Source organism: Barbus barbus, assembly GCF_936440315.1.
Source record: "Barbus barbus genome assembly, chromosome: 31".
Lineage (NCBI taxonomy): Eukaryota > Metazoa > Chordata > Actinopteri > Cypriniformes > Cyprinidae > Barbus > Barbus barbus.
The window spans coordinates 19202916-19324706 of NC_136759.1; the positions used below are offsets into that span (position 1 = coordinate 19202916).

At 36.4% G+C, this 121791-nt stretch overlaps 3 protein-coding genes across 3 annotated transcripts; 2 read left to right on the forward strand and 1 right to left on the reverse strand.

Moving 5' to 3' along the window:
• Nucleotides 1-26378: 26378 nt before the first annotated feature.
• On the forward strand, nucleotides 26379-43608 carry LOC306851508 (numb-like protein; the record flags this gene model as incomplete). The annotated part of the gene is made up of 8 exons (XM_079387790.1): nucleotides 26379-26519; nucleotides 28721-28795; nucleotides 31165-31239; nucleotides 35665-35805; nucleotides 39753-39957; nucleotides 40042-40308; nucleotides 41679-41855; nucleotides 42803-43608. The coding sequence occupies exons 1-8, from the start codon at nucleotides 26394-26396 to the stop codon at nucleotides 43606-43608; spliced, it is 1872 nt and encodes a 623-aa protein (XP_079243916.1). The 5' UTR covers nucleotides 26379-26393.
• A 7555-nt stretch (nucleotides 43609-51163) lies between these two features.
• LOC306851482 (zinc finger FYVE domain-containing protein 1-like) lies at nucleotides 51164-60250 on the reverse strand. Its single transcript, XM_079387756.1, has 11 exons — nucleotides 60025-60250; nucleotides 57948-58452; nucleotides 56625-56842; nucleotides 55303-55409; nucleotides 54813-54921; nucleotides 53362-53459; nucleotides 53162-53279; nucleotides 52910-53080; nucleotides 52581-52770; nucleotides 51722-51820; nucleotides 51164-51623 (listed from the first exon to the last, which is right to left on the reverse strand). The coding sequence occupies exons 1-11, from the start codon at nucleotides 60139-60141 to the stop codon at nucleotides 51391-51393; spliced, it is 1965 nt and encodes a 654-aa protein (XP_079243882.1). The 5' UTR covers nucleotides 60142-60250; the 3' UTR covers nucleotides 51164-51390.
• Nucleotides 60251-61448: 1198 nt separating this feature from the next.
• LOC306851822 (zinc finger protein neuro-d4-like) lies at nucleotides 61449-114867 on the forward strand (the record flags this gene model as incomplete). Its single annotated transcript, XM_079388272.1, has 12 exons — nucleotides 61449-61558; nucleotides 81984-82013; nucleotides 87601-87761; nucleotides 87864-87971; nucleotides 89105-89232; nucleotides 94404-94493; nucleotides 95993-96071; nucleotides 96621-96752; nucleotides 113381-113500; nucleotides 113586-113698; nucleotides 113833-113914; nucleotides 114797-114867. 12 exons carry the CDS (start codon nucleotides 61449-61451, stop codon nucleotides 114865-114867), a joined length of 1224 nt encoding a protein of 407 aa, XP_079244398.1.
• Nucleotides 114868-121791: the final 6924 nt, after the last annotated feature.

Consider the following 121791-nt stretch of genomic DNA (forward strand, 5'->3'; position numbering starts at 1 on the left):
TAGTATTCCAGCTTAGGCTGGTTTAAGCTGTTTTTGTTTTTCAGCAAGGTATTTAAAATGTAAAAAAATTGCTTTGCATACTGTACAGTGAAACACACACATCACCTGTGCGTTTGGAAAAGGCAGATGAGAGACAGAATACTGATCCAGTTCTTCAGTGAGGATAATGGTGAATCTAGCCAAGAGAATGATTTTAAATTTGATCTACTTTTAAGTTGGAAAGAATATGTGAAGTACTGTATCTGTGTGTTAAAGATGTTGACTGTCATCAGAGCTGTATAGTATGGTTTTTGTTTATGAAATTTAAACAAAGCTCTTTATTTGATCTATGTATATATTTTTAGCATTCATTAGCCTGTATGCTAGCAGTCTGCTGTTCTGTGTAGGCTCCAGGGTAAGGGCAAATGACCAATTTTATTGTTATTATGTAGTCTTAACTTAAATGTTTTTATATATATATTTTTCATATGGTTGTGGAATCCAATTGAATCTGTTGAGGTTGTGTAATGCTAAGTGAAGCACTGTGTACGTTTCATATACATTTAAGACCTATTATTTTACTTTTTGAGTAAAATGTTTTTTTTTTTATGTGTTCAGTATACTACAAAATCACATGAAATGCCCATCCATAGTATTTATGTCTTGGTTGCCCTCACAAGTGATCTTAAAAATCATCCCCAACAATAAATAAGCATACCATTTTGTCAGTTGGAGCTGTAGTGTAATGCTTTGCTTTTGTGTTTGCTTATTTGTTTGCCATTGTTGTAGTTTATGTTTGTGACTAATACGTTGTAGTTAGATCATCAACGGAATTGGAATTGATGGAACTGAAGTCTCCAGTAAGATTGTTGTGCATTTTAAACTTCCTTTTTATTACCAGCCTGCAAATTAAGTGTCTTGAGTACCATTTCAGTTAACATTTTCAAAGAGACACAGGCAGACCTCAAATTCAAGGTCTAAAATATAAATACTCTTAATAGGGTCTTTTTGGTTTGTTCATATCATAAGTGTACCTTAAGCTCAAGTACTCGTTAGCAATCCACAGTGCAGACTGCACTTGCAAATATATCCATTGTGAAATGGTGCCCGCGGGCTGTCATTGCAGAAGTCTGGAAACATGATGTAGTGTAATAAGAGCTCTACTGGAACTGTTTTTGAATAATATAGTGAATATGGTTCACTGCAGTTTTACAGGACCTCTACAATGTCTTCCTGCTCTGTCTATGGCCACTTTAGCTTCCATTATGGTGTTCTTATAGACCATAAGAAGGCCTCTGCAGACTCTAGATGGTTAAGTGAGATGTGTCTATCAATAGAGCCAAGCCTTTCCTGAAAATGCACAGCCTTTGCAAGCAGTGAGTATAGCCATGAGGTTACGAGCAGACTGCTGGTACACAGATACTGGGATCAATAGTTTCACTTTGTAAATGTTTTAACAGCTTTTAATGCTAAAATAAAAAAACAAAAAACATTTCTAGGTAATGCAGTGAGTGATATGCATTATGGATTTAAAGCAGATGGTCTTAGAGGGGGGCAATGCTTAGCATAAGAGTCTTTTACACATCATAGACCACCATAAATCCAATGTGTTTTCTCTCATAATAGTGTTTTGTGAACTTTTTGGTGTTTTTTTTTTTGTTTTTTGTTTTTTGGTATTCCGGTTTGTTAAGAGTTGAGTTGACTAGATGTCCACCAATAATTGTTTTCTTAATGGCCGATGGTAATAATGATATATGTCTATTATACTGGTTATGTGGCAATAACAGAGATTTTTTAATATCTTTTGCATTTAATTCTTTTGTCATTTAACGCTGACTATAGTTCAACCAAGAATGAAAATTTTGTCATTAATTACTCAGCCTCATGTCATTCCAAACCCATAAGACATTCGTTCATCTGTGCCCTAATTTATATATATTAGGGGTGTAACGGTACACGTACTGAACCGAAACGGTTCACAGGGCAAATTCCAAATGGAAGTGATCATCCCTATCCCCTTGGAGTGGGGACTTTGGAGTGAACAGGGCACGTGTGTGCCATTATGTAGTTGTTTGGAATGCACTTGGTAAAGGGAGAGATGTAATTTCCTCATTATCTGCAGCTGGGATGTTCCCGTGACAACGCAGCATGGTTTGCATTATATTTTATATATATATATATATATGTGTATATGACATTGCATTGAAAAAAATTCCATACAAAATAAATAAAGGTGCTCTATATAAGAACAAGTCTTGAAATACTAGGGAAAATGAACACCTTTGTTATTTAGCAAATCAAACACCTTTATACTCAATATATCAAAATGATATATTGGTTTGTCACTATCTACCACTACTTTAGAGTCTGAATGCTTTAGGGTTCAGAGCTATTTAGTGTAAAGCACTGGATGTGAGTCATGTAGGGTCCTAAGATTTGGACATTGTGTGGACACCCTCCCCAAAACTCCTCCCCTATACAGCTGGCTGTGTTTGGTCAGGGAGCAGAGCGGGACGGGGGGAGGGGGTTCAGTGGAAGCACAGCTGGTCTGACCTCCCTGCAACCAGCTGCCGTAACAAAGGACCCCTGTCAGGCTTCTAGAAAGGTGGCCCGTCTACCCATCTTTTTTTTCCCTGTCCCATTTCTCTTCTGCCACTCCCCCTCCCCCAATCCAACTCCATTGTATCCCTGTAGATCTGTCCCAGCTGTTAGGATCTTTTTATGTTCCTTTCTTTTGGCGTGACCTCCCTTCTACTGAATTAACCTCCGCTTCCATATGCATTCACAGCTCATATGCACAGGCGCTTTTGCAAAACTGTTTGCAACACAATTTTTAAGGCTGGCAGAACGAGGTCTGACAGAATGCTGATGCTGAAGCTTTTTGGCCAGATACCTTGAGGGTGGGCCTTGTGTCGGCTTGATGCCACCCAGTACCCATCCCGTTCCCTATTGTTCCAGTTTGCGCGTGCCGTGCAATTCACAGCGACTGTGGTGGTGGCAGGGAGGCCGGCCCGTGTCCCTTTGTCGTCAGCCATTGTTCCTGACACACGCCCGTGTTTGACAGACGCACGTGCTGACAAAGGCCGCACAGCATACCTCTGCTAATTATTTGCTGGGGCCCACTGAAAGATGAGACGCGGTGGCCATCTGTGATCCGTGCTTTTAATCCCTGTATGCCCACCCGTCCAGCCTCTTCAGACCCTTGTCTTTGTTGGGCCACACCTTTTATATCTCATCCAGTTGTCTCAGTCTGTCTCTTCTGGGTAAAGTTTTTAAAAACCTAGACATAGAAGAATGCAGTCTGAATGTGTTGGATCTCATATATGAAGAGCTTATATATGTCAGTAACACTTTATTTTAAGGTGTAGTTACTAGGGGTGGGAAATCGATCATGATTTTTTATCAAATTTTTTTGTGCCCAGCCCACTGGACATCAAATGCACCATTATTTTGATACAAACACACCACTTTATAGTATAGGTAGTCCTGGCTCAAGAAATCAGTGTTTCCTATTAACTATTAACTTCATAATGAATCAAAAATATTTTACACTTCCCACTAGTGCCCGAATCCAAACACTGTGTTCGGAAAGGAAATGACATGTACTACGAAACCCATAAAGGCCTTTCCACACTGAGTGCGATCCGAATGTTGCTTTAAAACCGAGCGCGAAAATGTTCGCCTTCTGCTAATTCACACCTAGGTGGCGCTGACCAACAATGCATTTTTTCTTCATGTATGTATCTCGTGTGGTTTACATCATCCACTGCTCAAAAAAACAGCATTCAATTAAGATAGCTTGTGTTTCTTCATCAGAAACACAAAATATCCATAATGCTTACAAGAATACATCTGAAATAATTAGAGGTACAATTTGCATCAAGCTACATTGAAAATGTATGTAACTACTAACTTTTTTGCTCAAAACCCACTTTAAATCATCATCGAGTGCTTGTAATAACTTCCGAATGTGATCTAAAATGGATTTTGATTTTATAATAGGCAGACATGCACTTTGTATGTTTTATAATGGACTAATCGATACATGCTTGTCATGTCATACACATCTTTTGTTAATTAAAAATATCATGAGCTGCATAAAAACACACAGAAAATATTTAAAGTATATTTGCTTTCATATGTAATGTGTAGAAAAATGTTTCTCTTTTTTTTATGTATGGAAGGGCAAGAGATATGATTGCATGATTGACAGGTCTGAACGAGCTCTGACTCATAAACACTCGTGCTCGTGGAAGAAAATGGACGGTGCTCTTCAGATCACATAATTCAGTGGAGAATTAATAGAAATGTTATTCTGTATAAAAAACATGTGAGAATAGTCTGTTCTTAAATACCAACAATAACCAGAACTCAGCCTTCACTCTCTTCTGTCTTACGGGAAAAGTCCTCTACTTCTGTGTTTTTACGCTCGTGCTCAATACAATCTTCTGAGTTTTGTAGCGCCACCGCGTCAACCTTTTGGGTAACAACAGTTGCTCTGGCCACGTGATGTAATGCTCAAATCTTATTGGACGGCCCATGTTTTCGCTTTGCGAAACTGAAAAGATTAGTCAGACTGGACAAAAAAAAACCATTCACATTTTCGGTGCGCGAATGTTCGCGGTCTATGTGGAAGCATCCATAGGAAGCTGTTGTTTTATGCCAGCGCGACATCGCGTCCGAAATTTGTTTCACTTTTTCGTGCTCAGTGTGGAAAGGCCTTAAAGGGAATAAATATGAGATGGGAGGAAAAAATATATTTAAATGCTTTCTCTCACAATTTTATCATTAGCTAATTTCACTGTATATAAATTGTGGGCATCAGGGAGCTGTTATTAATATGTGGGGCACTGAAATCGCTTTTGAATGCCCGATCACGTTTTACTTTTACTTTTGAGGTCACGATCAAAAGTACTGTGTGTATACTATGGAACGGCAGTACTTAGCACACATTTTACAAGATTAGATGTTTGTCAGTGGTACTCAGGATCTGCAAATCATTTGCATCCGTCCTATCAGTCCTTACTCTGTTTATGTGGTAAGTGAAATTTGATGTACTGTAATGTAACAGGCAACTGCTAGCAAGCGGCTAACCATATGTCTCTTTAGTGGCTCCATAGAACGTTTTTTTGTTCATTTTCCACGCCTTTCCGAATAATTCCTATAATAACAAAAGATCAATAATTAATATAATATTTTTCCAAATCACCTTAAAGGAATAGTTCATCCAAAATGCCCTCTTGTTGTTCCAAACCTGTATGAATTTCTTTCTTCTGCTGATCACAGAAGATATTTTGAAGAATGTGGGTAACCAAACATTTGACTGTAGCCATTAACTTCCATAGTATTTTTTTCCAAGATATGGAAGTCAATGGCTACTCCATTCATGCTTTTTATCAAGTGTGGAAGTTTACAGGAAGCACCTTGAATGACTTTTTGTTAAGTCAGAGGCCCCCTTTTCTCTCACAAGGTTTTGTTTCCTAACAACCAGACAAAACACTCACGGTAAGGTGCGCTTCCATGGCTTAAATGACTTTCAGTGACTAGTTGAGAGGTGGAGCTAACAGTCATTCTAGCATGGAACGCTAACTTAATTCTGTCTGCTGTGCTATTCTTGCCTTTTAGTTTGAATCAATACATTGTAACTGCCTAGTGAAGGTCATCCAGTGCTCTGGGTAAAGTGTGCACACTATAGCTAAGCTACTACTAGAGCACAATCAATCTAGTCCACAAATAACAGCCGCCCGTTGCCTCTTATTCTGGAGTATTAAAGGCCACTTAAGGTTTTCAATGCTATTTCTGGAATATTTTCGATTTAGGTAGGTTATTTTGAGATGTTTTCATAGCATGGCCTGATAGTATAATGGTTTTATTTTCTCCTCAATGCAGACAACAGCAGTACATGCTGAATCCAAAGTGACTGGCTTGGATTTTGCATGTTTTTCCTCCCCTTGGTTGTGTATCACAACAGGGTCAAATAAGTGCACATATGCCATTGCTGTCACTCAAAAATGGAACTGCAGCATGCAGACGTATTCATGACATATTTCAAATAGTCTCTGAAAACAAAAGGAAAAAGTGACATGGCTGTCATCAAAAGTAGGTAGGGAAGCAAAATTCTAGCCAATACTGATATATGCCAATACTTAAATTTTTTTATGTTTCAGATAATGGCCAATAACCAATCAATTCTATACTCTTTTTTAAAATCTAAATAATAAAACTAAAAGGTATCATTTTAAATGCTACAAGTACATTTTGGCATCATAACCTTATAACGCACAGTAAGAAATTTAGAAATTTTAATAAAGATTAGGTTTAACAGTGTTATTGGGCTTTTAAAGATTAAGTTTGAATAAAAATATATTTAAAATAAAAAATTAAGCAATAAATGGCCAAAAATCCTACACTACTTTTATCAAAATAACTTCAAAAATATTAAAACTAAAATGAAAGATTTTAAATGCTAAAAGTACATTTAGCCAGGCCTCACAATATTATAATGTTGTGTATTAATAATGCAAATTCATTTTGAGATTTGAAGAAGATCGTATTTAAAAGTGCCATTGTGTTTTTAATGGTTAATTTTGAGTAAAAATGTAAATTAAAAATTAAATGAAAAGGTAACTGATAAATGGACCTAGATTAAAAAGTATATATTATTTAATTTAAATTAAAAATAATAAAACTAAAGTAATTAACTTGCTAAAAGTAAACTGAGATATCACAACATTTAAGAGTATTACAGTATAAATAATATAAATTAATTTTGAGATTTGAAAAACATTACAGCATTATTCAATAATTAGTGCTTATAAATATCAATCTTAATATAAAAATAGAGGAAATTATCATACACAATTAAATATTAAGTATTAGCCAATACCAATAAATTAAAAATATCTGTAAAATCGACTGATGACCAATATGGTTACCATCGTGTATTCCTAAATAACATGATCTTCTCTACAACCACTGTTGTTGAAGCTCTTATAGGAACCAGGGTCTTCTGTGATGACAGGTTCATCGGGTTCTTTTCAGTTCCGCTCGTGCAGTGACATTCTCTAAGTTTGCCCCATGACCCCAGGCAGCTGTCCCACACCATTAGCATAACAAAGTTGTCCACTTCTGCTCCCTGTGTTGGATGCCACTAGCTGTCAAGGAGGAGCCATGTGGCATGTCCCAGCCCTGCTGTGGGCCATCTGTGGGCCTGTCCTCCTTTCCACTCACTATTCCTGACTCACTCTTACCAGTGTGGCGGAAACCTCCATAACATGCTTGAGTCATTGCACTGTTCGTCTGCAGTCTGATAATTGTGGCTATTAATCTATAACACTTTCTGTGTATATTCAATAAATGTACTCCGGATATGGTTGGTGGTCCTGTCATGCTGACATTTATCAGTCACTAGCCTTTTTCTTGCTTTCCCACTGTGGTCTATTTATTTTCGGTCTTGAGCGTACTGTCGACCCAGCGGCATTTCATTACAATTTTCAAGAAAATTTAGCCTTTGTTGGGGAGAACTGAATAAAAACAAAGTGTAAGTATGTTGAACTGTTGACATTTAATTTTCAACTATTGATAGAGTGATACATTAGACAGACTGATTAATTGGATGGCATTTAGCTATTTTGAGATTATTGGCTGATAAATATGCCTGTTTGGAAATTTAACAGAAGTGCTAGATTTCTCTTCCATTCCTGTCAGTTCCAAAATGTATACAGCTTTGTAAAAAATAACTTGTACTTACTAACTAACAAACTAGATAGATAGATCTTGCTTAGTATTTTTTGTCTTGTTTTTTCATTTAAAATGTCCAAACATTCATAAATCAAGTCTTGTTTTCTGAATCTTTAAAACAAGAATACAACATAGGGTTAAGGAAAATAAACTTAATTTAAAAGGTAAAACAAATAGATATTGCTACGTTTTAAACAGAAAGTGCTTTTTTAACATAAATCATATGAATGTTTAGATATTTGTACTGAAGGTCAAGACAAAAATTCTGAGTAAGAAAGTCGTTCTTTGCAGTGTCAACATTAAGAAATGAAATCACATGTATAGAAATAATGATTTGCTCCCTCTGAAATTACATTTCTTTTTCGATTACTTCACTTGGCCACAAAGGCTTTTGAATAATGTTCATTTAAAAAGCTATTTAAACATTGTTTTAGCAAGCTTGCTTTGGCCACTTTTTATGACCCAATCACTCTCTGATGAATAAAGTTGTGCCATACTTTTTTGAATATCTCATTCACTTGGACATATGTCATAGTATGGAAGCAAATTGGCTTGCAAATGGTAATTTATATTGATTTTAAACTACTCCACTCTTATTTAGTAATCAGAATAATGAAAAATGCAGATTTTCTACAGTTTAGCTTTCTAATAATTTCCACTATTTTCAGGGATTTTTCACTCTTTTTTTGTGTAGGCTTCATTTGCTATAATCTATATCGGACATTGGACATCCTGCTCTCAACAAAACCCAGATTTTTCAAAAACACTCCCAGTTTCCCATTTGGCGACGAGATTCTTTGTATAAATATTAGCATTAGGTACATTAAACTTTCTCCTCACACTTATGAGTAGTTAAACACTGAATTTTCCCCACCATGTGCCAGGAAGTAGTGTCAAGACAACAATTATTCAAAACGCATTTGCAATAGTGCTTAATTTCCGTGCTTCTTTTCTCCCATAGCCTCTTCCTTCCATCAGGCATTGGAACTCACCCCATACACCCCTTTTAGGAGTGGTTGCCATGGGATCTGGTTGCCAGGCAGCCAAAGGAGGTGGTGATTGGGGGGTGTTGACATGATGAGTGAGGTATGACGAACAGTAAGGATTTTTAGCGTGACGGACCTCTGGGTATGATTACACTCTGGGTTTCTCATCTGATCCAACAGGGACCGTAATCACGCCCGGAGCAAAAATAAAAACGAGGGAGGAAAACAGGCAGAGAGAAAGAAGGAGAAACTGCATTAGGGATAATGAGTTGTTTGAAACCAAGATTTAGTAATTGAATGCAGTGGAGTGAGAGAAGGAAGTGACATCGCTACTGGTCTCAGTGTCTCTTCGGGCCTTGCTGGAGGCTCTCGCCTGCCTGATGTCAGTGCTTCTGTGTCAGATGGGCTGATTTTTATGCCTTCAGGCTTTGAGAACAAGCAGACAGGGCCAGTGAATTCGCATGAGCCTGGGGCTCCTCTCGATGGTGATGGGACTGAATGCAGGGCAGCTGAGGGAAGTCGTGGCCCGGCCCTCTGTTGGGATTATTGGAAGCACTGATGTTTAAATGCACCCATTCACACAAAAAATGAAATTTCAGGCATCGTTTGTTTACTCGCCCTGATGTTGTTCCAAAACCTTTAAAGGAACACTTAAGTATAGGGACCAATTCTCACAGTTAACTAGTGCTTATTAGCATTGCTATTATTAACATAATGGCTGTTTATTAGTACTTATAAATGGCATATTCTGCATGAACATATTCTACATACCCAGTCCTACCCAGTATCTAAACTTAACAACTACCTTACAAACTACTAATAAGCAGCAAATTAGGAGTTTTTTTAGGCAAAATTAGTGGTTAATGGTTTGTTAGTGGTGAGAATCGGACCTTAAAATAAAGTGTGACCCCCTTAAATTTTTGACTACTCTTTGAAACACAATTGGAGATTAAATTTAGAGATTTTAGACGAGTCATTGAAAGCCAATTCTACTAAATGTAAAAGAAATCCTTATGAATTGAGTAGTTTGATTTTCTGAAGAGACATGATCATTTTATTTGATGAACCAGTTTAATTTAGGCTTTTATTAATATAGAAATACTGATCAGCTCACTTATGTTGTGCCCATCAAAAGTGATGAACAGAAGCTGAAACATATTTGCAAGAACCAGTGTCACATTTGGCCTTTCGTGAGAGCCAATGAAACAATCAAAAAAATACAGTTAAGATTCCATTTTCAATATTTTATATGCTCCATGTATGAGCATTGACCAGTATTTTTATATGTGAAAAAATGTTTAAAATGTAAAATCTATTTACCATACGTATTAAGTGATGCACTTTTACATGTTGTTTGGACATAAATGTGTGTTGGCAGTGTGTACACAACCACCCTATAATGATAAAAATCCATCCAGTGTTTTTAAATCTACTAAGATCGTTACCCCTTTCTCAAATCAAGCCGTTCTCAGCTTCATGTCTGTGTGATAGGGCTCTGAAATTAATCGAAATACAGTTTAGATTTAGATTTCGGCTTCCAACGATTATGAAATCCAATAATCGAGATAAAACGATTATTGTGCCCCATTCCTCCCCTTTCCAGCGGTGCGGTTTCCCTCCTCCATAAAAGCCCAAATTTAATGTGCAAATCAGTAAAGTGATTTTCGCAAAATAGGACATGCTTAATTTATTAATGTTTATTAGATTTGTGCGTGTTTTAAAAGCATGAAAGAACTTGCGCTGCATGCGCTCCGACACGGAGCATAACACAGCTAAAAGTTTACTTTGTAAAGTCAACTTTTAGCTTAAACTGCATGCCTAAACGGTCAAATACAGGCAAAAATGTGTCAAAATGGTGATTATTCATGTAAACATTGAACATAAACAGTTGAGAATGAAAACACGTGTGTAACAGTACCGTATATTGGATCCGTGCAGCTCTTAAAGCGACAGCGGGTAATTCCTTCTGCCATATCAAACAACAAAAGACAAAGAGAAAATCACTCACTGTTATTGACTGAAGGACTTTTGTAACTTTAATAAGAAACAAAGCAAGTTTAATTCTTACAGTGAAGACTATGCTGTTTTTACATTTGATTATTCAGTTTTTGTAGTATGCTATTAGCTGAATACTTTAGACTTGCATAAAAAGTTTGTTTCATTTGTATCTTTTTTCTACCTTTGTTTTTTTTTTTTATTATTGTATTACTGACAGTTTAGTCATTTTTGAGAACTTTTTTTCACTAATATAACGTTTTGTTCATATGAACAACTAATAATCATGTTAAATAATCACGATTACAATATTGACCAAAAAAAAAAAAAAAAAATATGATTATGACTTGTGCCATAATCGAGCGAGCTGTGTGATGTCACACAGACCAAGGGTGCTTCCATGATAGTTGATTGACACGACCTTCTTACCTTAGACCCGTCCTGAGTGAGCTGTCATCAGCCCACCATTGTTTCACCACAGGAGCAGATGTAGACAAGAATAGCTCTTAAGCGATTGAAGTACTTTGTTGTTGGATGTAATAATGAACATAGCAGTCGTCATTTACTCCCGACATCTGAGCCGCTGAAGACACAGTGGATTACTTTTGTTTTTGAAGGGAATGCGCCCCTGATCTACCTGAATGCGAATCATTCGTGATCCAGCTTCATCTACAGAAGAAGGTTTTTTTAATGAATATTTGCAAATCGCCTTTCCTAATAACGTGCTAGTTAGCAAGTTCCATGGCTAAATGCGGCTAAAGTTTACATTCTCTCAGACAGCAGTTCGGAAGAGAGGGGCGGGGTGAGCAGAGCTCATTAGCATTTAAAACAACATGCTACAAAACAGCTTGCTCTGAAAAGAGCTGTTTTTGGCAAGGTAAAAAGGGTGTTTTTTACACAACCATTGAGAAATTATAACCAAAGTATGTTATAGACTTTTCATTAAGACCCTAAAGCAGGGGTGTCAAGTTCAGTTCCTGGAGGGCTGCAGCCCTACAGAGTTTTGTTCCAACACACATACTATGCAGTTTTCAATTAAGCCTGAAGGACTTGATTAGTTGGATCAGCTGTGTTTAATTAGGGTTGCATCTAAACTCTGCAGGGCTGTAGCCCTCCAGGAATTGAGTTTGACACCCCTCCCCTAAAGAGCTAATATCAACTTGTGGAAAATGGGCATCTGGTGACCCTTTTAAGAAGACCTGGATTAAATTGCTTGATTTGTTTTACAATGTCTTTTGAACATTTTGAAGTGCCAAAGTTTTGGATGAATGAAGGGTTTTCAGAGATGATCGAAAGTGTTATGAGTTTGTAACTACATGAGGGTGAGTAAATGATGACAGAATTTTCATTTTTGGGTGAATAAACCTTTTAAGTTCAGTATAGTCGAGTAAGACTTTATAGTTGGTCACATTTTATTATTTGCACTTAATGTAGCATTTTTCATTCAGCCAAGTTATGATGTTTTTTTGAAAGTTTATGGAGGCAGACTTCTTTGGAATAGCATGCAGTGATGAATTGTGCACAGTATGACCTTTAATGTGTATTAAGACTTAAGGTTTTAAAAATCAATGTATTATTATGAGAAATAAAATGCAATACATTGATTAATAATTGTGTTGGCACATTCATACTAACAAAATTCTCTAATGAAATTACAAATTGCAATTAATTTACCCTAACTGAATGATTGGCTAATGTGGATCTATTGTGTAGTGGTACCTAAGAAGCTGTACTGACAGATGAGTTTGTGTCACGTATCCTCCGACAGCTCAGTAAAGAAACACAGGCCTTTGTCATATTGCCGCTCGGTGCAGGTAGAGGGCAATGTGCCACTGAATCATTGTGCCTCTGTCACTCTCTAGTATGCGGCTCATACAGTCGAACTACATAAATCTCACCCCACTTTCACTGACCCTCTAGAGAGGACACATTGACTGACTCTTATTTAACAGACTGGCAACTAAAAATGTGTTTGTCTAAGTGGGAGGCCTGTTTATATGTAGCATATCATTTCATATTCGAGAGGATTGGACATATGTGTCAGTTCATTTAAATTGTGGAGTTTCCTAACCCCAAAATGTTCCATTGGAAGTAGATATAAAGTAGTAAAGTGTGACAGAATTATGGAATGATTTGTAATCAAGAATTGTTTAGGCCCTACATATTTTTATAGACAATTTTTTTTTTATTTGGAGCTCAAGACCCCTCTGTTTATTGCCTCTGGGTAAAACAACTATACAAAATGCTGGACATGATCAGTCTGGTTAAATGTCCATGTGAATACATTGATCCAGCCCTGCTGGTGGACTCTCATTTGGGTCATGAGAATTTAGGACAAGTTCAATCAACAGAGCGTGATCAATTCAGCACCAGAGGGTAACTCCACCAGTCAGCTTGGTCAAGAGACTCCCCTGTTCCAGTCTAGAAAAGTAGCATAATTTGAAAGATAAGTCAAGATATAATACAGTCAGCACAAGACAGCTGAAGTTGAAGGAACAGGAGTTATGCTGCATTTAAGTCATCCTTTAAAATTCCTATAGATATAAAGCTGTGCGTTCACAACTTCTTTTCTTCAGAATTTCTTTTCTCTTTAACTTTATAGCACTAGTTTAGTCAAATGAAGGGCAAATGCTTTCACCCCAAATACTGGAATACTTTTTCCTATCCCAGTTTAAAGACAACTTTAAGTAATGTTGTTTATAAAGTATAAACAGTATTGTGCTTTCAAATGTTGCTTGAGCAACATGGCAAAATTGGTTCAGCCAATGGTGTGAGTTTGAGGTGAAACTTGCTGTAATGTGAGCATTTTGGGAAACCTGTTTGAAAACAATTTCGGTTTGTTCCACTAATGTCAGAAAAAACACACCTCAGCTTTACTGTAGTCATGATCCTCAAACTCAAGGCTCAGAAAAATCCACTAGTAATTATGATATTGTGGTGACATTCAATCGTATGTAAACAGAACAATAATTAGGTATATATATATATATATTTATTTTTAATTTCTTCCATATGGGGGTTTGCAAGGGAACTGAATGGAGATTTTGAGTTAAAGAAAAGCTAATAATTCATTAAACAATAAAAATGTGAAATGATTTTTAAAACTCTAACCTTATATACTTTATCAAAACGTAATATTTTTCTTTGTTTACCTGCATATCATGTGATAATTAACTGAGAACTGTGAACATGCTAATGTGTGTTTAGACTATTTTAATATTACCTTTAAATCTCTTCAAGTAATATTTTAGGTCAAAAGCTGATGACAAAAAAGGGAATCCCTTTTAAGCAAAGAATATAAATATGCAATAAATACGCTAAATAATAAATAGATTATTTCAAAATCCATTATAGATGATAAAGACAAGTATTTTTTTCCTTAGATAAATATAACAGATAAGACAAAAAACAGCAGTAAAAAATAATCAAAAATGCATAGAAAAGGCAGTATGTCTTTAAATTTTGGAAGGCGTTTTGTTACGCAAGTAGAATCTTGAGCAGTCTCCAGCACACTGAGGTCATTCTTCATAACTATAGCATTAATAGGCTTATAGGAAGTGTGCTGTGACTATGTGCACATGCTGTGCTCTGTTAGCAGAGACTAATATGTCAGAATAACAAAACTGTATCTCATTTACATTATCTATTTCGTAAGTATATATGATGAGCTGAGCTGGAAGAACATAGCAAGTACAAACACAACAACACAGACAACTGGCACTGCAGATGGGCGACTGAAAGTGTGTCATCACCATCTCTGGTCTAATCACCTCCGCCCGCGCTCCTCCTCTGTTTCTCTCCTCCCCTCCCTGTCTCTCTATCTTTCGCTCTCCATCCTCCCCTCACTGTCTATGTTGTGCAAAGACAAAAAGTTGATTTGTTTCTCAGAGGCTGCAGCTCAGCACATCCAGCCAAATTCGCATGTCTCCGTGCGTCAGCGCATGTTTCTGTGGGGGCGAGGACACATATGGTGATGAGACCGAGCACATGTGTTATTGTCGCCTCCTCCAAGTTAATCTCTGAAGAGGAGGTGTGGTTGCCTCCTCCTTCTTTTGGATCCCAAAACTGAATATTCAACAGCGTTTTGCCTCAAGCTTTTCATCGGACGTCAGTTTTGACTGTGAAACATCCTCGGGTGGTTCGATTTTGATACTTTACTTGGCTTTGGTCTTCTGACATCTCTCTAAAATGAGTTTCAGCAGTGATATGGATGAGACAGAAGATGGGAGGTGAGTTTTTTCTATTTAAAAATGAAGAATGAGGCTCAGTGGAAGAGGGTTATGGATGTTTTGCTTCGTGCCCTGAAATTTTTTTTTTTTTTTTTTTTAAATACATGGGCCCTAAAACCAGTGCATCTCTCAGATTAGTAACCAAGCTTATTCTGAAGGCTTGTGTTTGGCTAATACTCTTACAGGAAGTAGCTGCATGAGCCTCCATATGGCTCAGATTAATAGATAAATTGATATACCATCTGAACAGATTAGCTGATACTTGTCTGTCTCTCTATTATTAGATTTATTTGTTGTCACTTTCCGTGGTTATCAAATGCAATGTAGGCTGGTTATGATGATCAGAAAACAATTAATGTCTAATTGTGTCCGATGTTCCTTTCCTGGAAGGGCATCATTACCGAGAACGCAGTGGACTGAGAGGACTCTCGTGTCTCTACCTATCAGTTTCTCTTACTGGTGGACTTAAAGGGCCACAGTTACACACATGACATACAGAAGGAGAAATAGGTCACTTAAAATTGTGTATGAAGAAGCATTTTCACTAAAAAACACAACTTTTTACCCCCTATAAGCCCATAAAACTAAATAAATTAACCTAGCAATACTGTAATACAATAAGACTTGTTTTCAGAGAATACAGCTTATGTTTCCTAGATGTTTGTGTTTTTTTTTTTACAGTTTCTCTACCACAACATTCATGTCAAAATGATCTCGCTTCTAAAAACTTTCCAGTAAAAATATCGGAGCATCCTTAAAACAGGATGTAATTACAAAAATAAATACAGAAGTAATAGTAAATAAGATTTGTTTATAGAAAATATAACATTCTAATGATATTTAAGAAATTTGATAATTGGGTAAGACAAATAAATACAATTTGAGATATATTCTCTTAAAACAAATCTTGTTGTATTATGATTTTGCTTTCTAGGGCAAAAACACTAATAGTGTATTTTTGTTTGACTTTGTTTTTCTAGGATCAACAGAAGATGATGATCCAGGAACATGTTCTACATAATGCAGTGCATTCAAGATTTTGCCAAGTAGGGCATGTTCCCGGATCAACATCTTTTGTTAGTCCTGGAACAATGTTGATGTCAGCAAACATAGTTGTCACCAGATTCCTAACCTTAATTTATTAATTGACCCTTAAATTGTAAGGAAATATTAGGTTGATAAGCATGTTGTTCAGCTCACATCCCTCGCCCTAATCCTAACCCTACAATCTGATTGGTTGATGGGGATGTTGTTTCAGGTCCAACAACGATGTTGGTCCAGGAAAACATACCAGTTGCCAAATTGCAGTAAACGACTTCCATGAGTGTTTTTGTTGAGGGATTAAAAAACTCTCGATGAACCTTACTAATTGATGAGTCAACCATTGTGACTCATCACTAGTCCAAGTTGGTATGTGCACAGCTGGATTAAGCTATTTAGAGCTGATAACTGATGCTATATGCCAGTCTTTGTTTAATCAAAATATATTTTATGAACATAAATGTTATTTAATATGGAAAATCAAGATGTTAAATTTGATCTCAAGGTTGAGTTATTCTTCAAGGGCATCAGACATTGTTGTCTGGACAGGTCAGCCTTTTATATCAGTATAGTCTCAGCTCTTAGAACCTCTTGTATGCCAATCTACTAGATGTTTGTTGGATAATCTATGAGAAACTGTGTACTTTGTTGCCATTTTGTTGAAAAAGGAGCCTCGGAGCTATTTTCAATGACCTGCCCTTCACCCAAAATAAACAAAATCAATAATTCAAGACTCATGAGCTAGAAGACCTTCACCATTCGTTCCTTGCGGCACTGTCCTGTCTGCGCATTCAATAAAACCTTGTGTATGCCATTTTGTTGATTTCCAGTAACATGCGAACACTGGCTCTGTTTTAGTGTTCTGGCTTGTCAACTTCTGACTTTGGGACTTTCTGGCTGACAGATCGTTGAATCCTTAGAAAATGTTCCTTTTGCAGTTTATGCAAATCACACAGTGGCATTAAATAAAAATTCACACTACGCATTTTCAAAATGCATGGCATTGATCTTATTGTGAATGATTCATCCATGCATATCTTGCATTTTATTGCATAACTTAATTTTCCAGTTAAACAACAAACTTCTCTTTGGTCACGTATGGTATGCCAGATGACTTCAGTTATTTAAGCCCAAAAAGTTTTGATGTGAATAGTGGAGTATGCGTATAGATGAAACTAAAGTGTGCATGTATCGAGTTCAATTACACTAGTTAGTTCATCTTTGTTTAGTGTCTGTGCTATTTCTTACCAAAAGTTAGAAATCTCTTAACCACAAGTACTTGTCAAAGTGCCTGTTTACTGTAGTTGCATCTCAAGTGGTTTGTCAATGGATGTTTATTGTCGTTCCATCTCCTCAGTTTTTCTTTTTGAGAACCCAGGCCACCTTGTGCAACAACCAATTAGTGCAAAAGAAAATAAAAATGCACAGAGCAATGCACAGAGTATCTACTATGTCGATGATAATGTTAACACTATACACACTGTAAGCATAACATATTTAACACACAAAAACTAAAGTATACTTTGGTCTTTATTCCACATAAACTCTTGTCACTGTAAGCTAGCATTCATCTGCAATGACAACATATTAAAATCCAGTCAAAAACCAATGACTCCACACCCTACACGTTTTTTTCGATAATCATTACACTCAGATGTACAAATGTCATAATACGGAAGAAATTATCTATTGCTACTTCAATTTCTGACTCTAAGCAAGGCTGCTTAGCAAAGGAGAGGTTGTTGTCTTTTTTTTAGCTATTCCTAAAATATGCATCACAGCAAGAAAAATATCCTTTAGAAAAATCCTTGCTGTATAATTATGCCTCTTAAATTGAGCTTGTGGCAGATTGAGAGAAAATTTGTTTTGGAAAAAGCCGCAGAAGCCCTTGTTGGTTAGGCTGAGTGTCAATCGAGCACACAAGACTCATCCTGCTGATGGCAGTCTCTGATTCAGCTGTCTCACTGCATTAAAGCCCTCGGCTGTCTAACTCTTTAAAGCAACATGCGCACAGACACACATTTTATAGGAGGATTGTTTTACTAGGACGTTGGTTTAGTTTGCCTACTAAAAAAAACGTTCTGCGGCTTATGTCAGTGAATTCTGATCGAAAACTCCTGCTTGATTGAATCGACAGCATGTACTGCAAACCAGAATGACCCACATATTCACACTGGCTGTGAGTGTGAAATGGTCACTGTGTCACTGTCTTGTATCGGTATTGATGTTATTAGCAAAGGCCAGTTTCTCTTAGGATAAACATTTGGTCTGACCCCTTTTCCTGTGTCATCTGCAAACACGATTACTCGCGTCTGTATTTGACGTATGTGGGTGTGTGCGGGTGTCGTGTTTATGTGTGTGAGTGTAACCTCAATCTGAACAGGTGTGATATGGTGCAGCTTCTTTAGACGCGCTGTGGCAGATGGCCAGAGAAACAAGTCGCCTTTGCTCCCTGGGTCAGATGATGTTTGCAAACGGGGTCTATAAGGTACTGAAACTGGGTCATGGGCGGGTGGATTTGTATCTGTCCTCCACAAATGTGTGTACACCCAGACTGGGCTCTTATTTGATTCATTATTTGGTGAAATAGGACACAATAACTTTAAAGGCAGCATTTATTTGACTAAAAATATTAATATTGTGAAATATTGTCGCAATTTAAAATAACTGTTTTCTATTTGAATATTTTTTTTTAATGTAATTTATTCCTGTGATGCAAAGCTGAACTTTCAGCAGCCATTGAAATCATTAGTAAATATTTATTTGGTGCTTAAATAAGTTGTTGTTTAATATTTTTGTGGAAACTGATTTTTTTCTAATATATATATTTTAAATGAATGAATGAATGATTTTTTTTGTGAGGTTCTTTGAATATAAAATTGATTTGAAATAAGTCTTTACTGCACCTTTGATCAATTTCATGTGTCCTTGCATAGTATAAGTATTAGTTTTAAAAATATAAAACTTTATTTCAATGGTAGTAATTTAGAGATGCATGATATATTGGCAACATATCGGTTACATACATATATACATATACATACTGTGTGTGTGTGTGTGTGTGTGTGTGTATGTATATTTGTGTGTGTTTGGTATTATTAGATATTTTATTGTTTTTCTTATACAAATTTTGTATTTAGATTACCTCTGCTATCTTGTAACTTTGAAAACACTAGTGATTTAATTATTTAATTAATAAAAATTCTCAGCGTATTATTGTTACTTTATTTAGACAAATTATAGACTTTATAGTATTGGTTATTCGTCAGTTATCGGCATAATAATGAAAATTATTATGATTTTGTATTGGTTCTAATATTTATATCAGGCGAACCTTAATTGCTTGTCTCATGATAATATAACTTTGTGATTTTACCGTAGGGCATTGAAGGAGTATTTTACCAAACATTTCTGTCATTATTTACACTCCTTCATGTCAGTTCAAACCTGTATGACATTTTTTCTTCAGCTGAAAACAAAATACAATATTTAGAGGAATATCTCCGCTCCTGTTTTCCATGCTATGAAAGCATATTGTTATTAGGGGCTTTCAAGCTGCAAAAAACCCCAAAAACAATGTCCCATATAAATGTCCTTTATGAAGCTTGATTGCCTTTGATCACATTCATTTTCTTATTTTATCTGAGCCGCATCAATGTTCTTCAGAATTTCTTTTATGTTCCACAAAAAAATAAATAAATAAATCACAGGATTGAAACGACAAGAAGGTGAGTAAATAATGAGGATGAAATAAATTATGAGAGAATTTTCAATTTTAGCTGAACTATATCTTTAAACCCCGCTGAAACAAATCATGAGCGTCTATTTTCCCGCCTGTCCTCTCAGTGCCAGTTACTGGGCCTGAGCACAGCCTACCGTAAGAGACTGGAGTGTCACGCTACAATTACTCCCTTTTTCGAAAGCATCCAAAAAGCCTCCATTACACTGTCCACCCACGGTGTCTCTGAAATGAGCACAGGCAGCTGCCGCAGTTCGATTCCTTGCACTGAGAGGATTGATTTTAGCAATAATGAGACAAAGGCTATATCTGCTCCTCCGCCTCTGTACTGTATTTCGAATCATACTGCAGGCTTTACCTCATCAGTTTCTCTACAGTCAGACTGAGATGGCGCAGGGGAGCTTAAGATGGTCTTTTGTAGATTTTGTGCCTTTTGCTCTAGGGGCCATTTTTGATTTGTTATTTACTTGTGACGTTATAGGCCTCATGCTCAGTGAAGCGTCCTAAGTGAGTTTTAGCCCCTTCACTGCTCTGTTTCTTTCTCTTTCTTTCCTTTTCTCTCTTTAAACCCATTACCTTAAAGGAATAGTTCACCCAGAAATGAGAATTCATTCACTGAGAAATTTCACGATTTTATGCACAAAATTAGCTAATTTCAAATTTGATGCCTGCTACAGATCTCAAAATAGTTGACACGGGGGCATGTTTACCATGGTGTAGCATCTCCTCTTCTTTTCAAAACAGTTTGAAGACATCTGGGCATCAAGGTTATGAGTTTCTGGAGTTTTGGTGTCGGAATTAGGTCCCATTCTTGCCTTATATAGGTTTCCAGCTGCTGAAGAGTTTGTGGTCATCTTTTACGTATTTTTAATTTAATGATGCACCAAATGTTCTCTATAGGTGAAAGATCTGGACTGCGGGCAGGCCAATTCAGTACCCGGACTCTTCTACTACAAAGCCATGTTGTTGTAATAGCTGCAGTATGTCCTGATGAAATGCATGTCATCTGGAGATGATCATATGTTGCTTTATATACCTTTCAGCATTTATAGTGCCTTCCAAAACATGCAAGCTGCCCATACCGTGCGCACTTATGCACCCCCTCCTCTTTAGCCCGGAGGTCACGGCGTCCGTGATTTCCAACAACAATGTCAAATTTGGGCTCTTCTGACCATAGAACACTTTTCCACTTTGAAACAGACCATTTTAAATGAGCCTTGGCCCACAGGACACGACCGCACTTCTGGACCATGTTCACATATGGCTTCCTTTTTGCATGATAGAGCTTTAGTTGGCATCTGCAGATGGCACAGCGGATTGTGTTTACCGACAGTGGTTTCTGGAAGTATTCCTGGGCCCATTTAGTAATGTCAATGACAGAATCATGCCATTGAGTGATGCAGTGTCGTTTGAGGACCTGAAGACCACAGGCATCCAACAAAGGTCTTTGGCCTTGTCCCTTACGCTCAGAGATTACTCCAGTTTCTCTGAAACTTTTGATGATGTCATGCACTGTAGATGATGAGATTTGCAAAGCCTTTGCAATTTGACGTTGAGGAACGTTGTTTTTAAAGTATTGCACAATCTATTTATGCACTCTTTAAAGGTCCCATGGCATGAAAATTTCACTTTATGAGGTTTTTTAACTTTAATATGAGTTCCCCTAGCCTGACTATGGTCCCCCAGTGGCTAGAAATGGCGATAGGTGTAAACCGAGCCCTGGGTATCCTGCTTCGCCTTTGAGAAAATGAAAGCTCAGATGGCCCAATCTGGAATCTTCCCTTTATGTCGTCATACGGGGAAAGGTTACCTACCCTTTCTCTGCTTTGCCTGCCCATGAGAAAATGAGCTACGACCATGCGAGGCGAGCGCAATATTTTTTTTTTCCTCGAGAGACATAATGGCTTGCAAATGAGCGAAGCACTGTTTTGCGTCTGAGTAATAAACTGCGCATATTAACAGACAAATTTTGTTCATATTTAAAAGTCCAAACAGTCACTAAGCAACAAGTGCTTGTAAACGCTATTTTGTAAATGATTTACTGATGAGTCTGCTGCTTTAAGGCAAACTGAAAACGTTGCTTCTCTGCCGCTCGCTGCTCAGAACAGACGCCGGGAGAGTCAGACCTCACACTCGTGGGGCAGTACTGGAGACATCTTCCAACTGAATGACAAGGTTTTTTTTTTTTTTTTTAAGTCGCTAGGTTTGTTAGTATGTACCCGTTATGGGAAAAAAGCTGCCTAAAGGGTCTGAAAGTTACTAAATATTGTGCTAAAGTCGCGCTCGTGTGTGTGTGAGACGCGGGAGCTGATGGCAGCGGTCGGTGGATATTGTTGCTGCCCGCCCAGGTAAAGTCTATGTGTGGGAAACACTGACCGTATCCAGACACAATATTTTAAACTAACCATTTGGAGATGTCCTGCTGTAGCCACTGAGTTGCAACTTCTTCATCTGGTGCTTCTCCATCTGGATCAGATTCTGGGTCAAACTGAAAAGCTTGAACGACTGCGTGTTTACGAGCCATTGCAATACATCCACTGTCAACATTAGCACATGGTACCGTGGCCATAAGCTGCAGGACACACACCTACCCTCCACCTTGCGGACTCCACACCTCTCTCCTCCTCATTAGCATTTAAAGCTACAGACACAGAAAGGGCTCGTCCTAAGGAAAGCTCATTTTGGGACTGGCTCGTAGTGGCTGAAATTCTGCACCAAGGCTGAATTTCGGGAACGAGACTTCAGATACAGTACTAGGGACCACTTAGGCCTATATAAAAGCATCCAAAAAATAGCATGTCATGGGACCTTTAACAGATTGGAGCGCTTCTGCCCATCTTTACTTCTGAGAGACTCTGCCTCTCTAAGACATCCCTTTTATAGCTAATCATGAGCTAATCATGTTACAGACCTGATGTCAATTAACTTAAATAGTTGCTAGATGTTCTTCCAGCTGAATCTTTTCAAAATGTCTTGCTTTTTCAGCCCATTGTTTCCCCCGTGTCAACTTTTTTGAGACCTGTAGCAGGCATCAAATTTGAAATGAGCACATTTAGTGTACAAAAGTGTAAATTTTGTCAGTTTAAACATTTATGTTATTTATGTTCTATTGTGAATGAAATATTGGCTCATGTGATTTGAATGTCTTTTAGTTTTAATTTTATTTAAATTTAAAAAACGTCCCAACATTTCCGGTTGTATCATTTTTATGTCTTGTTTGCTAGATATTTGTCTGAATCTGATGGGGTATATGTTTGGGTCATCACACAGGCACATAAAGAGAAGTGATCTGCCAGATGTTTTGTGTATGAAGTCTTGAATGTGTTGTTTTGATTTAGTCTTGGTTCACTCTACCCATGTTGCTCCAGCTGGTTTTCATTTGGTGATGAAATCATTTCCATAGAATGGCTTGGGTGGCTCTTATGGCTGTTGTGTGACTTTCACATGCATGTTTTGGAAATTTCCCTGGCAAGTCTCATAAGAACCTCTCAAGAACAAATAGTTTTCTTTGCCTTGTGTTGATATTAGTAGGTGATACCAAAATCTAGCAAAATTTCACAATTTATTTTGAAATTTTCCTTGCTGTGCTTTTATAGATATATTTAGATATAAACATTAATAATTTAATTAAATTGAATTATTTGACACATTCAGATTACAGATTCATGATATCAGTATAATTTTGGTTTTTGGATGTGATAATTGTTTTGTTTATTATATTAATTTTTGTTGGATATTTAATTGTGTGCATTCTGTATTTTCACATTTAGATAAACTTTGGCTTCATCTAAAAAATGCTGGGTTAAATACAACCCAGCGCTGGGTAAAATATGGACAAACTCACCCAATCACTGGGTTTGTCCATATTTTACCCAGCCTTTTTTCAGTGTAATGCTTACTTAAATTTAATATTTATAAACATCAATAACACTGTTAAATTTCTACATTTCACAAAATTAATATCTATTTATTTCATACTCTACAATATAATATTGTGATGCCTATATTAATTTTAGTTTTTATTGTTTTATTTAGACAAAATGTGTAGAATATTATTATCGGTCAGTTATAGATTATGATGTTATTGGTTAACTTCAGGTAACTGAAATAATTCAGAAATAAAATTCATATAAATACTAGATGAAAATTTAATTAAAAATAACTTAAACTAGAAAGGAACTGCTATAAATAAATTTGTGATCAAGTAGTAAAATTACTAAAACATAAATAAAACATAAATTAAAGCTATATGGAAATATTGAAACATAATATTAAAAATTACAAAAACACATTACAAAATAATTACAAAATTTAATAGATAACGGAAAGTATAAAAATAAAAGCTAATTCAAAATATTCATAAATACAGTATTAGAATGGTATACAATCCTAAAATAACTCTGACCGTTATTTTAATATTGGTACATCACTAATTATGTGACAAATGATGAAAATTAAAATGTTAATTGTCAACTTTAAAAGGTCTAGCATTTTTTTCTAATGCAATCGCCCCCTATGAAACATGTCTGGTGAACCTCAAACCACCCTAACACAGGGTTTAAGACCAATTATTCAACTAGTTCTCCAGGCAACTCACTGATTTTCTAAAATTTTCTAAAAACATTTTGACATTCCCAGCATTGACAGATAGTGCTGCAGCAGTCAGGATATTTGTGACTGGCACCACAGTGTGAGCGACACACATTAGAACTGTGTGACCTCAATAAGATTCAATAAGGGAGTTTAGTCTTGCCTCCCTCCCCTTCTACATCTCAAGCTCCCTCTTTCTTCTCCTTATAAAGTCTCTTCTCTTTCTTTCTCTCTCTCTCTCTCTCTGGCTTTTGGCCTGTTCTCTGTCTCCGAACGTCTTCTCCTCCCTCTTTGCTCTTCTGTAGCTTTGGCAGCCTTTCAGCCATTAGATCAACCCTGAAAGTAGAGCAGAATCTTGGAAGCCCCTCCCTTTCCTCTTCCCGCAAACGAACTGACTTCTTGTTCTTGGTCATCTTGATCAAGAATCCCCAAACATTCAGACCCTCTGACATTACCGTAACGTCCCGTTGCCTCATTAAAAATGCCATATGGTTTACTCAGCTGCTCATACCCAGGCAGGTGCCATTCTGCTGAGGGATTCCTGCGTATCCCGTCTGACCCCTACACGATATGTCAAGCTCAGCAACAGGCGCATGCCAGAGCTGAGTAAAGCCTCCAGAGAGACCTAGACGCCATGTCTATAAAAAAAAAGCACTCATATATAGCAACATGTGGTCTTTTGAGTATGTTGGTGTGTTTTTTGCGTGTATACATTTGGGCTAGAGGCCAGACGTTTATAGTGGTACTTCCGGTGCTCCATGTCTGCCACCTGCTACCCATAAAGCTTCAGGGCTTTGGGAAACGTGCGCTTTTGGCCACTGACGTGAAGCTATAAAAGTAAAAGCGGTCGTGTGGCATGTGGTTCATATTGAAGAACAGAGTACAACAGTTTGTGTGAAGTTTACAACTTTGCAACGAGAAGATATGCCAAACCGTGTCAAAAGATGGTAATGATGCTGCTGCTAAACTCTCTTAAAACTTGACTTTTTTTAATAGTGATATGAAAAATAGTGATATTTTAAAAGTGAGAACTTCTGTCAAATCTGTATAATGTTTTTTAATGTATATTAAAATATATGTATATTGTTGATATTATTAGGGTGTCTTTAAAACAAACAAAAAAATATTGTTTTTTAGTTTATTGAAATAAACTTAAAAATAAAATACAAATATTATATGAAAAACTTTATTAGTAAACTTTTCTTTATTGTAAGTTAAAGTGAAAGCTGAAAATATGCGATAGTTCAAAATAATAATAAATATCAACTGTAATAAATAATACTAAAATAACACTGACTTAAATATTGCACACAAGTTATATAGACTTTTTTTCAGTCTCAGTCCCCAGTTACCTTTTTGTAAGAGCAGCTAGGACATTTTTCAAAATATCTTATTTTGTGTTTCACTGAAGAATTAATGTCTTATGGGTTTGGAATGACATAAGGGCAAGTAAGCTATAACAGAATTAAAATTTTTAGTGAACCATCTTCTTCAATTTTTCATTTTTAATGTCTTAGCGTATGTACTACTGTGTATTTTTCTCAGTGAAATTTTTATGATGTGAATGTTTAACTTGGACTAACCAGCTTTGGATATTTGCATTCTTCAGAGCAGCCTGGCTTTGTGGTGTTGTGCATCAGAACTTGAAATTACCAATGCAAATTAAGGGTAGAATGAATGACCTAATTATGTTGCATAAATAGGCCTCTTGGGAGCGAAGCAATTGTTTTTTTTAGACAGAAGTGAATACATTCTCTGTAATTTCTGTTTAATCCAATATACCATGGTTATTTGCATACTCAAAATATGAAATGAATAATTTGGATTCAATTACTAAGTGTTGGTGGCAATTTTTGAAATCCAAATCAGACAGATTACATCCTGCCTGTCCAGCGTGACTGGAAATACTGCCTTCTGTATGATGTGTCAACATTCACTTGACACCCAGCTAGTGTGCGTCCTAATAAATCTGACTTTTGGACGTTACTTTGATCCTGAGGTGAAATAAGGGCTCTTTTATTCATCATATGTATATACTCCTGCTAATGTATCCTCTTATTTGTTCTCAGCAACAGAGAGTTTGAGAGCGTGGAGATGAATAAGCTGCGTCAGAGCCTGCGCAGGAAGAAGCCCACCTACGTGCCAGAGGCCAGCCGGCCACACCAATGGCAGGCAGACGAAGAAGCTGTACGAAAGGGCAAATGCAACTTTCCTGTCCGGGTAAGCTGAGAAGTTAAATGGCAGGGCTTCCAAATTCATCCAGAGGGTTGTTAACAGACATCTTGCTTTAATCATTTAGAATAAGATGATGAACATGATCTAAAAGTGCGGTCACACAAGGCTTTCAGCATGCAAAATTACTTTAGACGTTGCAGCTAATATTGGCAAAAGGATATGACATTTTGATTAAAGACTACAAAGACAAACATTTTCTTTCTTTGGAACATGAGCACAGATGAATCATTCGCAATAAGGGTAGGAAAGCGTATAAAGCAAATGGTGTCTGTTTCATTTTGATTTAAGCTAATGTGAAATACACTACATGTCTATAGAGTGTAGTTTATGATGTTCCATAAGACATGCTGTTCTAAGAAATAACACTCATATAATTGAGTTTTTACATGAAACACATACACTAAGAGGCTGTTGTTTAAAAGCAGTACTAGTGTGAGAGGGAGAATGATAATGGGTATAATGGGAATATCCATATATAGACTGATTTTTTTTTTTTAAGGTTTGAAAGTCTGTAACACCAGTGTCTGGCTAAAGGCCAAAAGCTATAGAGCTTTGAGCAAACACAGACTTGAACTTAAAGGGTAACTTATCAAACCCCCACACAATAAAAACATCAGTTTGATGGCTGGAATAGGACACTAAGGATTGCTGTATATACTAATGTTCAAAAGTTCAGGGTCGGTAAGATTTGTTTAATGTGTTTTAAATTCTCTTGTGCTCAACAGGCTGCATTTATTTGATCAAAAATACAGTAAAAACAGTAATATTGTCAAATTTAAAAGGACTGTTTTCCATTTGAATAGATTTTAGAATTTATTCCTTTGATGAATTTTTCAGTATCATTACTCCAGTCTTCAATGTCACGTGATCTTTTAGAAATCATTCTGAAATGCTTATTTGCTGCTCAGGAAAGATGTATTATCATTATCTGTGTTGAAACCAGTTGTTCTACTAATATTTTTGTGGAAACCTTAATACGTTTTTCGGTTCTAAACAGCATTTATTTGAACTAGAAATATTTTCTAATCAATTCAGTGCATCCTTGCTGAACAAAAGTATGAATTTCTTTAAAAAATAAAACATATTTATTACCGACTCCAAACTTTTGAATGAATAATTTAATGACTTAATACAGGGTTGTCAATGTAACACACTCATTAAGATATAACAGAATTAATCATTTCCCAGAATGTGGCTAGTATTAATATTAAAGTCAAATTAGTCAATTTACTTTTTATAATTCTCTCAAAATGGCTTTTCTCACAAAATATTGATATATGAAGAGTTCAGATGCAAACGCCTCTTAAGTGCCATCTGAAAATTTCTTCTAAAATGAGCATTTTTCTCAGGTTGCTTTGTTTATGTTCAGTTATTTCACATTTGTGGCAATGAAAAGAAATGAAAAGGACCTATTCATTGCCATTAAAGTGAAATGACTGAACCTACACACAGAAGTCTGATAAAAATGCTCATTTTAGAAGAAAATTTCAAACAGCATTTAGAGGCTTTTGCATCTGAACGCTTCATATGCGATTAATGTAATTAATTAATCAGCATATCATGTAATTAATTCAATTGAAATGGTTTCACAGTATGGTTTTGAAATGAAAAGAGGCTCTTTCAAGACTAAAGATGGTCTGTGTCATTAATTAAAGTGGAGGATGTATTGCAGTGGATCTTGCATAATTAAATTCAGCCTAATTTTACTCTCCAGCCCGAGGCACCAGGAGTCTCTTTGCGAGTGAGATGTAATCCTGTAATGGCCTCTGTCCTCATGGCCACCATAATCACATAACCCTGGCTTGATGACTATTAATTGTGTCCATGTGAGGACATTTTGATTGGGTTTGGCTGGATAAAATGTCCCACAAAATACATCCTCTGCTGTGTTTTCAACGGGTTCCTCGTTGAAATCTACACTAACCCTGTTTGGACTAGTTTTCCCTGAAGAGGTTGAGTAAATTTGTGTTCCTGTCTGTTTTTCTCACATAACCTCACATAAACATAAATTACAGAGCAGTGATTTATTTTTTATTTTTTTTCACAATGCGTCGCAAATGTCGTACAGGGAAATAATGGTGTGGTAGATGCAGTGGATGAAATATAGAAAATGTGGATTTCATCAGTTTTGACCTCTCTTTATGTTTGCCTCCCTTTTCTGTCTTTTTTTTTTTTTCTTTATGCAGTACCTCGGTCTGGTGGAGGTAGAGGAGTCCAGAGGGATGCATGTGTGTGAAGAAGCAGTGAAAAAACTGAAAATGGTGAGTAGTGCTTTCCATCCCCACGCAATAAAACATATGCTTGCTGTGAAAAGCAAATTGGCAGCCAAGTAAACTCTTTTGTGCATATGTACAGTGAACCAGTACAGACAATATATTGCCATCTTAACTGAGTTAATTATATTATTATCATTATTATTATTATTATGCATCTGTCGTATGCACTAAAAATGGCATCTAGATCAGCTGCTCAATAAGTAAATATTTATGCAAATTAAATTTAGAAAATTAATATTGTGAATATACATTGTTTTTGCAAATATGAGCTTTGCAAATATTTAATTGGCTAAAAATTGCTGCTTGAGCATTGCTTTATAAAATATTTGAAGTTGCTATATGTATATATATACATGTGTGTGACCCTGGATCACAAAACCAGTCATAAGGGTCAATTCGATGCATCATAAGCTGAATAAATAAGCTTTCCATTGATGTATAGTTTGTTAGGATCGGACAATATTTGACCGAGATACAACTATTTGAAAATATTGAATCATTGAGAAAATTGCCTTTAAAGTTGTCCAAATGAAGTTCTTAGCAATGCATGTTACCAATCAAAAATTAAGTTTTGATATATTTACAGTAGGAAATTTACAAAATATCTTCATGGAGCATGATCTTTACTTAATATCCTAATGATTTTTGGCATAAAAAATCTATAATTCTGACCCATACAGTGTATTTTTGGCTATATATATATTAATAGAAGACTGGAAGATTCATATCACTCAAAAACTGTGGGAAATTTCTGCATAGTGTATACTGTACATTTGTATATAGTCTTTGTGTAGGTCAAACTGAATCATGCATAACCAGAAAAAACAATCATGTAACTAGGGCTTCATTTTGACCCTTGACACATACTGATTCTCATCCATTTGTAAAACCCCTCATGTCCTGTTTCCTCATTGCGGAAGACTATAAGCTCTTTGAGGACCTGTGAGGACTTAGGATTTAATGTACTGAGAGTCTACAAAGTCTCATTAATTTTAAAAATCAATCTTTATGGAGCGTAGCTGCTCTGTTGATGGCTATTGTCTTCAGTATTGCTGCTCTGTCAATAGTCATATCCTGAGCTTGCAAATCTCATTACTGAATTGTCAGAGCAGAACTATAATATGTAATGTTTTTTATCATGTAAAAACTTTTCACCCACTAGTGCTGTCTGTGTGACACTGTCTCTGTGTGTGTGTGTGGCCCTTGTGTTTGGGGCCCCTCCATCTGTTCATATATGCTCTGCTCTTTCATCCCCATGTTGGCAGTTCCCGCTGTGTCTGTCTACACAGTCACTTTATTTATTTTCTCTTCTTCTCCAAACCCCCAAAGCCTTTATCTCATTCTGCTTTGAGCTTGTGCTTGTTCCTTATTCTTAACCTCGGTGTTCTGCTGTCTTAGCAAATTTGGACAGTGACTTTTGGGATGCTTGTAACGTCAGCTGAAATCCCTCAGTTTTTCTTGATTTAGTTGGATCCTTCAGTTTAACTTATTCCTGCAGTTTTTTTCAAGATTAAATGCATTTCATGGTGTACTAACCTTCACTCTCTCAGACAGACTTGCACTCACAACAGATTTACTGAAAGATTTAAACCTAGAGAGCTGCCTTGCAGTCCACTGAGCCTGTCCTAAATGTGCACTCTGTGTAACTGCAGTCCACATGCAATGCTGCTTTGCTTCTTGAGTTTGGTTTTGGAAATAATAATACTAATATTATTATATTATTACTAATTGAGTGGTGGTGATTGTGCAGTGGATAAGACACATGCCTTTGGTGTGAGAGACCCGGGTTCGAATCCACTGTGAGACACCAATGTGTCCCTGAGCAAGACACTTAACCCCTAGTTGCTCCAGAGGCGTGCGACCTCTGTCATATATAGCAATTGTAAGTCGCTTTGGATAAAAGCGTCAGCTAAATGAATAAATGTAAATGTAATAATAATAGTGCCCTACTGTTTTGAGGCCCAAAAGTCAGTATTTGTTTTTTTTTTTAAATTATTATTATTTTTGAAAAAAATGTAAGGACTATAAAATATTTAAGCAAGAGCAAATGTTGTAATAATAATAAATGATATAACCCAAATTATAATACCAAATTTGACTAGTTGTCTGGCCTTAATGGGTCTTGTCCCTGAAACTCACTGCATTGCATCGCAGGTCAGCATGTTGTTGGGCAGCTCTCTGATACGCTTTGAGTACAAATTAAGCCGACAACAGCTAAACCTGACATAAAAATGCCAAAAATAGCAACAATTCTTGTGCTAGCATGCTTGATGCAGAGCAAATCAAAACCTCTGCAGTGGTGCTAATATTCCGTTGTGTCAAAAGGCTGATTTTGTTTCAATATTTCTTCTCAGAGTGGGAAAAAAACTGTCAAGGCTGTGCTTTGGGTGTCTGCTGATGGCCTGAGAGTAGTGGACGACAAAACCAAGGTAAGTGTGTATAGGCATTTTAGAATAGGGAACACTTATTCACTATTAACTACGACTTTTCCCTCAATAATCTCCTAATTTGCTGCTTATTAATAGTTAGTAAGGTAGTTATTAAGTTTAGGTATTGGGTAGGATTAGGGATGTAGAAGAAGGTCATGCAGAATAAGGCATTAATATGTGCTTAATTAGTACTAATAAATGGCTAATATTCTTGTAATATGCATGCTAATAAAATAACCCTTTATTTTAGGGTTAAGATACCCTAAAATAAAGTGTTACCGGCATTTTGTTGTGTGTCCATTGAAAGCCATTAATCAAGGATAAAAAAAGTCTTTGAAGCCCCCAAAAGCTCCCAAGCCATCAATTAGCTGAGTCCGTCAGCAAAGCGAGTAAATCTGTAGGAAACACAAAATATGCAGTAAGAGGAAGCTGGCAGGCCTCCAAAAGACCTGTCACATGACCATCCGGCTTCATGCGACATCACACAGACCGTCTCAGACACAAGATGACTTTTAAGGCCAAGGGTTCCTGTGTCTCTCACGGTTGGGTTTTTCTTTTCAAAGTTCAAGGATTAATGTAACATCCTTCCCTCACACAAAACCCGGAAAGTTAACCAGAAAAGGTCAAAGGCCTCACGTAATGAGTTCAGTTATCCCCGTTCCTCCTTTTCAGCACACACAGTAAAAGGCCACAAAGCTTTCTTTTTTTGTTTCTCGTAAGGGCCTCAGACTCAGTCATTCACTCACTATGCCCTTCTGGTAATCCTCCCGTATGCATATGAGTCAGCAGTACCACCTACTCCTTCCTGCCACTGTCACACACCACCTGTGTGTCCTGCACCTCCTCCTCTCCTCGCTCTGGTTAAAATTCACTTGTCAGTTTATTAATAACAATAAAAGGCAGGGTTCAACACTAAGGATTTTTTCTACTGGCCCAGTCGGCTTGTGGTTCAAATTTTTACTTGCCCTGTCAAACTGTTCAATAGCCCCACCACAAAAATTAATAAATAAATACAAAAATAGGTATTGTTTTCGTTGTTGTTGACCATGTATGATAAGGTTATTATGACACCAAAATTCTAGATAACAGTGCATTTTCACAATTCTGCATTCAAAATTCGATACCACAGTAAAAACTACTAGCCTAACTATTGTAACGGTATTATATTAAAATGCTTTAAGAAGTTGGTACATTTTGTAAAATGCAATAAAATCAAGAATCTGTGAATTGTTAATTCTCTAACTTTTATTTAATTGACAAAAGTACAAAGAAAAGATGTATTTAGTAAATATGAACAAATTTTGTTTTTGACGGCTGCAACATTCCAAAAAAGTAGGGACAGAGGCAAAATAAAAAAATGGGGGGAAGTCGTGGCCTAATGGTTAGAGAGTCGGACTCGTAATCGAAAGGTTGCGAGTTCGAGCCCCCGGCCGGCAGGAATTGTAGGTGGGGGGAGGGAATGTCCAGCGCTCTCTCCACCCTCAATACCACGACTGAGGTGCCCTTGAGCAAGGCACCGAACCCCCAACTGCTCCCCGGGCGCCGCAGCATGGCTGCCCACTGCTCCGGGTGTGTGTTCACGGTGTGTGTGTGTGTGTGTGCATTTGTTCACTACTCACTGCTGTGTGTGTGCACTTGGATGGGTTAAACGCAGAGCACCAATCTTGATTTCGAGTATGGGTAACCATACTTGACAATACGTCACGACTTTACTTTAAAATAAAAGTGAAAAGGTTATAGAATATCCACGTAACCATACTTGACAATACGTCACGACTTTACTTTAAAATAAAAGTGAAAAGGTTATAGAATATCCACGTTAAACTGTTTTGAAACCGTTCACAGTAAGCAGGTGAAGTGGTAATAGGCCAGGGTATCATGTTTGGGAATAAAAGGAGCATCTCAGTCTTTGCAAGCAAAGCTGGATCATGGCTCATCACTTTGTGCCAAATTTCATGAGAAAAGTGTCAGACAAATTGCAAAGAATTAAGGTCTTTCATCAAGTACCATACATAATATTGTGAAAAGATTCAGGGAATCCAGAGAAATCACAGTACATGTAGGGCAAGGCAGGAAACCTCAGTTGAATGTTCTTGACCTTTGAGCCCTCAGATGGCATTGCATAAGAAACCGTCATGCTACGGTGTTAAATAGAGCCACATGGGCTCAGGAGTACTTCAGAAAACCACTGTCATTTACCACAGTCTGCTGCTGCATCAAGAAATGCAGCTTGAATATATGTTACTCTAGGAGAAAGCTATACATTAATTCTATGCAGCGATGCTGCCGGCTTCTCTGGGCCAAAGCACATCTCAGATAGTCAAAAAGACAGTGAAAATGTGTGTTGTACTCAAATGAGTTCACATTTCAACTTGATTTCGAGTTCTCAGTCCCAAAGACCAAAGGGACCATCGAGACTTTCATTAGCGACAGAAGCAAAAGCAAATGTCTGTCATGGTATGGGGGTTCAACAGAGCAAATTGCATGGGTGACTGGCATGTGTGCGAAGGTACCATTGACATGGAGGCATATATTGGGATTGTACAGAGACATATACTGCCATCAAGATGATGTAGCCATCAAAATCAAAATTGGTTCATATTTACAAAATACATTACGTGGAAACATTGGAAATCTTTTCTTTGTACTTTTGTCAATTTAAATAAAAGTTAAAGAGAATGATCAAATCACCGATTCTTGATTTTATTGCATTTTACAAAATGTCCCAACTTCTCTGGAATTGGGGTTGCATATTATAACATTTTAAAGGCAAATTAACAGTCTGTAATAAAATAAGAACAAATAAATAAAAATAGAATAAAGGCACAAATTAAATAAACCGTTTATCAGGTACATAAATTAAATAATCAAATGTAAAATAACACTGCATAGTCTTCACTGGGAATAGTTCACCCAAAAATGAAAATTTGCTGAAAATGTAATTAGGTCATTCAAGATGTAGATGAGGTTGTTTGTTCATCGAATCAAATCTGGAGAAATGTAGCATAACATTACTTGCTTACTAATGGATTCTCCGTAGTGAATGGGTGCCGTCAGAATGAGAATCCAAACAGCTGATAAAAGCATCACAATAATCCACATGACTCCAGTCCATCAGTTAACATCTTGTGAAGAAAAAAGCTGCATGTTTGTAAAGAACAAATCCATTGTTAAGAAATTTTAACTTTAAAATGTCACTTCTGTCAGAAATTTGACTCCATAATCCATAATAACTCTTCCTCCAGTGAAAAAGTTAGTCCTCTGTTGTCCTCTCATACCAACATATTTATTTACAAATGTTTTAGACTATTTTCACTTGTAAATGTTGCAAGCAATACGAAGAAAGCAATATTATTGATAACAGACTTGTATTTTAGCTGAAAGCAATGATTTTCTTTTTATTAATGTTAATGACACAGACAGCAGCAGGTATGTTAGGATGGATCCATTATACTGATACACATCCGATTTCCCTCTCAAATGTTTATGTTCATTTAAGACATAACCAACTGTGTTTATGAGGATACTTGCCAAGATGATTATTATGACATAATACTTTGTGTTTTTGTGTGTTCAAGCACAATAAGATGTGGAAGAGAACTTATTTTCGGTGTACATATTTTCTTATATTTAGCAAGTACCAAATTTTCACATCTTCTTGCACCTGAATGGTTTCAATGTTTAAATTGCCAAAACACTTGCAAATGATAAGCTTTCTTGAATTTCTTGAATTCCTTCATCTGTCTTGAGCATCTCTCACACTTGTCCTGGGCCATCGGCCAGTACTTATTGTCGAGCCCTGAAAGTGCTATTGATTACAAGACCAGACTGTCTTATTCCTGACAACTGAGATGAGTCAGAAGTCATGGACCCATAAAGTTCTTCCCATCCAATGTAAACCCCCATGTTTCCCCCAGAACACAACCATCCACGACGAAGCCCTGTGGTCAGTAATTGGCTAACAATGAATGGGCCCCTCACCTCGACCCAGTCTTCCTCTGCTTCATCCCTCACCTACCACTTCTACAGTGTTCAGCTCATGCATTATGTATGTACTGTGGCCCCCTAACAAGGAAACACTAGCCACTGTTACAGTGGGAGGTCCAGGCTACACAAAAAGCTATAGTCATGTTAGAAGAATCAAAAGGACAAAACGGTACAGTGTGGTTGGGTCATGGACAAATAAGAATCTAGTTTAAAACATGGCTTTCTAGTTCCTGGGATGTAATTTAAATTTGTATTCAAGTTGGTTTCATGTTTTTTAAACACTGTAATGCCATTTGTATTAAATCTAGTGATTTAAGGAGCGCTATCATTGAGCACTTTGAAAATACTTTACTTTCTTGTTATTTGTGTTCAAACTTTTTATGTCATTTAAGATGCCACAAACAACGACCGGTCCGCCCCTTTTAACTTTCTCTGTAGGACCTCATTGTTGACCAGACCATTGAGAAGGTGTCCTTCTGTGCACCTGACCGTAATTACGACAAAGCATTCTCCTACATCTGCCGTGATGGAACGACTCGCCGCTGGATATGCCACTGCTTCATGGCCTTGAAGGACTCGGTGAGGAGAACCCAGCGGGGATTAATTCTTCAGCCTCTATTCCCCCGCAAAGTGGGATTAAGAAAAGGATTATGGCAGTGTTATCTCAACCGGAATAACCGCTTAGAGACTGATCTGTACTTGGGGCACAGAGGAAAACACATTAAGGACTAGAATGAAATGGAATTTTGATAAGGATCCGAATACTAGTCTAGACAAAAACATTTTGTGACCATATGATGTTTTTGTCTGTCCCATAATAGTATATGCAAACACAGACTAACCTAGTTATGCTACTCTGTAAAAAAATTATTTTCACAGAATTTTTCTCTTTCATTCTTCAGGCAACATGTCTAAACATCGTTAAAACACAACACATTTACTTACAAAGTAAAATTGTAGCTCTTGTTTTCATATCTCAAAGTTTATTTTTCTTAGTTTATTGGTTAATAGTTTTTCTTGTTTTAAGCGTAAATCTACATGCATGGGGGGAATATCTATCTATCTATCTATCTATCTATCTATCTATCTATCTATCTATCTATCTATCTATCTATCTATCTATCTATCTTTTCATGGTTAACAAGACAAAAAACTAATAAAATGTTATCTTTAATTATTATGATATCTACATACATATGGGAAAATATAAGCTTAAGTAAGATATATTGTCAGAAATTTAATCTTTAAATATACAGTATATATATATATATATATATACATACATACAGTATATGAAGAGTTCCAATGCAAAAGCTTCTAAAAGCCATCTTGGTCAAAATGAGATAACGATACTGATTGAATGCTCTCCACACATAGAATATGTTCATCAAGTACTTTCACTTCAAATGCGCTTAATACCAGCCTCAAGCCATTCAGAAGTACCAGTACTTACATAGAAACATATACATAGTAGCCAGAAAGAAATGCTGATTTTAAAGATAAACGTCAGATGTACTTAGAGGCTTTTGCATCCGAACCATTCATACATATATACAGTGGTGTGAAAAAGTGTTGGCCCCCTTCCTGATTTTTTATTTTTTTGCATGTTTGTCACAGTTTAATGTTTCAGATCATCAAACTAATTTAAATATTAATCAAAGATAACACAAGTAAACACAACTTGCAGTTTTTGAATGAAGTTTTTTATTATGAAGGGAAAACAAAATCCAAACCCACATGGCCCTGTGTGAAAAAGTGTTTGCCCCCTAAACCTAATAACTGGTTGGGCCACCCTTAGCAGCAACAACTGCAATCAAGCGTTTGCAATAACTTGCAATGAGTCTGTTACAGCGCTGTTACAGCCCACTCATCTTGGCAGAATTGTTGTAATTCAGCCACACTGGAGGGTTTTCGAGCATGAACTGCCTTTTTAAGGTCATTGCCACAGCATCCCAATAGGATTCAGGTCAGGACTTTGACTAGGCCACTCCAAAGTCTTCATTTTGTTTTTCTTCAGCTATTCAGAGGTGGATTTGCTGGTGTGTTTTGGATCATTGTCCTGCTGCAGAACCCAAGTTCGCTTCAGCTTGAGATCACGAACTGATGGCCGGACATTGTTCTTCAGGATTTTTTGGTAGATAGCTGAATTCATGGTTCCATTTATCACAGCAAGTATTCCAGGTCCTGAAGCAGCTAAACAGCCCCAGACCATCACACTACCACCACCATATTTTACTGTTGGTATGATGCTCTTTTTCTGAAATGCTGTGTTACTTTTACGCCAGATGTAATGGGACACACACCTTCTAAAAACTTTTGTCTCGTCAGTTCACAGAGTATTTTCCCAGAAGTCTTGGGGATCATCAAGATGTTTTCTGGCAAACCTGAGACGAGCCTTTATGTTCTTTTTGCTCAGCAGCGGGTTTTGGCTTGGAACTCTGCCATACAGGCCATTTTTGCCCAGTCTCTGAACACTGGAGTCATGAACACTGACAAACACTTTTTCACACAGGGCCATGTGGGTTTGGATTTTGTTTTCCCTTCATAAAAAAACCCTTCATTTAAAAACTGCATGATGTGTTTACTTGTGTTATCGTTGATTTAATATTTACATTTGTTTGATGATCTGAAACATTAAAGTGTGACAAACATGCAAAAAAATCAGGAAGGGGGCCAACACTTTTTCACATATGGAACAGTAAAGACAAAATTGCTCTGTTGGCTGTGGAGTCAAGACGATTGTGATTTAAATATTATTAAAATATGAAATATGAGATATTAAAATATTAAAAGATGAATATGAGACAAAACTACAGAATGTCACATTTTATTATTAGCCATCACCAGACTCTTGGTCTCATCCTTTGAAATGCTTTTCCCAGCCTTTAATGCAGCCAACTCCAATTGTTGCTTGTTTTGGGGAGTTTCTGCCTTTACTCTCCTCTTCAGCTGGTGAAATTCATGTTCAATCAGATTTAAATCTGGAGATTGACTTGGGCAATCTAAGACTTTCCATTTCTTTGCCCTTATAAATTCCTTGACTGAACTGGCAGGGTGTTTTGGGTCATTGTCCTGATGCAATATGAAGCACTTCCCAATGAATCTGGTGGCATTTTCTTGAATATTGGTAGGCAAGATGGTTTTGTACCCTTCCAAATTCATTCTGCTAATGTCATCATACATTAAGTCATCAGTAAAGTTGAGAGGGCCTGTTCCAGAGACAGCCATGCATGCCCATGCCATGACACCACCTCCACCATGCTTTACAGATGAGGCTGTATGCTTGGGATCATTGCAGTTCCCTTTTTTTCTCCACATTTTTGCTTTCCCATCACTTAGATAAAGGTTCATCTTTGTCTCATCGGTCCATACACACAGTTCCAAAACTCTTCTGGCTCACCTTTGTGCTTTTTTGCAAACTCTAATCTTGCCTTTCTATTTTTGGTGCTGGTCAGAGGTTTGCATCTTGCTGTGTAGCATCTGTAATTCTGTGTCAAAGTCTCCTGAGGACAGTAGATTGTCAGAGCATCACCCCAGCTTTCTGGAAGTTGTTGGTGATTTTACAGACATGTCTTTTAGGATACATTTTCACAGCTTTTATGATTTGTCTGTCATCAGCTACTGTTGTTTTCTCAGCCGATCAGGTAGTTGTTGGTTGCTGGTGTCGCTGGTGGTTTCCAAACTCTTGATTTCTCCATGCCCTTTGTTTTTGCTACAGCTCTAATTGATTTCCTCTTTTCTTTTAGCATCCAAATTGCTTGCTTTTCTCTCAAAGTCAGCTTCCTCATCTTCATCCTGGTTTGTGTGTGTCATCATCGAATGCAAGATTCAGAATACAGAAGTAATGGATATAACTGATACGACACATTCCCTGTTTTTAATATCTGAAGAATTAATGCAACGGGACACAGCTGATCACTTAGAAAGACCTGTGAGGCAACTGTTCCAATACTTATGCTCACATCAGAGGGATGAAACTCTAAAAGTGCTGAACTTCTTAGCTGGTAAAACATCTGTGTTGAATCACCCAATAATAAAATGGGACATTCTGTAGTTTTGTCTCATATTCGTCTTTTAATCATATTTGTAAATGTCTTGACTCCACAGCCAACAGAGCAATTTTGTCTTTATTGTTCCAGTACCTTTGGAGGGCACTTTATGTATTATATATGCGATATGTTACTGGAACAAGACAAAGAAGCGAATTAAAAAAAAAATTACAGTGTTGCCATGATGCTAATATATCATCATCCAAAACATTATTATTATAAAAATTCTACATACATATGGGAAAAATAAGCTTAATTTAAGATGTATTATCAGAGGAGGTCTTTAATATCTTTCATTTTATATATATATTATTTTTTTAAATGTTTTATTATTATAAGTTATGTATAATGTAAATATATTTATTTTTATTTATTTTTTACTGGAACAAAAAAAAAATTACAAAAAAGCTAATTAAAAAAATCTTTGGAGTGTACAGTGTTGTCATGATGCTAATGGAACATCCTCCACAACATTAGGGTGAACGTTTGAGTCATGCGGTCGGATGCGCCTTTGCCGCTTGCCTTGAGCGGAAGCAACGCAGAGAGAAGGAGTGCGGGGTCACAGCTTCCTTCGATGCAAGCCGCACATCATTTGTGAGGGAAGGCTCCTTCCGCGTCTCCTCAGCTGGACAGCAGAGTGACCGAGAGGACATCATGAAACAACTGCAGGACAAAAAGAAAGGTCAGTCTCATTACAATCACTCTCAAACCCCATAGGACCTATCTGTGAAAAATAATTCTTATTAGTGAGCGTGCCTCTCTGCAGAAGTGTGTGGAATTTCTGCAATGCTACCTGGAAATGCATCTCCTCCAGAAGGAGCGGCATCACCGGGGGAGCGAGCGGAGCCAGGCGGGCCTCACGCCATCCCACGCCGCCACGCTCCTATCGAGCAGCTGGTGCGGCAGGGCTCTTTCCGTGGCTTTCCACAACTTAGCCAGAAGAACTCACCTTTCAAACGGCAGCTCTCCCTACGCTTGAACGATCTCCCATCAACCCTGCAGCGCAAGACGGACTTCCAGACCAAGAACCCAGGTTAGAGATTTTTGTGTACTCAAGCAGCGTAAGTGTAATGGAACCATAATGTTGACCCAGTACCCATGTTTACCCATGTGATAGTACTGACTGCAATTTATGTGTACTGTGCGTCATCAACCAGAGGACTTTGACATTTCAAATGTATCTCATGTTGAGCCTGCAAACAAATAAGTAGTACAAAAGCCCTCTATTTCCACTGAAACCTTATGATTGTACCCATAAAATCGCTTGAGCGTGTATTCCAGACCATAAAGTGCTACATTTACCTGTAGATATGTGATGTATAGGTACTTTCCATTGATCCTTTCTAGTGTAGTGCTCTATTAATAACATGTTTTGCATTTGCAAAATTGAACTGCTGCCTGATCTCTAGCTTAATCCCTTAGATTAGATTCTAAAAGGGGAATTATGAGTCGTATGTTTTTTTATGGGTCATGTTTTATGTTTGACTGGGTTTATTCATGAATAATGTAAATGAATATGTAGGAAGTTTGAGGACATCACGTTTTATGTAGTACAATTGTTTTTCTTGTTTCGAATACTGTAATACAAACCAGAACGATTTTTTTTTTTTTTTTTTTTAGAGAAACAGCTACAGTATATTAAAATCTGATAATTACTGTCATGTTATGGCTGCTAACCATTATTATAACCATATTAAAATTATGTTCTGTATTGTGTAAAAAAGTATGGTAATGGCAATCTAAATTTAAAAATAGGGGAAATTACCATGCACAATTAAAAATCAAATATCATCCCATACATATTATGAATCCATATGATAAATTAAAAAATTCTGTAATATTGTTTGGTAATTGATATGATACCATTAAAAAGTTTGGGGACAGTAAGATGGCTCTTATGCTCACCAATTGCTGCTAACAATTTATCAAAAATACAGTAAAACTATAATATTGTAAAATATTATTATAATTTTACTGAATTTTCACCATCATTACTCCAGTCTTCAGTGTAACATGATCCTTCAGAAATCATTCTAATATGTGATTTGCTGCACAAGAACTTTTTATTTTATTTTATTATTATCAATGTTGAAAACAGTTGTGTTGCTTAATATATTTCTGGAAACTGATACATTTTTTTCTGGGGGTTTTGATGAATAAACAGTTCAGAATAAACAGTTGCACTTATTTTTTTGTAACATTATAAATTAAAATTTTTAATTTAACGCATACTTTCAAACAAACTGGAAAAAAACAACAAACCCAAACTATTTAATGGATGATGCATCTCTACCTTACATCATAGATCCAGGTTTTATCAAGCAAAATCCCATAAACTGTATACATGGCCCACTGAAATAAGCCAAACCGGTGTGATTGACCTCTTCTATTGGTGTGTGTCAGTTCCAGAGATGGATCTATCAGTGGCAGGAGAGGTGGACAGCATAAATGCTCTGTGCTGCCAAATCAACAGCTCTTTCACCAAACCATCTGAGGAGCTGTGTGCCAAAGCCAATAGCAACTGCTTACCAGTTTGCAGTGCTCCACCTGCCATTCCCCCTCCACCTGCTCCACTGCAAGGTAACACAGACAGCACAATCCCATATACAGTGTGGAATAATTAAGATTTTGAAATGTTTTTGAAAGAAGTCTCTAATGCTCACCAAGGCTGCATTTATCTGATTAATTATGTGACCTGTGCTGGCAAAATGAGCAAATGTTGAAAAGAAATGTAAATGTACAAAATTTTAATTTGTACTCTATTAAAATACCTTCAAAATGATGTATGAGTTGGAATCGGACGAAAAATCGGACGAGTCAGCAATTTAGAGAAAAACTGAAAACTAAAGTTTTCTGAAGGTTCCAAAGCAAAATCACCTAGCAACATTACATCTCTTCCCCCACTTCTTTTCTTAATAATCATTACTAGATTAATAATCACAATACAGCAATTTTTTATTTTATTGTTATAAATAAGAACCGATGCAAAAAAAAAACAAATAGAAAGAAGCAAGTATATAGTTGAGGGGTGGTGTTGTTTATTTTTTGGGTGAACTATCCCTTTAAGATATATAGTGTAATGCACGGATTTAATATAACGTTACTCAGCCTATGTATTTCCCCAACAGTTCCCTAAACGTTCACTTAAGCAATAACAGATTATATTTGCGTGAATACTTAAATATATTTAGCCTATTGTAAATCGGGATAGAGTGCCATCGGTGTCTGTAGTCTTTATGTGTGCGCTTTGGATGAGAGGCAGCATGAGAAGCGAGTGGAGAAAAGCTATTCCTCTCAGAAAACGTACAAATAAAGATACTTTGAGATGTTTAATTACTATTTGGAGCACTGGGATCACTAGATGAGGATTTAATGTACTCACTTTTGTGAAAAGCTCAAAATAGACATTTTTCACTTTTTTCGCCTGTAGCTCAAAATTAGCTTGTGCGCATTTTGCCAGCATGGTTACATATTAAGAAACGTGTCTTGAGGCATGTTTTAACATTCTTACTCCTTTCACTTCCCAGCTACAAGCTCATGGGTTCAGACAGAGCCGGCTGTCCAGTCTCCTCCACCCGTTCCTCAGGGAGGCCACAAACGAACCCCGTCCGAAGCAGAACGCTGGTTGGAGGAAGTGGCTAAAGCGGTGAAAACCCAGCAGCAGACTCCACCGATCCTACCACCACCACCCACTCAGCAATCTCTGCCGGTGCCCACCATGCCCATCGCACCCGGTTCCCTCCCCTCGTCCATGCAGCCGTTCCCGATGGCCTTTGACGTCACCCCCGCACCCGTAGGCATGTTCGCCCAACAGCCCCTTCAACCGGCTTTTGTACCTATGCAGCCATACATGCCCAGTCTGGCCAACAGTATGACCTATCCCAATGCCAGTGTGCCCGTGGTGGGCATCACACCGTCACAGATGGTGGCTAATGTATTCTGCACTGCAGCCGGGACAGGGGGTGGTGGAGTGGCGATGGGGATCGGGATGGGGCCAAAGACGGGTATGCTTGGCGGTGGCCAACAATCAGCTTTCCCCACCTTGTCCGGAGGCTTCCCAACCACCACGTTCCCATCTCCTCCAACCGTCAACGGACATCCGCATAATTCCTTTCCATCAACGACCACGACTACGAGTGTCACACAAAACGGTGGTACTGTAAAAAGCGGCACTAGCTGGCCGATGGAGAGTCTGAATCTGAATCCCACATGTAGTTCCCAGGAAGCAGAGCATTTTGAGGCAAAGTGGGCTGCTCTGGAGTCCAAATCGCAAGCGAAGGCGCAAAACCCTTTTTCGAATGACTTACAAAAGACTTTTGAGATTGAACTATAATTGTAAGGAGACTCTGAACTATTTCATACCCCATTCCCCTTCCTCTTTTTTGTCTCCTAAAGGGTTATCTTAGGCTCAAGGGCATTGGTTGATGTAAGAGAACATTCGGTTGCATTTTGCGTCATTTCGAGAATCATGTTTTGGAGAACAGAAAGACCGTCACAACATGTTCAGCACTTACAAGACAGCTTGAAAGAGAAACCTGCACATTACTTTCACCGGTAATGACCCTTGCTTGGAAAATGAATGATTTTGCTTGAAGGAAATATTGAAATTAGGGGATGGTCGAAGTTTATTTATTGTTCTTATTTGCTTATAATGATTATTTTTAATCAGATTTGAATTATTCTCAGTTTTCCCTTATTTATTTCTATTGAACAGGGTGAAGGATTACTGGTGGAATAAATTGGCTACTTGAAAATTGATTCACCAAATGATAGATTAAATAATTTGGGTTATGTTATCTTGTAGAACTGAGTTTACGTTGTGGTGTAAATAGCATGCGTTCAGTTTACTTTATTTATTGCCAGTTTCTGTGGCCGTTAGGTTCATTAATTCCAAATGAATCAGAACCATTGAAGGATCTGCTCTGAACCAAGTGGATACCAAAAGTTCCACCAACAAGCACATTCCAACCCTGATTATACGATCGAGATCCATCATGCAATGGAAAACTAGACCGAAATGCCACTGTAGTGACCTTGACTTCTAGTAATTAACCTTTTAGAGATTTGGAACAACATTTCTGAGGTTTATAGTTTTATTTTTATAATCAGTTTAGCCAGACCTGTTGAAATATATGAATTTGGTCAACCTTTACATTATTTTCAATGGTTTCATGGGGCTTCTCAGTTGTTATGAATGTATTTCAGAAACTCTATGACCATTCTAGGGGTGGTAAAATGACAAAATGTGTTAAATGGATGGTTGTGAAGATCAAGTGTGTAAGGAAATATTGAAAAAAAGATAGAGGTTATAGTGTTCGTTTTGCAAGCAATGGAACGACTACACAGACTCTTAAAGGGACAGAGTCATTTGGTCCCGTTCATGCATGCTTAAAATATCCCATATTACAGTATGTTAAAACATTGAATATGCATATTAGTCTTGGCTTTTGTTTCTTATCACCACTGTTTCACTCGCTCTGGTCTAAGAAAGGGAATAAATGTCTTTAATTGCAGGCGAATAATGGCACACACTCTACACAATAAGATCTCATGCAGTTATTGTAAAAACAGATTTGGATCCTGCTCATTCAAGAGGTTCATATTTTCTCCAGTGTGCAGCATTTAGGCACATTTATTGTTCAGTAATGCTCAATGGTCGTATTTTTATTTACTTGGGAAATTATCCAAGTGTGCGATTAAGATGTTGATTGAGCTTTTCTGGAGCCTGCAAGAGTCAAAGCTAGATGATCAAAGTCAGACTGCACACTGTGCTCGGTGAGGTGAACAAAAACACTCTTCCTGTGGAGATTTAATAGCAGTGGACATTCAAGGCAGGCACAATGTTTTTAACTCCTGTTTCAAAAGGCCATTTTGACCGTCATGTGTTATAACTTGACCTCCCGGTTTTCTTATCAATTGTTTATTATAGGGTCAAGCGGGTCTATTGTGGCACAATGAATCTAAAAATACTCCTTTTTCCAAAGACGATGCATTTGTAATTTGGCCAAGCGATATGTTGTATGGCATCAAACAGATGAATTTATTATACTCAATTGCCCTGGCGCTTTTTGTCCAAACTCTCCCCTTGAAAAAAATCTAGGTTTTTCAAAACCAGGGAATTAAATTACCTCATAAAGTTGATTGTAAACTTTAGTGTAGTGATAACAAACCAGTGGAGTTTATTTTTAATCTTTATTTACAGAATTTTGTATTTAAACCTACATATTTCTATTGTAATTACATTGTATAAAAGATAAATAAATAATATAATATAAACAATGGTACCTTTGTTGGTGGCTTCATTCATGTACATCATACATATATACAAAGAGGAGATCAAGATTTTCCCCCCCATTACTCTTTTTTATTATTATTATTAATTCCCTTTATTTTCTGTGGTGAACCTCATTATATAGTAGACAGCATCTGAAATGGATCAAAAAGTTCATCAAAGGTGTCCTAAGACAAGAACGCATTTTGGTTTGAAGTTTTAGGACAACTTTGATGAAAGCTTTTGATCCACTTCAAATGTTGACTAGTGTATTATGTAAGAGGATAAAAAAAAATACAGGAGAAAAAAAAGAAAGAAAATGTTTGTTTGTTTCAGACATAATGTAACACTGGGCTGTTTCATAAAACAAGTTTACCAAACAAGCCAGGCTTATTTCAGTTAGTCTGACTTATTTTCAAACAAATCAAATGACAACAAGTCAGACTAACTGAAATAAACCTGGCTTATTTGGTCAATTTGTTTTATGAAGCAGGCCCCTGAATGTGTTTAAGATTCACCTAAAAAACACATGCTGAATGTAATTTCATCTAATTATTGTATTAAATTTAAACAATGAATATTTAATCATATTTAAAAAATACATAATTCAATAAATACATAATTTGATAAGGATCGCCATGGGGATTTTTTTTTTTAAATGTAATATTTATGTATGTATTTATTTATTTACTGGTAAAATATAACCTGAATGTGTAATTTCATCTGATGCAATTATTGAATTTAATTTAAACAATATTAACACACACACACAAATACAAATAATATATATATATATATATATATATATATATATATATATATATATATAAAATATTCTTGTGAGGTATTGTATTCTCATTACTGTATTTTAAAAACAGGCCAAAATGTTCTTTGTTCTTGTCATTTTTATTTATTGTGTTTAAATAAGATTTAATGATGTCTTCGATACGGCCCTGGGGCTATTAAAAAAAGTGACTGCTCTTATGTGCTGCTCCATTATACTGTACTCCTCTTGTTCACAACACTCCAATAGAGTCTCTTGAAAAGATTTATGAATGGACTTTTTGAAAATGAAATCGTCACAGACCATCAACCACACAGACGGGCAGAACTGCCTATTAGTGCCTCTTTGTGTCTCAGCAGAAGCTGAAGATCAGAATTGTTAAATGGACCCAAGCAAGGCGCCATGTCTTCCCCGGGGAAGCGTGAGAAAATGGGAGAATGGTTTGAGCGGCGGTAGCTCTTCTCTTATTGTCCTGCACCCTCAGAGTGACTGTGTGGATGAGAGAGAAAACGGGACAGTGCAAGATGAGTTTCCATGGATACGAAAGCAAAAGAGCCATTAATAAACATCCAAAAAGAGCCACAGTAAGCAGAAAAACACTGGCCCCAGATATAAATGAACCTTACAAAGGCTTCCAGTATGAGAGAAGACACTGGTGAGTATATAAGATTCCATACGGATACATCCACCGCAGTTTTTATTCATTTTTTGGCAATCTCTAAGCGGCCTATTTGCAGTCCATATGTGCATTCAAATAAAACGATGTCCCAAATTAACTGAGAGTGTCTATCTGTCAGTGCTGCTCCAGCTGAAATAATAATGTGTGAAATGGGGATTAAGGAATTATAATAATGCTTTCTGCTGAACACGTGGTGTTGGTTTTGTCGGCTGGAGCTCACGGTCCCGGCACGTGCATCTGCTGCAGGAGATAAACACAAATTTCACGAGAGCAGACTAATCTGTCCATGCAAATGATGTTATGTATTTTAAGAGACTGATAAACAAGTTTACAGTGAAATATGTAATGATTCAGACTTACATAGAGCAGTGGACCCAAATGGCTAATGACTACATAGAGACAACAATAAGTAGGCCTAGAGATCTTTTTGAATTTAGTGGCGACCGGGGCTAGTTGTCACAGGGGGAAGGTGCCTTTTTCTCAGTAATCAGCAAATGATTGAATGATTTCTGAATGATTATGTGACCCTGAAGACTGGAGTAATGATGCTTAATATTCAACTTTGCCGTCAAAGAAATAATATATATATTAGAAAACAGTTATTTTAAAATGCAACTATTTCACAATATTAATGCTTTTACTGCTTTTTTAAAAATTAAATAAATGCAAATGCAAATAAATTCTCTCAAAATCATTAAAAAACCTAACAGACCCCAAACTTTTGAATAGTAGTGTGTCAGATGGGCCACATGTAGACATTTGATTTCTTTAGCCTATCTATGAAACCGGTGAAGACCAAATCTACACTAACAATATAAATCTTGCATTTTGCTCAATTTTGTTTCCTGTCATGAAGGTATGAGGTGTGCAATGTGTTAGCAGTGCATTTCATCATTTCTTGTGCAACAACACACATCTTAAGATAAAAGACTTTCATAAAATAATGAAATGCTTAAGTATTTATGTCAGATCGTGGTCTGGTGCACTAATCTTTTCTGTACAAGAACAATATAAATTATAAAATAGTTTTGGATTAAACAGTGGAGTCAGGTAACATAGGGCTATTTTCATCCTTTTATCCTTAAATGAACCGGAGCTAGAGACTGTTTTTGGCAGTGTGTTGAGGTCTACCGTCATGTTCAGTCCTTTTTTATTTAGCAGACTTTTCGTACCTCTTCTTTAAGGATTTTATGAAAGTCCCTTGTTTTTTTTTGTATATAAACTATAGATCAGTGATACAAATATGATAATATGCAAGATCCTACAATGAGTGAAATCCTAAATGAATAGGTGTCTCAGTGGGTCTCTTGCTGAGTGGGATGTTGCCTCCATCTGCTGGTTACAGTGTGGTAGTGCACCTGAATGCAAATGCATTTAAATCATGACAATTTACTATTGTAGTATTTATTATTTTTCTTCTTTATTTTAATTTGAATTTTGATATCTGCTTTGTTATTATTAATAATTCTGTTTTAGCAGTTTTAGTACTTAAATGCATTTGAATTAGCTACCAAGGCAACATTCCTTACATTTTTTAACATTTAAGATATGTTTAATTTTTATTTGATCTAATATTTAAACTTTTTTTCAGTTCCTGAAAATGATTTGTAATATTTATTAGTTTTAGTTAACAATAACAACAGCAGTTATAGGACAAAGCCTTGCATTGCTCTTCTTCTTTAATGTTCTTGTGATGACTTGTTTTTGGAAGTTTTACTGACCATGTGGAATAAATAAGTTTTACTCATTGCAGGAACAAATATTTATATAAAATTAACTGAAATGATAAACTATCAAATGTACATTAAGTGTCATCTATTTTTTATTAGTATCATACGTTTCTTATTATCAATGTTGAAAACAGTTTGTGCTGCTTATCGTTACACACGCACACGCACACACGCACGCACGCGCACGCACACACACGCGCGTATTTATACATTTTTATTCAGTAAGGATTATAATATTTCTATTTTAAGTTTATTCATCAAAGTATCCTTAAAAAAAAAAATATTTCATTCAAGTATTTTTGTATTAAATAAATGCAGTTTTGGTGATCATAAGTGACTCAAAAATGATTTTTTGACCAGTAGTGTATGCTATACTGGCATTTTAGCAGCCCTGCTCTCTAGATACCAGTATCAGCAACTTAAAAACCCCTATAAGGACTGACATAAGAGAATTGGGCCAGTTATTGGGTAAAATCACAGTCCCAACAGTTACCTGACCCCATTAGAAGCAGTTTTGCAGTGTGTGTGATGTTCTTAATGACACTCACACAAGTGCTGACATTACAATCAGTAAACCTCTCAAGACAGTTTCCTGTAGATGTGATAAGGCAGGCTGTTTGGCAGACAGTAACGTTATAAATGCAGGAAATGTGAGTACAACCTCCATGATTTAAATCAGATTTTGAGTCCCTTTTATCTATTTAAGGCCCTTGAGCAGGAAACCTAGCCCTCTACCTCCAGATGACCTCGAGTTTGTTCACTTACAGAGCTAGATAGATGTCTGTTATCTTGTGAATCAAGTGGGCACGCTGTTTTGAAATAACTTTAATGTTCTGATTAGAAACCAGAAAAACAGTCAATCAAAAAGATTGCAGGATTGTCAAATGCAGGTTCAGTTTATGCAATTAAAACCATTGCTTTGGTTAAATCCCTTCATAGAAGACTACAATGTTCTATTCCAGATAAAAATACAAAGAGTAGAAGCAGAATTGTAAAAAAAAAAAAAAAAAAGGGGATAGTTCATCCAAATATGTAAATTCTGTCATCATTTAGTCATAGAAGATATTTTGAAGAAAGTTGGTAACACAACAGCTGACGGTAGCCATTGACTTCCATAATATGGGGAAAAAATTACTATGGAAGTGTACTATATAAGGGTGAGTAAACGATAGATTTTAAATTTTTGGGTGAATTATCCCTTTAAGAAATTCCACATGGATTCTCTCCGATCAAATATGAATAAAGTGCCTTATACAAGTCATTTTCTAAGCTGTACAAATGTTAGGAAACTGAATGTGATGGCTCAACATTCAGTCATCTGCACTGAGTTTAGTGTGAGCCTGTATTAAATGTCAGACACCCACACTGTGAAATCATCCTGTTATATGCAAGATCGTGGTTGAGGTCCATTAGGCACTGTAAATGCTATAGAATAATTACATTTTCATTATATATGTACACTTTGCATCTTATATATTAGATTATATGGCTCTCAACTAAAGTTGACCACGATAGTAAATATTTGATAAAGTGCAGTCGTTATTTCAGAAAAGAACAATGCTGATAAAAAATACAATGAGATATGAACTGACGAGATAAACTGCATTGCCTGAACTGGAATGTGAATTCTAGGCTTAACTTGTCTACTTCTGTTGCTCTGTTCCTGGAATAAAATATAAAACGGTACCAATAAAGGTAAGGCTACAAATGTTTCTTAATTAGATATCTAAGAACCTACAAATCTCCAAGTGATAATTTACTGTGTATTAGATATGTTAATATTTACTGCTCTTGTTATGGAGGTTACATCTTATCTTTGGGATAGAAACATTAACATTTACAGAAATGCACTTTTAGAAGGCAATTCGTTTCAGTGCCAGCACTATAGTCAATAGCTAGAATCTATCGAAACCTATTAAAATTAGTATTTTCTATTTTCCTCTTTTTAATTTCCGTAGCAAATCTCATAAATAATAAAAACAAATTCTGGGTTTATTCATCCCAAAGTAAAAAAAAAAAAAAAAAAATATATATATATTAGTGCTGTCAAATGATTAATTGCGATTAATTACACCCAAAATAAAAGTTTTTGTTGACATAATATATATGTACGTACTGTGTATATTTATTATGTATATATAAATACACACCCATGCATGTATATATTTAAGAAAAATATGTTACGTTTATATATTAAATATTTGTATATAATATAAATTATATGAATATAAATATATACATGTAAAAATGTTCAAAATATACTGTATGTGTGTGTATTTATATATACATAATAAATATACACAGTACACACAGATATATTATGTAAATACAAACTTTTATTTCGGACGCGATTAATTGCGATTAATCGTTTGACAGCACTAATGTATATATATATATATATATACACACAAATTAAATTATTTTCATTATGCAACATATTTAGTATTTTTCTCTTTTGATTTTGAGATGAAATATATCCCAGATATCATCACTCTCTAATGCTTTGAAGAGCCTGAGTGTTTGTCTATGCAACTGCAGTGGATTTCATCTTCCTCCCAGCCCTGATTGCACCGGCTAAGGATGAAAACTGCCTACAACCTGCATCTGAGCACCAAGCTGTATTGGAGCGGTACCACAGAGGCACAGCAAGGTCACAGGGAATCCCTGCTGTCAGCGCAGCCGTCACACACTCGCACAGGGTGGTCCCAGCCACGAGAGGGCACTGGCCTGGTCTTCATCGAGCAGTTCCCGCACACTCCCTGACCACATGCCCGGCAGTGGTGCTTGGGCATGCTGGGGGTGAAGGGTTTAGTACAGCTGTGGCACTGGGTGATCTCGTGGTCTGGGATCCAATAATCTGGTCTCGCAACTCCCTTTACGAAACCTGAAGAGAGGACAAGATGCTTAAATAAAACCTGACTCGCTCTGCATAAACAATATAATTCTCTAGTGTGACACTATGAGTGTATTGGTAACACTCACATAGGGGGTAGTCCACAGCGGTGGAGACCATATCCAGAGTGGACTGAGCCACTTCTGTCACTCTGCGGGCGACTAGTGTCCGGGGTTCTGTAACAGCCACTGCAGGGGAGAGAATGTAATGTCTCAGCTCAGCAAACCAGTCAACATCCCCCACTGAGACCATTAAAAACTGTTTTGGAAAACACAACTGAACTCAATAACCCTGGAGAATATTGCTTGTTTTTACAAGGCCAAATATTCTGCACGATGCATTATATAAGTAAGCACATGCAGAATAAGTGAAAATATGTGGACAATAGCACAATTTGTACCATAAAAGTATCGAATCCCACAGAAATTAATACTTCTGAATAATCCAAAGAAAAATTCAGTGTTTCATTAACTAGTTTTAACTGGTGTAATTAGAGTTTCACAGTCAAAAAAATCTGCCGAAGTTATTTTTGGTTGTTAGTATTTTGGATCTAAATAACTAGACTGTTGCACAAATTTCTAGTATTTTTGCAAAGTGCGCTTTTTGGCAAATTGCATGGATAATGAATGCACCAAATCAGCATATTAGAATAATTTCTGAAGGATCACGTGACAACTGAAGACTGGAGCATTGATGCTGAAAATTCAGCTTTAAATTACATTTCAAAATATATTTAAATGGAAAAAAACTCAATTGTAATAGTATTCCACAATATTACTGTATTTTTGATCAAATAAATACAGCCTTGGTAAGATAGGAGACTTTTTTTTATATATTTAGTAAATCTGACCAAACCCAAACTTTTGAATGGTAATGTAAACTTTGCAAGTGTAAGAATTACTTGGTGCACAATTACAGTGTGTTTTTAAATGAGAACGATGTCCTCACCCTGTCCAGTGTGTTGGGGTGCTCCCTGCCGGTAACAGGCATCACACACTCGTACAGGGGTGCCGCCCCAGCCTCTCTCAGGCACTGGCATGCTGTGAGTGGAGCAGGCCTGACAGAAACCCTCCCCACATGCCCGACAGTGGTGTTTCCTCTCCGCCTCCTCAAACGCTCTCTTACAACCATGACATTCCTGAACAGACAAACATGATATTTTTACATAATAAAACAATAGATTTGTTTGAGATTTTCTTTTGCATGCTATGAAATTCATACAAGTATTCGTAAGTGTCATTCTCTTTCATGTATTCCTATATGGCATATCAACTCACAATGATTTCAGAGTTGGGTTTCCAGTAGGGTGGAGCCACCTGGTCTGTGAGCCAGGCAGTGACGGCTTTAGTTGGGCCTGAGCTGTATTCTGTCACTGACTGGATTATGTAATTCATTCCATCCAAAACCCGCTGAGCTGCATTCTGATGGTCTGTCTGGAAGGCATCGGTCTACAAGCAGAAAAACAACATTAACCACTGTGAGCATCAATGGAGTCAGCACATGGATGGGAACACAGAAAAACAACTCACCCCCTGCCAGACATGCTTGACCTCTGGCCGCACCACACTGCTCTCTGGATCCTGGTTGCCAATCCAGTACTGTCTACTCCGGTAGATGATGCCACAGCTGGCACACTCTAAAACATAGCTGTAGAACAAGACCAGGGTTTAGAGCATGGACGAGGACCAGCTTCAGAGGCTAATTTCAGTAAGAAAACCATTTTACTCACCCTGACCACGCGTACTTGGCCAGACCAAACCATGGGTTATCTGTGGAGGCAGATGTTTTCGGTATGACGATCACTTCTCTTCCGCTCTCATAGCACCTCTACATGGGTAAAATAATTTTTCATCCTTTGCATCCATTCATTATCCTTTCATTTCAAATTTAGAAATCTAATCCATATAGGACAGTTTTTGCAAACCGATTAATCTAAAACCTCAATTATCAGAGAAAATTTGTGGCAGATCTCATTAAATCTAAGCGCTAAGTCTTAATAAATTTAGTGTGATTTTTTTTTAACGTGAAAAACTGCATTTTGGCACCGCCATAGTGAATATCAATACTACAACAAAAAGTAAAATGATTAAATAAACTAAAAACTGAAGTTAAACAAAAATATAAAAACAATAAAAAAAACAAAAAAACAAAACAAAATCTAAACCAAGACTAAAAATTAAACAAAACAAAAAACAGAACTAAAAATAAAAACTGACAAATAACAAAACTAAAATTAAAAGTAAAAACATGAACTAAGAAAAAAACTAACTAAAAGAAATGAAAACAACAAAAAATTAAAAACAAAAATAAAACAAACAAAAAACACAAAATAACAAATAATTAAAAAGTAAAAACACAAAATAAAACAAAACTAATCAAAATAAAAATGCAAATTTAAAACAAATAACTGAATAAAACACAAAAACAAAATAATATATATATATGGTCCGTGCACTTTTGCGTCCACTCATTTTTCGTTTTTTAACCCAGACGAAAAACATGAAAAAAGAATGCTTATAGTATTTTTAACTTTTTTTCATGTTTTAGGCGTGAAAAATGATTAAGATCATAAAAATATTGAAGCTAAAGGTTTTCATAAAGCAGTTATGGTAGTAGCGCGAGAGGGCACTAGTGTCTGTATAGAGACGCTAAAAAAGGTAGAAATTAAACTTAGCATTTAGCCTATATACATTAAAAAACAAACTTCATATTATTTTTATGATTTTTAATGAAATCGGAATTTTGAATAATGAAAATCTGTTTGTGTCTACTTATTCTATTCATCAGTGCTTGAACCATTAAAGAAGAAACCGTATTTCATTTCTGGGTTAAAACATGAAAAATTAATGGACGCAAAAGTACACGGACCATATATATATATATGAAGAGTTCATTTGCAAAAAACATATAACTCCGTGTTTAACTGTTTTCAAAAATCATGTTTTTTCATTGTGCATTCCAATTAATTTCAATCAAACTGCAGTTGGGTTATTTTGATTAGGTACAAAATTACTAAAAAATACTAGCTAACTAACACAATAAAAACATGATAGCATAATCATATCATTTATTTATGAATCAGTTATCTGTTTTTGCAAATAAACTCTTCATATATATATATATATATAAAAAACACATTAATCTTGACCTTGAGAACTAGCCATGACAGTGAGTTCTTACCTTACAAATGAGAACTTTATTGTTGTATTGGTGGGCATACTGGCATAATCCATCGGCCATATGCGAGACCCCGTCTTTCTGGTGGTTCATGCCATTCTTACACCGAACACTAAAGCCGTGGAATTTTGGAGAGGTTAGTTATGATTCTTAAGTACTCTTGAAGAGTACTGCTCAATTAATTCACGCACAAGCAAAAACAATAACAAACGACTCAACAAATGATCTAATTACATTCATGTGCAACTAATTTCCATATAATAGTTTTGCATGCTGAATAGAGATCCTAGTTCTTTATAACTGCAAATCTTCAAATTATGAAGTGGTTCAGTGTTGATGTGATGAATTAAGAGACTGATGTGTGACAATGCAGCAATTTTCTTGATTTATTATGTGTCAAACACAATGCATCAGTGCATTCAATACAACCTGTATGTAAAAAAACAAAAAACAACAACATTCGATCCATAGCTCGGAGCATGTGTGGACTTACTTGCAGCTGAGACAGACTGATGGGCAAGTGAAATATTCATCAGGAAAGAAGGAGCATATGCTGATTTTGTCATCTGAGATCTCGCCACAGAACCTGTTGCTCAAGGCCTGAGAGAGAGCAGATCAGTGAACATGCTCAGTGGGCAAAGGTGAACACATACATGCATACATTGACCCCGAAAAGTAGTTTAGGACACTTGAGTCACTACCGTTCAAAAGACTGGTAAGATGTCTTTGAAAGAAGTCACCATGTTCACCAAGGCTGCATTAATTTGATTTCAAATATGGTAGAAACGGTAATATTGTCAAATATTATTACAATTTAAAAAATAAGTTTCAATTTTAATATACTTTAAAATATAATTTATTCCTGGTATGCAAAAGCTGAATTTTTAGCAACCATTACATCGGACCTTAGTGTCACATGACTCTTCAAAAATTTTAATATGCTGATTTGGTGTTTTTATTAATATTTTAAATTATTTTTATTTTCTGTTTTCATTTTAAATTTAAAGTTTTAAATTTTTACCTTAGTATAATTATTGTTGTCAAGATACGCTAAATGAAAATGAGAATTGTTTGACTTGGCAAAATGTTGAAATAAAAGAAGATTTTTTATATTTTATTGAATATATATATTTTATTTATATTTGATAAAATTTATTTTATTTCAACTAACAATAATTATTTTATGGTTTTACTTTTAATCAACTATAAACCTGGTTCTCAAGAAACATTTTTTATTATTATCGATGTTGAAAAAAATCATGCTGCTTAATATTATTTTGGAAACTGATACATTTTTTCATTTTAACAGAAAGTTCGAAAGAATAGCATTTATTTAAAATAGAAATATTAAAAGCCACTATTTTCTTACTATTTTAAAGTTGATCAATTTAATGCAATCTTAAACGTGAATAAATGTAATATAATACATTTAAATCTAAAAAATAAATAAATAAACTAAATAACATTAACCCCAAACTGTTGAATGGTTGTGTATGTAATTATATTTAAAGGTACAGAGTCAAATGAACCACTTTTATGTTGTTTTTTGTCACTTTTGGAACATGAAATTCCCTGGTCACCCTTCACTTTCAATGTATGGAAAAGAGCATTGTAAATATTCTGCTAATCTTCCTCTTTTGTGATTGTGAAATTTTCATTTTTTTGGTTGAACTACTCTTTTTAAATACATGAATTTACTGTAATTGAATTAAATACAAAATATCAAACCAAATATAAAAGCTTTTAGTGTCTAAATTCTTTTTAGGGTCGCTTTACACACATATAGACAAAGAAATGTTTGAGGAGCTGCTGTACCTGCAATGCACTGAACACAATGGCAGGCTGGCGTGGGGCTCGCTGGGATGTGTTCTTCACCTGCTGATTGACTATCTGCTGTAACTGTGAGTAGTCTGTGGGGGGAGTGATGGTTTGGGTGCCCACGTACTGAACGGAGCTGAAGGCGTCTGTGCTCTGGCTCAAGTCATGGAAGCGCTTTTGCAGCAGTGTGTCTGCTTGCCCCGGGACATGGCCATCTGGATAAAGAAAACCAAACCCATATTTCTCTAGCCTGACACACTTCATTGGATGGCACTACTTTAATCGAAGATGAAAGAAGTTTTACAGGCATTTAAAGATTTTTATGCGTTTTACACAACACTTTTCATGTACCATGATTTACAGCATGCTGAAAACCTGGAGTTTACCCAAGGGCATAATTATAGCTGAGCAGTATTGTGATCTTTGTAACACTCCACACCTGAGTCACCCTGTCTTGGGATCTTCCTGCAATCTGTGCTAGATAACTAGTTGCTTAACCATTAAGTTACCTCCAATGTTTTGATTTTTCTTTTGGACAAATAATAATAAAAAAAAGGATTTCTTTGAAAATGTGTCCTAATATAAAAATTGTTTTTATTGTGTAGCAACCTTTTATAGAAGCAATAAAGCACCTGAAGATACAATACTGCATTATATCTTACGTAATATCTTTATATTTTTGTATTCATCTTGGTTTCATAAGATAAAAAAGAAAATCCCATATTCAATAAAACTAAACATTTAATTACAAAACCAGTAACCAGTAAGTAAACACACAGCTTTTTTTGTTACGTTGAAAGCATCACATGACTTATCAAAGTAGTAAAAAAAAAAAAATTCTAAAAAACATGCTCATCATGCATTTAAGTCTTTGTATTTTTGATAAAAATAATCAATCAAAATGAGCATTGTGGCCCATGTATTACTGACTCAAATTAAATATCTCTAAAGATTTGTCATTTGACTACAGAGAAACAATGAAACAAAATTGAAATTCTCATCACTAAGCAGACAGAAATAAAAGCAGGAATGATGAAACAATTGAGTTTGAAATAGAGCCTTTGGTTTGACTGACAACTTGAGTTTTTCCTGTGGGATTTTCCACTAGTCTGAAATTCAGGACTTTTTCAAAGACCCCCCCTGTCTATGTGTTTAGGCCCCATGAGGATGTGCAGACCCAAGTTTAAACGGCAATCCCTTTGCCCCCAGGCTAGTCGTATAACAGCCTTTGGCAACAACATGTATCAGAAAAATGCTGTATTTATATTGATAAACACTGCAGGCCTTGTAAACAGCGAAAGTCTGCTTGCTCTGACTTACCCTGGCCTAGCAGCAGAGTGCGAAAAGTCTCCTGGAAAACTATAACAGCAGGTCCCAGGCTGGAGAGAGGCACATCCAGCCCGCAGCGGCTAGACAGAGCGCGGAGCTCAGGTGTGAAGTGCTTTAGGTAAGCCGCCGATGCGCTGCCGAGGAACTGGAACATGTCGTTGTGCAGCCTCTCGGCCCGTGTGCGGTAGATGGCCATGTCTGATACGGCCAGAACCTTCAGCAGCAGACGCATCCGGCGGTTCTGCTGACTGGCGGCCCCGAGCAGGCCCTCCGTGTCCAGCACGATCAGGTTCAGGCGTGGCTCGTAAGCGGCCCATACGCCCACCGTGCATGAGGACGGAGAAGGAGACGTGGCGAACACCTCCTCGCCATTGAAAAGCACATGATTAAGAGTGTGGGACTTGCCGTCACCCGTGTTGCCGAAGATAGAAAGCACTTTGACTCCTTGAGCAGCGCTGCAGCCCAACTTCTGCAAAAACTCTGCTTCGCTCTTCACCTGGAAGAAAGAAAGTACCAGAGAGATCAAGATATCTATCTGCCTGTCTCCGTCCCTCCATCCATCTTGTCTATGTATTTATCTTTTTGCCTACCATCCATCCATCTATCCATCCATCCATCTATCTCTCTATCTATCTCCGTCCATCCATCCTGTCTATCTATTTATCTTTTTGCCTACCATCCATCCATCCATCCATCCATCCATCTCTCTATCTATCTCCGTCCATCCATCCTGTCTATCTATTTATCTTTTTACCTACCATCCATCCATCCATCTATATTTTTGCCTATCTCCGTCCGTCTGTTCTGTCTATTTATCTTTTGGCCTTTCATCCATCTATCGATCCATCTATCCATCTATCTATCTATCTATCTCCGTCCGTCCGTCCATCCTGTCTATCTATTTATCTTTTTGCCTACCATCCATCCATCCATCCATCGTTTACCAATTCAGTTCATTTCAATTTTCAATTCCATATTGCCTAAGCAATATACGCAAATAGAACAATATAATATTACATGATTTTGACAAACATAAGCAAGCAAAACAACAAACTCAACAATTTGCGAATAGTTGGAGATCACAACAGCAGACCTCTAACACGTATAGTCCCTATACCTACACATACACACAATAATAATGACGGTTCAGTTCTTAATGCTTTCGAACGCAGCAATTCTGTGAGATTCTGTTTTACATGCATGAAGAATTTTAATTCTAACTTGGCCTGTGTGCGCTATTGGATGTTTTCCTCTGTAATTTCGCAATGAGTTTGCAGAATTCTGTGTTAATGGTTCCTCTTGGATGCCTGCCCCACCTATCTGTGTGTCTGTTTATCACCATTTGTAAGAATCTTAAAGAGACAGTTCACCTAAAATGGCAATTATGTCATCATGAATGATGAATGAGTCATCCTGCCTTTTGTGTACCACTAAAGAAAGTCGTATGGGTTTGAAACAACAAAAGAGTAAGTACATAATGAAGTTTCATTTTTGGCTCTCTACAGTAACAATCTCTCAGAGTGACAGCAATTGAACACTTTTAGGCTGGTTCCTCAATACACTATGAACTAGCCTATGAAACAACACTGTCATTGTTGACTCCCATTGTTGGGCATCTAGCTCATAGACCACAGCGTATACCATGGTATTACCAAAGTACATCAGAATATCATGTTAGAGCCATAACATAACAGCAGTATACAGCACTGAGATCATTCAACGTTTGTAAATCACACTGTGTTGACAGATGTATCATCAGCTGTAGCACATGGCCCAGCAGCACACAGACAAAAACTAAACAAACCCTTGATATAATCAATTATGATCAATGGCTAAAGATCACAGTGAGAACCCTAAATATTGTCAAAAGACAGTCCTTCCTAATGATGCAATCACATTGACAGTTTAGGCTTAGTTCATCTGTTTATTATTTAAATTACACATACTATAATTAGTTATTAGCGTGCTCGCGAATCGACCTAGTAAAGTGTATAAAAACAACTAGGACCCTACATGTGCTGTTTAGATAATAGCTTGATGGCTAACACAGAAGCTAACAAAAACAAACCTGCAAGCTTTCGTTTTCGTCCACCAGGAGAAAACTGCGTCCATTTTCCTTCTGCTCGTCCATTTTAACAGACCCGAGAGATATCTCTTCCATATCTTTCAGCAGCATTTCAGACATCGTGAACGATTTAAAACCATCACAACTCTCTGGAAAGCTAGTTGGACTACAACTGTCCCAGGACTGCTAGCTGCTGCTGCTGGCGCTAGTTGTTGCTCTAGCTGGACTCAAGAGGGCGCTGTTGCTACTCTATCAGCCGTGGATTATTGAGTACTTTAACGCCCTCTAGTGGCTGTTCTGATCAACTGTCTCATAGCAGTCTGTGTGCAGAATACAGAGGTTTATACTGTAGCATCCATAAAAACAAGTCTCCATGAAATAGCTCTCACATGAGCTCATTATTGTATGATTAGGTTTTGTAAAATTAGTAAAAATTGTGTTGGTAGGTGTAAATAGAACAGCACTGATATTTAAATGTAGTTGCAGTGCAATAACTTCAATTGAAGATTAGCTCAACTCTAAAATCACCCCAAAAATGCACCAATTCTGCAGTAATCCCTTATGAATCAACAGGACATTTTTGTTCAGTCATGCCATAGAGCTTGCTAAGGTTCATTAAATATTTGTTAGCAGGGATCTATAAATATCACATGTCACAGAATGCCTTCAAAGTGGCGCCGTTTCAGTCATTGCATCTCTATTAGAGGTCAGCCTGGCTGATAATATTCACAATATTTAGATGTACATGTTTCTCATTGCATAAGCAGAATAAAAACACACAGCAGAATTATTTTACTGTTATTGTCCATTAATATTACTCGCGTTTAGCATGTTTTAAGGCCAGGCTGTAGAGTTATTATTATTTATTTTATTTAAATAAGAAATTTATGAAAATGTAAAAATGCAGAAAAGTTTGAGGTTTAGGTTTAAAGTAGAAAACTATTATTAGCTCACAACAGAAGTCAGTGTTAGTGATATATACACATATAGAGCACATATATAGCAGGATAAAGCTATGTAGTAATGATATTGATCAGTGCCTAAAATTGTTCGGATTATCTCTAATAGATATAATACAAGCATACTAAGAAAACAAAATTGACTTCATCGCTCTTCATAGCTGCTCATAGCTCTCTAAAAATACTTCTAATTATCTACGAATTATAAGAAGCTACCAACATGAGAGCAAAAATACTGACAGCAGTCCAGCAATCCAACCTTGAATTTACAGTAGATGTTGTGGCTTGCCCATCCAAAATCAAGGCGGGACTAGTATACAGTTAACCGCGGTGCATTGTGGTATTTGTAGTACACGCACCGCTGTCTCCTGAAGCCATCAGGGAATAAAAACTACATTTCCCCGCAGTGACAGTCAGCCAGTCGTGCTCCTATTGGCTGGCCGATCCAGCCGCAGCCCCAGAGAATGAATGAAATTGAAATTGCTGCTATATTACATGTACAATACCGGGGATCTGCAGTCTTACATTGTATCATTCTATATCAAAATGGCCACAGTGGTCCAAAATCCTCTGAAATCGTAAGTAAAAATATTTCTATTTTTAAGCGTTCTGGAATACATGTCATGCAACAAACAGCGTTCGTTCTAATTCACAAATATACAAACATCTTTAAAAGTATAAAATGCCGGCGAGATTTAAACTACGAACGCATGGTGAAATGCAATAAATCATAATGCACGCGACGACATTTTGTCATCTGGGCAAATATGGCATGTTTTAAAGTGCAGAGTCTCGGGTGTCATTTCTGCATATGCACAGTGATATGGAGGAATGTTGAGAATGTTGACCCGGGGTCCCTGGTCAGTATCGATCACTAGGAACTTACAGTTGTTGGTATTGGAATCGGAGAGTTCACTGGTCACCGAGTCTCAAGATAAACGAATGATACTTGAACCTTTTTGCTTTTGTTTTTGTGTAATATGATGACAAACAAAATGAACTGGTGTGCTGTCTGTCAGAGTGCCAGAACCGGAAAATGTTACATTGCACGCGCTGATCGCAAACATTAGATTGTACAAATTACGTGCATCGTGATTATGATTTCGAAGTGTTGTTTCTGAAGCAAATGCATGCTTAAACATGACATTTTAGGGGCGTGCAACATCTGATATCTCTTATGCGCCGTTGCATCAGTGCACATTCTGTGAAGTTTCCATTAGATTCCTTTGTGCACACTGACACATTTTTCGGCGTGCGGCACGCAGACGCCACACGGGCTCGGTGCCAAAAATTGCTTTACATTCGTCTGCTAGAGACGGGGACCTTTCGAATGGGGAGACGTGTTTGTATTTGCCATGGATATGTGAGTGTAGCTTTTATAGGTAGCCTATCTGATAAAGAGGAAATTGCACTTGTGCCGGGTTTTAACCTGGGTGGTTGCATCTCTCTCTCCAGTAACTACCACGATTGCCTATCTGGACCCAGCAAGCTTAAAACGTCTCCACAACGTTGTATTTTGGTTGCAGTTTGGTCACATGAGCCTACAGCGGGTTAAAACGTTACCCAAACCTAAAATTATATATTTATATATAGGATATTTAATTAGCCTATAAAAATATACGTTTACAAGAACTAAACAAATGTAAAATGTGTGTTACGTTAAAAAAACACACACACACAACCAGGCCAAACTTCAGAGCTTTTTTGTTTTTTTTTACTTAAAAATAATAATAATAAAAAATAACCAACTTAAGTGTCTACTCTGTGGCAACATTGAGCACTGCCAAATATTTGACTACGTAAATTGTTAATGTTATTATTCATACTATTTCAGCTTTGTGAATGGAAACGACTTTATGCGAGACTCGCGCAAAACCCGTGAACGAGCGGCGCGCGCACAATTCAGTAGACAGGGTGCGAGGTTTTATGAGGTAAGAAACTCGTACCTTATGAGAAATTATAGCATTTCAATAACTTACCATGTATAAAAAAAATAACAAACGAGAGCCTAATACACGTGAAATAACATTTGGGTGTTGGTTACAATTGTACTACAATACCGGTTAATTAAATTTTAATAGTTTTGACATAATTTGAATTCAGACAAATGTTTCGTAAAAAAAATATGCATTCAGACTTGACAAAGCAAGTGTGTCTATACACATGTGCTTCAAATAGGCCTATAGGTTACACCCTATCCTCACACGACTTTTCTGAATGGAAGCCATTGGCTAAACAATACCAACGTTAGATTCAGCGTTTACTAATTACATTATTTAAACCAAAAGTTGCATCTGTTATTATTAGCCTTTTTAATGAACCTGGGATAACATGAACTCATAATGAACTGTATTTTTAACTAATACTGTTGTAAATGTATTATTACTCATTAATGTTAGTCAATGCTAGCTGATGGTACCTTTTTGTAAAGTGTTATATGATTTTGCATGAATATCATTCAGTACCTTGATTAACTTCAGTAGCTCTATCTAATACTTTTCTGTAAAAGAATAAAACTGCTGGATTTTGTAAATCTGCAGTTTTGATTCAGTGACTCGTGTAAGTAACTCATACATGACAAATCCTGCAGTATCTTACTGGATTCTCCTCGGTCAGATCAGATTCCCTGAGCGGTGAACTTTGCTGTTGACTGAGGATGGATGTTTTTAGTCATGTACAAGGTCAGGTGTGCGTCTTGGAGCATTTGAGATATTTGCATGAGAAACATGAATGAACAGAGAGAGGGGCTGCAATCAGCGTCTGAATTACTGTGATGTTACGCTCTTCAATAACCCTCTTCAAAGAACCCAGTTAAAGTGCAGTACTTCTGGAGCCATGAGGAGATATCAGTTGAGGAGCCAATCTAATTTACATTACTGGCTTTTATAAATCACTCATTTTTAAGAGATGGTGCTTAATTTATGCCTGCCTTGATTGCTGATTATCTGCTAACTGGCATGCCTTCACCAAAATGATGGCATTTCATTGGGAGTCTTTGAATCTTTGGAATAGTTTCCCACTCTTCTCGTTGCGTATTTCTCTTTGTTCAGTCTCTCTTCCTCCACTGGTCCTCACATCTCTCTAGTAATTACTCAGGTTCACTTACTGTCTCTATTTTTCCTCTATCTTCCACTATCTCTCTCAGTCTCCTAAAGTGATGGTGTCCTGTCTTTTCCAGTCATCTTGTAGGCTGCGGAATGCGGACTTCTTGGATAGTTATTCCGCTTTGCCTCACTGATCTGAGAAAAATGAGATCTATATAATTCTTCACACTGTTGCTCTCTTAAGCCGAAGAGTGTCACCCGGTTCTAGATCCTTCCTCCCCATCTTTATAGTCAGGCCCTTTTAATGTTTGTTTGCATAAGCGGCCGCAATTCTGTAAGGGCATTTTTCTTCTTCTGAGACTGGTGGGCTCTTCAATTCACTCACTCACTCACTCACTCACTCACTCACTCACTCACTCACTCACTCACTCACTCACTCACTCACTCACTCACTCACTCTTTTTTTCCAGAGAGACTTTCTTTGTCTTCAAGAGGAGAGAGAGAGACACAGATAGGTATTTTTAGCTCTATGACCTATTTTTCCAAAGATACCTAACTCGCTGTCAGTCATTACACTGTTGCTCAGGGATCTTATAGTGCACTGCTAGCATCTATAGTCTATATGCAGTGTACTGTGGTGTTGCACTTGAACTTAGGAGATGTTTAGAAGGTTAGAGAAGCTTGGCGTACTCACTTTCACTCTTTTTCGGGAGGTGAGACACCTTGTGGGAAGATCATCAGATATGGACTGAGGAAGACCGAGGGAGGGTGTCGCTTCCTGATGACTCAGTCTTATCAGTGTGAACATCTGAGTAAAGTAGTTTGGAGAATAGAAGCTATTGCAAAAATGCAAAAATGTCTTGACATTCCTATCAAACTTACATGGTAAGTCATGATCCTATATACCATCCTGATATACCATGAATCAGTATTGTGTATTTTTATAATACATTTTTTTAAAGACCAGCAAAAGGCTGAGAGACATTTGCACCTAAATTTGTAAATAGACAATCCTTTTGTTTGTAAGCTCAAAAACTTGGAGCCGATAGCATCATGGGCCAACCTGATCTCATGGCTAAACGTACCTGGGGGCACTTTTTAGCGAGACCGTTTTTAAATACCTTACTGCACGTTTCGCCGCAGTTTCAAAGTGAAATGTCCACTGAGTGGCGCTAAAACACGGGTTCAATACGTAAACCCTGGCACGTTTTTATTATGTTGATATAGATACGTATTGCTGTGTTTTTATTACATTGCTTCAGGTACGTATTGTGGCGGTTCAGAATTCAGATATCCGGGGACCGTCGCTAAAAATGAATGCTCTATCGTGTTGGAAATATGCCCTACACCAAACCCAACCCTAAACCTACCCGATAATGTTGACAAATGCAAAACTGATATAAAAACACATTTGTTGAGGCTAGGGCTGCAACAACTAATCGATAAAATCGATTATTATCGATTATGAAAATCATCGACAACGATTCTCATTATCGATTAATCGGGTCTGCCCACAGTGCACGTCCAACTTCAGCTGGTTAGTCAAATTACGGCACTGAATAATGCATTTCTATGGACAAAATGCATCTAAAAATAGTGGAGGAAACAGAATGAGATTCTGCCGGAGAAGCACGTGATCCAAGCTGCCCAAAATAATTCTTTATTTTAAGCTTTAAGTTAATGCATAAGAGTAATGGTTTGCCCTGTCAGGCGCTTTGACAGATGCGTGTGCGTCCTCAGCGCAAAAACGTTCAGTTTACGGTCATATCCTTATCTATAAATGCCACAAATTCACGCGAGCATTTCCATTTTTGCATAAAGGTCCGTCCTGACAGTCTGTGTTAAGTTTAAAATACCGAATGAGCGCCGGCGCGGCGGGCGCGTACACGCGCGTCAGACGGACAGAACACAGTAGAGAGGGAGACAATTAATAGGCTTTTCAGCGCAAACATATCCACTGTGCTGAATTATCTGTTGTTGAAAGTTAATTTAAGGTTTAAAATAAATTAAAATATTTTATGAGAGTAGGAACTTTAAAGGGATAACAGCGTGTAATTGTCTGTCTGAATATAAACATGAGACGCTCCATAACGGCCTTTTACAGGATAAAGAAATGACGAGGTGACTGTGATCAAAGTAGTTCCTGCAGAACATTACTCTGTTGGTTAACACTGAGTTTGTGTTTTTATTCGTCTTTATTATTATCTTTATTATTTAAATTTTTAATAGAGGTTTAAACTATATTCAATTTTTACAATGCTTAACAAATTTATGTAAGTTTTTTAACAATGTGTTTATGTAAGGTTTGTGCCACTGCTGCTCTAAAGTAACAGTATTGGTGATAACCAAAATCATTTTTCAGCTTTCTGTACTGGTTAGTACTCCAATATGTGTAAGCTCTTTAGTAACAGTAGTAGGCTATTTTTAATGCTATAATATCATTATTGCTGTTATCTATGAAAGAAAACCAGAGCACTTTTTTTTTTTTGTATTTTTTATTTGAGTATTTTTTTTTCGCGATACCCAATTGCAGTCAAAAAGTACATAAACAATACCAGCAAGAATGCAAGCTGTTATGAGGACATTTTTTATTATTATGTCCAATAAATGACAATAACATTTTTAAATTTAAACAAATTTTTGACAAATTTCTAAAATATGTTTTCTCTTTATTATGATAAGTGGTCTAATAAATTAAGCACTGTATGTTTTCATAGCATTCAGTTGTCACGTTTGTTTGAAGGACATTGGGCAGAATGTGGAATAGTGTTTTTTTTGGTCAATATTTTTTTAATCCGATTAATCGATTAATCGAAAGAATAATCGGCCAACTAATCGATTATCAAAATAATCGTTAGTTGCAGCCCTAGTTGAGGCAACCATGCTATTTGAACTTCCTTATACGCAGATTTGAACTGTTTTGTCAAACCGTAGTTACACAGGATTCAAACCGGAGCTCCTCACCTCTCAAGTACATCTCCGTACTCCGTGAGCTACCGAACAAAATCATCAGTTTTCAAATCTCCAAGCATATTAATAATGTTCCATCGTAACATGATATTCTTCAAGTAATTGTGCGAAAATTACGCTTTATTAATCGAAACTCTGTAAATTAGTGTGAAAAGGACTAAAAGGTGTCAGAGTTTACTGCCTCTAGTGTTCATTTGTTTTGGAAACTGCAGTGATATGTACTTATTGGTATGTATTTCGCGTCTCGCTAAAAATTGCCCCCAGGTATGTTTATGCCATGAGACCAGGTAGTCGTGGGCTGTGCTCCAGCATGTTGTATATTGGGCGACCTGAGTTTGAGTCCTGACTTGAGTCCGCTTTCTTCCTGTTTGTCTGTATGGTCCTATAGCTAAAAGAAAAAAAGTAAGCTTGCACACATGATCGTAGAGCAGTTTTGAGTTTTTTTCAGTTTTGGGGTGAGATCAAATCTGTGAGTATACAAGAACTTTTGCCTTTTTTATCAATTTCTTTTTATTAATTTAGAATCCAAACTCAATATACAACAATTTTGGATAACCGTAAAATAAATGTATACATTTTATAAATGAATAAATCACAATATTATAGTGTGGCCCATGTAGTGAGATACAGTATACCATTGATTAATAGGCCAATATTTGGCAATTTTGAGAATATTGCCATTGATATGTCACCAGTTGTCACCAGTTAACAAGTGTTTATCTTGCCTTTTGTCAGTTCCAAATTCTATCGAGATATTCATCATTGGATAGTAAACTATTTAGCCTATGTTTTAAACTATTTTATGTTTTATAATTGTGTTCAATTTTGAGTAAATGCCAAAACTCTCATGGCATTTGTAACTCTTTATGTATGATCTCATTATGTTTCTGCTCAATCTGCTTGTGTCAAACTGGAGGTTAAATTTATGGGTTAGTGTGAAACATTCATTTGATTTATTTATTTTTTCTGAAAATCATATGTTTCCATACAAATATATATTTTTTGTGAATTCTGAGTATATATTTAAAACACTATATTTAAATATATATAAAGAATTCATATTTAAAACATGAAAATTCACAACTATTTTATGTTTTGGGTTATTGCTGACTATTTCAGATGAATTCGTATGATCTCTTTTTGATGAAAAGCTTATGCCCAACTGACGATTAAATTTGGGGCATAGGTTGGGACATTCATACATACTTTTTTATTGCAAAAAATGATGCAAATGATAGCATTTATACAAACATGATATGCATCTATATGAAATAAGAAAATAGTTACATGAGATTGGGCTAGCGAATGCTGTGTACAGTAAAAATACCATTTCTTTTTATCATTCAAAAGTTTAATCCACTGTATTAATCCACTATCTCCTAGACTAAAATGTAAACCTGAGCTGTTTCAACTGAAAAAAACTTGCTCTGATTGATATATTGAAAATATATCAGTGCCTTTGTTTAGCCTCAAGATGCACACCCGTAATGTTTTTTTCTAAGTACGTTTATAAAAATTACTTAAATGTCCCAATTGAACTATGGCCTAATCCTGGTTTAATTTAAGCCCTGTCTGTGAAACTGGGCCTATAACCTATTTCCACCCCTAGTATCTAGAGTGGTTTTATTGGTTTCTTACAAGCTCAAGTCAGAAATGCACTCTCTCAAACCTCTATAATATTCTGGACTTTAGGCATTGTTTGTGTCCTTCCATCAGTGTAAGTCCATGGGTTTTTTCACCCAATTTATCATCTGCCAGGTGAAAATTGTAAGTCCTATGACTTCAAAAAGTAATATCACACCTCTCTTCAACAAAGCCACACTGCTTGAGGTATATCTTCTTCTTACAGAAGCATTGTTTGATTGAGAATGACTTTGTTTTCGATCTCACTGATATGTTGAGCTGGTGGTCTGCAGTGGTTTTACTGCATAACGCAATCAGAGGCTGGCCTGAAGTGAGATCGCCTATAGGGCATCGCTTTAAACAAATAATGATTGTGCCTAGCACTGCCAAACAAAAAATATCCCTCATTCCCATTTTACAAAGGAAGGTGGACTTCTGCATCCATCAAGGTGTTAACATCAAATGTTCACTACATTGTTCACTCTTACTATCTAGAATGTGCATGTTCATGAGCATCTTCGGCCTCGTGAGACTGTGTGTACTTTGTGCTGAGCCCTAGTATGTGTGTCAGTATGAATCAGAACATGCATTTGGAGCAGAAGAGCAGTGCATGGCATAGTCCATTGCTAAATGTGGGTCCATCAGAGGAGATTTATAGCTGTTCTTCTTTCGCCGTTATTAGGTGGATAGATCCTCTCCCTAGATTTCAGAGATTATTAAAGTGCAGAGGGTCGAAATATTCATCTCTCTACCAGACAAACTGTCCCACTAGCCATTTTCACTGGAGATCCATAGAAATACTCGTTTAAAGAAGACTATAGATGGTCCAAGAGGGAAACATCAAGGCTTAAATGCGATCTGCGAAGAGCATCACGCAAGATGTGCAAGGTGGAGGGCAACTTCCAGAGGGTACGGTGTGTGAATGCTCACAAATCAGTTGATAGGTCCCCAAATATGTATTTTGCGCAGTGTGAATGTGATATATAATATAAAGAATAATAAGCAATGGGATTTACCCTACTAAAATAACCGTACAAGTGCACCTGTAAGCATCCCTGTCAGTCCTGCAGTCTTTTCAAGCAGTGGAACATACGGCAGGACATCAGGTCCATGTTACACCACAGGCAACGATTTATGTGAACACATAGCCTGTGCCAGCAAACACAGCAGGGCAATTCAATATAGCAGACAAATGCTTCTGAGGATATATGGTTCTCTACTGCAACGAAGGATCCTGTGTATTCCATTTGAGGGAGGGTGTTTGCGAGCATCACGGTCCACGGCGAACGCAGGTGTCTTTAGCAGACAATCTCTGAAAATTCATTGAGCATCTTCAGCATTAACACTTTTGGCGAGTACGTTTCAAATAGCTCATTTAGTTCTGCATACAAATGAGATGTTTTGACACTTTTTAAAACTGAAACTCCTCTCCAAGGTGATGCTGATGAATATGGAACTAATTTCATGCTGCTTTGTGCATCCTTTGGCTTTGTGCTTGGTGAACTAGGATGAGTTTTCCACTGATAATAGTTGAGGGTAAAACCATAGACCAACAATTCATATGAAAAAAATCATAGAAGCTGGTATCTTTAATGAACTTACCTAAATACCAACATTTGCAGCATTTGGTGACATTTTAACGCAAAGCAAATAACTAGTGCTTTATATGTCACGTGCAGCTTGTTTTCTAATAAATGTCATTTTGTCCTCCTAACTATTATTTCTTCATCTTTGGAGAAAAAATTAATTCGGAAAAATTTTTAGTCAAGAAAAAGGGCTTTAATACAAATAAAGAGGCTCTCATGCATCTTTATTGTCCTTCCCCATCTCTGGAGAAATAATATACTTGCTCTATTTGAAAAGATTATCCTCTCTTTTCGGCTACTGTATATAATATGAATAGATTTAATGCAGCCTTGAACATTACTGAAAAACAGCTCTTTAAAGTTGCATTGAAGCAGAAATAGCGACAGATGTTTTTTTCTCTTATTGTGACATACATCCGAGTATAGCAGATTATCAGGAAAGCAAAACATTTAGGACAGGAACTATTCACAGGATTTTGTGATGTGGACATTTGTAAAGATTTAAATGGTATTACACTCTAATGGCAGTTTGTAACTAGGGGTGTGCAATATTGATAAAAAATGATATCTCGATATTTTCTGGGATTTTTGTTGATAATGATAATTAGACGATATTTTGCTGAGTGTGTTATTGCGCTGGTATCCTAAGGACTACCATGGACAGCTGACTCCTACATTTTTTGATATTCTTCATATTCTGTGTGGTGGTGAGTTCACACTGATAGAAATTAATCTTTTTCAATAAGTTTAAATAGATTTTTACCTTTTATGGGCATTTTAACCTTTAAAAAGGCATTTTTTATTAAATTGTGCATTATCTTTTGAATCAAATTCTTACACTGAATCAGTGAATTAGAATATTAAGACATTTGGGCTGTTAGCAAGCGAATGAAATCAGTATCAACAACATTCATCTTTGCAATGCAGAGGAAACAGAAGCTGCATCTGAAGTGGCATTTAGATGTATTTTCACACACTGTTAATACAGGCCATGAATGCATTTAACCTGCAGTTACAAATGCATAAATAATGTTTTGATGCATTTAACATAAAACATTGATACTGATATTTGAAATTGTTTAAATAATAAAAAGTTCATTTAAATGTGGAATTAAAACCGCTAAGTTAAGTGAGTCATTGCGATTGAACTGAATCATTTAAATGGTTGATTCATTCAGGAATGAAACACTGTCATGTTGCTCAGAGACGCAAAACAGTGCTGTGGCTGTGCTTGGAATGATTTTTGTTGCAAAAACAAGAAATATGCTGTCTAAAACAAATTAACTCTTAATGAACTTTTCTATTGAAGTGTTGTAAAAAATCTATATCACATTTGTAATCATGGCAATGTTTGGAGAAAAAAACACACTCATTGTGTGAAATTGATTAACTATATGAAGTGGAATAAATCTATACATTTTCTGTCCCCATGTCTTGAATTTGTGATAATTTTAAATGTATTTTAATAGACTGAATCATGCAGTGAAAGAATGCACTGTAAATGCGTACACTCACTAGTCTAGACTTCGCATAATGCGTGCGCTGCACTCTGTAGGTGTGTTGAATGTTTTTTGCAAAATACTCAATAATGTCAAATCAAACAACATTTTAACAACAATTATAATATTATCGCAGATGATGTATATCACACACCCCTATTTACTATTTGTAACTATTATACATTTTTGCGAATTGGTGATTAATTTGTATGATCTCATTTGTTCGTACGATCACAGCTTACACCCTGCTGACTTAGATTTAGTGGTTAGGGATGTTTGTGATTTACTTTTTTTAAATATCATATGTTTCCATACAAATCGCATCATTTGAAATCATCACTTCATAAAATAGTTACATTTTCTCATGAGATCTGGGCTGCGTTTCCCAACAGCATCGTAATCCTAAGTAGACTTTAGAGCCAGTATCTCACAGAAGTGAGTACACCCCTGACATTTTTGTGAATATTTTATTATATATTTTCATGTGACAACACTGAAGAAATGACACTTTGCTGAAATGTAAAGTAGTGAGTGTACAGCTTGTATAACAGTGTAAATTTGCTGTCCCCTCAAAATAACTCAACACACAGCCATTAATGTCTAAACCTCTACAACCCTAAGTGAAAATGTCCAAATTGGGCCCAATTAGCCATTTTCTCTCCTTGGTGTCACGTGACACGTTAGTGTTACAAGGTCTTAGGTGTGAATGGGGAGCAGGTATGTTAAATTTGGTGTTATCGCTCTCACTTTCTCATACTGGTCACTGGAAGTTCAACATGGCACCTCATGGCAAAGAACTCTCTGAGGATCTGAAAAAAAGAATTGTTGCTCTACATAAAGATGGCATAGGTTATAAGAAGATTGCCAAGACCCTGAAACTGAGCTGCAGCACGGTGGCCAAGACCATACAGCGGTTTAACAGGACAGGTTCCACTCAGAACAAGCCTCGCCATGGTCCACCAAAGAAGTTGAGTGCACGTGCTCAGCCTCATATCCAGAGGTTGTGTTTGGGAAATAGACGTATGAGTGCTGCCTGTCAGTGCTCAGACCATATGCCGCACAGTGCATCAAATTGGTCTGCATGGCTGTTGTCCCAGAAGGAAGCCTCTTCTAAAGATGATGCACAAGAAAGCCCGCAAACAGTTTGCTGAAGACAAGCAGATTAAGGACATGGATTACTGGAACCATGTCCTGTGGTCTGATGAGACCAAGATAAACTTATTTGGTTCAGATGGTGTCAAGCGTGTGTGGCGGCAACCAGGTGAGGAGTACAAAGACAAGTGTGTCTTGCCTACAGTCAAGCATGGTGGTGGGAGTGTCATGGTCTGGGGCTGCATGAGTGCTGCCGGCACTCGGGAGCTACAGTTCATTTAGGGAACCATGAATTCCTACATGTACTGTGACATACTGAAGCAGATGATAACGACCCCAGACACACCTCCAAGACCACTGCCTTGCTAAAGAAGCTGAGGGTAAAGGTGATGGACTGGCCTAGCATGTCTCCAGACCTAAACCCTATTGAGCATCTGTGGGGCATCCTCAAACGGAAGGTGGATGAGCGCAAGGTCTCTAACATCCACCAGCTCCGTGATGTCGTCATGGAGGAGTGGAAGAGGACTCCAGTGGCAACCTGTGAAGCTCTGGTGAACCCCATGCCCAAGAGGGTTAAGGCAGTGCTGGAAAATAATGGTGGCCACACAAAATATTGACACTTTGGGCTCAATTTGGACATTTTCACTTAGGGGTGTACTCACTTTTGTGGCCAGCGGTTTAGATATTAATGGCTGTGTGTTGAGTTATTTTGAGGGGACAGCAAATTTACATTGTTATACAAGCTATACACTCACTACTTTACATTGTAGCAAAGTGTAATTTCTTCAGTATTGTCACATAAAAAGATATAATAAAATATTTGCAAAAGTGTGAGGGGTGTACTCACTTCTGTGAGATACTGTAGACTTTAGAGCCATTAATCCCAATGGTCTCTACGATCAAATGCCAAGTTCTGTCATGAAACACTAGATGGCGCAGACTGATGGGTAGTTAATGCAAATTGATGATATACACAGCGTTAAACTACTTGGCACAAGCTGATTGTTTCATGTTGCATACACCGCCAATGAACTTGCTTTACATTTAATGACTGGTTAGCATTCACTAGAGGAGGGGTTCTCAAAGTCTACATTCAAAGGTCCAAATCTGAATTTTCATCAGTGTCAAAGGTTCGGAACAATTGGTTATTACAAAACGCGTTTTTAATAAACATACATAACATATAACAAATAAACACTCATTTAAAAAAAAAAGGTTCCCTCTGCATTCAAAATACTTTAATAACAAGTGCAAAAGTGGCAAAACAATTAATTTAAGTGTCAGCAGTAGAAGTCGACCTATAATGTTTTTTCTATGGCCAATGCCGATATTTATAAATCAGGGCAGCCTATGGCCGATATATGATGCTGATTTTTTGGGCCGATTTTCTCTTTTTCCCTTTATATCAAAAGAGAATTTGCGTAAATGGTTATTGCAGGGCACAAGATAGTAATAGTAGTAGTAGTAGCCTAATTCATAGTAATAATACATGGCTCAAAACTTAAGCACCTTCTCAAAACAGTTCTGAAGCATGCTTTTTTGTTTATGTTTGCTGACAGACACCAGTGTTTCCCGCAGACTAGCAAATGCAAGTTGATTCTCTGCCAGCAGGAGGCGCTGTTGGAGCGTGATATATAGCTGTTTCCCCGGTAACGACTGTAATCAAATAAGCGCTACTTTATCAGCCATTACAGGAAAGACCAAGGCTGTATCCGAAATCGCCCCCTATACCCTCATTCACTATTCCCTACATTAGTCCACTCATATAGTTCACTTGAAGGAGTGAATGAAAACGAGTGAGTGAATTCGGACACTGTGCACCGGAAGGACTGCCGCTTTTGCATAGTTTGCTTCCTGTTAAATAATAATTTGATACGGGCAGCTCCAATAGTAAAATTGAAGGATTTATCTAGAACTCAGTCACGGAAATTATGTATAAACCCTAATAGTCAATTTACAATTAATTTGTACCTGTGTTGTATTACGCCGTGGACGAGGGCTTCTAAAATTAATGGATGGATGATTCAGCTGTGGGCGCCATCTTCTGGTGAGACGCGGGAATTAATTAGTCGCGCGACTCTCTCAGTGCATTCTGGGGATTCTCTAGCCGTTGAGTGTACATCGCTTGTACACTCGTTTTTGCGGTGCATTGTGGGATTGAATGAGTGCACTCGAGAACATCCACTATGGTTTCGAACACCACTTAAAATGGCTGTCCCCTCAAATAGTGCACTATTTGAGGGTATAGGGGGCGATTTCGGATACAGCCCAAATGAAAATTGACAAAGCTTTTCTGAAGAAAACGGACGGTTCTTTTAAAAGATACATTCATATAAAAACACCCGCGCAGCATTTTATTTTTGAAACGCGCAGTGCTCAGTTTATTCAACGAAGTATAAGCCTTTTGGAAAATCTATTTGTAGCGGTCAGTTTTGATATTGTGACAAGCCGCCACAAATAAATGTATACACTGGGCACTGCTATAAGACAAATTGCCATAATATAAGTGATAGCAAAACAAAACAAAAAATTTAAATATTAGCGGTGAAATGTCGCCCGATTATGTCAAACGTCATACGCTCACTGGATGTCATGATGACAACAAATGTCATGAAGGAAAAGTTTCAATATCTCGCCTGCAATTTCGGACCTTCTCCAAAAGACATAAAAAAATAAGAATAAATAAACAAATGATTTACAAGTTTAACGTGCGTTTATCAAAGTAGGAAATATAATTAGTGTTCTTGAAATATGAAATAGAAGCGGGTCCGGATTGAATTCCCTCCGGGTCAGGATCCGGACCGGAGTCCGGACTTTGAGAAGAACTGCACTAGAGCATTTTTAAACGTGCTTTCAGATTTCCTCTGAAGCCCTTCACCTTCCCCAGCTCCACCTGTATAGATCTGCAATGGGTCCTGCACTTGCTTTGTAGCAGCAGCAGCAGCAGCAGCAGCAATAATCTACAGCAACAGCAATAACCAACAGCAGCAGCAGCGTAGTAGATCTATTCTGCCAAAACCAAACACATTAACATTGTCATTGCCATTTACATGCTAAAATCTTCCAAGAGTTGTCATGATAGAACTTATCTCACACTGGTTTTGAGAAACGTAGACTTGGTTGGTAAATTCTATGTAAAAAATAAGATTTATATTAATTAAAGCTTTACACAGCATTTGCTATCCTTTAGTAGTATGATGTATATTCAGCAACCATCAAGCCTCTATAAATGTGTTATAACATTTTCATCAAACATTACGTCAAAAAAATAAAATGGATAAATCATGCATTTACAAAATATATATTTTCATTTCATTCCGACTTGGAGTAACATTCGAATGCGGAATTATTGCTACAGAATTTATGCACTAAAGTTAAACGAAAAAAGATTGTGTCGGCACTTATACGATAATTAGCATGTACGTCATCTGTATGGTTAAACACTGTAATGCGCTAAACTCTTTTATTGGAAGACAATCCTTGGATGGAAACTTGGCTAGTGACAGAACAGTTTGTACAACAGACATGACAAGTTAAATTTATTTTCATATTACTGTTCATTTCTTGTTGTTCTGATATCTTTCTTTACTTGAATGATAAGGGGGCATTTACACAACATAATAAAAAAAAAAACATGGATATTTTTTTATGCATTTTGGCTGTTCATTTACACAAGAACGGTGTTTTGGGGTCCTGAAAACACAAACGTTTGAAATTAGTTTCAGTATGTATGTTTTAAAAAATTATAAGAGTAAACGTCTCCATGTAAACTTCAAAAATGCAAATCTGTGAAAACGGTGACGGCATCCGCATGCGTATTACGTGGTCAGTCTATAGGAATGTGTATGTGTGCAGACATATAGTTTTTCTTTACAAAGTGACATCACCAACTACTGGCCTGGCATGCACAATACAGCGTTTTTAGTCGTTTTCACAAGTACACATTTCAATTCACTATACACAAAACTTTTCAAAAACGCTAAAGAAAAACATTTGTGTTTTAGTACAATCATTGTTGAGTAAACCTACTCTTAAGGACATTGCACACTGAGACCGAAATTTTCGCATGTGCTTTTCCATTTTTTTCGTATTCCCCATCCTTTTCTATCAAAATGCATGCTACAGATACGAAAACGCAGAAAAGCGAACCTGATCCGAATTTTTTTTGACGGACAAAAGTTTCGGAGGCAGTGTGTAAATATGATTGACACGACGTGAGGTCGTATTTATTTTTTTATGTGCGAAAATTTCTGACGAAAATTTCGAACTCAATGTGCAGTGACCTTAAGTCCTAGAATACTGGCTATCAACTGGCCAACATAATCAACATGCACTTTCTTTTAAGTCGATGAGATTTATAAATGTTTATGTAACGTTTGGCCTCGGCTAATGCAGGGCTGAGTTTTGACTATGCATCTGTTAATGTGCTGCAGTTCTTCCAGTCCTCAGTAAGCTTGTCTTCAGCAGGCTGGAGGAAATGCACCAGCACATCTGTAGAGGCAGAAAGGCAGATGAAGAAATAAATGAGATAAATCATTTGACTGGGTAGTCTAGTGAAAGAGAAGAGGGAGGGGTAGCGGGGCGGATGACGAAAAGGGAGAGGTGCTCGAGGAGGTTGCTATTGCGAAGTGTAATCTACAGTACTGGTGGGGGATGGGCATGCCAATATCCTCTCTTAACAGTCCTAAGCTCATGGAAATACTGTGGGCCACATCAACATATTAGTCAACCTCCACCATCAGTGGCACCAGCCACAGCAATTCAACATGGTTACAAGTCCTTTACACCCACATATGACGCTAAGATCCACTTATAAAATAAGTACCATAGTATTCTTTGAAGTTCCATGGACTGCTGGTTTGAATATGGAAATCATTCAGTCTGTGGTACTACCATTTGGTACTGCTGCAGTGCTTTTTTTTTTTTTTAGTAGAGTAAAGATAGCAGATTTAAATTATTATCTGGCACATTCCATGAAGACGGTGCACTTTATAGTTTTTTAAACAAGCTTTAAAGGCCCAAATCCCATGTTTTTAAAAACTATTATACATGTTAGATGAACTATTATCTGACATAAAATGAACCTAATATGAAAGAACTAGCTCAACACGTATCAAATGTCTTTAAAATGATTATAATAAAATCAAATAAAAATGTCATAGTTGTAGCATAATGTGTTGACTTGATATTCAATTAAAATGACTAATTCAATAATAAAATTATTACACATTTGTTGACAAAAAATTAATTCAAGTGCAAAAAACTAAATATTTTGCATGCTACTTTAAGTATAATCCATTCATTCTGACAAGAAATGGTAAACTCTTTAATATTAATGTAAGATCTTTTTTTTTACAGTAAATCTAATTTTTTTCAATATGGAAAATAAGAAATTGAAAATAACTACATTCGACAAGCTCAACCCTGCTGTGCAAATGATTTTAAGCAAAAATGATCAAACGAACATTGTTTCTTCAATTAATGGGAGGTTTAAGTTTATTTGGAACTACATTATTTAGTGTTTATTGTTAGAAGATATGGTTAAACACCTACTTTCGTTGACCAATTGTTGAAAACGTAATAAAAATACTTAAATACTTTATAATAAACACAATACAGGTGTTTTCATATTGTTACTATAAAAATGATTGTGTTCAACTTTTTTCTGTGACTCTGGAGTATATACATCTTTTTAATCCATAAAAGAATATTGCATATGATAGTTTCGCTATATCTAATTCCTTGTTACTAAGTTGTGTTAAAATTAATATATTGTGCTTGATTTTTCAAGCATGTGTGTGTGTATTTGCATTCAGTATCTTGAGAGTTCTCTGGTCTCTTCAACAGGAGTCTGGTATTTTACTGACACAGTGCAGCCTCTAGAGGGAGCTCTCTGTTACTTTTCAAAAGGACAGCTGCTAATTGAGACTAATTGGCACTGTAGGGAGTTTTCTGGTAGTGTAGCATAATGAGGAATACACCAATAAGTTTTAAGACAGATTTGGACAACATCTCCCTCTGCCTCCTCACTGGTTTCAATTAAATAGGCTACAGTAGAAGAGCTAATTTTGGAGGTTGTTCTATTTTTGAGGGTCATAGTTGAGCTTTGCACAGGAGTGACAATGTGGATGCTGGAAGCTATGCGCTCCTCTCCAATCATCGTTTTTTCTTTCTCTTTTGGTTTGGGGAAAAGGCACCCTGCTCTTGAGGTTCTTGTTTTCCTTTGTTTATCTAGTGTGTGTGTGTGTGTGTGTCAGCCTGGCTTTCTTTGTGTAAATTGCTAATGGTTATTACATGCATGCATTCATATCGTATCAAGTATGCGTTATTACTGCCGAACACATTTTATTACAAGCTTTTACATGTTGACAGGTCTCTTTAAAGGCTTTAGATGCAAAAAAGGGCTCTTAAGTGGGCAGCATCTACTAAAAATAGCTCAAAGAAAGTAGATTATAATTTGGATGCTTTCTTTCATTAGCCTTTGCTTTGATATATGCTGCCAATATAGCAACACTGTGCACCAAACTCAAATGTAATGAAAATACAAGAGTAATTGCCTAAGATTTATCTGATTAGATCTGCGCTCCATTTGTCACTGATGCTGACAAATTAAAGTCTGGCCTGAAATGTTTTATCCAAATTCTCCCTTACAATAAACATGGACCCTTGCTTCTATTAAATAAATCCATAGGTGGTCATCCACAATCGAACATTGGTCACCTCTGATACGAGGAGCTGTGATTAAATTACAGAGAGAACTGCAGGGAACAGTGTTGATCGAGAAAATTGGAATTCACAGAGTTCGGCCTACTTTCAGACTGCATTCCATATGGCCGGCTTTCTCTCGTCTTCCAGCAAGACACGTTTCACAGCTTTCAAGGCCACCGCCACAGTATAATATAATGAGATTGTGTAAAAAAAAAAGCAAACAAACTGAGAGCGGCCATTTTCTACAGCTGTCAACTTATTACTGAAAGCCAGACTTGTTCCACTAGCAGCACACACAGGAGTGAGGTGATGGAATGGGGAAGGGGGCTTGACGGCTCTGTGCTCAGACTAGAAAGAGGCAGAGGGGGGAGGAGGCATCGGGTTGAACCTCAGGGGTGAGTTGCTTTGCATTTGTGTCTTTTTCGCTACCCATTTCCTTCCAAAGCTTTCAAGCCTGGGCCCAAGTCTACATCGCAGACATTCACTTTTAATTTAAATTATTAGGAAGAAATTGTTTGCTTTCTGTCTGCGTGTCAAGTTTTGCTGAATTTGTGGTGACAAGTCAACAGTCATATATGGAGGACAAGAAAAAAAAAAACAAGGAATCAATTACTTACTCATTTATTATATTATATTATATACTATAAAGCTGATAATTGATTCCTTCTATATAGTTTAGAAAAATATAGAATTAATGTAAATTAGTAATGCGAACATAATGCGAAGAAATCAATTATAATTGTATAAATTACAAATGTACATACAACTACAAATATTATATGATATTATATTATATATTTAGATTTCATAGAAATAATGTCCAAATTAAAAAAATTGTGTACATATAGGATTTATGTACATAAAAAATAGGCTATTAATGTAAAAATTAAGAAAGGTTTCTGTCAAAAGTAGGGGTAATGTAAGGGGATGAATTATCATATAAAATATTATCTGTATATTAAAAAAACAAAACAATAAATTGATGAAAAATGCCCACCATAAAACGTATCTGCACATTCTGAACTGTAGAGTAAAAAAAAAAAAAAAAAAAAATCATGGTGCATCGCTGTATTGCTGTATGTACAAAATGTATTGTATGAATCAGAAATGGGCACCAAACTATGTGTATTTTTCCTCCTGCTATGCTGTCTCATTGGTCAGTTAGATCAAAGTGAGATCATAACACTCAGCATCAACTATCTGAAGGCTAAAATCGAATTCACACACACAACCGCATACAGAAACACACATATATACACACACACACACACACACTCTGACCTTTCACTTCCTCTAAGCATAGTTTTACACACAAAGAAGTGAGAGCGCTTCCTCATGGCACACTGGCATACACACTTTTCCCCATGGATGCCATTCTTGGCCGGCTCTGCCCGCACACAAGCCAAACTCTGGTTGCTTTGCTTCAGGCTTTTGCTTCCTCTTATTGATTTTTCTTATATTAGCTAACCTCACCCATTTCTCCATTCTGTCAGCCTTCCTCCAAGATACCTAATGTTTTTGGAGCTCTCATATAGCGTCAATACAATGACTGCAAATAATGCATCTCTCGGTAATGTAGTTAAAGAGGCAATAAGACGTGTTTTCTGTTTGCTATTCTTGTAACTGCTTTTCCTTTCAGCTGTAAAACTGCAGCACGCTGCTTCCTCATGCTGTTCGTGTGGCAAATCAGAAAACACAGTCAAGGTATCCAGATCCTAGTTTCAGACCCAGATATCAGCCAGGCCAATTAATCAGCTGGTATTTGGTCTTTTTGAAATTATCACCATCGGCATGCTTGGTCAATTAACAGAAGTGTGTCTGTTCTAAAGTCTTCCGAAAGCCTTGTCAGTGGATAATAAACATATTCTGTTTAAAAAAAAAATTAATAAATTTTGAGTAATTATTCTGTTTATTTAATTTAGTGTCTCCTTAGCTGTTATTAAAGGGGTAATTCATCCAAAATTAAAAATTCAATAATTTACTCATGGTGTTCTAAACCTGTGACTTTCATTTTTTCTTCATAAGAAGATTGTATAATTACTATTTTTTTGTTCATATAATGAAAGTAAATAGGATCCAGTGTTGCTTTGGGGAAAACATCAGAAACATTCTTCAAAATATTTCCATTTGTATTCCACCACAAGAAAAAAGTTAGATAAACAGGTTTTGAATGACATGACATGATAGTACAACCCAAATTCTTTTGGGTTGTACTATCCCTTTAAATTGTATATTTCAGCATTATATTGCTCTACTTTAGGTCATCTTGTTCTTAAATATTGGCATCGGAAAAACATGTATTGCTTGACCACGGTTAAGAGGTTTTGTCTGTTCTTCATAATTAATTTTTCTGTTAATTTATAGTGATTTTAATGGAAATCCATCTTATTAAATGACCCCCCTCTCCCTAAAACCTTCATAGGAATCAGATATTGTCTGCATCTGCTCATGTCTGTTTCTGTCTTTTTCTTCTCTTCTTAGGCAATCAAGTGGAACTGTCATAAAGAACAGGTATGCTTGTTAAATCCAATACACAGATCTTCCTACTCCTCACTGGTGCATATCATATACCCAAAGCACAGATGCAGTCACATTTAGCATTTACCAAAATTCAGTCATTTCAATAGGAATCCATGCAATCTGGAGTGAGGGGCGCAACATCTCTTCATGTTGATTTTGCATTGATTTCAAATTGCTCACACGAATTTGCCACATTGTCCAACATACAACTGCTTGGTTTAAAATTGACTTTCTACAATACACTATTGACAATAGACCTTTTTTGCCTATGAATTGTTTCTGAAATTTCGCTAACATTTAAATCACCAGCAGGTTCAATATATAAGGATATTGAGGCATCATGACTTAAGGAACCTATTGAGGAACACTTGGACAGTTTAAGTAACTGTAATTTAGTTACTCAACAAGATTATCTTCAAACAGTTGCTCCACCATGAAAGTAGTTAATCTGAAGGAGAAAAAGATCGGATGAGACGTAAAAAAATGAGGTCCTGACTCTGTGGTCATTAAAAATCCCACGATGTCCTTCAAAAAAGATTAGGGGTGTAACCTTGGCGTCCTGGCCAAATTCGCCCATTGGCCTCTGTCCATAATCATGACCTCCTAATCATCCCCATATACTGATTGGCTGGTGTGTGGTGGGCGTTCTGGCACAATATGGCTGCCGTTGTATCATCCACGTGGATGCTGCACATTGGAGTTGGTTGAAGAGATTGTAAAGTGCTTTGAATTCCCAAAATGCGCTATAGATCTGTAACAAATTAATTAATAATTTTTGATAATGCATGCTATAGTGCCCCTTGTGGCAGGGTTTACTATGCGGCATGCATTTGACATTCACATATTCGCAAATATATTTTCAAGATACAGATTTAAAGATATTGTGGCCACAAATTTAAATTTCTTGTTTTAGTTAAATCATGGACAAAATTATCACTAATTATGGCCACTATTTAACTAAATTACAACTTGGCTACAAAACCAATTAGAGGAATAGTCCACCCCAAAATGAAATTTCTGTCATCATTTACTCACCCTCATGTAAATCCTTCATAATAAAAAAGAAAAGTGTTGGTGACCAAACAGTTTTGTTTTCCATTGACTTACATTGTATGGTCAAAAAATATAATGGAAATCAATGGGAAAGAAAACTATTTGTTTACCAACATTCTTTAAAATATCTTCTTTTGTGACAAAGAAAGTCGTATAGGTTTGACAGAATTTTCATTTTTGTGTGAACTGTTCATTTAAATAAACTGAACAAATTAAATGCAAAGCAATAAGTCACGGGAACAAATTCTTCTATTTTTCTTCCACTTCGTATTTTTCAGATCTAATTTATCGCTTTTTCATTGTGCTCGTGGGATATGAATACAAGCTTTGCCATACAGAGAAGCCGCCTTATCTCACCAATTCAGGAAGTCGGTGAGGGAACTGCTGTTTTGCCCCCAACTCTTTTTGCCTGTTGGAGAGGCCCATTATGGAGTATTCTGTTTAAAACATTCAAACTCCAATCAAAAAGCCTTTCGGAAATTGCTCGAAAACAGAAGTCTTGAAAGCTCATTTGACAAGGACTTTCTCCGAAGAACAATTTCTCACATAATCACAGAGACGCCAAACTTTGTTTTTCACTCGCTTGCTGACCTTTAGATATTGCCTGGTCCATTGTGTGAGATTGAGCTCAGCTGAGTATCTGCTGAGTGTAGAGGTGTTTAAATGGAGCCCACAGCGCTTCACCACAGGACTTAATATTTCCCCTCTGGTGGACCTGAGCACATGACATTCGATGCACTGTAATTTACTGCCCCTGCACACTTAGTGATCTTTCAACCCACATGTTGAGGACTGATTCCAGCCCGTGCCGAATGACCAGGATGTAGCCCCCAAAATCAAACATGGACTAAATTAGGTAGAAAATGTGTTGTTTTGCTCTGGCCGCCATTTTGTTTGGAGAAATTAGGGTTATTTATTTCAGCCTGACTGCGTTGTTAGTCTTGAGCCACAGGGCTCTTCATCATTCCCCCGCAAGGAGAAATGGATGAGTTCACCAATCACAATTGTTTTACACTTACATCATCAACATCACCTCAAGCCTCTGTCAATTTGTTATCAGGCTTGTTTCAGGGAAGTGGTCATTGTTGCATGATGCAATTTTCCTTCATTTCTCACTCCGGTTTGCAGACCGGTGCTTTTGATTACAATGAAACAAACAATGACGCTTCAGCAACCGGGGACTGTGTCCAAGAACTCACCAGTACTTCCATGGGGCTAATTTTTACAATAGCTTATAACATAGCAGGGAGTTTATTCAGCCGGTTTGCACAAAGAAGGACAGAAGAAAAGGCAACCGCGGGAGAGCAGGGTTAAGGAGAGTATTGTCAGGACTTTTTAAGCATCTCCCAATTATTTCTGCACTTTTGATCTTTCCTTGTGTTAACAATGGGAGAGAAAATACAGAAAAACTTCAATACTGAACAAACTAGAGCAGAATCAAAAGAATATCTGGATTAAATTCAATAACACTTTGATTTATGACATTTCCAAACATTATTACACGACTCACTCTGAAATACTTGCTTTTGATTAGTCAGTTGGCATTTTGCACTGTTAAATAATGATTGCTAAACTCTGTAATTGCAGTGTTTCCTACATAACTGTGTTTGCAGTGAAGGAGAGCTTGTGAAGAAGAATACACTTTTGCATACTTTTAAAAAGAGTAATTATTATGGAAACGTGAGCTTAATAAAATGTTTTCAGACACTTAATTGGATGTTAATTGCAATGAAATGAAATGCATTATAGTTTAAATTTATATTAAATGCAGTTAGTTTAACTTTTTGATCCACTTACATCTTTATATATAATTTCATAATTACATTAATCATCCTTGAATAAAATGGTTAAAATGTACTACCCCGAATGTACTGACAACCATTTATGGTAAACTTAAATAAAATATTTAAACATAATGACTTAAAATGTACTTTAAAGCAAAACCTTTCATTTGAAATTATTAATATACAAAACACTTTTTAGAAACTGTACTCTCTTTAAGTACAATTAAGTGACCATTTGTTTCATTAATATTATACGCAATTACCGTTTTCTTTTTAAATAACTTTTAAGATTTGAAGTACACTAGTACTTTTAGTATATGATTCAGTCAAGTGCACTTCTTTTTCTCAAGGCAGCCTCCCATCCAAAAAATCTCATTAAACTTTGAGTCATATGTTTTCATATATTCAAATTTGAATGTAAATTTACTAATCTGTAAAGCAATATATAACAGTTGCTACTGACTTATTCATGAGTGTTTTCCTGATGTTTAAATTGTTTTACAAATACAGCAGTTTGCTGAGTGCAACCTCAGCAATAAAATCACTGTTCGGTACTTTAAGAAAGTCGGTTTCGAGCATGCAAACATACTCTTGAGGACAGAACTGTTGAGTGCGCTCTTTTTTGCCACATGAACCATTAATGTACACGACTGTTCTCATGCTGCAGTGTTTTTAAACAGCAGTTCCTGACACCTGAGCTCTTTACCCTTAAGTGAGATTCTGTACAGTATATTCCAATTCACATGCAGTATGTCTTTAACAGAGCTGGAATTGAGTTTATATTTCCCAATTAGATGCCAGCCAAGAATTGTATTTACCTCCTGCATGACAGTACAAAGAGTTCTCTTCATAGATGGATGAAAATTTAAACACCCTTTGAAGTTACTTGGAAAGAAATTTGTTTAGCGCAACATGACTCATCAATATTTTTTGCTGTAATTTCCCAGAAGAGGTAAAAATGTATATGTGCTAAAATATGAATTTTGTCAATGTTTGAGTGTTCACTAGCATATACAGTGGTGTGAAAAAAGTTCTTGCCCCATCCTGTTTTTTTTTATTATTTGCATATTTGTCGCACTTGAATGGTTCAGATCATCAAACTAATTTTAATATTACACAAAGATAACCCGAGTAAATACAAAATGCAGTTTTGAAAAATGCAGTTTATTAAGGGAAAAAAGCTATCCAAACCTGCCTGGCCCTATGTGAAAAAGTAATCTAATAACTGGTTGTGCCACCCTTTGCAGCAACAACTGCAATCAAGCGTGTGCGATAACTGGCAATGAGTCTTTCACGTCGCTGTGGACGATTTTTGGCCCACTCTTCTTTGCAGAATTGTTTTAATTCAGCCACATTGGAGGGTTCTCAAGCATGAAAGGACTGTTTAAGGTCATGCCACAGCATCAGATTTAAGTACGAACTTTGACTTGGCCACTCCAAAACCTTAATTTTTGTTTTTCTTGAGCCGTTCAGGGGTGGACTTTCTGGTGTTTTTGAGATCATTGTTCTGCTGCATAACCAAAGTGCGCTTGAGCTTGAGGTCACAAACCGATGGGCGGACATTCTCCTTCCGGATTTTCTGATGGAGTGCAGAATTCATGGTTCCATCAATTATGGCAAGTCATCCAGGTCCTGAAGCTGTAAAGCAGCCCCAGACCATCACACTACCACCACCATGTTTGACTGTCGGTATGATCTTTTTATGAAATGCTGTGTTGGTTTTATGCTAGATGTAACGGGACACCATCACCTTTCAAAACGTTCAACTTGTGTCTCATCAGCCCACAGAATATTTGCCCAAAAGGGATAATCAAGATATTTTTGGCAAATGTGGGACAAGCCTTCGTGTTCTTTTTGGTCAGCAGTGGCTTTTGCCTTGAAACTCTCTCCCATGGATGCCATTTTTGCCCAGTCTCTTTCTTATTGTTGAATCATGAGCACTGACCTTAATTGAGGCAAGTGAGGTCCTGCAGTTTTTTAGATGTTGTTCTGGGTTCTTTTATGACCCCTGGATGAGTCGCCATTACACTCTTGGAGTAATTTTGGTAGGCCGGCCACTCCTGGGAAGGTTCACCACTGTTACAAGTTTTCTCCATTTGTGGATAATGGCTCTGACCCTGGTTCGGTGGAGTCCCAAAGCCTTAGAAATGGCTTTATAACCCTTTCCAGACTGATACATGTCAACTATTTTGTTTCTCATCTGTTCTTGAATTTCTTTTGATCGCGGCATGATGTGTTGCTCTTTAAGCATGCTTCACTTTGTCAGACAGGTTCTATTTAAGTGATTTCTTGATTCAGCAGGTCTGGCAGTAATCAGGCTTGGGTTTGGTTAGTGAAATTTAACTCCGCTTTCTAAAATAATGTGGTTAATCACAGTTCTTTCATGATTTAACAGGAGGGGGCAATTAATTTTTCACGTAGGGCCAAGTAGGTTTGGACACCTTTTTTTCCCTTAATAAATGAAATAATCATTTAAAACTGCATTTTGTATTTGCTTGCATTATTTTTGTGTAATATTAACATTTGTTTGATGATCTGAATCTTTTAAGTGTGACAAATATGCAAAAAATAAAAAAAAACGAGGGGGGAAAAAACCTTTTCACGGCACTGTAGATGGCTTCAAACACATGGATTTAAACACAAATTTTGATTTTATGGGGCCTTTAAATAATAAATATTGTTTTTTGAGCACTGAAATCAAACATACTTGTAAGACATTCCCCCTTTTTAATTGTTTCCAGCCTTGGTGAGGAGTTTTACCGCGAGGCCATCGAGCATTGCCGCAGTTATAATGCTCGACTTTGTGCTGAACGCTCCATGCGCCTGCCTTTTCTTGACTCCCAAACAGGCGTAGCACAGAGTAACTGCTACATATGGATGGAGAAGACCCATCGTGGGCCAGGTGTGTGTCTGTGTACGGTGTATCACACTACATTGGTGATTTTGCTGTTAGGTCAAGGTTTTGGATGTTTAAACCATGGCTCTGGTTATTTTTTTAAACCAGGTGTGGCTCCAGGGCAGCTTTATACCTATCCTGCACGCTGCTGGAGAAAGAAGAGACGGTTAAACATCTTAGAAGATCCACGTCTTGGACCCATCGAGTTTAAAATCGGTGAGAGAGTTGGTATTGAGAAAGACAAAGATAAATCTTTGATCCATTTTTGTTGTTTTTTTTGGGGGGGTCCTAAAAAACTTTAAACATTAAAAATTAATTGTAGTACCTGAAACTTTTGGTATTTATATGATCTGTATTTTTAAACAGACAAAAAAAAAAAATCCACAAATGAACCAAAAATAAGTTTGGGATTAGAAAGTGTAAAAAAAAAAAAAAAAAAAAACATTTTTGAAATAAGTCTCTAATGCGCACCAAGCCTGTATTTTTTTTAAATTACAAATACAGTAAAAGATAAATATTATCACAATTTAAAGTATCTGTTTTCTATTTTAATATATTTAAAAAATGTAATATATTAATGTTATGTCAAAGCTAAATTTACAGAGGCCATTACTCCAGTCTTAAGTGTGACGTGATCCTTCAGAAATTATTCTAATATGCTGACTTGCTGCTCAGCTGTGCACAATGTTCTCTCAAAGTTTTTTTCTTGCTGAGCAAAACTCATTTTGGCCACCTGAGCAAAAACATTCTTTACTAGACCTGTACAGTGCACACACAAAAAAGTGCGTAATTTGATTTGACCCTTAATGATGCACATTTTAGGTTACCTGAGAAAACATTTTTATAGTAATCTGTTACAAAAAACAGCATGGTTAGGTATGTTTTGAATAATTTCAGCTTGCTGGTCCTTAGTTGGTAATGAGCTGGTTTAAGCTGGTCCTGATCTGATTATAAGCTGGTCCTGAGCAGGAGATAGTTGCTTATGACCAGTTTAGGACCAACTCATAACCAACTGCCATGCTTTAAAACATACCTAACCAGCATATGCTGTTTTTTTTCAACTGGGTAATCTTGTAAATATACAGTTTGAACAGAAATACATGAGATACATTGTTTTTTTCAAGAGTGTTTTTTATTGGATTCATTGCTTTGCTATGGCTTCTACAAGTGTGTAATTTCTCATCAAATTACAGGTTTTGTGTGAGACTGTTTGTGGTTTTACATGCAATCTTCGTATATTTTCTTTACTTTATGACTTTAAATAAATGATAGAAACACTTTCTGGCCTAGTCTTTAATGGGTTGCCTAGAAATGTCTTGGGTTGACAATTGTTTGCGGTGTGTGTCCAGACTATGAAGCAGCACTAAAGAAGGAAGGGGGTGTTCCTGAGGGTCCAGTTCTGGAGTCACTCCTCAGTGGAGAACTGCTGGATAAGAAGGTTGAAACAAAGGAGGAGGAACCTATGAGTGAATGCCAGGTAAGAAAGATTCCTCAACTGTGGTTTGCGCCCCCTCTAATGGTTTTGTAGGCACAACACACTCAGTAGTTAACTAAAGAGTGGTTTTACACACTCTGCCCTGAAGTACACACTAAAGTACACGCTAAGACACTGTTGCCATGTGTTGTTTTTGGTACCCAAAAATGCTCTTCCCACCACACCATTCAACATTTCTTTCTGCTTTCTATTGCCGTCTTCCTCTCCCTTCCTCTCTCCCCTTCTGATTTCTCTGTAGTACTTGTGTCTGTTTTTGGCAGTAACACAAATCCCTGCAGGGCTGACACGCCCCCACTGGCAGATGTCCTTGTTAACCACAAAGTGTGTATGTTTGTGAGTGTATTTTTGTAATCGTGTGTGTGTCTATGTCAGTACGTTTGACAAAGTTGTTGTATTGATTTTGCGGAGTGCGGTTGCACATTTTCAACGTCTCGGGGTTTACAAGTACTTACATTTAACAGTGTTGACGTGTGAATGCTTATAGATCCTAATGAACCCGCCTGTCTGTCGATGGAGCTGTCACTAGTGTCACCACCCTCACTATTTTACACACAACATGACATCTATCCCAGGGGTGGACAGTTAACCAATTAGCACTTCAATTAAGAGTCACTCTTTAGAGCGCTTCATCCCCTGGGTGCAGACCTGTGATCCTGCTGCTTGCTTCGCCTCAGGCCCCAGCCGGAGTTAAAAAGCTGTGCGCCTCCCTGCTACCGCTGTTCACTTCCCACAGCCACATATTATGAGTGCGCTTACAGTTGTGCACTTGCTAGGCAATTATCACAGTTAACCCTGATAAACTTCAGGTGAAATCAAAGAACAAACTGATGTGACATCATGAACAAAAACCAACCTTTTCTCATAAAAATACGTGTCCCTGGGTACTTTTCTTCAAGACGTACCTTACTGCACGTTTAGCCGCAATTTCAAAGAGAATTGCTGTTCAGAATTCAAATATCTGGGGACCGTCGCTAAAAGTTAATTCTCTGTCATGTTGGAAATATGCCATACACCAAACCCAACCCTAAACCTACCCGATAGTGTAAACAAATGCAAAACTGATATAAAAACACATTTGTTGATGCAACTGTGCTATTTGAACTTCCTTATATGTAGATTTGGACTGCTTTGTTGAAATGTAGTTACACCGGATTTGAACCGGAGCTCCTCACCTCTCAAGTACGTCTCTGTACTCCGTGAGATACCGAACAAACCTACCGTCTATGAAACCCATAGATATAAAGCTGGATACGTGTGATGTTAACATTCAAAAGCATCAGTTTTCAAATCTCCCAGCATATTAATATTGTTTTGTTAATATTGTTAGTCATAACATGATATTCTACAAGTAATTATGCAAAAATTATGCTTTATAAATTTAAACTCTGTAAATTTAAAATAAGCGTGCAATCTGTGATCGTGTGCAGTCGCTTTCTTATGTGCGCTGTTGGATCGTTTTCACTCTCGCTTTCAAAATCGATCACATTCAGCAAGGAGGGGAGAGAATGGAAATTGGGGGGCACGGTAACTCGTTTGGGGGGGCACGGCCCGCGAATGCCTCCCTTTGGCGCCGGCCCTGGGTATGACGTCATTTCAACAGAACAGCTAAGGCCTCAATAAACTTGAGGTTCTTATGAAGTTCTGAAGAAGAACGGGCTGGTGTAATGTCATTTGGAGAAAAAAAAACAACAAAACAAAAAAACCTGGCAAGGTCACAATATACTTCCAACGAAATCGTAGAACTAGCTGGTGTCACACCATTTCAAACAAAAACAGCCAACAGCTAAAGCCCTGATGTACATTTAGCGAAATCGAAGAATGAGCTGGTGTGCTGTAATTTTGGACAAAAACAGCTAATGCCCTGATACACTTCAATTGAAATTAAAAGGTTAGTAGACAGTAACTCGGGGAGAAGAATTGCTGAATAAATTGTTATTATTGTTTTCTTTATGCAAAAAAAGTATTCTCGTAGCTTCGTAAAATTACGGTTGAACTCCTGATGTCACATGGACTATTTTACCGATGTCCTTACTATGTTTGTGCGCCTTGATCGTGGTAATATCCTTGCTGTCTATGGAGGGTCAGAGAGCTCTCAGATTTCATAAAAAATATCTTAATTTGTGTTCCGAAGATGAAAAAGGTCTTACGCTTTTGGAACGACATGAGTGTGAGCAATTAATGACAGAATTTTCTTTTTTTGGTGAACTATCCCTATAAAGAAAGAAACGGTATGACATAATTTCAAACAAAAATAGCTAAGGCTCCGATATACTTTAAGCAAAATCGAAGAACGAACTGGTGTGATGTCAATTGGGGAAAAAAATGCCAAAGCGACAATATACTTCCAACAAAATTGAAGAACTAACTGGTGTGATGTAATTTCTTACAAAAACAGCTAACAGCTAAAACCTCTGATATACTTCAAGCCAAATCAAAGCATGAACTGGTGTGATGTGATTTCAAACAAAAATAAGACCCCTACCTACATACATTATCAAAAAATCGAATAGTTTGATGTTACAACTCGAATTCCAGAAATGTTGGGAAGTTTTTTAAATTGGAATAAAATGAAAACTAAATGAATTTCAAATCAAATGAGCCTATATTTTATTCACAATAGAACATAGATAACATAAATGTTTAAACTGAGAAATTTTACAATTTTATGCACAAAATGAGCTCATTTCAAATTTGATGCCTGCTGCAGATCTCTAAATAGTTGGGACGGGGGCATGTTTACCATGGTGTAGCATCTTCTCTTCTTTTCAAAACAGTCCTATTCTGCTGAACAGTTTGTGGTCATCTTTTACGTATTTTTCGTTTAATGATGCACCAAATGTTCTCTATAGGTGAAAGATCTGGACTGCAGGCAGGCCAATTCAGCCCCTGGACTCTTCTACTATGAAAACATGCTGTTGTAATAGCTGCAGTATGTGGTTTTGCATTGTCCTTCTGAAATACACGACATCTGGAGAGGAGCATATGTTGCTCTAAAACCTTTATATACCTTTCAGCATTCATAGTGCCTTCCAAAACATGCAAGCTGCCCATACCGTATGCACTTAGGCACCCCCATACAATCAAAAAGGCTGACTTTTGAACTGAATGCTGATAACACTCTGGAAGGTCTCCTTCCTCTTTAGCCCGGAGGACACGGCGTCCGTGATTTCCAACAATAATGTCAAATTTGGACTCATCTGACCATAGAACACTTTTCCTTAGCCTTGGCCCACAGGACACGACGGTGCATCTGGACCATGTTCACATTTGACTTCCTTTTTGCATGATAGAGCTTTAGTTGGCATCTGTAGATGGCACGGCGGATTCTGTTTACCGACAGTGGTTTCTGGAAGTATTCCTGGGCCCATTTAGTAATGTCAATGACATGATCATGCCGATGAGTGATGCAGTGTCGTGTGAGGGCCCGAAGACCACAGGCATCCAACAAAGGTCTTTGGCCTTGCCCCTTACGCACAGAGATTTCTTCAGTTTCTCTGAATCTTTTGATGATGTTATGCACTGTAGATGATGGTATTTGCAAAACCTTTGCAATTTGACGTTGAGGAACGTTGTTTTTAAAAGTATTTCACAATGCACTCTTTCACAAATAAAGACTCTGCCCATCTTTACTTCTGAAAAACATCCCTTTTATAGCTAATCATGTTACAGACCTGATGTCAATTAACTTAATTAGTTGCTAGAAGTTTCCCCCACACTGTAAAAAAAAGGTGGGCAAACTTAAAAGTTTTAAGGCAACCAGCTTCAGCAGAGTTTTGAGTTTTCTCAACTTCTTGTTTTAAGCGTATATAACAAAAAGTTGAGAACTCAAAAATCTGCTGAAGTTGGTTGACTTAAACTTTTAAGTTGGCTCAACTTTTTTTTTTTTTTTTTTTTTTTACAGTGCAGCTGAATCTTTTCAACATCTATTGCTTTTTCAGCCCCCTTTGTTGCCCCCTTTTTTGAGACCTGTAGCAGGCATCAAATTTGAAATTAGCTCATTTTGTGGATAAAAGTGTAACATTTTTCAGTTTAAAATTTTTTTATGTTCTCTATGTTCTGTGAATAAAACATTGGCTCATGTGATTTGAAAGTCTTTTAGTTTTCATTTTATTCAAATTAATAAAAAACATCCCAACATTTCCTGAATTCGGGTTGTATTTCAAACAAAAATAAAAACAGGCAAAAATTATATTTGTTTTCAGGATTTTGAAACCGCTTTCCAGGATAGTTTGCTTTGGCTAGTAAACACCTTCGAACCACCATTGGTCAGTGCAAATAAAACGAGGCTACAAACCACACCCACTTATTATGTTATCGCTTACATAATAGGTTGGTGTGGTTTGTGGCTTCTCTTTATGTGTTATGGAAATCTTCTTCAGTGCAGACACAAGTACAAACATTAACACATTGGAGAACAAAAACAGCTAACACTCCGATACAAGTGAAATGTTGTGTGACATCATTTCGAACAAAAACTGCTAAGGCCCCAATATAATTCAATTGAAATCCAATAATGAAGTTCATACATCACAAATGCTGTTGCAATTCATGAAGCACAACTCACGTGCCCCCCAATCTGCCTAAATGTGTTTATGTTTGCGCAAATCATTTGTGATCCAGCCTCACCTACAGAAGAAGTGAGTATACGGTTCTTTTATGAATCTTTGCAAATCGCCTTTCCTAATAACGTGCTAGGTAGCAAGTTACACGGCTAAATGCGGCTAAAGTAAACAGTCTCATGAGAACGGGCTCGTCACCCCACAGAAGAGAGGGGCGGGGTGAGCAGAGCTCATTAGCATTTAAAGGAACATGGACTAAAACGGCTTGCTGTGAACAGAGCTGTTTTTGACAAGGTAAATAGATTGTTGGTTTACGCTACCTTTGAGACATTTTAACCAAAGTATGTTTCAGACTTTTCATTAAGACTCTAAAGAATCATATCAACTTGTGGAAAATGGGCATCCAATGACCCCTTTAATACCATTCCATGCTAATGTTTACTGTGAACTAATGTAAAGCATATTTTCCATATGGTTTTTCTTAGGGTCTTTTATTCTCCCACTCGTCTTTCCTTCACCAGCTTGTTTGACATTCTAGTGTTGTTCATACAGTACAGCTGACTCATAATTGCTGGTCTTTTCTTGTGGTCACAGAAGCTGCTGGTGGGAGATTTTCCTCATGAGCTGGACATGGATGAGATGGAGGAGGATGTTCCCAAACGCAAGAATCGCACCAAAGGACGGGTAAAACACATGCAGCTATAACATGTTCTCCAGTCACTAATTAATTAGTATGAATCATACTAATACTAGAGTGAATCATACAGTTTTGTAGGCTGAATACTCACAAGACTCAACTGGTTTTGCTTAAAAACTCATTTCAACATTGGCAATCAAGTGCCGAGCCAAATGTATATGGGTCTAAATTTTGTGTACCTTTTAATGGTTTCGATGCAATTAGATGGAGTTTCTAGAGTTTGACTAGATGTAGTTTTGCTAATCTTTTAGAAGTTGATAAGTGATTTTGCTCTCATAACTATGTATTATATGGTCAGAAACAATTTATTATTTACATTCAGTATTGTTTTGTTTCCTGCTGTCAAAACAAACATGTTAAAGGTTTTTGGGTTGCAACTGACCATTTGAGAACCTCTGCTCTTGGTAGCAATTAGACCCGCAATCCAAGGTTTTGTATTAATATATCACAGGTTTGCAGTGAGCTCTGCAGGTTCTTTGTTTAATCTAGGATTCCTGTTTCTTCAAGGCTGCTGTCTGAACAAAGCAGACCATTGTAGCTCATCAGCCATTGATCCATTATGGGTGTTTAGCACATCTCCAGGTTTGATCCCTGCGTAGCTTTCATCATTGCGTTCCACTGGCTGTGTTGATTCAAAGCAGCTCCTTCCGTACAGCCGTGAAAAACCTCCTTTAATACCACTTTAAAGACAACACCTGATGTGTGATAGCACACTGAAAACATGGCTAAGTTAATCTGTAATTATAACCCCACATACATGAAAGGCTGGAATCGTTAAGTGGTTCTGTACAGAAATGCATTCAAGGCATGAAATAACCACAGCCTGAAGAAAGAAGACTTTACAAAATTGCTTTTTGCGTTGAGATACAAGGTTCACAAGTGAAATAAGACGAGGCATGTGGATTTAAATATTGTATATGATGAATTTTACACAAATTTACATGATAATACAATGCATATCGATGCAGAAACTGGAGGCAAAATTCTTAAAATAGAAATGTGTACTTGTTGATGGTAAAATATTAAATTAACCAAATTATTATTTTTTTTTAATTCTACCTACATGTGAAATCAAATGTAATTTACAGGACAATGTATGGTGCACAACCCTGACAGAAATGCATGCAAGTTTTAGTAGTCAAGTCTAGCAGAAATACAAACAAGGATAACAAACAGAATGTCTTCGATTCAGTCCCTAGAATCTCTCACCTTCTGTGCTGTTAATTGGGGCACACTACTTCCTCTAAGATCTCTCACACCCCACATAGTTATCCGGCAGTGTGTGGAAGAGATGCTGTGATAATTGTGTGCTAGGTGTAATTAATGCTGTGTAAGAGGATTTGCTTAAAGCTTGAAGGAGGAAGTGGGATGGGGGCTCCGCCATGCCAAAATAACAATGCTTCTCTAGCCGCACCTGTGTAAAATAGACTGGTTGCCAACTGTAAATGAATCTGTGTGTTTACATACGATTTTTTGATGTGTCCAGGCATGTGGTGTTGGGGGGATGAGAAAGAGACAGGAACCAGCATCCCAAGAGGATCGAGACAAGCCATATGTGTGTGACAGTGAGTATCATGCGCAAATAAACAAAAGAACGCAGAATAGATTTCCACATTCATTATTAAACACAGCATGGGGAAAGGATATTAGAACTAGTAACAGAGGACCATATAGCCATATAAACATGCAGTTCTCCTGATAATGGGATGTTTGATGTCAACTTTCATTGTTTGTTAATTGTTAATTTTTAATTATTAAAATGAGATATTATTAATAATTAATTAAAATATAATTTTAATTATTAAAAATGAATGAATTAAAATAGTGATTGATAGTAAATATTAACAATAACAGTGTTATTAATAGTAATAATAATAACACCAACAATAACACTTAGCTAATAGCTATACAAATATAATATTTACAAATAATTTTAATTCTTGAATTTAAATAAAATGAACTGTATTTATTTTATTGTAAAATTAATTTTAATTATTGATGGTAAATTAAATAATAATAATTATATATATATATATTTTTATGACAAGATTAACCAAACTACAAACGAAACAATTCAACTCTTTTTATTTCCTTGTGTTTTTCTTTGTGTTTAGTTTGTGGGAAGCGCTACAAGAACCGTCCAGGTTTGAGTTATCATTACACTCACACACACCTGGCAGATGAGGAGGGTGAGGAAGACTCCGAACGGCACACACTGCCCTTCCAGCGCAAGAACAACCACAAACGTGAGCCCAGCATCAGCCTCAGCCATGGATTACACACTCATACCACAACCCACAGAGTACCACTATTCTAACACAACTCACCCACTCTCATACCCCTTTTCCACTGACCACGGTGCTGGTGCTGGAGCCACTGTCCAATCTAGCCCTGTTCCACGCATTTCCGATGAATTAAAGGTGCTTCTGGCCTGGACCAAATTGACTCGGCCTCATAATCCTGCTGGTCTTAAACCAGGCACCGTTATCGCCAGGAACCAGGGGCGGCATTCAATTAAAGTTTACAAAACTACTCATGACCGAACTAGATCGTTCATTCTAATCAACAGAGCTGACTGGAAGTGCGCAATGCAGCAGTTGACTCCCTGTTTTGTCCTCTTGTACTTTTGTTGTGCTGCACAGCTACTCCAGCCACTTTATTTTCCCCATCTGTCTGAAATAAAAAGATTTTATTTACAAATATGTGTGAATTGATTACTATGAATTTTATTCTTTTTATATTGGACTCCTATAATATTAACAGGATTCTTCTTTCTTTGTTCTTGTGGTGAATTAACATCGTTATTAAGTATTTTGTCATCAACAACAATGCCTGGATCCATTTGGCGTTATATTCTTTGGGTTTCCATAGACACATAGAAACGAATATCTGGTTCTGAAGACGTTAACACAGTAGAATCTGCGACTTGTCATCTTGTAATTCTGGAAATTACCACAAGTAAAAGACTTCTAAACAAAGCTTGTGTTCACATTGCACACAAATCCAATTTGGATTCGGTGATCGTACTATCATTTCGCAAGTGATGAATTTGGATCCGTTTGTGAAGACACTGTTGTCAATATCATATCCACATCAGCTGCTATATTTATGATATAATGAGTCAGCGTGATGCCAAGAGACTTTCTTATAGAACAACGAAGAATAGCTGGCAATGTGGAAAAACACGATGGAAAATTGAACTTTTTACTTCTGTCCACGTCTTCACATCTCACCACGGTGCTAAAGTCCCAAGGCATGTTTTACACATTCATGCATATACTGTGTCCAAAACTGCTGACTTGTATGTAAAAAATATTACATGCACAGAACGGCCAATGACAAAAATAACAATGATTTGAAATCCAATGGACTGAGATGCATTTTAAAAACATTGGATTTAATGTGTGTGTTTTTTGCTTCTGTAAAATGGATTTGAATGCGATCTGCCAAAAAATCTGTCTGAAAAAAGACTTGGGTATGTAGTAATAGTTCGTTGCATCATTTGGCTCTGAAGTAAAAATGTGGTACAGTTCTGAGCGACGTCCCTGAGCACCAGCACCATTTTGGTGGAAAAGGGTATTAATCATCTCACACATGCATTACTATAAGGAGCCACACTGCAGTTTTTGTAAACAGTATTTTGTCATTTTCCAGTACAAATGTCCTGACAACAAGATACATTTACCTGAGAAGCAAATTTTACATTAAATGTTTTTTTTTTTCCATTGGCAATTTTTAAGCATAAATCTAACAGAATTCAGTGAGATATACACTGCTTGTCAAAGTTTGGGGTCAGTAAGATTTTAATTTCTTTATTTTATTTTTTGTCTCGTTTGCTCACCAAAGTGAAATTTATTTGATCAAGAATACAGTAAAACAGCATATTTTACTATAATTAAAAACTTTTCTAATTGAACATATCATAGAGTTCATTTTGAAATATATGAAAAGTATTATATTGAAATGTTATATTATAATATAAAAATAATAATCATCACAATATTTTATATACACTACTGTTTAAAAGTTGGGGGTAGGTACGATATTTTTTTTAATGTTTCTGAAATATGTCTCTTATGTTCCCAATACTGCTTTTACTTGATCAAAAAATAAAAGTAAAAACAGTAATATTGTGAAATATTATTTCAATTTAAAATATATATTTTGAATATATATTAAAATATAATTTATTCCTGAATTTTCAGCATCATTACTCCAGTCTTCAGTGTCACACGATCCTTCAGAAATCATTCTAATATGCTGATTTGCTGCTGAAGAAACGTTTATTATTATCAATGTTGAAAACAGTTGTGCTTCTTAATATTGTTGTGGAAATGGTAATACATTTTTTTTAAGATTCTTTGATGAATAGAAAGATTATTTGAAAGAGAATTTTACTATCACTTTTGATCAGTTTAATGTGTCCTTGCTGAATGAATGTATTTATTTCCTTTAAAACAAATTGTATTGACCCCATACTTCTGAATGGTTTTTATGCTTAACACATTAAATTCTCTGAAAATAAGTCTTACACAGTTTTGCTGCACAAGAAAAATTGATCTTGTTGAATTAATTTTTAGTTTTGATATTTTTACTGGTACAAAAAGACAAAAATACTGATTAGGAACATGCATTTTTTGCACTGCAGTTCACACTGTATCATGCTGAAGTCATGTATCAGTATCAAGATCTTCCACTCCTTGTTTATGGCTTTGTTGTGTTCAGTCTATATCCTTTTTTTCCTGACAAAGGCAAGGTAACAGTGACCTCATTGCAGTGTCCTTGTGAAATCATGCCCATTTGCCTCCCAGAGTTATCTGGCTGAGTGCTTGGCTGAAACGGCCTGCCCATCGTTCTGTTTACCTTTTACCGCCACTGGCTTTTTGATTCCAAAGCTGGTTAGCACTGAATATTAGTGGTTAAATTTTGCAGGATTTTCAGGCAGAACGCAAACGTGAGCGTCTGCAGGATGGTACGTTTTCTCATTTCACACACACACACACACACACACACACACACACACACACACACACACACACACACACACACACACACACACACACACACACACACACACACACAGACACACACACACACACACACATCCCGTATTCCCCTACTCCACCACGAGCAATATTATTAATAAGAGAGGTTTTAATGAAACCTAGGCCCATGCATTATTCATGCAATATTTAGACCAAAAGAGAAAGATGTAGATGTAGGCATGATAGCTAGAGCCGTCCAACTCAAGATGGAGAATTGGAGCCAGACCAAATCCGAAATTCCCATCCTCTGCCTTTATTTGGTTTTACGGCTGTTCTACCTCTCTCTGTTCTATCAGTTTGATGAATGACAGATTATTCAGCCAAGAGATGAGATTTCGCCTCTCGTTCTCGCTCTCCGTCTTTCTCCATTCTACTCCTTTGCCATCCTTTTCTCGCTTTCTCTCTTTTTCCCCCATCACCCTTGTCTTTCTGCCTATGCCTATCTCCTTTTGATTTAAGATTCATCTATCAGTTCTCTGTATTTTTTCCACTGCGGAAGTGAGGCTGCTTGGCTGAGATGAGCGATTGCATTAAAATTCATGCCTGTTCATATTCTTTTTCATATAGTGTTGTGGTGCTGCTGGTGGGACGGAGGGGGTTTTGGGGGCTGTCCAGCAGAGTCTGGGGGGAGGGGTGCTGTCTGGTGTCAATGTGAAGGGAAAAGGGTAGAGGGCTAGATGGTGGGGGGATCGCTGTTTGCATTTGAGGTCGACCCTCTAGATGTGCACCTGAAAATTGGATTTGGGAGCTCTAGTTAAAATCCTCCCCCACACGCTCGCACTCACACATACACTCTCTCTGCACCCACACTCTCAAAAAACATCAGCATTTTACCAAGATTTAACCCTAATTTTCAGAATTTTAAAGTAAAATTATTGCCGTTCTCTGTCCTAACACGAGAAAATACTGTGGAAAAAAGATAACTTCTCTGCATTGTGAGATAAGAGTATAAATAGTTGTGTTCTTTTTCATTATGATAATTAACATTCCCTTTAGCTGAGAAGTTCTTAACTTTTAATTAATTTTCTCCCATCCAGTGTAATTGTGTTACAGAATACAATGCGTTGCATTGTTATACATAGAGACAAGAAGCCCGACATGATGATTAGCTTTTAACTATATCAGTTTATATTATATTTGGCAATATGGAATGTTAAAGTACAGAAATAACATAATCTTGTATGAACAGAAAGGGAAATAATGAGTTTGGAGAAATACTGTTGCACATGGTGACAATCAAAATAAACCCTGAACATTACAAAACAAGTAACCTAATATGAATGCAATGACAGCAACAGCCGAATCGCCCAACAAATAGTTAAAAATTCAACAACATCATTTATTTATGCCCTAGTGCATGCTGGGAAGCTAAAGCCAGCATAGTACTGTGAACATCTCAGCATAACAGTTGTGCTAGATTTAGAAGAGATTACTGTATAAAAATCCCTGGTTCTGTTCACTGTAAAGTCACAGTATGCAACTGTCATTTAATTGGAATAAATGATACAAGTAATACTGTGTAAAATTAAAATGAATGTACAGCAAATATTATCCAAGATTATACTGTAAATTGACGCTTATTCTATTTATTTTTTATTTCCATTTTAGTTCAGTTTTAGTTTTTACTTATTTCCTTTTTAGTGCTTCTACTTACTTTTTTAGCTACTTTTGTGAGACAAAAAGATTGGGACATTTAACTCAATAAATTTTTAAAATGACATTTCCATCACCATTATTAAACAAAATAGATCATTTGAGATGTGGTGAAAATGTTTATGAAAAATGAATATGAGTGTACATTGAGATTCAGAGTTTTATGAAGACACGTGGTTAGCAGGAGGACCGTTGGAAGGGTAGCAGGGTTTTTGAATTTTTTTTTTGTGTGGTGGTGGTGGTGGGGGGGTTGATGTTTTTCATTGCGTTGAAGGTCAGATTTGATCTGTCTTTCTGTCTGTTTGTTTGCTTTCATTCCTAAATTTTTACCCCCCCCCCCCCCCCTTCCACACTCCCTGCTTTTATTTTTCTCCTCTACATATAACACAAACACAAGCACCTGAGTAATCACACACTCTTTTTTTTTTTTATGAACAATTGCGGTGATTATGGCTGGTAAGCAAACTGCTCTGAAAGCTCGGAATGACTCCCTTCTTCAGATGAATTCCCTCATGCTGTTTGTACGAGAGGAATCGTGATTGTGAGGCTGAATCACGGCACAAATAATAATGGCATATCAGCACACCTGGGAACGAGAGGAGGCTGAACTTATCAACAGCAGCACAACAGTCATTTGTAATAAACAGATGGCAAAAATCATGCTATCGTGGTTAAAACAAAGCAATAATGAATAGCATTATGCCTCAAAGAGCCTTTAAACAATACTAGATAATGAAACACATTTTAAAATCAAGTTTGTATACATATGTTTGTATATAAATCTGTTTATATACAAGTCTATATAAATGTTTTATATCAAGTCTGTATATATAGGTTGAGACTGTAAAGAGTGAGTGGGAATATTTTTCCTATATTGGTTATACTATTATATATAAATATTATTATTACTTTCATTAATATTGTATTTTCATTATTAATAATTTTTATTTATAGTAATTTTGTCATTTTATTGTTATTGTTTCCTTTATTAATTTATTTCTCTTTTGTTTCACCTTAAATTATATATATGTATATATATATATACACACACACACACACACACACACACACACACACACACACACACAGATAGATAGATAGATAGATAGATAGATAGATAGATAGATAGATAGATAGATAGATAGATAGATAGATAGATAGATTGGTTAATGCATTATAAAACATTATTATATATATATTATTATATATTGTATAATACCCTCAGTTATAATACATTATAATTTCATGCATTTATTTGGCCTTTGGTTAACATTACCTAATAATCCACAGATAAAATTAGCAGAAAGGAAAGAAGAACATCACTCATGTTAATGAACATTACAACAAAACATTACAAATATTTCCAAATAAAATATTAAACAATAAAACAAAGAGCATGCATTCAGAAAACAGCAATTTTGTACATGGAAGAGCATAATGAATTAAAAACATAATGAGTTTTATGCATTATAATCTTTAAATTGGAACAGGCAACTATTTTAATGTATTGAAACTGCTTTACAGTTGCTTATGAAAACCTGTAATGCTATATTATGATGCATTGTGAATACTTTGGTAATGCATTACATAAAAATGACTCAAGAAAAGTCTAATTATACACTAGACTCAAAAGTATACTTGTCTGTGTGAGTTTACCTGTCTGCACTCCACGCTCCGCTAGGCCTCGGCTGTACCTGCCACAGCTGCACTTCTGTCTGCTCCGCAACAAAGCAGGAAGAGCAGTGGCTGTTGCCTAGCAATGGTGTTGCCATGGAGACTGGCCAGCCAGACTCCTGCTATAAAGAATAGGTTGTTATATGTACATCGAGAGCAGGGAGGGAGAGAGACAGAGGCAGTGGAGTTTGGAGTTTCTCTAGGTTTGAGGATGGAGGGCAGGGAGGTTCATTAAATCAGAGAGTGAGAGAGAGAGAGATAGAAAGAAAGAGAAAGAGAGAGACTTGCTGAATTCTCTTTATGATTTGGCATATATATGAGGGCAGACAGTAGTGTTGAGTTATACTGCGTTCTGCCTCATTTGCTATTCTGTATTAAGAAGAGGGCCGAGGGCTGTTTGGCTAGACTGCCTCCTTAGGATAATTTAGACTCTCACCACGCCATCCTTTCTCTCATTTTCTTTGCTCTTTCTTTTCTTCACTTTCTTTGTAAACATGTTCAGATAAAAAGTTTAGTACCAGAAGCTAAAAAAATATTACGTATTCTATTAAGTTAATCACTTTACTTTTAATGTTTTTTTTTTTTTGTAAAAGAATATAAATATATAAAGAATATATATAAACATACACACACACACACACATACATGTGTTACAACTATTTGAAAATTTGGAATCTGAGGGTGCAAAAAAATCTAAATATTGAGAAAATCGCCTTTAAAGTTGTCCAAATGAAGTCCTTAGCAATGTATATTACTAATCAAAATTTAAGTTTTGATATATTTAAGGTAGGAAATTTACAAAATATCTTCATGGAACATGATCTTTACTTAATATCCTAATGATTTTTGGCATAAAAGAAAAATCAATCATTTTGACCCATACAATGTATTTTTGGCTATTGCTACAAATATACCCGTGCTACTTATGTTTTGTGGTCCAGGGTCACATAATATTATTCATATTATTAAAACATTATTATTTTAATTTTATTATTTTTTAATTTTAATTAAATTTTATTTTATTATTTTTAAATATAATAAAAACATGATATTTTGTATAATGCATGGAAAATATTTTATACATGCATTTACTTCTAGTAACTGACCTAACCTTGCAAATGACATGCGCATATACATATCAGTTGTTATTATAGATGGAAGGCACAGAGTCAAATTCTGCATATGCTCCCTAAAAAGAGCTTATTGCACTCCTGACCTCTCTTTCGCATTCTTTATAAACATACATATATCTAAGGAAATGTATAATATATATATAAGGTATATATAAGGTATATAAGGACAGAGAGTACAAAAATCATTCAGCATGAGGGGTATCATGGACTGTCATAAGTATAATATATATTACATGAGGTTGTTCTGGATTCACAATCCCAGGGTTGTGCATTGGAAATATTGATTTTCAAATGTTTATAGTTTCCATCTGTTCTTTGAAAGTTGGAGAGTGGAAAAGTCTCACTGGAGTGTGTTTTCCCACTTGCATATACAGTACATTTCTGTGAATGTTGTCTTGTGTGAAGGATTGCGGTGTGAAGGTTCATTATGCTGGTGCTTGTGTGTGTTTGTGTTATTCTGTTCCTTTTTGTGTTGGAACGTAGTTTTGCTTTTGTGAACACATTCAAAGAATGGTATGATCGTGGCATTATTTCAATGTTTTGGGATGCAGGATACTCTGTGTGTATGTGCTGCTCCATACTCAATAATAGAGCTCTCTGTCACCATGGTTCTCACAGCATTGGGTTGTGTGTGTGTGTGTGTGCACCGCAACCATAGATCAGGTTTTATTATGCACCAAAAGCTGATCCTCCTCTCCTTTCACAATGTCCTTCTGTTTAAGGTCTGTTATGCAACTCAGCCACTGACTGGACAAACATTTGAGGCCTATACAATACTAAAATGCCTTCTATATATACATTTTGAGCTGAAATAAAGATAGAAAAGAGTTATTTTAAATTCTGATAATATTTCACAATATTTTGATCAAACCAATATTATATTATATTATTTTATTTTATTTTATATTGACAATTATTTCCAATTCCCTAAAATATTGTACGCACTGGTTACAGAAAAACATAGTAAACTAACGGTGGTAACATCTAAATTAATTGATTTTATTGAAGTCAAAATTATTATTTAACATCAGCTTAATACATTCATTTATACCAAAAAAGTTTCCTTTTAGTTTATGATTGGTACTTGTCTATTTGTATTCCTAACCCAATTCTAAAAATGCTGTTTGTTTATGTGTAAGCATACATGGACGTGTGTATGTGTGTCTGTGGTAATATGATGAAGGGGGTTATTAGAAGTCCACCCCATTTGTCATGGTCAAGAAGTTGGGTGCAGCATGCGGGCAACCTCAAAAACTGATTAGGCAAAGATGTAGCAGTAATAAAGCTGAGCTCAGGAGGGGGTTTGTATGTGGAATGTGTCATTTGTTTGTGTAAAATCCATCCACACTGCAGCAAAACTTAATGAGGTGCCTCTTATGTCCTATTTTAAAGCTAGTTTGGTTCAGGAGATGCTATTTTGTGAGGTTTTCCGCAGTATAAGGCACATGATAAAGGAGTATTTTGGGTAAATATGGCTGTCATCAACAGAAAATGATTTAGCATATGATATATGAGCAGTATCACACAAGTAGCAGTGTGATATGACTGTATATCAGCACGGCTGTGATTTGGCCGTTGGTAATCACAGTATGCTGATATACAGACATATTGCATGGCTATGAGTGTGATATTTCATTTATACAACAGTTTGACAGCACAAGTGTGAAAATAAAAAAAGAGACAACAACGGAATGTATTTAAAAACCCTCTTTTTATTCAGAACTTCCGCCATGGATTCAGATCCCAGTTTGACAGTTTAACAGCTGAGCTCAAGCCTCCGTTACTAATTATAAAATGTCACGTCAAAACTAGTAACGAAGGAACGTTGAGTTACTTCATTAAAAGCTTATTGTAGTGACTGAGTGTGATTACCTGCATATGATACAGCATTCATTTTTCAGATCAGTCTCATATTCACAATAAAACATTAGTTTTTATGTTTTATGAAAGCGATATCTTTGTCGTACTATCTTTCAAGGGTGATTTCAGATTACAGCACTGCTCAGTGCATTTGTCGGATACATCTTACAAGCTACTGTTTAGTAAAAATAACGTCCTTGTTTATAACCTTTTCAGTCTCTTTCATAAAAAAAAGTCTTTACTGCTGACTCACTCATAAAAACGGTCTTTTCTTGCCATCTAATGACGGAACAATGTAACTAAAATCAACATCACGAACCTCACATTGTTTCTCAATACTAAATACTATTATTTATATAAAATATTATTTATTGAATAATAATATTTAATAAACAACAACAGCCATCATAAACATTGCTAGATAATTCAGTCAAAATTACAAAGCAAAACTATTTGCTCTGGAACAAATTATAGATTAATGAGACCAAAAACTACCCATTAGATTTACCCCAAACAAATGATATCTCATGCTTAAGCACTATAGATACATCAGAGCCAGCAGCAAATTCCAGAAGATCTGGCCAATGTGAGGCACTCTCGTCGGGTTTATGAGTGCTGAATGCTGATGCTCTGGAGCTCACATCTCCAAAAACACTGAAGCAAATTTTCAAATAGATGTTTATTAACAAACCACATATTTGAAGTCTAAAAAACACTACATTCTCGCCTATAAAACTCTTAAAAATACATTCCATGACACAAAAACAGTATTATCTATAAAATTATATTGCATTTGGGCGACCGCCATGACACTCACTCTGAGAAATACTGCAAGCGGAGTGATACAAATGGTTAAATAGTTGGAGTTCTGTTATCACTAGAATATAGCACACCTGGAAAAGGCTCTCAGCCAATCAGATTTGAGAACCGGAAAGAACTGTTGTATTATTGTAAAATATTACAACTGTTTTCTATGTTAATACATTTTAGAATGTAATTTCTTCCTGTGCAAGCTGAATCCTTCAGAAATCACTGCAAGATGCTTTTTTCTTCAATAAACCTTTATTATAATTATCAATGTTAAAAACGGTTTATACTGCTTAATATTTTTATGTGAACACTACCATTCAAAAGCTGCAAAGACTTATTCAACTGATCAAAAGTGACAGTAAATACATTTCTAATGTGACAAAAGATGTGAAATTTTAATTAAATGGCTCTTTTGACGTTTATGTATTTATGTACATGCATTTTGTTGAACTGATGGACAAATAAAAAATGGCGCAGAATGATATTGCGCTCCATCAATGACTCATGCGCTGCTTGACTTCCTAAATGCGCATCTGTCTTTCTCTGGCTTTAATCTAACCCTTATTTCTCAGTCACAGTGAAGTACACGTCAGATCAGGCATGTGGAATCATCTTTATTAGTGTGAGAGATGCTGCTAAAATGCTTTTGCGTGATTCTAGTTGGATTGCCTCAAGTTTTTTGGGATGTGTGACCATGGAATGGTTTGTGCCAACAGGTGCTTGCGAGAACTTTCTGTGGCGCTGTTGCTTTGAGCTGCTTTCTCTCCCAGCCAATTGTGTCCTAATTAGAGACGTGTGAGCTTGCTAAAATAGAAGGGTGTCACTATAGCATCATTTGGAGAAGTGAGGGGTGCGGAGAGAGCGAGAAATGATAAGGGAGGGAGGTATTTGAGGATTCCTCATGCTATCTCTGTCTTTGGATTCCCATGGGGCTGCAGACACACTTGAAAGCTGTGAAGTGTGGTGTTCTGCCTGCATTCTCCTCATAATTGGCCAAATGCTGCATTGGGAAAGATTTAGGGAGGTAGGAAGGCATGGCAAAGAAACTCCTGCATCTGTCTCTAAAACTATCTATCGATGTTTTTCTTTTGGCTTGACTCATCTCTCTGTTCTTCACATCTTCTTTTTTGTGTTAATATAGGGCTTTGTTCTAATACCTAGTGTGCTGCCTCGCTGTCTGCTGTCTGCATAGACAGATGTCTTCTAGAAAAGCAGCTTCCTAACTGTCATGGAAACCCAAAAGTGACTGATTTGGAAAACTCTTCATAGGCAGCAGCTCTGCATGGGAGACTCGACTCAACTTCAATAGAGTTTGGCGTTAGCATGATATTAAGCTAATGAAACAAGACTTTATATAGGCATCTTATAATGCCTTAATTAAACAAGGTATTTAATAAACTATTAATACAAATCTATTATAATTTGTATTAGTAGCATTATAAAGCATTTTATTAAGTATATGTAAATAATAATTATATTATATTAACATTAATAATAATAGTACGAGTATTTACAAGTAATTACAAAGTATTATTATTATTATTGAATTAAAAATATAAGTTTCATATTGAATGGAATTTATCATCTTAAATTGTATCACCTAGATTAATGATTTAATAAATGAATAAACACATAATGAATAAATTCACTGTTTAATAATAATTATATTATATTACATTATTATATTAACAATATATAACACATTGCATTATTATTATAAATCATATTAGAAAATATATGTAAATAATAAGGTGTTATTGAGATATAACTTTCATAACTATAATTTCATGAACACAATTTGAAATGTTATATATAAATAGAATGTATAATTAGTATATTAATAACAACAATAATGATATAAGTATATTTAAATACAAAATAAATTATTATTATTATTACTGAATTAAATATTTTTTACATAAGAAGTTTTATATGGAATCAAATATTTTTTTATTGTAGACATCACAATAGACATCAGGAAGTTTAGTGGTAGTACATATGGTAAATTATTTTGATCAAATGTAGTTAATTGTATATTGATATATTTAATCAATATATATTTATAGATTCATATTTCTTTATACTGCATTATAATTACACAAGGGTTTTTTGGCATTCTAAATGAGTGAATTTTGTCTAAGTGTAGTGAACTTTCATTCTGGGATTTCCTTTTCCACAAAGGAAACGTGGCTGAAATGAGGTATGAGGTATCTTAGAGGGCATCGTAATTAAGCTTCCTATACCTTTTGGAACAGGCTTTGTGTGGGGATCACGCCTTATGCCTTAACATGCTGCCACAAGACTTTGGAACAGAGCATCTGTCTGCTTCTCTCTCTCCTCCCATCTTTCTGTTTGGTGTGAATATGTGTGTGTGTGCATGTTCGAGAAAGCAGGATTGATTGCCTGTGGCTGACATCCGAACACTACACCTTAAACACGACTGCAGGCTTTTAATCATTGATAGGCTTTTGCTGGAGTCAGGCAGGCTACAGGGCAGCCCTGCGCTCATGCCAGAAACTGCTGATTCACTCTCTGCTCTTTCAGGTCATTTATTCAAGCCTTTATTTTATACATATATGTTGTTTGTGTTTAGTACATGTGAGACAGCAGGAGAGTGTGTTCAGATGGAGATGTGTGTTTGTGTATGTGTGCACTCCTCAGGGACTTGTGAGCACTCTTTGAGACAGGCAAAAAAGACGGAGGGACAAAATAATAGATTTCCTCTCGTAACTTTTTAATTCTCCTTTTAAAAACTGTAAGAAATCAAAATGCCTAAAAATGTCTAAAATAACTGGTTTTATTCAAGCCACACATATTATTTAACATCACCGAACAAACTAAAACCTAGCTGAAAACTAGTTTTAATGGTTTAAATCAGGTAGAAATAGCTTTTTTAAAGTAATATTCACAGGTTACCACTTTTCAGTCTATATTAGTCAATATGTTTTTCATAACTTTTCATAGAATAATCTTTGCCACAGTATTGTCAATCAGGGTTAGAAATACAATTTAACATTAACATTATTATTATTATCAGTATTAAATGAAATATGAGTTTCATATGGATTGTTTTCTATAAAATTAACTCTTCTGCATTCTTTAAAGGAATAGTTTACCCCAAAATGAAAATGCAGTCATTATTTATTCACCCTCATGTCATATTCTGCAGCCAATATTTGTGTAGGACAGATTGTACGCTGCTTCCTGGAGAGCAGTTCACTCCTTCACCAGTTTTTATGCTCTAATTATGCAGTGTGAACGTGAAGCTAACCTTTGAGTCTTTGGTTCCTTATTTTCGGTGAACTGCCCAGCTTTCAGTAATTATCCTTATAATTTGCATTCCAACCTCTCGTTCTCTGTTTAAACTAGCTTTTACTATTTTTACCCACTGATTATTAAAGTGAGTGGCATGGCAAGTGTGAACTGGTTGCTCGCTGTATGCTAGTCTCAGCTTCAGGCCAATGAGCCATCGACTGACCATCTGGTTACACACAAAAACAGCAAGCTCCGGTCTGATTGGCTGTCTTGATTTCAGATCAGCTCAATAGCAACTGCAGAAAGAGATTTTCTTTAAATGCTCTTGAAGCACTGTGCTCAAGTGTCGTAAATGTGCTAGATTTACACTAGATTTGAACACATGCATATTAGAAATACCTCTCATTATTATTCATGAGACAGGTGCTTTTTCAGACATTTTAAAGAACTAGCTGCAAATACACATTTGCATGATCCAAAAGTCCAAAGGATTTTAATGTGTTCCTAAGATGCAGACAGACTGACTGCCCTTCTTTAAAGACCAACACCTGTTTATTTTAATTTATTAAGACCAAGAAGCGGAGGATAATGATGATTATGATAACTATTCTTATTGTTGTTGTTTACCTTTTATTATAATAATAATAATTATTATTATTAGTAGTAGTAGTAGTAGTAGTATTATATGTTTTAAAAACATCAACAACAACAATAATAACAATAACAATACTACTACTACTAATAATAATAATAATAATAATTATTATTATTATATAAACCATTTTTAAAATGTGCCACAAAAAAGCACTTGTTGCCTTGTCCATGTTTTAACAACAACAACAGCAACAAAAACAACAACAACAACAACAACAACATTTAATAATAATAATAATTATTATTATTTTCATAATCATGATCATCATCATCATCATAAAACATAGTTTATGTTTTTACACAAGTTTATTTGAATTGTTTATATATGAGTTTAATAATAATAATAATAATCGTCATCATCATCATCATTATTATTATTATTATTATTATTTGAATTGTTTATATATGAGTTTAATAACAATAATAATAATAATAATCGTCATCATCATCATCATTATTATTATTATTATTGCTGTTGTTATCATTATTATTATTATTATTATTATACAGGCCATATATTAACATATTATTATCATCATAAAAGATAAAGACAAGTGATCATGGCTTGTTTGTGACACAGATCATTTGAATTGCTTTTATAATAATAATAATAATAATAGTTTGACAAATTTCTTTTTAAAAGTGAAACACTTCCAAAAGTAAATCTGAAACAAGATTTTGACAGTTTTCTAGGAGTTTATTTGATTCCCCCTACAAATGCATAAACCTGTATTTTGCAAAGCTGAGTACAAATACAAATAATTATTTGTAAAATTAGAAACAACAGATAAAATGAATGTATTTTTGGATTGTATATATTTATTTGCACTATTTTGAATTGCCCCATGCATTAGTGGAGCGTTTGGCTTTAAGCACCCTGGACAGCTCCCGAGCACACAGTGTGCTCATCTCTAATGCTGCTTCTGATATCCACACAACACAATGCAGACTCTCACACACCACAAGCTCTACTCTACGTCCTAATGCCATCTTGATTTAGAAACTGCTTCGGTCCAGTTCCTGCCCCGCTCAACTTTGCATGCGTAATTTGTGGAGATATTTGCGTATGATTTCACACAGAGGTTTGGACGGCGAACACTTTTTCATCTGCACTGGGTTTTTTAATACTTCTTCTGTCTCTTATCTTATCCTGGTCCTTTCTCTCTCTTCTCTCTAGAGATTAGGGAAGAAAACAGCCCAGATTCCCCCGTTCTCTCTCTCTCTAACACACACACATGCTCCCTCCCCCACTGATAGGATCTCTAGAGGATGAAGTGGATTAATGACCTCGCTGGAGAGGGCCAGAGCTCTCCAAATCACCCGCTCATGATCACTGTGTGTGTGTGTGTGTTGTGTTTTACACTGCCACATATGCTTATTTCTACTATATATATATATATGCAAGCAAAACCAGTCGCACTAAATTCAACCAGCTGAAAGCCAGACCTGTTCAGCCATGAATTCAAGGCGATCTGAGTGCTGCACAGCGCTGTCCTTGTCTTCCTTGTTAATTATATACACCAGTCTCCTGCTGTGCATTTGTTTGTCTCCACAGCAGTTTCCTCTCTTCCTGTGACAATATTTAACAGACCTCCAGTTCTCCCAGTGGAGAGCCTGTCCCCCTCCCTCCGCTCCGACTGCAGGCGTCAGCAGGCCCATATACCACTGTGATAGGAAACATATGGACAGAAACACACTACACTATCCGGCGGGCTTCATATGAGCAGCTCTAGTTAGTGCTGCTCGCACTATTGCTGATATTTAGGGGTGGGATTTGAAGAAAGCTCTCAGTATTACAATGTATTTGTGCTACATGAATGATATTTATTTGTTGAGTTATCAGACATGTGATTTTCTTCTGGCGAATAATAAAATGGGCAGAAAAGTATATACAAAAAATTACAGAGAAAACCTTGCGACTGCATAGCAACTATTCTCAACATTTTAACTTCTACATCTAACATAATTTTCTTCTTCTTCTTAAAAAAATCATATATTCATTGTCTTTCTTTTTTTTTCTTGTAACACTTGACAATAAGGTTCAAATGATTAACATTAGCTAATGAATTAACTAGCAATGTACAATATTTTAATTATTCTACACTACTGTTTGCAGTCAGTATTGAAAAAAAAATGTTATGCTTATGTTATATGTTATACCAAGGCTGCATTTATACCAAGGCTGCATTTATACCAAGGCTGCATTTATTTGATCAAAATAAAACAGTAATATTGTGAAATACTATTATATATGCAGTAAATATTATTTCCTTTTTTAATATATTTTTAATTTCTTTCTGTGATGGCAAATATAAATGTTCAGCAGCAGAAATCATTCTAAAATGCTGATTTGCTGCTCTTATTTTATTTATTTGTTTATTGATTGATTGATTGATAACCGTAATACAATTTTTCTGCATTTTTTGATAAATTGAAATTTTAAAAGAACAGCATTTATTTTGGCATAACATTTTTTGCAACATAATTAATGCCTTTACTATGACTTTTGATCAATTTAATGCATTCTTGCTGAATAAAAGTATTAATTTCTTTAAATTAAATTAGAATCTTACAGAACCCCAACTTTTGAATGGTACTGCAGGTTAATGTTTGAACAATCATTAATTACAGATGAACAATATTATATTTGTAAATTACCATACACCTAGAATAATAATGCTGTAAACCATGTTCATTGTAAGTCTGTGATAACTAATATAATTTAATAATAACATTTTCTTAACTTTTTTCTTTTCATGTAATTTTCACGCTTTTCTCTTCTCTTTGCAGCCAAAAAAGCAGCCGATGGTTCTGTCATCCCGAACGGCTACTGTGACTTCTGTCTAGGAGGCTCAAAGAAAACAGGCTGTCCTGAAGATCTAATTTCCTGTGCGGACTGCGGCCGATCAGGTGCGACCAAACCCATGTAAGCTCCGCTAGGAAATGGGATTTATTAATTTTCTCAACATATTACCGTCTTCTCGGGCTCTTGCAGGTCATCCGTCGTGCCTGCAGTTCACAGTCAACATGACGGCGGCGGTGAGGACCTACCGCTGGCAGTGCATCGAGTGCAAATCCTGCAGCCTGTGCGGAACATCAGAGAACGATGTAAGTCAACTGAGCCAAGCAACTTACTTTTCCAGTGCACTCTTTATTGTGCTTCTAAACTGTTTAATCCAGGGCCCCAGCGCTGGTGTTTGGGGACATGTGCATACAAGGATCAACTTGCATTATTTTTACAGGATCAGCTTTTATTCTGTGATGACTGTGACAGAGGGTATCACATGTATTGTCTAAGCCCTCCTATGTCGGAGCCTCCAGAGGGTATGTGCTATGTGTTTAAAATTTATGTGTTTATAAATGAAATAAAAAAGAACCATATTCTTAATCACTATTTTTGTATTTGTAAAAATTCATAAAATAATATAGAGTCCTAGGAGTTATTTTCATATATGTCTAAATATTATTCTATCATTTTTAAGTATATTGTTATTTTCATATAAATTTGTATAAATATACAAATAAGTATATATGTGCACACACACATACATAAGTATACATATAGAATATTACAAAATTAGATAGATAGATAGATAAGTTCATGATAATAATTTTGTATACAATATTTATATAATATAACTTAACATCAATTAATAAATACTTCATTAACAAATAAAATTTATATAATATTTTAAGTGTTTTTTTGTTTGTTTTAAGCATAAATCTAGCTAATCTAGTGTTTTTTTTAATTAATTAACATCAATTAATAAATACACATTTTTAAATACTGTAACAAATGTATTGTTCATTGTTACTTAATGTTAGTAAGTGCATTAACTAATGTTACCTAATGGGACCTTATTATAGATTAAATATAATATACACAGAAAAAATATTATATATATATATATATATATATATATATATATATATATCAAATTTTTCTGATAATATTTTTTGGTGTGTGTGTTGCATAAATCTAGCCCATTTTATAGAGGTTTGTGCATAAAACAACAAAACAGTATTTCCTAATTTGATAAGAAAATCAAACTAAATTCTAGATATATTCTCTCAAAACAAAAAAGAAAAAAGATCAAAATACCGATAAACAATACATTTTGCAGTGTACAAGAACTGCTATTTCTAACTTTGGGCAAATATTACACGCCTCAATATTATACAACATTTGTGGCTCTTCCTTTGCAGGGAGCTGGAGTTGCCATCTGTGTCTGCGCCAGCTAAAGGAAAAAGCGTCCGCCTACATCACACTAACCTAATCTCCGCGCCCTACTTCACCCTAGCAGTCTCATCCTACTCTATCCCATCATCACAGATCCAAAGAGACTCCCCCAGCATCCACCAGAAGAGAACATGTTTCATCTGCCCATTGCCTGTATGGTGACTGCAAGGAAAACGTAGGGTGTGACTAACATTTTTGTATGTCAGTTGGGACTCGAGCAGACCTTTCCTCAACAGTCCCTCCAAAGAGGTCTTTCCTTCATGGATCAGAGAGGTCTTCTTCTTGTTTGACTCCAGGTTATGGTGGTTAGACAAGTAGTGCCAAACGGGTGGTCGCTGAGGAGACATTTTGCATGAGTCTCAGGGGGGCGTGTCAGTGGGAGGAGTCTCTGTGACATCATTACATGACGCACCAACTGCAAAAGAGACGAGTGCCACATGATCTCACCTCAGCTTTCATTTGGTTTAGCTCTGGTGAGAGATGGTATCAGCGTGCCATTGATTCTTAGCAGTATATTCTTCAGGAGCGGACACCAGCATGTAATGAGATCATGTTTAGTCATTCAATTTGGCCTTATTCTAGCTGTAATTAGACTTCTGTTGTAGAGATGAATGAATTCTTCAATAATTCATATCCCTTGAAGGTACAACTTTTGGTTCTTGCAACACATCGCAGTAAATTAAAAAAAAGGTGATATATCACTAACATAGTTTGCGTTAAAAGGAATATTCCTGGTTTGATACAAGTTAATCGACAGCCTTTGTGGAATAATGTTGATTACCGCAATACCGATCCCTTATTTTCTTTCAAAAATCGGAAAATCGTAGTTAGAGTGAGGTAGAGGTTGGGATCTGCATGGACCAATGCAATCTTATTAAAGAAAAAATATAATTATGACTTTTTAGATCACAACCCAGTCTTTATTTTCTCAGAATTTCATGATTCGGAGTTTATATCTCACAGTTTTGACTCACATCTGTCCCGCAATTCTTACTCAAAAAAGTCTGAATTGTGAGATATAAAGTCGCAATTACTGTTTTAATTGTTTTATTCCGTGGTAGAAATAAGATTACATAAATATAAGCATCGTCCCACTCACACCTGTTCTTAGCAATAAAAACTCTAAATAAAATCACATTTATTTTTTATTTCTAGGCAAAAATAAGCTTTCATAGATGTACGTGAAAAGCGGGAGAAATAAATGACTTGTGGGGCAAAATATAAATACCTAGTTAATCAATTTTTTTAGTGTTTATGAAATACGAACAACAAAAAATTAACGATTTACAACTGCAATGTTGGATATTCTCAATGTTTTTCTTTTTTATGCAACAGTATACAGTAAATTCCATTGCCTGCTGCGACAAGTTGTTAACATACAACACACACAAGTCTGGCGCTGTGTATGTGGGAATTGGAAAAAATAGGCTATGACACTGGAATGAGACTGAAAAATCTGCGTAGACCTCTTACTGCGGGCTTTTGCGGACACGAGCGGGACAAAACGTTAAGTTGTAGGCGTTAACAGGACAAAATATAACATATTTCTGTGGGAGCAGGATTGAACAATTCATCCCACCCAGACCTCTACAGTTCATAAGCACTAAATTTCATCATGAATCTACTTGATTTCAGATTATGGAAGATATGTTTATATGAACCCTAAATGCTTCAATCCAATTCACATAATGTGTTTACATGTGCGTTATATACGTTCAAAAATTCAGCACATATGTGAGGCCCAGTTGCTGCGAATGAGAAAGCCACTGTGTGAATGTCGTTTCAATACGATTGAAATTTCACTCAGATTGATGGAGTTGTTTACATGAAGGCATTTCAGTCTGATTGAGCCATCAGTCTGTTTTTAAACAGATTACTTGAGTACATTTAAACGTAGTGAGGCACTTACAATGGCAAAACTGTATTAAAATACTTGCTTTTTATAAAGTATAGCCAGAAGACACAAACAGTATGTGTTAACATGATTTCAGTGTGAAAAACACTTACTGACCTTTTCTGTGAAGTTATGTCCAATTTTGTAACTTTGTTGCCATGACAACATCATCCTAAAACAACCATAAGATGATGAGAGCAACAGTTTTAACACACATTTAACTGGAAAATTAATGTACTGTAAGTGCTTTTATAATAATGCAAGTTTCACATTTGTGCATTTAAATTCTCCAAAAATTGTCCCCATTATATGCCTCTTCATTCTTGCACATTTTTGTTTTTTTTTAAAGAAAACAGGGACCAGTAGAAATGACTTTTGTGGTAATCAACGTAACTTGTATTGAATCTGGAAAATTCTAGAATATCAGTTACTTTTAGAGAAGTCCTAATGCTGCAAACTGTTTTCGTAAATATAGATCCCTTTATTAGGAAGGTCTGAGGTGCATGTCTATCAACCAGAGTCAAATTAGCTCTGTGTGAAAAAAAGAAAAAGTAGATTTCAAAAACCTGCTGATTTATTCTGTACTTCCAACACGATCCCCACCTTCTCTTCTTATTCTGAACAAGCCAACGTAAAATTCCCTCTCAGCCAGGGTGCGTTTCTAAGAGTGTATATTTATCGGGCAACGTCGGTCCTTGTTTTAAAAACAGGGCGTTAAATGTTCGATTGTTCTCTTTTTTTATGATGACTTGCTTGCATGTTGTAATAGTATCGTTTTTAAATAATTTAAGGACAAAAAAATCGAAGAAAGCACACTTAATCTGCAATAATGTTTTTGTGTTTGTGACCCTCTCTGGGGAAGTTGCGTCTGTATGTATGTGCGCTTTAAAACTCTCGTGGAACATTGCACCTGTAAACGGCAGAATGCAAGTGGGCGGAGACTACAGTGGGCGGGGTGTTTTGAAAAAGGAGTTTATGACATTCTGACGTTTTCAGATGCCATCGATTTTGATTTCCTGGACAAACTGTAGACCAGCTTTGGAGACTCTGTTTTTTTTCCCAGTCTCTTTGGAGGGGCATTTTTCCTTTTTTTGTGACAAGAAAATTGTGCGCCTCTTTTGTAGAATGAGCTCTTTACTATCTGTAAGTCTGCTTTGTGTTCTGAGACTTGCTACTGCAGCCTGCTTAAAAGAAGAAAAAATGTCAAGCTAAATCCAGAGGAGTGTTACGAGGACGGCAGCATGTGTGTGTGTGTGTGTGCGATTGTGCTGAGGTGACTGTTTTGAACCCAAAGTCCCCTCTTATCCGTGGCCTAACTGAAAAGACTGCCTGCCATTTTCTCTACACCGAGTCCTTGAGCTTTAAGTTGCGAGACGTTTGCTGTAAATAGATAAGTGCTCCTGTCTTTCCAGAATCAGTCCATGTTATAGACTGAAGTGAAATGTTCCATGTGCTGTAATGCATCAAAATGTGAAAACAGCCTTTTCTACGCTGTCAGTGGAATATTAATCCATGTTATTGGGTTATTTCTATTTTTGTATCATTTTCCAGTTTATGATTTTAATGAGCACTACGCCATTGGTAACTCTGATGCCAGATATGTAAATCTTTTCGATTCTTTTTAAAAGAGTTGTAGAAATGTTTCGTCTTCAGTAGTCTTGATTTCACATTTTGATATAGCAACTTCTCTGTTCAGCCAACCCCTCGTTGTTCTTTTTTGTATTTATGACTATTTTGCACAGTCTGTGTGATTTTATTGGATGAGGGCACTATTAGAGAGTTTTGATAATAAAATCAAAGCAATTACACCCGAGATGAAATGACAAAGACACATTTTGCATGTGCTGATATCGATTACAGACAATAATTACACATGGAACGTGTTGATTTGTTTCCCTCTCAGTTCCTGAAGCCAAAACACTGTGGCTCTGTGGCATTTTCAAAACATTGCTATGTTTGTTCGAGCGGCCCAGCATAGCAACACTGGCTCAACCAATAGCAAGAGTTTGTCTGTCTGTGTGACCAATGCCAGATGGAAGGGCTGGTAAAAGTGTTTTGAAAACCTTTTTGTAATTTTTGCAGTTCTATTAATTCCGTTCAGTGGTGCAGAAATTACACATTTCACTTTTAACAGTATTAAGGGGGGGAAAATGTATGATTTGTCTGCCTTGGTGAGATTTTTGGTTAGAAACTAACCTTCATGTTCTGTAGTATTTTCAAACGATTGTCAAGCTAAAAGAGGGGCTGTAATTGGTTTGTATGAAAATACGTTTTAGTCCGCAGGCCTTTATTAATGAGAGTCATAATGATGTGATTGTATTCTTAGTAATGTGAGAGTATGAGTGGCATTATGGGTAGACAACGCTTAACCAGATTGTTAAAATGGTGGGCAACTACATTTCCATTTCAACATGGACCACTGTGTCCTCTTTCTGTCCAGCTTCGGTTGAGATCTGTGCTCTTTTTGTCTTTATTCTGTCTCGCTGATTTTGCAGGGTCTTCTCTACCTGTGTATTGTTGTGCTGTGATTTTCGCTTGCAGACCCCCCCCCCAAACACACAAAAGATACTCTTGTGCGAGAGGAAGCGTGAGTGTTTTCCTTTCTTGTAACTGTCCATAGAAAAATAAAACAGACGTATGGAGAAAAGAAGCGTGTTCTGACTCAGGACTGAGTTGTACATTTGTTTTCTTTGGACTTGAAATGGGTGCTCCTCGTGGAACTGAGCGTCTCTGATGACTGCTGCTCAGTGATTCATTTTAAAGAATGTCCTTTCTTTTATTTCTGTCCATTTTGACAAGCAGGAAATAAAAAAAAAGTACCATTATCCGATTTTGTCTTCTGTGATGTTTCCAGTGAAGCAGCGCTGAAATACAAAATGTAACTTTGTTCAGTAACTGAGAATCTATGTGGCTTTTTTTTGGCTGTGTTTTAAATCAAAAATTTAATTTTATTTGAATCTTTTGGAACAATTACAAAAGTAGTTCAGCTAATAATGAAAACACTCATTTTGACGAATACACTGGTTGCAATTTTTCATTCATTTACAATGAATAGGAACTGGAGCTTTCAAGCTTCAAAAGGGACAAATATACCACAAAAGTATCATAAAAGTATGATTAGGTCATATAATTAGTGCACTATAGTCTCCTGCACTTCTCAGACACGGGTACTGTCAATGGGGCGCTAAACGCTAATAGGTACATCTTTGTACCTTATTAAATATATATACTGTATAATACATATATACATATTGTGTCAATCACGTTTGCACATTGCCCCCAAAACTTTCATCCGTCAAAAAAATGACCTTCGGTGTGCAATGACCTTTACTCCTAAATGTTTGGTCCTATATTTTAGCCTACATGTACATATTAATACTTTAAAAGTACATATAAAAGTACTATCCTCTGTTCACAAAACTTGTAGGCACATTGCATAGATTATTTCATTATTTCACAATTAATTTATAATGAAAATAATTAACAATGAATGTGATTATCGATTAATCGAGCCTGTACTTCCCATTTACAGTAATAAATTCTGTTTATTACTGTAATAATAATAAAAAAAAATTCTATGAAAAAAAAACTTATCTGTAAAATGAGTAAAGTACACGAAACTGAACATGAGGATACTTTATACTAGATACGTTCTTAAGAAAAATAGTGCTGTTTACTATGTTTTTCTCAGCGCATAACTTACACTTTACTGTTGTATCCTTATCTGTACGTTAGAAAATCACAGTTATTTTTTATTTTGTATAAAGGGGATCGCCAGCAAGGAATCACTGTTAAACATCACATGACTTTATTGCACACATCAAACACAAGGTGCGCAAATATTCAGACTAAAATATGCGAAATTTGCTCAAATATTTCTTGTTAGATATTAATGATGTGTAATTGCACATGTACCATAAGTAACTGTATTTTATGAGAGCAGTAACAGTAAAGGGCTTATGTAAGGAAGTATAAATATATTAAAATTACTATTTTCAGATGTGTTCCTCCGCCACTATGGTTTTCGGCCCCCCTGAACATCATTGACTCGGTCCCCCCAATGCCTTGGTCCCCCTTGGTCAAAAAAAAAAAAAAAAAAAACCCTCTCCCTCGCAGGGCCCTTGGAATCATCCTATCCCCCACCCCCACCCCCTCCCATTACTGCGGCCCTGCCTGCCAGTCTGTGATTTTGATTTCGTTTATCATTCATAGTGTAGTGGTTTTAACATCTGCTTTAAAAGGTAAGCAATCAACTTTTTTTTTTTTGCATACATAGATACATTGACTATTTGTTTTCATAACCATCAAATTGCAATGATTATTGTTTTAAATAATATTTATTAGATTTCTTTTATCAGATTAATTGAATAAATATTTGACAGATTAATCGATTATAAAAATCGTTGGTTGCCCAATTTTATGAATATTTCACAAAGCAATAGACAAGAGGTTTTTCAATGATACTATTGCTGCAAGCTTGTCTCAGGCCTAACAGAAACCCCACAGCCCTTGAAAAAGTGCAGAAAAGAGCTGTTACTCATTTCACATGTGAAGAGAGTGTGCAACTAAAAGGCACAGCAGCATAAAAACGGCCCTGTTAAATTCTAAGAGGGAGATAAAAGCGGTGAAAATGAAACGTATGTCTTGGTGCAAAATAACCTTGACTAAAGGTTCAGACCTTAGTTTGAAAAAGTGTAGCACTTTTAATACTTACAAACAAACTGGTCAACATATGCTTCCTCCACTGGTGCAAGAAAACCGACTGGCTGCAACCATTTTAAAACTGTTTGTGGGATAAAATAAGGCTCTTTTCTCTCTCTCTCCTACAGCTAGAACATTACATCTTGATAAATGACATGCAATCTAGCAGACACGCTGTACTGTAAAGCTGTGCTTTTAATTGGAAGAGTGAATTGTAAAACAGATATTTTCACCTTCTGCCTGCCTGTTGTGGAGAAACACAATTAACTAACCAGTAATCGGTCTATTTGTGCCACACTATTTTAATTTTGTTTTAATCATTTAGTCTCGATCCAGAGTTTAAAAATAAATAAATAAGTAAAGCAC

Bases quoted from the DNA above. Each gene is read 5' to 3' on its own strand.
- LOC306851482 (XM_079387756.1), bottom strand. From the start codon at position 60,141: ATGTCTGAAATGCTGCTGAAAGATATGGAAGAGATATCTCTCGGGTCT. The intron at 58,453-60,024 runs GTTTGTTTTTGT...TCTTTCTTCCAG, and splicing joins ACGAAAACGAAAGCTTGCAG to GTGAAGAGCGAAGCAGAGTT. The intron at 51,821-52,580 runs GTGAGGACATCG...TCTCCCCTGCAG, and splicing joins ACCCCAACACACTGGACAGG to TGGCTGTTACAGAACCCCGG.